Source organism: Onychomys torridus, chromosome 19, assembly GCF_903995425.1.
Source record: "Onychomys torridus chromosome 19, mOncTor1.1, whole genome shotgun sequence".
Taxonomy (NCBI): domain Eukaryota; kingdom Metazoa; phylum Chordata; class Mammalia; order Rodentia; family Cricetidae; genus Onychomys; species Onychomys torridus.
Genome location: NC_050461.1, coordinates 26,065,234 through 26,209,412, shown reverse-complemented (window position 1 = coordinate 26,209,412; position 144,179 = coordinate 26,065,234). Strand labels below are relative to the sequence as shown.

General features: G+C 38.7%; 2 protein-coding genes across 2 annotated transcripts; both read right to left on the bottom strand.

Moving 5' to 3' along the window:
* Nucleotides 1-43,785: 43,785 nt before the first annotated feature.
* Rspo3 (R-spondin 3) lies at nucleotides 43,786-134,378 on the bottom strand. Its single transcript, XM_036168934.1, has 5 exons — nucleotides 133,739-134,378; nucleotides 102,148-102,339; nucleotides 99,363-99,509; nucleotides 94,509-94,706; nucleotides 43,786-44,996 (listed from the first exon to the last, which is right to left on the bottom strand). The coding sequence occupies exons 1-5, from the start codon at nucleotides 133,833-133,835 to the stop codon at nucleotides 44,806-44,808; spliced, it is 825 nt and encodes a 274-aa protein (XP_036024827.1). The 5' UTR covers nucleotides 133,836-134,378; the 3' UTR covers nucleotides 43,786-44,805.
* Nucleotides 108,530-110,037, bottom strand: LOC118570642 (UBA-like domain-containing protein 2). The gene is made up of 2 exons (XM_036169309.1): nucleotides 110,026-110,037; nucleotides 108,530-109,186 (listed from the first exon to the last, which is right to left on the bottom strand). The coding sequence occupies exons 1-2, from the start codon at nucleotides 110,035-110,037 to the stop codon at nucleotides 108,719-108,721; spliced, it is 480 nt and encodes a 159-aa protein (XP_036025202.1). The 3' UTR covers nucleotides 108,530-108,718.
* Nucleotides 134,379-144,179: the final 9,801 nt, after the last annotated feature.

The window sequence follows — 144,179 nt, the reverse complement described above, 5'->3', positions numbered from 1 at the left end:
AGAAGGCAAATAGGAGAAGAGTCTTGATTCTATAGGCTTGTTTCTTGAAGGTAATTTTTTTCATGGTATTATGTATTATTGGTACGTTAACGATAAAATTTATTGCTACTTATGCACGTATTATCTGAGTTATACTTCATATTGGGGAGATAAGGGGTAACTCATGCATTAGTATGTTACTTGGATATATGAAGGTTACAGGGTCATCTCATAAAAGAACCATGGACACAAACTACCTGAAAATCTCTACTTTCTTACCTACTTCACCTTGCTTCAGCAATTACACATTTTCACCTAAAGCTCAGTCAGTAAATCTACTTTCTTTTTGACATCCTAGGCATCTGGGGACCAAAGACTATGCTTTCTCTTTGTGTCTCCCCTCCCCACAGAATCCTCCTGGCATAAATACTGAATGGAGTAAATGAGGGACTAAAAGCAAAGAGGTTAAGTTATAACCAAAATTCCTTCAAGAGTTCACAGGGAGAAGAGTAGCAGGGTGCCACAGACCTTTTTTCTGTTGCATATTGTCTAACTTTAAAATATGAAAAACAACAAAATGAAATTCTATTTAAAATCAAATACAGCTCTTTTAATACATATTTACTCTAATTTCCCATTTGATACAAATTCAAACACATTGTGCATTGCTAGCTCTTTTTTTCTGTTTGTTATATTTTTATCATTTAAAACAATTTTTAAATTTAAAGATATTTTGATCATATTCTCCCCAAGTCCTTCCACATTCTCTCCCCCTCCATTACCTGCTCAACTTTAAGTTATTTTTGGAAAAAAAAAAAAACACACGCACAAAACACGCCCCTTCCAACTAAGATAACAAAATTAAGTAACCACTGAACTTAAAAAAGAAAAGAAAAGAAAAAAAAAGCCCACTAAACTGTAATCAAATAAAATAACACACACAAAAAAGTCCATTATAGGTTGAATAGCTACTCCTGAACATGAGGCCTGTACTGGAGTGGCTGATAGACCACTCCAGTGTCTCTCCATTGGAGTAAACTCATTTTTTCCTCTGCCAGCAGGTGTAACTGACAGTCCAGTTGTTAATATTTACCCTTGTGGCTATGTGTTTGGTTTTTTTTTGTTTAAATAGAACAAAATAAAAGGTAATTTTCATGGGAAAGGTGTAGGAATGCAGAGTCCAGTGGTTTTGCCAAATGGAAGAGACAGAGAAAAGAAAAGGAAGCAAGAAAGTCATTCTCGTTGGTGAGGTCACAGAAGGTGAGTTCTGTATTCTTCAGAATCCTTTGTCTTCAGCTGAGTAGTGACCCACATACAGTGAAAGGATCGGTGTTGTAGGGATATTATTTTAACTGTGTAAAGGTATGTTACATTTATTTCTGGTGCTTTTGTTGATGCAAAGACGTGTGACATTTGTTTGATTAAATAAAATTAACCTGGGGTCAGCAGTTAGCTGACAGGAAGTGGTAGGGAGGAACTAAGTTTAGTGAGGGTTCTTAAGTGGAGCCTGAGCAGAAGGCTGGCCCTTCTTTGGAGACAGCAAGGACAGAAAGTTAACTATTTGCTGTTCAGCCTCTCTGAACTAGCAGAATTTCACCTCCACCTTTGAATCCTGTGTTCTATAGAGGGACAGAGATCTAGGTAAAGTTTCCTTTACTGGCTATGATAGAGCCAGAGCATGAGGGAACAGAATTCCCACCTGGCTGTGACCCTTGCCGCCCAAACACTTCCGAGTTAACGACTGCCGGTTGGGACTCCAGTTGCTGAAGGTGCAGCCACTGTAGTGAATGAAAAACAACATCATAGTGTGACCCAGTACCAGGGAGCAGACAGAACAGTTCCTAGTATTACAGAGGAATGCACATTTTCTTCGTTCATATCTAGAAGCAGATATGTGAAGCCCCTATATTCAAAGAGCCTTGGGATAGATTTCTCAGAAGAGTGTCATGTAGTCAGATGGTTTCTCTGGTCCCGCCCACCCCCACGGTCTGCATTCCTCCAGTCATACCTGGCCCTGTGGTCCCCCAGCCACTTATAAAATAATCACTCAGAGGCTTATATTAAGTACCAATTGTATGGCCTATGGCAGGCTTCTTGCTAGCTAGCTCTTATAACTCAACCCATTTCTATTAAGGTATGTTTTGCCACGTGGCTTCTCCTGGCAGTGCTGGCATCTTCCTAGACTCCGCCTTGCTATTTCCTGTATCTCTCCTAGGATTTCCCACCTGCTCTAAGCTGCCTTGCCACAGGCCAATTCAGCTTATTTATTAACCAATGGGAACAACCAATATTCACAGTGTACAGAAAGACATCCCCCAGCAGTGTTATATAAGTGGGGGGTTGGGCATAGTATGAAGATGACTTGACTGCTATTCTTCTTGTTTGTAGCTGGAGTGTTTCTCTCTGGGTCCTGCCAAGGCCCTGCAGTCCCAAAGCCCATTTATAAAAGAGTCACTCAGAAGCTTATATTACTTATAAACTGTATGGTCATGGCAGGCTTCTTGCTATCTAGTTCTTATATCTTAAATGAACCCATTTCTGTTAATCAATATGTTGCCATGTGTTCTGTGGCTTTACCCGTTGCCTTTACATGTTGCTCCCTGGAAGGCAGGCTCCTGACTCAGCCTTCCTGTTTCCAGCATTCTCCTCTCTCCTTATCCCACCTACACTATACTTCCTGCCTGGCTACTGGCCAATCAGCGTTTTATTTATTAACCAATCAGAGCAACACATTCAACATGCAGAGCGATATCCACAGTTGTTGTTGTTGTCGTTCCTCTTCTTGTTGTTCTCCTCCTCCTCCTCCTCCTCCTCCTTCTTCTTTTGTATAAGAGACAAAGTTTCTCTGTGTTGCTCTGGCTGTCCTGGAACTCACTCTGTAGACCAGGCTGGCTTCAATCTCAGAGATCTGCCTGCCTCTGTCTCCCGAGTACTGGGGTTAAAGGCATACACCATCACTGCCAGGCTTGGCTGTTACTTTTATGACCTCATATCTACTATATTGGTGAAAAAGGAACCCCCAAACACTGATGTCTGATATTAGATAGATGATGGTAGAAGCGGTTTACTGGTCACATATCTGCACATCCCAAGAGTGGACACTGAATGTCGTGGAGGATGACAGAAGGGTCACATGGGGATAAGGAAAATGAAAAGGATTGTAAAATGCAGGCTTTGAAATAACAGGAAGGCTGGTGGGGTGTCCATTAGTTCCCAAGGCAGATTGTGATTAGTCACTTTAAAGGATTCTTGGATTGACATTGAGGTAAGATATGTTAAGTTGAAGACAGGGTGAGTACAGTTTACGGGGACACTCAGTTTTCACTGGTAGAAGTTTTGCTATTGAGAACAAGAGAAACTTGCTACTTGGTCCCCGGGGCACTGTGAGGCTCAGAGGCAGAATTTGAACATGTAGGTTTTACACTGTCCCCACATACTCAAATTACAGTAGAATCTTATCTATTTTATAGCTTATACATTATCAGTTACATCAGAACAAAGCCACCACAGTTTTAAGAAATGTAAAAAGATGAGAACAACCAATAGTATAAACCCCACAATATTTATTACTAATCAAGATGAAAATTTTACCACAAAGTGCAGAAAAACCTGACTCAGCTAAGAGAAAAATAAATTAATCGAAATGAACCCAGAGACAATACCTGTACAATCAGTCATAATGTATACACTACTCTTGCAAATCCTACCTGTGTGTTTATGAAGGTAGACCATGACATGGAAATATGGGTAAAATATAGTATGTAAAAATAACTCACAGGAGAAAATTACAATTGAGATGAAAAAAATATGCTCCCTCTCATTAAGATGAGGAGGCACCTTGGAAGGAAATTTGGTGAACATGCAAGCAGTGATGGAAAAGATCCATCAGGAAGCACAGGGGCAACAGAAGATGACTTTAAAATTCATCAGAGGTCAGTGTCTAGTAGCATAACACCTAGTAACCGAAAGTGCATACAGTTGAAATTTTAGAGGAAATGAGTGAAGGAGGAGGAGGAGGTGTTAGAAACACATTCATAAATATGACCCACCACATTTAACAAAAACTATAAACCTAAAGATCCTGGAAGCACAAGAGAAATCATTAAAAATATGTCCAAACACATTATCATCCATCTATTAAAAAAAAAAAAACAATTGTAGCATGAATCTTAAAAAGTTCTTATTAAGATTCATGCTAGAACTGTTTTTGTTTTTTTTTGTTTTTAATAGATGGATGATGATGTGTCTTCAAAAGTTCTTATTAAGCCAGGTGGTGGAGGCGCAAACCTGTAATCCCAGCACTCGGGAGGCAGAGACAGGTGGATCTCTGTGAATTCGAGGCCAGCCTGGTCTCCAAAGCGAGATCCAGGAAAGGCGCAAAGCTACACAGAGAAACCCTGTCTCAAAAAACCAAAAAAAAAAAAAAAAAAAAAAAAAGTAGTTATTAATAAAATCAAACCTGAGGCCAGTTATCAGGGTGAATGCTGGAAGATCAGAGACACAGAACAAGCCACAGCTACCTCACCTTGCTAGTTCCTCAGCTGGTCTTGTTTCCTCAGACTGCAAGCTTCTGAGTCCTCATCCAGAATGAATCTCAGTTGAACTGTGCTGCTTGAAAGCCTAAAAGCTTAACCAGCCAAAATGCTAAACCAGCCAAATGCTTCTAGTTTCTGGTCTTCATGACTTATATATCTTTCTACTTTCTGCCTTCACTCCCTGGGATTAAAGGCTCAATTTCTGGAATTAAAAGCATGTGTCACCTTGCCTGGCTGTTTCTAATGTGGCCTTGAACTCAGAGATCCAGAGGTATTTCTGTCTCTGGAATGCTAGGATTAAAGGCATGTGCTACCACTGCCTATCCTCATGCTTAATATTGTGGCTGTTCTGCTCTCTGACCCCAGATAAGTTTATCAGCCTGCACAATATTTTTGGGAACACAATACCACAACTGAAGAAAAGGGATGAATCATCTATCCCAGGAAACAGAGTAAAATGGCCTATTGGTATATCATCTACAAAATTTCATAAGTCTTCCTAAATGTTTGTTTCTGCTCTTCTCTAAAAATATTAACAATATTGGTCTTCTTGTAGTCCCAGTTCAATTAAAATTTAAAGCTGACTTTGGAGTTGGAGAATGGCTCTCTCCTCCTTTAAACTCAAGGATGTTGTTAAATGGAAAATGCAAACTCCCTGTATCATACCAGAAGAAAGAACCATCTTCTGACATGGGACAGGAGAAAAACCAAATTAATTAAGGGACTATTCTATTACTAATCTCAATTCTTTGATTGTATTCTGATTCTTTAAACTTTACTTAAAGTATGAATTTTATATCAAAATTTACAAGATTAATATATAAATATATATATATTTTAAACTTTGTTAAGATAATAATGGTCATAGAGTACTAATAATACTAGAGAAAAGGCTTCAATTATCTGCCTATACATGTCTTTGTGTTCGAGTCTCTTTTCAGTTTTCTGCAGGAAATCACGGCCAGGCCTAACATCAATTGAAATCTCCACGAAGAAGATGGGGCCCCACAACAACAATTCCACGTGGACAATAGTAATATCATTAAGCTGACAAACATCATCTACAGATCAGCTTTGGACTACAAAGTGCTTAGAGCAATTCTGAGATGGCTAACTGAGATGATCCAGTTTCAAAGACTACTTGAATAAGGACTTGAGATAAACTCTGAACCTTGGCATTATGGATAACAAAGAATATAGTTACCTTTCCTAGAATTTGCCAATTAACCCAAAATTTTTCTTTTCAGAATAACGATACCTTCGCCCATACCCAGCAGGAAGCAATTTTAAGAAAACGACGCCCACATTCCCAAAGAGGAAGTGTGGGGCATGTGGTTTTTTGGTTTTTTAATGGGTTTTGGGTCTGGGATAGTTTTCATTGTTTAGGAGGGTTGGTTACAAGTTGTTGTTCAGGGTTAAGAAAAGGGATAGGCAATGGAGATTAGATTTAAGGTGCTTGTTAAAAAAAAAAGAAAAAGACAATTACCAGCTTTAAATACTTTACATTGGATTGTTTTATATTATATACAAATTATATATTTATATGTTGTTAGAATATGCCATACCCATATTTCTAATCTTGCTCGAGATATTGTATTTATACCATTCATTTAACAATGTAATGCAATTTGCTGATCCTTGAATGTTATTATTACCAACTATTAGGATATATAGAAATGAAAGTTAGTAGTTAGACATTACAATTGAACTTGTAGTCATATTAGGTGTGTTTTCAAGATCGAACAGATATATTTTAGATAGACAGGTCATATTCAAACCCTTCAGAGATCTACAGAATATGGCATTTAAAATGTTTTAATAACTTAGAAATTTTTTTCTTTTTTGCTATGACTATGAGACATGTTGGCTCCTGGCAGTACCAATCTACTTCAGAGAAAATATGGGCATTGAAGAAACTGCATATGGAGTTAACTTTCATTGTGGCAAAAGTTAGCCACTGGACAACAACATCCTCGAATCAACTGCTGACAAACAGGACAGACAGGACATGAAACAAAGGACTACTGATTCTTGCCAAAACAAGTGTGGTTGTGGCTTTAACAAAAGGCATCTTCTGAAGCCATTACAATATGGCACCATCCCTGAAGTGAGTGGCCTTTGCAATTTGGAAAAGGTACCATGTGCTTTTCTTCGAAGGCAGTTGAACAGGCAGTGGGCCAATGGCTTCTGAGGTGCAATGGAACAGCAGATGAAACAGTTATTCTAGAAGAGTAAGTAAGCTCACCCCTCTCAATAGTAGACTGGCATTTAATAGAGGGATGTGGAGAAGAATGGGATGTCAAGATGAAGCCACACACACACACACACACACACACACACACACACACACAGCCAAGAAGAATGGACAGCTGAATTTTAAAAAACATCAATAATTTCCAGAATTTAAAATCCTGAATCATGACATGACAGTAATGGAATTCAGGTGTTTCTGGTACATGGCCTGCTCTCACCAAATGTGAGGTCAAATTGTTGACCTTGTGTACATCCTAGTTCACATATGAGTCTGTCAGATACACTAAGCCTAGACGCTGAAGATAATGCCCCAACACTGCAGAGAAACCTCAGGTGACTGTCCAGGCAGCTGGCTGTTTCTGTCAACTCACATTTTTTTTTTTTTTGGAAGCTGCTTGCATGCACTTCCTCTTTTTATTTTTTATTAGGTAGTATTATTTCCTTCTTGGGTTTCTGAGGGAGTTGAAGATCAGTTAGTTATAGTTTTCCTTGTTAAGAATTTCAGAAAAGAAACTCAATAGAGGTGTAAGTATATAATTTTGAAAGTTGTTATAAGACAGTTCCATTAGTAATATAAGTTAGGATAGAAAGTGAAAATCAGGTACATTTTGGACATACCAAAATAGGATAGATAATGGAATTATTTTCTCTGAATTTGTCAAGTGCAAATGGACTAGACATTGTTTAGGTGTTTATTGCTTGTATATATGGTGTATAGTTATTGTACTTTTGTATATAGTTTTTCTTATATTAGTTATAACTTTTTTCCTTTTTTTCTTTTTATTAAAATAGAAAAGGGGAAATATAGTGATATTTTATTTGTACTGAAATGTGATTTTATTTTTATATTAATAATGTTGCCTTGGGGTCAGAGCAAGCCATAGCTGAAGCTAGGTGGTGGTGCACACCTTTAATCCTAGCACTTGGGAGGCAGAGTTAGGCAGGATCTCTGTGAGTTCAAGGCCACAATAGAAACAGTCAGGCAAGGAGACACACTCCTTTAATCCCAGAAATCCAGCCTTTAATCCCAGGGAGTGAAGGCAGAAAGTAGAAAGATATATAAGTCATGAAGACCAGAAACTAGAAGCATTTGGCTGGTTCAGCATTTTGGCTGGTTAAGCTTTTAGGCTTTCAAGCAGCACAGTTCACCTGAGAGCCATTGGGATGAGGACACAGAAACTTGCAGTCTGAGGAAACAAGACCAGCTGAGGAACTAGCAAGGTGAGGTAGCTGTGGCTTGTTCTGTGTCTCTGATCTTCCAGCATTCACCCTGATAACTGGCCTCAGGTTTGATTTTATTAATAAGTACCACTAAGTATTCCTGCTACAGACAACCTTAATAACAATCTGAGAGGAAATCATACTAGAAAGAACCTTTCAGAGGTTCTTCTTGATTGAAAAAGGAGTGGAGTAAAAGTGTCAGAGCTCAGAAAATGAACATGCTCAAGCCACAGTTTGTAAGTCAGTAAAACTATGTTTCAAATGCCAAAGCAAAATAAGATGCTTTTCTGACTAAAAAAGCTGAAGCAATTCCTTGCCAGCAGACATGTGCACCAAGATTATAAAAGACACTTCCTTGGGCAGACAGAAAATATCATTGGAAGGAAATTTGGATTTAATCTAAGAAATGGAAAGCCCCTAAAAGAGCAAACAGAAGATGGGTATTTTATGATTAAATAAGTTTTCATTAAGTTTAAAGACAGCGGCTGGGTAAAACAAACACAGTACGGATGCTGTGGTGCTGAGAGCACTGTAGATTAGAATAAGTGACAGAATTGGATATGGGGCGAAAGAAAGAAGAGGAGTGTGGACTTAATATTTCATAGTCTTTAGGTAGTGTATAAGCTTAAACACATCAAAACCCTCCAGGGTTGGCACATGCCTGTAACACAGACACTTGGCATCCTGAGGAAGGAGGTTCAACAGTTCAAGGACACCTGGGTGACACCAGAAGACACTAGACCCTGTGAGATGGTTCAGCAGATGGAGTTGCTTGTCCAAAGCCCAAAGACCCGAGTTTGAGCAACTACACCCACACGGTAGGAGGAGAGAACCAATGACTGCACGTTGTCATCTTATCTCTACCCATATGTCCTGGCATGCTCTCTCATATACACAAACACAAAATAAAAAGACAATTAAAATATCTTAAGAGGAAAATATATTGGTTAAAGTTGCACTGTCATTGTTTCATAAATATTGAAATTATAAACAATGTTGCTACAATTGCTGGACACACACACACATATACATTACTATATAACATATTTATGTATACATGAGTATATATATACACATATATGCAATCACACACATACACATACACTGTACTTCACTACTTGCTCCCAGAGGCTCATGTCCATCTCAAAACTCAAAATGCATGTAGCCTATCTGCATGGCTCTCTACAATCTAGGAACTCTAGCACTGTTCAAGAGTCCAAGTTCAAAACACTTCTCTGAGACTGAAGACTCCAAACTTTTATCCATGAACTTGTATTTTAAAAAGCTTTACATGTATTTCTATCAGTACAATGTGGTAGTATTGTGTTCCCCAAAATATTGTGCACTCTATAATAAACTTATCTGGGGTCAGAGAATAGAACAGCCATAATATGAAACATAGAGGATAGGCAGTGGTAGCACACGCCTTTAATTCCAGGCAGATCTCTGTGAGTTCAAGGCCACATTGGAAACAGCCAGGCAAGGTGACTCACACCTTTAATCCCAGAAAGTGAGCCTTTAATCCCAGGGAGTGATGGCAGAAAGTAAAAAGGTATATAAGGCATGAAGACCGGAAACTAGAAGCATTTGGCTGATTAAGCTTTTAGGCTTTGGAGCAGCACCATTCAGCTGAGATTCATTTGTATGAGGACTCAGAAGCTTCCAGTCTGAGGAAACAGGATCAGCTGAGGAACTGGCGAGGTGAGATAGCTGTGGCTTGTTCTGCTTCTCTGATCTTCCAGCATTCACCCTAATACCTGCCCCAGGTTTGTTTTTATTAAATAAGAACTTTTAAGATTCATGCTACAGTACAATGGTATGATGGGAACAAGATTATCATTACCATCTCACAAGGAGGTGATGGGGACACAGAGAAAGGATGAGCCTAAAGTAAGACCAAATCACAGCAGGGAAAATATTGTAGCTTGTCTTTCTATGTCTGTTATTAGTGGCACATGATGGCATCATGTGAGCTCCAGAGATTTTGGTACCATGATCTTTCTGGCTGAAGACAGACCTCCTTTTTAATCTTGATGTGTATTCTATACACAGCATTCCTCTTTCTTTGGCACATATTCCACATTCTTGGTTGCCATGAGATGTGCACCTTTCTTGTACCATGCCCTCTATCAAGATGCTCTGTCTCACACATGCTCAAAGCAATGAAGCTGAGCGGTCATGCTTAGAGATTGCCCTCATAGTTTCTATCCATCATCCTCAGGGGCATCCTGTAGGTACTCTGACCTGTTGCACATTGCCTGGGTCATGGTCCTTCCTTTGAAACCTGGGTGGAAGCATTTATGACTACATACTTATAACACTGTGTATGCCTGCAAAACCAGCATCATGTGGATAAGGCCAAGGTCTGCCACCAGCTCATGCAGTCACAAGGTCAGCTTGAATCATGGCTTTTTCAAAGGAGATTTTACTTTTTAACCTTGAGCCTACCATGGGCAACATCTGATCAATTCCTGAGATGCCCTCAAGCCATCTCTTCTATTTGTGCCTCTGCAAAATATTTAGCTTTTCTTTATAATGTCACTAATTTGTAGGAATCACTCCCTTCTTCACTACAACTTCTTTTTCTGGACGTACCACATCCCCTCAAATACTTATACTCTTTTTGCTCACAAATTCACTGTAAATCTACCCAAAACTAGCCAGCAATATCTGTCTAAGAGCATGAAATCTCCACCAAATTTATTGGTCCCTTTTCTCTACACAGTTTACTCTAAGGTCCATGGCATGCATCTGATGTAAGTTATTTGTCACAATGTAACATGAACAGACTTGTCTAATCCCAAGTGAGCTACTTATTTCCATCTGAAACCTCTTGAGCATCATCTTTTCTGTCCACATTCCTGTCAGCATTCTGGCCTTTGGGGTTCAGAGCATAATCACTTGCATCACCTATTAAGCTCTACTTAACAACATTCTAGACATTTTTTTAGCCTACTTCTAATTTCCACATTCTTCTTACAAACATGTTCCAAAGGTTTCTAAATCTCATGCTCAGGTGTAGTCATAGCAACAACTCTATTTCTGGGTACCAATTTCCTGTCTTAGCTGCCCATGGCTGAAAGAGCCTTGGAAGTGAGAATCAGCTGACAGGAAGAAAGATTTGTTTTGGCTCAGAGTTTCAGAGGCTCCAGGGCATGACCACTCAGCTTCATTGCTTTGAGCATGTGTGAGACAGAGCATCTTGACGGAGGGCATGGTACAGGAAAGGTGCACATCTCATGGCAACCAAGAAATAGCAGGAGGCCACAGAGACATTATGTACCATTCACTTATGTACCCAGTGACTTGTTTTCCAACTAGGACCTAGGTCCTAATAACACATGCGTTTATGATGTCATAATGCACTGTGTAATAATGCTTTTGTGCACTGGTTTAATAAAATGCTGATTGATCAGTAGCCAGGTAGGAAGTGTAGATGGGATAAGGAAACAAGGAGAATTCTGGGAAGAGGAAAGCTGAATCAGGAGATGCCAGCCTTCCATCCAGGGAGCTGCATGTAATAGCACACAGGTAAAGCCACGCAACACATGGTAACATATAGATTAATGAAAATGGGCTGAGTTTAAGTGTAAGAGCTAGTCAGTGGTAGGTCTGAGCTAAAGGCTAAAGGCCAAGCAGTTTTAATACATATAAGCCTCTGTGTGTTTACTTAGGTCTGAGAGCGGCTGGGGACCAGACTGGACACAGAAAACCTTACAGTTATGTGTGTGTGTGTGTGTGTGTGTGTGTGTGTGTGTGTGTGTGTGTGTATGTGTGTGCTTGTGTGTGTGTTTGTGTATGTTTGTGTGTGTGTGTGTATGCTTTAATTAGTTAATACCTTTCTTTCTTGTGCTTTGCATTTACATGTGGGTTAACTTTAGTGTGCTTAACCTTCCATTTCTCTGCTTCTTTCTGCCTCTCCCTGCTAATTTCTCTCACCCTCTCCCAGGTCAAGTAATACAGGACAGTGCAGTACAACAGATCCTTAAACCTTATTGTGAGAGATTTGCCTTTCCATGGGACAATGTTGGGCAAATTTCCCAATACTCCAGTGCGGTTGTGGCTTTGCCAAATGAAACATCAAGATGATGTATTAGTCCCTTGATCTGTCTTCAGTTATCCACAGTCAACTCTGTTCTCAAAGTGATATATGGAAACTTTCAAGAATGAGCAACTCATGGGCTTTCCTTTACACAGTTCTGATCATCAGGAAGAGCTCTGATGGTATCTTGCTCGACCCTGCCACATACACGAATGATTCCTTTGTGCAGTGTATCCATGCTATGGATAGACCTGCTAATTACTCATTAGCAACTGCCATACTCTCATTGGCCCTTGCGTATTGCAATGGTTATGTTCTTATTTTACTCAATAATGATCTAAAGCTCAAGAATAGTAATGCTAGGGAATTCAGATATGACACCAAAAAGATACTTCCTTTAAACAAGAACTTTCGTGAAAGTAAACCATAAAGTTTAGAGAAAGAGGAGAGAAGCCATTCCCCATAACTTTTATTGCAATATTTTGCTATAATTGGCCTACTTATTATTGCATGTTATAAATATCTTATTACATCTAATATACAAATGAAACTTCATTGTGGATATGTATATGTGAGATAAACTACAGTACACACACAGTTTATGACTATTTTCAGTTTCAAGCCATCCACTTGGGGGTAAGGGAGTCAGACTACATCTCCTGTGGTAAAGAAGATTGATCAGTAACTGAGTTGACAAATCAGTGAGTGCATAAATACACGCATGCACATGCATACACTTACGAGTGTGTCTATGTATATACATACACATGCGTCACATGCATGTGTATGAGAATGACAGTTGGCCCATAAGGACCTCTGCAAGCATTATTTGTCATTATAAGTTCTGAGTTTCACTGGGCTTCTTTGTCACTATCCAGTTCCTGATCTCCGCCCCCACCCCCACTCCCTGTTTCACTTCTCACATTTGAAAAGAATGCATGTTGACATTGTGTTACCTTCTGGTTAAATGAGTAGATTATAATATTACCATTTTCATGTATGGGGATCTGAGTTTGATACCCAGTACCCATGTGAAAAGCCAGGCATGGTGGAGGCACACCTGTAATCTTAGTGCTGAGGAGGTGGGGAGAGTTTGATCTCTGGGATCTTCTGGCTGGCCTGTCTGAGCCATGGGTTCAGTGAGGGACCTTGTCTCAAAGAGCAAAGTAGAGAATGATTGAAGCGCACACCTGACCTGGACCTGTGGCCTCCACACACAGGGAGCACACATGCATCTGTACTCCCCCCCCCCCCCGCCCCGGCACAAGTCCTGTGCCCTACCCCTCCTGGACTTTGTCTTTATATTTTTTTCTTCAAGTATAATATGTAAAAGAAAACATCCTCATCCAGGTTTGGTTTATGGAGGGATTTCAATTTGTTTTAATGAACTAATTAATTACTCTTTTTTGAGTGACACATATGCTAGTACATATTCCTAGCTAGAGGTACCAGTTCTGATGATCTCTGATGTACAATAACTGTCAAAAAATTTACCATTTACTCTTTTATTCAAGGCAGCCTATTGTCTCAGGTGGTTTCTTTTTTAATTTTAATTTTGATATTTTCATGTTTATTGAGTTAGGACCTTTTTCATATGTCTTTTGATTCTATTCTTTCCTCTCCCCAAATCCTTTCCAGTTCCTCTCTTCCTCAATACCCACCCAACTTTATGTTCTTTATCTCTCTTTCAAAAGAAAAACTCCAAAATTAAAACAAACAAATCGAAAAGATACACATATGAAACCAAAGCAAACAAAACACACGGAGTTCCCCAACTGCTCCTGAGCATGAGGCCTACCCTGCAGTGCAGAGAAAACTGATTTTCCCTTTCCTAGCAAGTTCCAGTTGCAAATAGCTTCTTGATGAGGGGTGGGACTTTGTGTCCACTTTCCCTCCTCTGTGCTTGAGTTTTGCCTGACTTGCATTTGTGCGGGTCTTGTTCACGATATCTCTGGAGTTCGTATTTGTATCAGCCCTGCTGTGCCTGGAAGACACTGTTTGCTTGGCCTCCCCTATCACCTCCAGGTCTCACAACCTTTCTCCCTCCTCTTCTGTAGATCCCTGAGACTTGAAGGAGGGTTTTGATAGAGACATCCTATTTAGGGCTGAGTGCTCTTAAATCCCTCACTCTCTGCACCTTGTCCAGTTGTGGATTACCCTGAGTTAATTATTGTGTACTGAGAAAAGAAGTCTCCCTGATGAGGGCTGAGTGAGGCACAGATCTATGAGTACAGTAGAATAAAGTTAGGATCCATTTTATTGTTACGTTCATTCAGGAGACTTACAGTGGTTATAGTTGGGTTTTTGTTTGTTTGTTTTTTACTCTTTGGGGGCCCATCACCCAGCTCACAAATAAACACACAGGGACTTTTCTTACTTATGAATGTCTGGCCTTAGCTTGGCTTGTTTCTAATCAGCTTTTCTAACTTAAATTCTCCCATTTCTCTTTTTTTCTCTCTTATTTTATTTTATAATTTAATTTAATTTTGCATATCATCCATGGGTTCCCCTGTCCTCCCCCTCCTGCCCCCGCCCCCACCTTCCCCCCAGCTCCTCCCCCCCATTCCCATCTCCTCCAGGGCAAAGACTCCCCTGGGGATCCAGCTCAACCTGGAAGATTCAGTCCAGGCAGGTCCAGTCCCCTCCTCCCAGGCTGAGCAAAAGTGTCCCTGCATAAGACCCAGGTTCCTCTGGGTTTTTTAAATCTTTCTTTACTATATATGTGTATCTCTCTCTCTCTCTCTCTCTCTCTCTCTCTCTCCATATATATATATATATATATATATATATATATATATATATGTGTGTGTGTGTGTGTGTGTGTGTGTGTGTGTATGTATGTATGTATATATTTCCTTTTACTCCATGGCTAGCTGTGTGGCTAGGTGGCTGACCCCTGGCATCCTCCTTTCTTTCTTTTCTCAACCCTCCTCTTCTCTTTTCTGCCTGGCAGCCCCACCTACTCCAGTCCTGTCTTATTATTCTCCATTCAGCTCTTTATTAGACCATCAGGTTGTTTTAGACAGGCAAAGTAACACACCTTCATAAAGTTAAAGAGATGCCACATAAAAGAACTCAACACATCTTTGCTTCATTAAGCAAATATTCTACCGCATAAACAAATGTAACCTATTTAAACTAACACTCCACCCCAAGTAGTAGGCCTTCCCTTGGGTTTTTAGCCTTTTACTCAATCCTTTTCCTTTCACAGAGCCATAGAGGCAATGAACTCAAATAATTCCCAGAGAGGCCAGAGGCACACAAACAGAAGACACAGTGACTGGTCGATAAACATGTCTCCACTTCACTGCTTTCTCCCTTTCCCTCTGCTGGCCTCCTCTATGCTTTGAGAACAAGTCAGGGCAATGCTTGGCAGGCAGTCCATGTGACTTGAAAGGTTCCCTTTGCAACCCCTCAAATCAGAGTGTTGGTGAGAGGGCTGAGCTAGTCAGTTTGATGTTTTCATGGTTGCATGGGCCATTTCAAGAGTCAGCAGAGGTCAGGTATGGCTGCCGAATCCTTGGAAAGTCTTATCCACATGGAGTTAATGAAACTATGATAGCTTTGCACCTTGGAATGAATCCTTTTTCTTAGGTCATTGACACTTGCACAAGCTTGTAAACACAATCAGAGCGTAGGGAAAATCAGTTTAAACCAAGGTGTACTATGTCATTTTCTCTGAAAAACAAACAAACAAGTGCCTAAGCTAATATAGATGGCTGCAACATAAAGATATAGCCACCGAATGTGAAGGATTCCATCTGCTGTATCAAAATGTTAACACCATGGAGAGATTTGCTTTAAAGGTAAATTTGTAGAGATTTCCTTTTCTTCCCAAAATATGATGACTGTCCTTCCACACATGTTAATATTCATGTCGCCAGGACACTCTGTTCCACCTAGGTTTCTTCTTGTATTCCTAAACAGCTCTCTGTCAGTTTCTGGCTGTCCCTAAGATGTGTGAAAAATACCTGAAGAGTTTTCCACTTGGATATTAGCACATGGGATCCAAGAGTTTCTGGCAGTTTGTTTACCCCCCACCACAGCCCCTGGCCAACTGCTAACCTGAGAGAAAATATGAAGGACTGCCTCTTTCCCTTTCCGATGGAGACAGATGCTGTGTTAAAAAACAATTTTTGCTTTTGTTGCAGAGAATTTGACATTCTGGCAAAATTATGTTGACTTGTTTTCTTAGTTGCTTTTATGTTCCTGTCCTAATAAATCTATTTTCTTCCTTCATGTACTTACTTTTTTTTTTTTTTTTTCCATTTTTCGAGACAGGGTTTCTCTGTATAGCTTTGGAGCCTTTCCTGGAACTCGCTTTGGAGACCAGGCTGGCCTGGAACTCACAGAGATCCACCTGCCTCTGCCTCCCGAGTGCTGGGATTAAAGGTGTGTGCCCCCACCGCCCAGTTGTGCTTACTTTATAAAGCGTCATCACACAGATGCTAGTGTCAGGCTTGGAAGGTATGTAAGGAACCTTACCTGAATGGAGGTAACCAACCACTTCTTTTTTTTTTTTTAAATCAGATTCAAGGGCCACTACATGAGATGGAACCCGTGCCTAGCACTGCTAAATGGCTAAAAGGCTAAACACTTAATGGGAAGTCTGCTAAATGAACACGGCAATGAAATGACTCCTAACATTATTCTGCTGTACTCATAGGTCAGTGACTCACGCAGCCCTCATTTCTTTTTGATGTTTTGAGTACCCAATATAAAGATATATTTTTATATACCTGTCTTCCTGGCTGCTTGCCTTTGTGTCATCTTTCTGTTTATCATCTATATATCTCTCCACTGGTACATATTATTTTGGGGGAGACTTCTTTTCTCAGTACACAGAAATTAACACAGAGGTCCACAGTGGACAATGTGCAGGGAGTGAGAAATTTTGGAACATTCTGTCCTCTCCTCTGTGAAAGGAACCTAACATTGAATTCTAGTTATACCGACTATTACTTCTGTGATACCATATGCAAAGTAGTTCAGTCAACACATCCTCAGTCTTTGTGGTCATGGAGGTGTCATGTTTCAGTCCATGGAACAGTTATTGGCCCATCTGGAAATAACTTTATTGCCGAATTTGTGCGATAAATTGCTAATTTGCTTTCTCTCTCTCTTGCTTATTTTCTTCCCATCCATTGTCCTCTCTCCCTTCTTCCCTGCCCCCCTCCCTCCATCCATCCACCTATCTGAGAAAAGGCAGATGAGGGAAAGAATTTCCAGGTTAGGAAATGCATCAGCCTGAAAGTATTTTGTGTAACAAATTAGAGGAATCAACTCCCTAAAGAAATGAACCAATACTGAAAACTTGAACCTGTAAAGATACAAAAAAAGATGATTCTGAACATAGTAATGAGGACTTTTAAATAAGAATGGCACAAATCCCAGTGTAGCTGGCCTGGCAAAACTATCAGGGCCATAGTGAAGAACATTGAAGAATACCAGAACAAAACAGATATCCAAACTGGCTAAGGGGATCTCAGGACTCCTTACAGGGGAAAAAAAAAATCTGCTTTTGATTATCTTATTTTAATATGCATACCCTACCACATAACATGCATAGATTTAGTTTGGTACAATATATGAAGGTGTGTGTGTCTGTAAACCTACAAGTGCTGTAAGAGGATTTTTACGCAAAGACATGGCTAACCAAGATAGAGCATCTTTTTGTCGTAACATGTACTCATTTCCACATACCAAGGAAAATATGTATTCAATGGAAATAAAAACAAATATGATAATACTTTGTTACTCTGTGGTTCTCACTCCCATGGAGATCTCCAGTGGGTTGAGCAAGACTCGACCATTCAAAGATTCCTTTAGTTTGGTGTATTGGACGTTAATAATCTAGAACAATATTAGATAGAAGTCCCACTTGCTTTTTTTTTTGGCTTCTCTTCTAATCTAAATTTTGCCAACAGTTCCTGAGTCAAAGGGAACACACTGTTGAAGAAGAAGCCCTGGACAACAGCACAGAAAACCAAGAAAGTGTTTGGCCCTAGACACAGGGCAGAGTCTGATGGATTTCTTAGAACCCTCTGTGTTTTGGGGTTTGGCAGGGAAGGGAACTCAAGGGAGCTCCCTTGGCTCTTCTTGCGCAGCTGGGTGGAAGAGCTAGCCAGGGTTATGCAACACACACAAGATAAAGGCCTCCATCACTTACATGAAGCCAGAAATTTAAAGTGCATGAAAATTGTTGTCTTTCTATAAAAACAAATAAAATTAACCATCAAGACCATCCCCCCCCCCCCCCCCCCCCCGACACACAGAAAAATAACTGGTCTCTACAACTGATCCTCTTTGGAAACGACTCCCGAAGAGATGTGAAAATTCTAAAGTTCCACAGCAAAATTTATTTTTTTCTTTGCCTCCTCTCCTGCTGATAGGATAGGCATTTGTAATTCTCAAAGCTTTAGCATGCCAATTCTAGACTTAGCAGATCTCTGTTGAGTTTGTGTTCTCAGTAACTTCCCTGTTTTTCATAGACAGCTACTGTTTGCTTGCTTGTTACCTATTTATGGTTGTGAAACTAGCTTTTCATGTCTGAGCCATCTCCCCTGTGCTGTTTTACTAGTCTATTTGCATCATCAAGCCGGTGCTTGGCAGTGAAAGTTTAATAGATGAGCGATTTCTCCAAGTAGCTCACTATGAATTGAGTCTGTATTTCCTCTCTTGTCAGGAATTGCGGACCATAGATTTGCACAACCTCACCTTCCAAAGACAGAGATGATTTATTAATCAAAGGGCACCACATACTCACTGTTGTAGTATGGATATGGAATGTCCCACATAGGCTCATATTTTTGAATACTGGGTCCCTAGCTGACCATGCTGATTTGGAAGGTTGTAGATTCTTTAAAAGGTGGAGACTTCCTGGCGTGTATGGGATGGGATTATGAAGGGAAGGTATTGAAGTTTTGTAGCCCATCTTTACTTCCTATCAGCTCATTGCTATTTGACTGTGGATGCAATGTGACCATGTTCCAGTGGCCATGTCTTCCTGGCAATGATGGACCTTATCTCTTCTAAAAATGACTGTTTATCCCATAAATTGCTTCAAGTGAAAGTAACATTAAAAGAAACTAATAGAGACAAAGTGTTGGGAAATCTTCCAGAATAGATTTGCATAACCCCACCTTCCAAAGACAAAGAAATGAGAAGTGAGGGAAGTTTTACGAAAATGTTATCATAGGTAAAAGATTCCTTCAGGATTTTGTTTATCCCGGAAGTGATTTTGGTGCCCCTTCTTCAAAAGTCTTGGGGATTTGGGTAATTTTAATATTTCTGAACATCAGAAAAATGTCATTCCAATAAATCTTTATCTGGTGCTTCATCTAGGTTAAGGCAGACTTTGGTCGTGTATGTCTGATAGAATCCTAATATTCCAAGATTTTCATTATTCCATTTCCCCCTAAAAACACTATTACACTGCTTTAAACTGGAGCTTGAGCATCAAACTCCCAGTGGAAACCTTCATGGAGAAGATCCATATGCATATAGACTTGACCAGCCCTGGGTTACTTAGACCAAATTCCAGAACCCGTAGAGCTTGCCTTTCCTGCTCAAATCTATTTCTTGACTGTCATCACATGGAGGAATCAGTAATGTGCACATTCTAGATCACAGTCTCACTTTTCCACTCATAAGAGAAATCCAGAAGTCATTTCAATGTATGCTGGCCCGAAGGCAAGGCTTGTCTTCTTCCTAGTCTTTCCTACAACTGAAGATGCCTCGTGGCTAAGTTTAGGTCAGCAACATCTTAGGATAGGTTTGCTCTGTTGTATGATCACATAGGTTTTCAAAATCTCTCTAGATGGTGAACTGTCAATGCTGTTTCATTTCTTTTTCTTTAAGCGCCACTCATTTTGGCTGTAGTGCAGTCTGGCTGGGATGTAATCATCATATCTCTTGTGCCATGAGGTCGACATCATGGCATCAAATTGATAGAGCCTTTATGACACCATGGAGCTCTGAGCCAGCCCAGAAACACATATGTTCAGACTTTTAATATTTGTTTGTTTGTTTGTTTATTTATTTATATTACATTGTATTTAATTGTTTTTGTATGTGTATGTGTGTATGGTGTGTGTGTACACACGCTTTTGTGCAGGGCTGAACAAATCCTGTAGTATTGATCATTTCTTTCCACCTTGTGAGTTCCTCACATCAAACCATGGTGGTCAGACTTGGTGGCACATGCCCTGTGTGTCTATAACTGATACAGCTGAATCATCTTACTGTCCTAGAGTTTTATTTATTTATTTTGCATCATGAGCTGGAATGGGCATCTATCCTCTTGAAACAACAGTTATTTGTTGTATGTAGCCAAGCTCATCTTAAGTGAAGCAGCATTCCAGGCAGAGCATTACATTGGAGATAACACTCAATAGGAGCAATGTCATCCATCAGAATATCAAGAAGGGCTTCCAGGGACCACACTTCTCCCACCAGCACTGTGGTCTTAGAAAGTACTCTGAGACTTCAACAAAATTAGACTAGGATGGCCAGCATATGGATAGCCAGATTGTAAGAATTTAAGGCCCTATTTTATGAAGCTTACATTCTCCCTGGAGGTAGAAAATACAGAATTTTCATTTCAGGAATGTATTGAATCTTTTCAATGTGTCCCCATATCTTAATAATATTAAATCAAATATCTACACAAGGTCATTGTCACCTTATAAAAATGTCACTTGTATGAGCTCTCCATGAATAAACTGGGGACGAGGGGAGCAATAAAGGGGAGGGGTGGGGGATGAGAACATGAGGGAATGGGCTAGTTAGAGATGGGGGAGGGAAGAAGGGGGAGAGCAACGAAAGAAATATCTTGATAGAGGGAGGCATCATGGGGTAAGAGGTGCTAGGGGAATTCTCAGCAATCCACAAGGATGATCCCAGATTAGACTACTAGTATAGTGAAGCGGGTGCCTGAACTGGTCTACCTCAGTAATCAGATTGGGGAATACCCTAACTGTCATCATAGAGCTTTCATCCAGTTACTGATGGAAGCAGATGCAGAGATCCACAACCAAGTACCAGGCTGAGCTCCAGGAGTGCAACTGAAGAGAGGGAAGAGGGATTATATGATCAAGGGGACGTCAAGATCAAGATAAGGAAATCTACATGATGGTGGAAAAACTGAACCAAGCTCATAGGAACTCATGAACTTTAGACCAACAGCTGTGGAGCCTGCATGGGCCTGAACTAGGCCTTCTGCATATGGGGAACAGTTATGTAGCTCGGTCTGGTTGAGGGGCCCCTGGCAGTGCAATCAGAATCTATCCTTGGTGCGTTAGCTGGTATTTTGGAGCCCATTCCCTATGGATGCCTTGCTCAGCCTTGATGCAGGGGGTAGGGGCTTGGTCTTGCCTCTACTGAGTGTACCAGGCTTTGCTGACTCCCTATGGGAGGCCTTATGCTTTTTTTTGGGAGAAGATGCAGGATGGGTTGGGGGAGAGAAGCTGGGGGGAGCAGAAAGAAGGATGAGAGGGGGATCTGTGGTTGGTATGTAAAATGAATAAAATTTTTTAAATAAAAAATTCAAATGTTTTAAAAAATGTCATGTGTATAGTGAATGTAATTATGCTGATAACCTCCTTCAGCAGCCATAAACACTTAACACAATTAGCAGCCATTGTTTTTCTATCTTTATTTGGGGGTTAGAGTGTTCTTCCTATCAACTAGAATTCTGCCAAGGTTGACACCATGACAGTGGGTCTAGCGATATTCCTGTCAAATAGATTATCAATACATATTTATTCAATCAATGCCAATGAAACCCATGAATGATGATTTCATGAATTAGAGAAATCTGTGGTGAAAATTGCATTTTAATAGTACCTCTATTAGACAGAGTTTCTTATTCTAGTAAACATTCTATTGGATGAAAAATTCTTCCTAAGTATTACTCATAGAAACAGTCTTATGCCAGTTGTTCTATATGGAGATAACATACTTGGGTATGCTGATGCTATGGTCACTGAATATGACCTTGAATCATCCCCACCCCTGGAGATTGGATAAAACTGTTAGTATAATGAGCGATGACTCTCACAATTAGGTTACTAATCAGTTAGCTGACTCATCTCAGAATGGAGACCTTCCTCACGGACCTTGTTAGAAATAGATTAGCTCTCACAAGTCTGTAAGCAGCATTGGCAGACTGTCTGGGCTGGAAGATGTGAAAACACGCATGTTGTGATATGTCTATGGAAGTTGCACTGTGAAGAACTGTAGGTGTTTTCTTGTAACTGGGAATGGCCAGCAGCCAAAAGTCAGAAAGGAAATAAGGCCCTCAACCATACAACTACAAGGAACTGAATGTATCAACAGACTCGAATAAGGTCGGAGAAGACCCTGACCTCAAAATGAGGAAGGCTCACATTTTGGTAAGTTTTTTTGTTTTGTTTTGTGTTTGTTTCTTAATCGGAGCTGAAGCAGAAGCACCAGCTAATCCATTCCAAGGTTCCCAACACTCAGAGGATTTGAATGGTTTTGGGGATCTTAGTTTGTACTTATCGTTTTCACAGTTGATGTTCATTATATTGCCTTATCGAATACTCAGACTTTGTTTTGTCTCGGTATTTATAAACAACAAAATTGAGTTTTGAAAGATTAAACCATGGCTAAATTAGTTTATCTAGGATATGTACAGCACAGGAAGGTTTAGGAAGGATGTGTAACCAGTAGAACATCCTATGCCATGTGTTCTGTGATGGAGAAGAAAGAGAACAGAGATTGCAAGCCCCTCCCCCTAGGCTGGAAAAGCTGCTTCCATCCAGCAGAGTGCAGACTGAATACTTCCATTCTCCTTAAAGTATGATGGCCTAAGATCGAATCTTGGACTTTATAGGCATAGAAGCATCACTGTTTTTAAGACCATGTTTTACTTTGTAGTTCTGATTGGTGTAGGGCTCATTATGGCGCCTCTCTTGGCTTCAGACTCAGAGTGGAGTATCCTGCCTCAGCTTCACGAAGAGTGGAATTGTAGTTGTGGACCACAACACCTGGCTTTTACAGTTGCTTTTTAAGGATACCCATGTTTTTTTGCTTTCCCCATATGTTTTTCATTTTTTCAATATTTGAATCCAGTGTTTTCTTTGACATATTCATGCTGCAAAAGCCTCTCAGGCACTAAGTGGCACAACATATAGGAAGGGAGAGAAAAGAAGAGGGTTGAAGAGATGGAGGAGAAAAAGTAAAGACAAAAGAAAGAGAAAAATGGTAAAAACTACACGATGTTATTTTTTTATTATTATTACAACTGAGGAAGATAGGAGTCGAAAAGGTTAAGTGACTTGTTCAAAGTCACCCGCTATACAGGTTATGAAATGTGGTCTCCAAGTCTGCTGTGGAAATTTAGACAACTTTTTCAAACTGACAAATGCTTGACTCTCCTTATCAGAGGACTTCCCAGTCTTAACTCAGTGTGTCCATTTGAGGCATGTACCTACTCTACTGACTCATGAGATGATTACCCGTGTTTTGCACTAGTCAGCTAAGCTCATCTTCAATTCGCGCCTTTTTGCACTGTTACTAGAAAGAGGTTGATGGACATAAAATGTGGAAGCATGGTAGATCTGGATGCGCATTTTCATCCATCCATACCCTAACAAACCACACATCAAATTCAGAGTTAAAACAATGTCTTCAAAATGGAACAGGTCACAGGTGAACCCTAAGAAGCATATTCTAATATAAGAGAAAAAAATGAAGAAGCAGAAGGAGGGAAGGAACAGGAAAAGGAGGATCATAAAACAAAACTAAAAAATAGATTTTTCAAAAATAAATCCTCTCTGATGTTTGTATTGTATTTTTGCAAACGTTAAGCTTTTGCAAGCCTTAAGCAGTTCCTGCTTGTGTCATGCATTATGGATGTAGTCAAAGCTGTAAAACTCCTTGAAGCGTGTGGAATATCAGAGAATCTAGAACATGCTGATCCATCCGCCTTGCCATTATTTCATTTTACATTTGGAAATACGGTTGCTTGCTTTGCATTATGTCTTTCTCCATGGATCAATATGGTTTTTTAAAAGCTTTAATGTCTAATAACCACTTTTACACATTGAGGAGAAAGGATAAGCTTGAAGAGAAAAATTAAATTGTAAGCCCTCTCCCAGAGCCTCCCTTCATAGTCTTAACCAGTGGCCTCTCCACCTTTCTGTTTGTTCCCACTAGAAAGTATTGGAGTCATTCTCAGCCTTCTCTTCTTCTTGCGAATTCCAGTTATAGCTGGTGAGCAATCCAGGGGCTCAGTTTCTAAAACAGCTCTAGCTGTGACCTTTTACTAAGAGACACGCACTGCACTGCAGCTGCCTCCTGCTACGTGAGCTTATTTGAGCTGCTGCCTCTGTTTTGGTCCCCCCAAACCTATTGTCACCCTAGAGTGAGTCTGTTGAAATATCACACGTAGTGGGGAAACTCCTCTGCAGAAATTTTTGAGTACTTCTGAAACCACTTAGCCAAGAGTGAAATTCAAATCTCACTCATGTTACACTCCCCCCTTCCCCTCCACTCTGTTTAAAAAACGTTGTAGTATCTTGGGATCTTGTAATTGCAAAACTTTTATTAGTGGCCAGCAGATGCAGCATGAAGTTTTATAAGAGTGCACAGCTGGCAGTCTCTAAATGTCTAAAATTCTGTTTGATTGAGCTATTTTAAGGTAATTGAATGTATAAATTTGAGTTTGGCACGGGCTTTTAAATGAGTGGAGCTCAGCCTCCTATGAGGAAATAAATAAACGAGGGACCAAGACACAAGGCCATCTTTGTCTTATTTCTGTACCAAACCTTATGAAAAACTTTTTTTTTAAGTCAGAAAATCTTTTCTTTGAATTCTAACTTTACTACATTTCCTAATAGTTTAATCCTGAGTATCTTCATTTGTTCCTATTTTATTTTTATTCTGAAAGATTATCTTTGGGATGAATTTATAAAAAGTTACTATCACACAGTGAGTACTTAGTACAATACAAAGCAGTTGTTACTAACTTGTTTTTAAAGTTGGAAGTTATAGGATGCATGGAGAGAATTTCAGTTGGATGCCTTTATAACAGAATCATGATGGTTAATAATCATCCAGCACCTTCTGGCAGAGACAGAGGAGGGACATTTTGAAGAAAGTATAACAAAGGCCAGGCATGCAACAGTGGTCACAGGAAGATAATTAAAGAACAGACTTAAGAATAATATAGAAAAATTGGATAAGACACCACAAACAGATTAAATAAGCTTCTGGCTTCAGAAAGGGGGTATGATGTGGTACTGTTTGCCAAGCTAGAAAAGACAGAAGGTATGTAAATTGAACACCAGGAAGATGACAATTCAGTTTGCTCCAGCATATGTTTGAAATGTATATATAGGGTACCCGAGATGAGTTTCATTTGAATTCCTTTGAATTATCCATTAGTGATAAGGGTATGGGGAAAAGTAGGGTTAGAAATTTAGATGTTAGAGAATCTGTGTTAAATGTGGCTAATATCTTACAGCTGGACAAGAGTCTTTCCTATGGCACATAAAGGAGGATAATCAAGACCGAGTGATACCATGGAAACTATGCAAGAAAAGGCCATTAAGAAGGGGGAGGCAAGCATCTCAAGCAATCAGAGGGCACGTAAGGTAAGGACTGAAATATGCCTGTTGATTTCAGTAACCAGAAACATCTGCAAGGTGGGCCTTGTGACAGAGGTAATGAAATACAGATTAGGGATTGGGGAGTCTCAGGAAATGGGGAGGTAGATGTGAGTACATAGTACTCTAAGGAAACAACAATAGCAAAAGTGGGCTATGGTAAATGAGAAGTTTAAAAAAACCCTTGAAATAAACCTGATTTAACTATGGTGCCTAAAGAAATAAAAAGATGTGGTCCAAACAGCACATAGACACCTGATACACAGGGCAGCTATTTTGCAGTGTGTGTTGTGGGGAGGATCTGGAAGTGGAAAATGTTCTTGCAAATGTGTCTGCATTTTCTCTCTGATGTAGAGTTCATTTGCTAAGAGTGATGGAGCACATCAAAGTGGTAAAGATTCAAAATATTATTGTGGGCTATGAAAGAGGAAATGGACAATGAGTAGTTAGAAATTCTACTGTGTAGTGCTAATGGCTCCATTGATGTGGGAGACTGAGTTTGTAGTGGCATCAGTCCATGCCACGATGACATTTTTTTTTTCTCAATGGGGTTTGGAAGCCAGATATGGGATGGGAAAGGGAGGGACTGGCTAATGTGGGTTTAGATCTTGGGTTTAAGGAAGGACAGAGGAGGGCAACTTAAGTCTCAGAAAGAGTTTTAAAAGTAATAAATCACAAGATTTATATGTATGGCATGGATACTATGGATCATTCAATGTCCCCTCTTAGCAAGAAGCAATGATGATTTGCATGATTGATCTCTGTTTGTATCATCAGATATATGAGGTGGATATTACGATGCCTGTTTATAAATGAGGGAAATGACCTCAGATGACTGATTGAATAAACCAAGTATGCAGATGAGAAATTATGATAAATTTGACATAGAGAATATTACTAGATGACTGAAAGGTAGAGACAGCAGAACGTTGAGGAGATTTTGAGAAAATAGGGTATCCTAGAAATGATAATCACAGAGCTGGTCACAGTCCGAGTTGGTATCCTCTAGGGTATTCATGAATGTACTAAGGTGGGAATGTGGGGTGACTATCCATACAAGAGTGCAAACATCAAGATAGAAAGCAGAAGAGGTTAAAAGAAGATAATGGGATTGGCATTGTGTCTCGGAGGAGCACATGGGAAGTTGGGGGTGGGGAGACAGAAGGAGAAGTGGTATGGAAGAGAAAAGTGTAATTTTGCCAAATGTGAAGGCTTAAAAAAAACAGCAGCCACCTCACCCCTCAAATTCGCTCCTTCTCCTAATCTGTGCAGATTCCTGTCTGATTTGTCTCACTTCGCTTCTATTTCCTTCCCAGTTTCCCACTCAGACTGCAGCATGTGTCTTCTCTAGGTTGAGAAGCCCATGACCCCCCCACCGATGCACCCCTAGAATCCTGGATCTTGATAAAGCTCAGATGTGCCCTTGAGCTGTCAGGTAGTGGTTTGAGGACACAACTGAGCAATTGCTTTTAAAAATTCCCAATGAATTCATAAGGACACTATTATGGTGTCTCCAAAGAAATTCTAGCTCAGGAATGCTGTTTAGGTTAGATAGTTCCCAGGACTTGATGTTGAGGTCGAAATATCAGTGTCCACACCTAAGATAGCAAGCAACCCATTGTCCAAGGCTTTGTTACCTCCTTTAGATAACATCTCAGCTTTTTTCTCTTCTTTTAAACTTGGGCTCCACAGGATAATCTTCGTCCATGACAATTACTCTTAATCCCTTTCTTATATGTAGTGTCTTTAATGGAGGGCCACGATTTTCTTATTTGTTCCCAATGTATCATTCTAGTCCCCATGATTCTTTTATTATTTTGATTTTTCTCATCCTATATATTACTTCCTTTTGCATTGTCTTATAGTTTCAAATTTAAGGAATAGTCCATTATTTTAGCTCTATCTAGGTTACTGAGATGAAAGTAATGGGCAGGTTGAAGGGCCCAGACTCTTGCATACAGTTATGCTACTTGCAGTTGACAGTGATGATTTTTACCAGCATCCCTTACAAAGCCAGCTCTTCAGAGCTGATTCTCTCAATATTATTCATAAAGATATCTTGAAGAACTCTGCCAGACTTTTTGATAAATATAATTCCATGAGGATTTCTTAATGTATGATTATAACAGCCTTAAGCAACAACAAGAGCCACACAGCAGGAAAGTACCATGAGAAAGCAGAGCCCGAGGTGTGGACACTGTTGTGAGTCAGGCTTCCTGTGCTACCCCCTCTCGTGGTTGAGTCTGAGTTTCCTGCTTCTATATCCAATGTTTCACATTATTTTTAGAATGTTGTCATATATCCACAGGCAACTTCTCAGTTGAAGAATTTCCACTTGTTCTTCAGGGATTGACTCCTTACTTAGGATAAGGAGAATATGTTTGGAAAATAAAGCAATTTTAAAGTCAGTTGCTTTTGAGTATGTGTGTGTGCTGAAATGTATTCAAGTTTCTTTTTTTTTCCTCAAAGGTTGCACAGACACAGGGAAATGACTTTTCTGACCTTGTGTCTGATTTTTATACATTAGTATCTAACTAGAAAGAAACCATTTTTCTACCATTAACTCAGAAGAAACTTGAAGATGTGTGTTTTACTCCTGCTTGAATTTCCATTGGGTAGAAAACTAGAATTCTATATTTATCACTGGATCTGTACTATAAACATTACATTAGGCTTCTATTTTTAGCTGTTAAATAAGAAGTTAATGGAGAGAGTTTAGCTGCATTTCTGCTGAATATGAAAAGTACAAGATGCTTTGTGTCAGCAGCTGAGTACATTAATAAAACATCCCTTTTTAATTGAATAGCTGAAATCACGCCAATGTATAAAAGAATTGTAAGCTGCTACAAAATATAACAAGGTGAATTAAACAAGATTGCATACAGTGGGCTGCTACTGGATGTATTTGAAAAAGCAGAAACTATAGAGCAGAGATTTATAATTAAAGTGTTTAAAGTTTTAGTAAAATATTTTATTGGGTAGTGATGTCAATATAAAGTTTTCCTTCTTGTTGATGATTCGAACTCTTAATTCAAATTCTAGTTTGTAACTTGATGGAATGAGAAATGGCATCCTTAGATTGATATTAATACTATTATAGTTTTACATTTTATAGAATATCATATTTAAAATACTCTTTTAACTTTATTTATAATTCATTTATAAGGTAACATGCAATGAGTAGAAATTGATATGGTCATGTAGGTTTTTTTAAATTAAATTTTGTTTTAGGACAATATCATACATGTATACAATTTGCACTGGTTACTCCCACCCTTGATTGATCTTAACTCCCACCTACCCATCAATCATCCACTCCTCTCTACAGGTCATTTTCCCATATTCATGTCTTTTTTGTTTGTTTTGTGATCTACTGAGTTTAAACAGTCATCAGAGTGACCATGGGAATGGAATTGTAATATGGAATCTTCATTGAAGATAATGACTCCCCCTCTCCCAGAATCCATCAATCAATAGTTCAGCAGATAAAAGTGCAGTCCCATGATATTCTCCACCACCCATGGCTAGCTATTTGACAAGTGAAGTCTTGGGCAAACAGTGCAGCTTAACCATAGCAGCTGTGAGTTCATGATGGCAAAGGATATTAAGGCTAATAGCATTTGTTTATGGGTACAGTTGTAGATGTTTAGAAGGCAGTTTGATGCCATGACTACATACCTAAACAGCATGAGTAGTTCCCCTCTCCTCAAATCTTTCCACCTTCTGCTGTTTTTTCCTATTTTAATGTTACTTATATTCTACTAACTCTTGTTTCTTAAGGCATCCTCCATTCCAAATGCCAAATAACCTTTTTCTAGTTTCCTGGCTTTTACAGGGACTCCAAGTTAAACTCTAGATCTAAAGAATCCCAGATAGGGTCTACAGTATTTCTAAGATTCTTGCTATGAGTTGAGTATGAGATATTGCCTAAAAGTTGAAAATTTTGACTTAAGTGCTAAGGAGGGTGATATTATATTTGGAAAACAGTTACAGTGAAATAGCATTTTCAGTTGCATGTTTAGAAAATGAGACAGTCAAGTAAAAGAAAGGACAGGAGTCTTCTTACTGGAATTGTGAAGTGGTACAGAGAACATAAACAGAGGATTGGAAAGGTGTGGGAGCAAGTCAGATGGAAATACTGCTGAGACTGATATTTGCCCATCACAAGTCATAGTTTTAGTTGTACTTATAGTCTTGTCACAGGTCAGGGTAATTCTAACAATTGTCTACTTAGTTAAATATACTAAAAGAAAAGGAGGCTATTGACTTGAGAAGGAGAGGGCATGGGGGGAGTTCAAGTCAGGGTAACTAGACGGGACTGGAGGAAGGAAAAGGGAGGGAGAAGTGATGCAATTCTAATTCAATTAAAACACCTTTAAAAAGAGAGGAGATTACTCCTTTCTTCCCTTTGCCTAATAGGCTAACATGTTCTGGTCAAGTTTCTTTCTTTATAATGCAGGCCCATTTATAAACATTGTGAAAGTCCCCCCCGCCACTTATTGTAGGGTATTTGTACACTGTGAAGGTGTATTGCTGTGATTGGTGTAACAAAAGGCTGAATAGCCAATAGCTAGGCAGGAGACATTGGATTATGGAAAGTGCTAAATTAAACCAACCTGTATATTTTAAGCATGTCTTAACTTCAAAATGAAAATAAAAAAAAAATATTACATTGGGGGAGAGGTTATGCCTTTGTTTCCACAGGAAACAAAATTTATGGTTCTCTTCAAAATAATAAAGATCAGATTTGATTGGGGGGAGACCTCCTGAAAATCTTGGCTACAGACATAAAGAAGAAAACCAAAAAGGACTACAGAACAGGTGATGCATATGCTGATCCCTCTACTATGGGAACAGCTCTGAGACTTGATGAGATTTGAGAAATCTTGTTGGTTACAAAGTCCTCATGACTTATTATTACATGCTAAACTTTCATATAGTATGGATAGAGATTTGGTTATACAGTCCAAAGAAACTTATAAAGTTAACAGATGCCTTTTACCTGCTCAAGCATAAAACAAAAAATCATCTTTAGCTGATTTGTGCATACAACTCATTCCATACTTGTGTTAATGCACACACACACACACACACACACACACACACACACACACACACACACATGTGTTACCTTTAAAAGTTTCTGTGTTTTCAGAACAGAAGAACCAGGCACCAATGAAGATAAGTAGCTTAGGTGATACAGTCTTTCAGAATACCTCTGCTCAGTTTCCTCAATATTCTGCATCCAAAATTACTTCAGATCTGCTAGCTGAGATGGCCCAGCCTTACAGACTACTCCAGCCAAGACTTCAAATAAACTCTGAATTTTCCCATCACACAGAGACTAAACAAAAAAAGTGATACAACAAGTCTCTCAGGACTTGACCATTACCCCAATTTTCTCAGGGTTCCCCAAAGATGCTGTCACTTCCAGACAATAGGAAGCAGTCTAGAGAACATGACACCCACATTCCCAAGAGATGGAGTGGGGGTTGTTTTGGGTCAGTCAATGAGTTATGGATGTTTGTCATCATTTAGGAGTATTGATTACAAGCTGTTATTGGTCATGGTCAGGGAAAAAGCTGAGCAAAGGAGATTAGATTCAGAGATCTCTTTCTAAAGAGAAAAGGGGGGATATAGTATATAGGAATGATTGGATATAAGGGTGGATTGTTGAGTCTTCTTTTGAACTAAAAGACAACTGCTGGTCTCAATTATTTTATATTGGTATGGATTTTTATATATTGATACAAATTTAAGGTTACTTTTGTTATACTGTATATATGTTTCTACTCTTGTCTAAGGTATTGTACCTACACAGCTCATTTAACAATGTAATCCAAAGTCCTAGTCCTAGAAAGCTATTTAGAATAATCAAGTAATACAGGTTAGTAATTAGTCATCTATAACAATCAAACTTATAGTTATGTTAAGTATGTTTTCAAAGTCAAACAGAGATATATTTTAAATAGATAGATGATATTCAAACACTTCAGAGATGTAAAGAATGTGTCATGTAAAATGTGTTAATAACATTAAGCTTTTCGTGACAGTGAGACATGTCTGCTTCTGGCAGCAACAATTCACTTTAAAAGAGCAATGAAGAATCTCCATATGGAGTTTGCTTTCATTTCTGGCAAAGTTACCACTGGACAAAGAAATTTCCCTTCCCTCGACTGCTGACAGAATGCTGTACAAATTGGACAAGCAGGACACAAAAGAAGGAGATTGCTAAACTTTGCCAAGACAAGGTAGGGCAGTCTTTCAAAATTCCTGGTTCACAGAGAAGTCTTCAGATATTCTAGACCCATAGGCCAAAAATGGATGTCCCAACATTACAGGGGAACCTTAGGTTGACTCTCCAGGCAGCCAAATGTCTCTGTTATTTCTTAGTTTTGGAAGCTGCTTGTTCTGCACTTCCTGTTTAATCAGATATTATTATATCCTTCTCAGGTCTCTGATGGACTTGAAGATTAGACAGTTATAGTTACAATTTTCTTTAGTTTTGATAGAAAGTAAATCAGGTACAAAACTTTGGACTAATTAGGTAAGATAGATAATGGAGTATTTTCTCTGAATTTGCCAAATACTAATGGCCTGGACATTGTGAATGTATTTCTTACTTGATAATTGTTCTTATTATATACAGTTTTACTGTTCTAGTTACTGTTACAGTTTTAGAGTTAAAACCTTCCCCCATTTTTATTTTGGTTTTTCGAGACAGGATTTCTCTGTGTAGCTTTGTGCCTTTCCTGGAACTCACTTGGTAGCCCAGGCTGGTTTCAAACTCACAGAGATCCACCTGTCTCTTCCTCCTGAGTGTTGGGATTAAAGGCATGTGCCACCACCGCCCGGCAAAACCTTCTCTTTTTATTTAGACAAAAGGGTGAAATGTTGTGGGATATTTGTACACTGTGAAGATCTATTGCTGTGATTGGTATAATAAAAAACTGAACAGCCAATCGCTAGACAGGAAAAGCTAAAAGAAAAAGGCAGGTCACCACCCAAACACTGAGGAAGCAGGGTGGACAATACAGAATAAAAGTAAATGAGCCATGTAAAATAACATAGATAAAAAGATATGGGTTAATTTAAGTTTTAAGAGTTAGTTAGGAAAAAGCGTAAGCTGTAGGCCAAGCTTTCATAATTATTAAGAAGTCTCTGTATCATTATTTGTGAGCTGATGGCCCAAAGAAAAATCTGATTATACCCACTGTGTATTGTAATTCTAAATGTATCATGTTTGCTGAATAAATGCACCTGTAACACCCCCCAAAATAACTATCAACACCACTACCACCACCAAAAGTAGAGCAGATCTAAGTAAATCATACATGAATTACTTGCCTCAAGTCTCCTTTCTTACCCACTAAGTGCAGAGTTTCTCCCGGGAGTTGCCTTCATTCCACAGCTGCAATATCTTTACATTTGATTCCTTTCTCAACATAAAATGACCCTGAGTCTAGCCTTCTGATTTCACTGAAACAATTCATGAAAGATTATCATCTTGACATATCCAGGTGGACATGTCTATATTAAACAAATTGAATTTATTGTTATATTTGATTTACTAATATTCTCAATGTTTCTGTATCATCATTTGCTTATTTTTTTACCTATTTACTTTTAATATTGTTATTTTTACTTGGCCTTTTTTTTTTTGTTTTTCTAACACAGGATTCATTTTGCTTGCCTACTTTCTTTTACTGGATGTCATGTGTCATGGCCAGTACCTTTCACTGGTTCCTAATGTCTGTCCCTTCCTTCATCTTTTCCTACATTGACTCAATCTCCATTTATTGTGGATTTGACTATTATTTTATACTTCACTGTTCAAAACTGTTGCTTATCAGTCTTGACTCATTCTTAGCAAAATCCACTTGTTCATCTCCATTAAACAATACTTTGAAAAAGAAAATAAACCATGTCATTGTCTTTTCATAAATGTATTTTTTTAAAAAAAACCCTCATCACTGTTTTCAAGAACTTTCTTTTAAATATATATGGCTGTTTGTCATTGGTTTCCTGCCTACACATCTCCTAAATTTCTCACCAGAGTCTTTAATTCTTCTAAGAGCAAATTCTCTTTTTTAAAAAATATGTCTTTTCATGGCCTATGCCACCCACTCCATTGTTTCTCTACTTTGCTTCACTATCAAAGAAAATTGAGTCAAATTTGAGGAGCAGGTTCAGGGCCCAAACAGTCATCCTTGACTTCTCTTCCATCCACAGCTGGGTGAAGGCTTCTTTCCTTTGGACCACCACACCATTATGCACATCAGTAAAAACACATTAACAGCATATGGATATAAATGTGTGCTCCTTCATCTAGGAAGATGACAAATGGTCTTATGGGCTTTCATCAGGAATATCAAGCATGTTGGTTGCCTGGCAATTGGTCGATGTGAAAGGAATACAGATGTGTGTTTGTCATGTATGTGTGTGTCCATACATATTTGCGTAAGTGCTTCTATTTTCGATTGACTTGAAAAGTCTGTTTTAAACAATGTTCATAGCAAACCTAACAAGCAGCAGTTCTCTGAGGACCTGTCTTGTGTTTCACACGCCACATACTTTGTTTTGTTATTCCCTGCAGTACCTCTATACAGTTTGTAATAATTTGTTCCTTTTGTGTCTGCAGATACCGAGAATCAGAGCATAAGTCATTTCTCCGACGTTGCGGCGTCAACCGTAAAGAGATTTGAATTGCACATCTCCCTGTGCTTTTCCCACTAACTAACCCAACAGCCCCTCACCCCAACTGGTGTCCCGTGTTCTCCAACGATTCAATCTGACAGTTCATCTTGGCAGCTTCTCTAGAAGTGCATCTGGCTGTCCCTGGAGGCAGTCAGATGAGGCAGGCCAACTGGGAGAGAAAGAGGAACAGATGAGCAAATTCTCTGCAGGGGGTGGATGGAGGACCCTGTGAAGAGGCACACACAAAGGACTGGTGGTGTCCCTGCTTGCTGCTTCTCTTCTCTCAGTCCTCTCTGCCCCTCTGTCCTCTCCTTTCCTTTCTGTTGAATTATGGAATATTTATTTTTGGCTGGTTATGTTTTTCTGTGTTACCCTGAGAAGCATGTGCAAAATGAAAACACTCCTCTCAAAATTTACACCATGAATCCATCTTTACTTTCGTTTAAATGATTAATCATGAAAAATCAGGATGATCCTTTTAAATTTATTGCATCTAATTACTTGGGTACATCTGTGGAAGGGGAATCTGAAATTTAGGACAGCCTGTAGGCAGTCCACCTACAAATAGTAATTAGGTCAATTTCATCAAAGGTAGGGAGTGCTGGATGAAATGGTTGTTATCTTTAAAAGAAAAAAAATGTTAAAGTAAGACTCATTGTGCTGATTTGGTTTGGAACATCTGAGAAATACATAGCTATATGTCACTGGGAACAGACTGTGAGCAAATGAGCAGATGAAAGCACGTCTCAGGCTCAGCTAAATGATCTTTCTCTGCCAAATGCTACTCTGTGGAAAGAGAGACACGTGCACTTTAAAAACACTTCTACAAAAATCAAATATTGCTATGTATTTATTGAATACTTCAGAAACATTTACCTTTTCCTGGTAACAAATTTATCTTTTTTTTTTTTTAATATTGAGATTTGTGAGTGGGAATAAGAAATAAATGAGGGAATATAAATTGGGAGTAGTTCCACTTTTATTAATTTTCTTTCAGATTTAAGTTTTTTATGTATATGAGTGTTTTGCTTGCATGAGTATATGCCTGGTGCCCATGGAGGTCAGAACGGGATGTCAGAACCCCAGAAATTGTACTTGATGGACAGTTGTGAGTTGCTGTTTGGAGTTTGGAATTGAACACAGGAGGTCCTCTGCCAAAACAAGAAGTGCTCTTATGCACTGAGCCATCACTCTGGATCCTCATTTTAATTTTTATTGGTTGTTATAAGTAAGACATAATGATTTTGAAGAGGTTTTATAATTTACTCATGCATTATATAAATTTCTAGTGATTTTGCTTCTTTGATAGCAGAGATATAATGCCTAATGGACCATGTACAAAGATCTTATTTAGAGCATTACATAAAGTAAGTGAAATGGTTTGAGGTGCAAGGGTCTATAGATTTATTAAACTTACCTGGAGCGATTGGAGTCATCTATGTAATTATTTTGCCTAGGAAAGGAGGTTGGTTATCTATCGTGTCTCTTTCTAAACATGAGTTGAATGGGGGAACTACACACAGGTGAGTGCTTACAGGAAGTCCATGAAGCTTGGTCCTTTTGCTTATCATGATGAGAAGGGATAAATGCCATAATCCCAATGATATCCTCTTACAATGGATATGCTGTGCCTTGATAACACATTATACTTGAGACGTTGTGATTTTTTTTTAAGCCAAAAAAGGAAAAGAAGACGTAGTTTTCCTTTATGTTAAGTACAGGAAAGATTAAAACTAAATATACACCATTTTTTCCTATCTAAATGAACTGACTTAGAAAAGGAACGCCTGAAATACTGGTTTCAAATAATAGAAAACAAAAGAATTAACATGTATTGCCATATTAATCTAACTTTTGAGAAGATAGTTTGAGATTTTAAAAGTAAAACCAATTCACCCTTTGGTTGGCTTTGGTTAATAGTGGAAAATATTGCTCAAATTAAAAAAGAAAAGAAAGAAAAGAAATCCATTCTCTATTAGCAGTACTAAGAAACGTCAGCTCCCCCCTCACCCCACTGCATGCAAAGCCTTTCTTCCAGATGTTATTTCGTATTTATTTTGCAGTGTTTATTATGACAGTCCAAGATGTTCATGTTTTAGAGATACATCGGGGAGTTTATTTATAGAGAGACAGCTTCGTGAAGTGAAGAGAGTTTACTTTGGGTGTGGGCTAAGCTACACAGCACCAGAGAAACGGCATGTCTGGCTTCCTCCAGCATGTTCCTCTTACCCCTCATTTCCTTTCATTATGAGAAGTCGGTTTTGTCCTTTTCGGTTTGTGTTTTTAATAGTGGAAGTTTTGTAAAGTTCATCTTGTGAGAAATGAGTTCAAAGAGCTGTTACCTGGCAGAGGAAATGGGAGAAATCCATGGTGGGGTAGATGATAGACTGGACACATTTGCTTATGAGTCTGGCTGCCCTCAGAGATGAGACAGGAGTAGATGGAGTTTCTCAAGGCATATGGATAGAGAGCAGTTGACTGTATGTCGCCCGGAACACTGATGTTTCTCAAAGGAAACTTAGGCCAAGAGACCACAGAAGCAACAAATGTCTCTAGTTGCCCATCAAACTGGCTGGAGACACCGGTAGAAGGAAGGCTCTCTTACCCTTTTGTGCGTGGCAAACTGAAACAGTGATAAACCATGACGGCAGAAGACAAAGGTCAGCCAAGTTTTCATCTCTCTCCTTTGACTACCTCAGGGCCACTTTGGTAGTTAATGTTGAGTAGCATTTATTTCAACAATTCTTTTGTACTATAAAGCAATGCTAATTAGTTTTTTCTCACTCATTTTGTTCTGTCTCTCACAGTGTGTTTAGTTTTCCTGCTAAGGGGCCAGGGCACCAGGAATCTGAGATCTAGGGAAGGCTGGGGACTTTCTCCTAGGATTTCACTGACGTGTGTAAAGACCTTTTCAGGAGGCTGAATCTGTGGGGAGCTCCACTTCTCACAACCTTCTTCAGCACCCTACCTCCTCCCTTCAAGAGGCATCTGGGGAAGAGATGTTTTCTGATGTATTCTTATATTTAACATAATTTTTTGTTGCTTGTATTTCTAGCTGACAAAAGAAAAAGCAAATCTACCTGTCACCTTTTCTCCGAGGAACTGAAATGGTCTCACTCCCAGAGTGAGTACCCTTGACGCACACACACACAGCCTGTGGCTAGCCATTATAACTGGGGACTTTATGGCTGAATGCTTCTCAAGACGGGGTTTAGTTTAGTTTGGTCCTGGCCATTTGAAACACTGCTGCATGGTGACCTAGATTTTTCTGCCCAGTCCAGGAACTTATTCCTGATGGTTACAGACAAAAGCTTTCTTTCAAGTTGATCATTAAATCACTCTTAATTTATGTGGATTTGTACTTAGTTAACTTTGTATATTTTCCTTTTCTGGTATTTTTTTTTTGGGGGGGGGGAGTTAGGTACTAATGCCTTATTTTAAAAGAAAGAAAAGAAATAACCACCCTGAAAAATAACAGTATGTTTTCATTTTATTTGTATTAAGTAAAAAGCATTGGTATTTATTATGAATGCCAGGTGTGATATTTGAGGTATTACAAAATAATACAAGCCTTTAAGCCCCACTGAGAACCTACTTTATAATATTCAAATCTAGTCTGATAGCTTTACTGGGGTGTCACAACACTGTCTGTAATTTGCTATACATTCAGGATGACAGAATCTATCTAGCCATCAGCCTGGCTTACTTATTGACATGATGCCTTTCTGATGGATGGAAAGTGCATCTATTGGCTTGATTTACATTCATGTCTCAAAATAACTACTCTAATTAATGATCCCTGTTACAGCAATTTTACTTTATAACTTATTGATTCCTAATTATACCTTGTTAATTTAGTCTTTATCTGTTATCCACTTGGCTGATTTCTTGGGGAGCAGTGCTGGGAAAGGTCTAGGTATGGAAGCAAATTGTCAAGGTCTTCAAGAATGCTTGTGAGCAAATGATCTGCTCTAATGATCATGGATCTGATGACATAAATTTGAACTATCTAGTGATCCTAGACAAGCATGCTCTAAAAAGATTTCATCCTTTCTGTAAATAACACCATTCTGGATTCTCTTAGGTGTTCTGTATAGACAGCTCAGAAGTGTTTTCTTAACCTTTTTTTGTGGACATAGCAGGCTGTTCTCTCAACACTCCATAGTCAAGAAGTGCAACTGGTACTGTGCTGCTGTAGTTTGCTCCCCTCTCCTCAGTGTAACACTCCAGCATTGAAAGGAAACCGGCAATTGATAACACAGAGTTCCCAGCTTGAAACTGACTCACTTCCCTCAAGTGACCCTACTTGTCTGTATCTCCTTTAGGATCATACGCTACACCCATTGCTGCTTTGGATAAACCTGAAATATGTTTTGCTGAAGCATTTGAAATCTTTCTTCTTTAGAGACTTTCTTCTTTAGAGGTCAGATGGTGGGCAGCTTGGGGGCCAAGCAGGTCTGGAAAGACCACATCTGGTAGTACTCACTGACTCAAGTTCAAGATGCAAGATTTAGTAGAGTTTGTTTTATTATTTTTGGGTGTCACAATATTTACAGATGTTCTTCTTGTGAGACTCTTAATGCAACTCCAATGCCAGTAGCTTCAGAAAGCAAACCAGAGGGATTGGCTGAGTTCTCAAAGGAGTGTTCACCTCAGGCATTAGCACTTCATTAACTCCTTTTGGGGAAGGATCTGAATAATTTCCTCCAAGAATAAAATCCCCAATGTGGCAACAGTGTGAGGAATGGAGTAGGAAAGCAATCTGTTCAACATCGAAAGTTAAAACCTTTCCTAATATTTGTCAGTTCTCCATCTTTGCAAATAAAAGTTTATTATGAGTCTTTGGTATATGTTTTTGGGTGGTGGGGAGGCACAGACCTGGGAGGGTGGACCTGAGAGGAAACGGAGTCTGATGTGATCAAGATGCTTGTTTAAAATTCCCAAATAATCAGTAAAATTATTATGTTGAAAGAAAAGAAAACAAAATAAAGAATAAAAACATTTAATCTCTTTTCATTGACTGATTGTCCGTGTATGTGTGTGTGTGTGTGTGTGTGTGTGTGTGTGTGTGCGCACACGCCTGTTTGTGTTGAGGGTAGAGATGCCATTAAGCACACAAGGAAGTCAGAGAACAACTTTCAAGAGTCTGTCCTGTTCTTGCGCTCTGTGGGTCCGGGGGCTGTCAAACTTAGGTTGCCAGGCTTGGAGCTAAGCACCTTTATCTGCCAAGCTGTCTTACTTTCTCTCATTTTGAGTAATATTCATTGCTTACAACTACAGATACTGAGTTGTTTATATGCCAGATTATTTTATGGTCCTGTAATTCCATCTGCTGAAATGCTTATGCAATTGATTTCCTAGAAAATAGGATAATTGTACTACTGGAGGGTCTCTTATCCCTGTGTCAACATGGCTAGGAATAAAAGTTATCACTGTCGAGGAGTTCCTCTTTCACTCCTTTCTGATTTTCCTCCCTGTCTCTCACTGACCCTCATTTCTTTCTTTGTTACTTGTAATAGATGAACTGGCAAGGATCCGTGAACATTAGAACACGTGTGTTCAGTGTCTGAAAGACAGCCAGGACTCTTTTGTGCTTGCTTCACTGTTTCATCAGTGAATATCCATGTCTGCATTTCTACATCTCTGCAGGAGAACTAAGAGAAAGGTGACAGTGATGGTCAGCACTGTGTGAACAAACAGAGAACAGCTGAGTTGAGATCTGCCCCAGAGGCATAAAGGGCTGCAAAAGCTGGAGACCTTCCAAGGATTCCAACCTGCTAGTCTCCTTTGGCCTAATCTTTGTTTTTCCGCGATGGCACATGATATTCACTTCTCCTTTTTAGTCTTCTTGCCTCTCGCTGCATTCACTTATTACCCCACCGCATGGGGAACCATATATTGGGGTCTGGTTTAGGGTTAAGTCTTACCCTGGGTCATTCCTCTAATAGAATTTCTCAGTCTTCATGAGGTAGATGCTAGATCATGACATGTTATAGTCAATCTTGGAACTAAAATAAAGTGACTTTAAAGACTATAATGAAGGGAGGTTAGAGTTGGCCTGAGAGGGGAATGACTTCCAGGCTTATCGTCATATGATTTTGACAGTTCTCTGTGCCTCAAGTTTCTTGTTTGTGAAATGTGGAGACTACTAACTTCTTTAGAGGCATTTGGGCATAATTACATAATATATCTTACTGAGAACATTATTGGCTACCATAGAGGTATTTCTGGCTGTTTCTTATTTCTAAAAAACAAACAAAACAACAACAAAAACATTGGAATATATAACTACTCTCTTAAGTTAGTGAGATAGGTTATCATGGATTAAAATGGGAAAATATTCTGAGTGACTATTGAAGGCTCAGTGATAAATGGGACATTTATATCATCCCCTTTGAAGTTCATGGCATATCATGGAAGAACGGTGGACAGAATATAAGAGCAGAAGGAAGGGGTGGAGTTGTGGAGTACCAGCTTCTAGGTACTCCGAAACTCCCAGCAGTTGTGATTTTTTGCGCACATCTGCATGAGATTGGGTTCATCAACAGCGTGTCACTGGGGAAGGAGAGGTCATGGGTCCCATCCCTGTCTTTGGATTTATAACCTGTTAAAGGGGCAGAAAGAGTCATTTTTCTTTAATGGTTCAGCTACTGGCAAGGTGCCTGTGTACCCCACAAAATAAAACAAACCAACTGGAAGGACATAAAAGTAGCAGTGGACCTTATGAAGATAAAAGGTCCAGCAAGAGTAGGAGGTGGACAAGAACGGGTAATGGAAGGTGAATATGATCAAAATACATTATGCTCACATGTCAAAAATGTATGGGCATTCAATGAAACCCATTATGATGATGCACAGTGAATATCTGCCAGGAAAATTAAAATGGGAATTCTCAATTGATCTGACCAACAACTTTAATTAGCCTTTTTTGTGGAAGATTAATTCCACACATACTCTCATAGCATGTGAGAAGTTATACCCCATATAAATTTGCCTAAGAATGAATTTTCCCCCTTAATTTGTCTAAAGGCAGTTTCAATACTACTGGTAAAGAATTTAGCCAATCATTTTGCTATTGAAATATAACTATAGGAGAGATGGAGTGTCTCTACTTATGCCTACTTATAAAATGTGCACATTCTTTAGAATAATCATTTCTTGCTTTAAAGATCGAAGGCACATTGTAAATTTGTATCCATTCTTGAGTTGCTACTGCTGGTTTCACAGCTCTTGTACTTACATTTATTTCTTGAAGTCATTACACATGTATACTTTCTGCAATTCCATATATTAATCAAGCAATAAAGTTTATTTACCTGCTTGATTTGTAGACACTAGTTTTGTGTGTGTGTATTGAAATGTACTTGTCTACAGAATAATTATTGTTCTATTGAGTTATGAGTCTTTTTATTCTCTTCGCTTTCTTGACAGAAAGAATGGAGACTGGGAAAAGCTGCACAGCTGGTCCAGGGTTACAGAATTATAACCCAATAAACAGCAGAATTTAGGCATTAACATTGGCTATCTACATGCAAATATGACACACACTCTCCACTTTCTTTCCCCTTCATTTTGCAAGGACCAGCCTCTATTCTTGGCAGTAGCCGTTTAATACACTTTTTCTTCCCTCTGTTATTTATTTTAGTATTTGAATAACACTAGCATTTGCAAGTTATATTTCCATGACACTGGAGCAGTGAAGTTCAGTCTACTCCATAGTATACACTTCCACTTTTGTGAAAAGCAGAGTTAGGATCATTTCCAAAGAACATTCTTACTAGTGAAGATTCACTAGGAGCATTGCCATAAAGTGGAAGAAATGCTAAACGTACCCTGGCCCAGATCCCCTTCTCCCTTGTTGCAATAAAAAATGGAGACCCCCAAGTGTTAATACCAATGGCTGTAGACCTAGGATTACAACCTAAATCTTCTGGTGATAGGGTAGTTATAAAGCTAGACTTTGGAGTTTTATGGATAGATTTTGGAAACAAGGGCAAGGGTATGAGCTGGGTATTGACAGATTTGTGATGTTCTACTCTTTGAATTCTATTTCTAGATCAAGAATTTCCCAGGTATTTCTTACTATGAACAATGCTTTTTAAGGTGAGTACAAGAAGTTTTCCATCAGTCAGTGGTCAGACTTTGCTCAGGGAGGGCTGCTTATTTGAATATTATATGATTTCTTATGCTTAAGGATCTACCAGAGTAGATTGAAATTTTAATAGAAGTTATCATATATCTTCATGTATATTCTATCCAATGTATGATTAATATTAATTGTAACTTGTTTTCTCTTGTACTTTCACTTAAGTGTTGCATCAAAGATATAAATGTTTTGTGGTATAAAGGTCCATATGGGAAGATGTGACAATAATTTGCCTCTGTTTGCTCAATCTTTGATGGATTGTATCCTTTTCCTAGACCTTAGGAAGTGTCGTTGGGAGAGCAAAGATATTGATAAAGATATGTAAAAATATTGAGTGTGGCTCACACTCAATTAGATAACACCAAAACAGTTACGATGTTTGATACATCCAAAAGTTCTTAACTGAGGACATAGTTCCACTTAACATAATTCTGGAGCATGGGATCCCTTGAGTAACATGAATTTTATACCAAGATTGACTGCAAACTCTCCTAAATAGAGGGTATAGATCCAGTTGATGTAAGTGTATGCCATGCAAATGAGAAAAGAAACACCAGAGTAAGAAACAGTAATAAACTACGTAAAACTTTTATATCTTAGAAGAGGAAAAGAGAAGTGGGAAACCCTTTAAGCCAAGCAGCCCACACGAGCAATAGAGTTGGTGAAGAAAGGGTGTACAGAGACAGACAGGTAGGAGGCCAACTCATTGTGGTTTCTTCAGAAGGCAGTGACCTTGAGAGGGCCCGAAGCATGGTACACAGAGCGGCTGCACATCCTCCTGTTGCTGAAGAAGGCTAAAGTGGGTCATGAGGGTCTGTGCTGCACACTCAGAGATCCCTCCTTCTGCTCAAGACTGGCTGGGTCCTCTGGGCAAACATGGCTGAGACCTTCTGCTAGGGTGACTCCAGTTCCCAAAAGAGATCCACAGACTGAGAAAATATGGAGAAGAAAAGCTAAATGTTGAAGATGTAGGAGGGATCAACACACAAGGTGCTCATCTCTAAGAAATGAAGGAGAGGGGGCAGTGGGATCATTTATGTAAGCTCATGTGCCCATAACACATTTTTTATTAAAGTAAGAAAAAATTAATAAATATCTGCTAGCATCCCATAAGTAGGTTTCCATTGGCTCAGGTAATGGTGCATTCAAAGAGGAAACACTGAGAATCTCATCTTCTAAATTATTTCAGACACAGGTCATCCATAGAGCAGAATTCTTCTTCCTAATTCTTGAGTCTCTAACTCTCACCCCATAAAACAAAGTGAACCAAGCTTTAAAAACTATTAACAAATATATTTATTGTGGTGGCTTTCTCCCCTACTAGATACACCTTGTTAGAAAGTAGTAACCCTTTAGTTTCAGGTGGACCCTTAAGCAGGTAATAAAATTGTTTTTCCTTCCTTAAGAAAGAAAGTACACACTTTTGCAAACATGTCACATTCTCCTCCCTCTAGTTTTGTTTTCTATAAAGTCAGAATTTTCTTCTAATAAGTATGGTTTTGCTTTTGGAAGAAAGTTACAGGTACGTGTTTACAGACTTATATAAACCGAGGTGTAGCAGACGATCAACCACACAGTGCTAACATAGATTGGAGACCTATTCCAGGTGACCACAAACCTTCATCATTCTGGAAGGCACAGATGACCTCCACCTCTATGATTTCTTCCACAGTTTGCCTTACTCCCATCCCACACAGTCTATTTAACTCTCTTATGCACACTCAGTTTCTTGCAAAAGTACAGGATGAGGGCAATAGAAATAATCTTAAAAACACTTGCTTCTTGGATGATAAACTCTAGGATTCCAAATGCCAGGCCTTAATTCTGAGCATTCACTAGATCTGGACAAATCCACCCTGTGCTTGGAGTGATGGTTCTCTCCCCTGACCTTTGTTTGGAGGGACACTGCCTCTTTGAAGTTGCAGAATTATCTTTTGCTTCTTAAAAACAATTACTTGAAGAATAATTCTTATAGGGAAAAGATGTTTCTTCTCTGGGTATCATCATTACATTGAGGATAGCTTATAGCTTATTGATAATTATGTACAAATTTTCTCAAATTTTAAAAATACACAGAAGCATGTAAGATAACCATCTGAGAGTATCCCTTCTTTGAACGTTTGGCTCTTTGCTGTTAACTATGCTTGTATGAAGAATATAGCAACTATTCGGAATGTTGTTTAGACAGAGCGGTAGCTGATGTGTTGTCCATTTGTGGTCCTAATGGCTAGAACACCTGTCCTGGGCATCTGGTTGAGATAGCAGCATCAGGAGTCTACGGTAACCTCACGAGACCTTCTAGTGTACAGTGCTGACTGATACCGATTTCTGTGGTTTCTCTTGGGCTTTTCTCTTCGGCTGCTGTCTGTCTCTGTTTTCCCGCGGCTCGGGTCTCTCTCTGCTGGACTCCAAGCCTTTGCTGTCAGAGCTTGTATCCTTTCTCTCCTCTTTATTGAGTTTTTTCCGTTTTCTCTCCCTTCCTTTTTTTCCTGAAATAAAATGACATTCATTCACTTAATAAATTTTATTCAGTCACATTCTCCTTGGTTATTCTAACTTATTAAAATATTATTTATAACACATTATTATTATACTCATAGATAATTACATTAGCTCAAGGTACATATTATACTCATAGATAACAAATAGATACTCTTTAAGCCTTTCTCTCAGAGGCTTTTGTCGAACCAATAGAATTTTTATGTCTAATAGAATTAAGGGATTTATTTGGTTTTCTGTTTTTGTTTTTTTTTTTCTTTTCTGAGACAGGGTTTCTCTGTGTAGCTTTGCGCCTTTTTCCTGGAACTCACTTGGTAGACCAGGCTGGCCTTGAACTCACTTGGTAGCCCAGGCTGGCCTCGAACTCACAGAGAGCTCCCAAGTGCTGGGATTAAAGGCGTGCGCCACCACCGCCTGGCTGGGATTTATTTTATATAATAGTCACTTATGCATATTGAATGAAAACTTACATTATTTTTGCCATCTGAAAGCTCTATTAATATGTACATTTATCTGGTGTACATTTAAGGCACTATTTTATATTCACACTTACAAATAGCAGTTACTTATTTGCGAGTTGTGGTGTCATTTGCATGTTACCTAAGAGAAGGGAATTGATTTGTATAACAAATATGGAAATAATAGTTCATAATGCATACCAAGATAACTATGCTTTATTTTAGCACAAACTGAAATTAATTTGTATCGCAATCTCTCTGTGTACAGAGTGTGTTGAATACAATTTATCAATACTGCTATGGTGTAAGTCACATTTTGGACAGGAACATTTTGTTTTTAATTAGTCAAGCAGTTATTTGTCAGATGTCTGCTGAATTCCATGGAGGCTCTCTTGACCTTGAAGTGGGTTTTTAGTATAGATTTAGTTCACACTCATATCATGAGGTATTTTTCAAGTGAAATCAACATGCTTGTAAAGGTAGTGGTGTGAGTAGGCATATTGTATCCCGTGTGGAGCCAGCATAAACAGTAAATTTTATTTAATTGTATTTGATAACCACAAAAAGTTTTGGTGAATATTTTGCCAAGACACCAAATTGAATATATTTTTTTCCTGTTTTCTTAATAATAGGGGATTAACTTTTGTCAGGTGAATTTTTTTTTACATAAAATTTGTAATTTTTAAGGACATGGTTTTGGTAAGATGCATTAACACATATGTACCAGTAAGAAATCATTTATACCCAAGTAAATTCATAATAAATGAAAACTTGGAAACAACTAGTCTTTGATGTGAGACAGATCTTGAAAGTTTTCCCCACACTCAGAGCCATGCAAACTCCAAATCAGTCTGCCTACAATGAGGCACTATGGATGAAAGTATTTTGGAAAAATTATTTGTGTGAGAGAACCAAAACATTTTCATGTCCTGAAACAGGCCACAAATATTGAATTCAGTGGTTTGGCTCCTTTTTCCCCTCATGCTCAGGTTACAGAATTCCAGGGAGTGGTGTTATTAATACTTCATATGTATACTAGGCCACTGTGGTCCCTTTGTATTAATAATTTTATGTTGTGAATAGCTTTGTCACAAGACCATATCTACAAAGCCTTCCAATCCCTTCATGAAAACTTGCCTTGTTGAGTTTGAGAAAATACACATCCAATTTTCAAATGCTAGTAAAATTGTTAATGAAAATGAAAGTCTAGAGGAGGATAAAGTAACTATCAAGTTATTTGAGGCGTACAGAATGGAACAAAACCAGTCAACTATTACTTCTAAGCTGAACTCCTGATCCACTGATATGCTAGTTTCATTTTTTTTTTCACTTTAAGGGATACTGTGGTATTGGTAAGATCTCTGCAGACAGACCTCAGGCCTTTTTGTTGGTTTCAATGGCCACACTACATATTTCCAGAGCTGACTTAAGTGAGTCAATTAAACAACAACAACAACAACGACAAAAATTGAATGGAAAATTTACCTAACTATGTAGCCTAATATAAGTTCCGTAAAGCTTTCCAGGCTGAGAGAATGTCAGTTTTCATGCACTGGAGTATCTCCTCAGGAGGTGTTTGCAAGCAAGCATTGAGTGAAATAGTATTACTAGATTGAGGGGTACCTAGAGGGTGTTAGAGTTCAATCCTTAAAAAAAAGTCAACAAAAATCATTCCCAAGTTCCATAGCAATTACTGACCTTAAACAAAATGTTATTTTTATGGAAATTACCCAGAAAGTCCAGTGTTTGACATTGTTCTCTTGATGATGGTCCAACATAGTACAGCTGTGATCCCAGTCATAATGTTTTAGAAACATAAGTAATGTATTGTTTCTTCCACTGTCATGGCCTGATTTATATGTTTCCTTGGCTACTTATGACAACAGATTCAACTTCCAAAGTATTTCTGCTTATTAGCAAACTGATTAGGATCATTTCTTAAGACAGGCAGAAACATTTTTGGAAGTATCTTGAAGCTCAGTATTATGGCTTTATTATCCAAGAAATAGCTATTTACTCTGGGCAGTGAGTGAAAAAGGGAGGCTCTGCTACAGAGACAAGAAACTAGCACATCATACATGGTTGCTGCCCAGTTGATGGTTATTGTGCAAGAGGAAACAAAATGGCATTATTCTTTTCTTCACAGGCCATGTGTTAGTAGTTGGAAATATTCACTATTTTTTCTGCATAAATAATATATTTTACTCTTGTCCAAGAAATAAAATAGAAATGCCCAGAGTGGCTGCAGTCCATTAAAATCACGTGCAATTTGGGATAATTTTGTAAGGTTTTCATTAAGGGGACTTCTCTTTCTATTGTAGTAACTTGCTGAGTTTTCATTGATGTGGTTAATAGTTATTTTGTGACTCTTTTGCAGTTTTGCAAACTAAACATTCCAATTAAAACAATCTGGTGTGTGTGTGTGTGTGTGTGTGTGTGTGTGTGTGTGTGTGTGTGTGTTGCCCTTCACTGGATATGCGTATGTATAGCACTCATGACCATATGTAGGTATGCCTGAACTGTATCATGAAGTAGTCTAATGATTAAAAGACCATTCATTTCCCCACAGTGTTTTAGCTATAAGGAGGAGGTTGTAGTAGAAATCATCAAAGAGAAATTGCTATTAGTAGTTGAGTACAATCAGCCTGCTAGGGTTTGTATGCCTTCCCTTTAAAATTCATGGTAAAATTTAATTGCCATGGTAACCATAGTTTTAAAGGGACCTTGAAAGGGTGGCTGCATTGTGAGAACTCTGCCCTCATAAATAGATGAGTGTTGCTCTCATGGCAATGGGTTATTGTGGGAATGTGGGATTACTGATAACAAGAATGAGTTTAGTCCTATTTCCTCTCTCTGCTTCACACAAACCTGCTGGCCTTTCTGTCATTTCCTATGCAACCACAGATTCTTCCTGAGACACAACTGCAGCATTCTTAGACTTCTGGCCTCCAGATCCATGGGATAAGTAAGCTTCTATTGTTTATAACATAACCTGTGAAAATCTTTTAGAAAAACAGAAAATAGACCAAGTTGGTCCTTGTAGAGAGGCACTGGCTGTGAAGTTTTAGAATACCATCCTTAGGGTTGGAAATCCCTGCTCAGATTCTAAGTCTAATTCAAGTAGTTGCATAACCTCCTGCAAGTTTCTGGTAAGCCTCAGGATTAACTGATACTTCAAATAGAAATAATCCTTTCTCTTTGCTAAATGTTCCAAGGTTAAATAAGATGCTTGTAGAGCACTTACCATGTCACCTGACATGTTAGTCATGTGACAAACAAAAGCTAATATTATAATTGTATAGCATGGACATGATGTAAGTCTCCATCCATGCCAAAGGTATGCCTTTGCCTGAGCATATGAAGAATGGCATGATAACTGTGGTCACACACCTATACTGAAATGGCGGCAACCACAAGATCTTACAGGAAACACACAGGAAGCATTGGACTCAGCTAATAGAGACTTAATGCTATTCTTCAGATGGTGTTAAAGTTAAACCTAAAAGAATGACAGAGTTTGTCAGGCTGATGGGGAAAAGGGCAGGGTGGGTAGTGAATGACATGTCAACATGTGATGATGGCATGCAAGGACACGGTGACCTGAGACACTGAAAGTATACTTCCTTGGTTCAGTCAGAGTCTCTATATAGGAAGTTACTGAGAAGCACGCGATTCAATTGCCATGTTAAGAAGCATTTGTCCTGAAGCATCACTGGTACTGCATATTCTCCCAAGGGCTACTATCAGGATCCTAGAACATAGCGGAGCTTTGCTATTTGGGTGACACGTTAAAAACAAACAAACAAACAAACAAAAAAACCACAAACCTGTATGTTTTAATAGGTGACATTTCATTTTTTCAGAAACTTGTTATACATAATAAACTCCAAAAAGGGAGTGCAGCTGGTATTTATAATAGAGCTTTACAGTGTTATACTCTTAATTTAATTTTTGACAGTTTCATGTACCTATACAAATGTATTTTGGACCTATTCATCTCCTTATGTCCTCCCTTAAGAGATTAGCTTTTCAAAAGAGTAAGATCTCTATGCAGATAATGAACCCCACATGATTTAAGGACTTCATACAAATTAGTATCCCATATGTGAATATATAATAGACAGTGTTGAGATTATGACATTATTTTATACTGATGAAAAGACATAGTCCTTTGTATGAGCACTCTCCAGAACCTTCTGTAGACAAGGTTTCAAACACAGAAGACTTTTGAAAATGCAAGTTCCTACACCCTGAGTTGGAGACTATGGTTCAGTAGTTTTTAATGAAGATTCCAGGTACCTGTAGTTAGCAACTTCAGATTTACTTTATTTTTTCTTTTTCCTTTCCTTTCTCTTTTTTTTTTTTAGTATTTTCTTTTATTCCCAGTGATTTAACCTGAAATAAAATTTCATCTCTTCCTCACTTCCTCTGCTCCCTCCTCAAATCCCTTCCATGTCCTTCTGCCATTCTGTTATAGCATCTTTTCTTTATTATTTTTACATACATTATATATATATAATTATGTGTGTATGCACAAATACATATAAATGCAACCTCCTGAGCATATCTTGATATCTGACACACATAAGAACTCTATTTGTAGAGAAATAGAGTGCCCAATTTCATTAAATATATACAATCAACATTTAGTTCAAATCACATGGTTACTAATGAATTATTTTTCATAATGAATGTAAAATTGGCATTGACTTATTAATACCAGTAATTTGTAAGGACTTTAAAAAAAAAAAAATTGGTACATTTACAAGAGGGACTGAGGTGGGAAATAAAAATTATTTGCAAATAATCTTTGAAAAACATGTAAAAATAAAACTATGACTAAAAAAGAGTAAACTTTTAAGACTAACTGAGACAGAAAATATCTTGAATTATTTTCTTTTTTTACATTCTGTGTTATACATTACATATTAGACATTAAATTTCCACGTGGAAACATGAGCTTTAGTTCTCTCATTCAATATTCTTTTAAAGCACAAGGGGAATAAATGATTAGAGGTATTTTTTTCTGGAATCATGAGTGACTATTACTTAGATTATAAATAATGTGGGCTTTTTTTCTTCTTTTTATTTTGTACACAGACATGTTTAAAGGGTTTGTTTGTGAAGTTCTCAAAATTGCCAGGAGGGGGAGCTAAGGAGCTTTAAATTTTAAGTAGTTTCTTGTTTTAAGAAAAACTAGACTGAAAATTTAACAAAAATCTAAAAGTGTACTTCCCATTCTAGACTGAGAAATAAACATCACCAACTCTATGGTCCCATCACCTAGTGAAATACCCCACCAAAAGGATAAGATTTACCAGTAGGCCTTTCGTTATAAAATGAACTTCAATCCCAAGTGTGTTAAAAGGAGTTCATCTGATTTGTAAATCTAAACTTGGCCGTGGTTTTATGTGCAAAGGATAAAAATTACAACTTTTGTTAGTTTTAGCTAATAAGTCAGTGGAGAATAGTTGCACGGGAGGGGACTGCTGCAGTATGAGTATTTTTTATGCAGCAATTATGATCTGTTGTGTAGATACATACTTAAAAAGGCCTTTGACCTGTGGGCTGTATAAACACAGGACAGCTTGACCCAGTGGCGAAGAACACAGCTGAAAGCCATCAAGGCCAAATGTCCTTCTCGGCTATATTATTACCCGGCAGAGCTGACTTGAGAAACATATTCAAACCTTTTGCCCCTTTTCCGCTTGTTTGTTTTTTACTAAAATAGATACACTTACTGCCTCTGCTGTAATTTTAAGAAATACAGTAAAAACAGTCAGAGACTAGACACATCTTTTATAGACAAACAGGCAGACATTTGATTGCTCCAATTTGAAACTTCAAGCTGTCCAAGTTACGGGTTTTGTCAGTTCACAGACGAATTGGTCCTGTGGCTTTTCTGCTCGACGCCGAGGGCACTTTTGATTAATCAGCCAGGGAGAGTTAACGTGACGCATCATTACGTGCTCTACTGTATACCGTTAACTAGGGGTAGTCTCCTCAGCCATGTCTGCAGTGTGAGCTCTAATCCCTGGAGCCTGTGAGCACTTCGACTGCGCTTTTGTTCACACCTGGAAAAGCTAATTTCAAGAGATGCTGTCGGTTCACACCATGTTCTTTTCAGAAGGAAGAAAAGGCTGGAGGTAAGACACTACACGTACACTTTAGAGGTGAAAGAAGATTATCTCAAGCTTCCTAATGGAGCCCCCGGGGTCCTTGTCCTCTGTGACTTGACCCTTCTTGCTCCCTCACCCACTTGGCTGGCCTCACACTTCCCTTCCTGCTCTTATCTGTATTCCTGCCCCTGCACCCTCATAATTTCTTCTGATTCCATTTACTTGTTTACCAAGAGCACAATTTCTAGAATCCCTTGCCTTACCTCAGACTCATGTTTAATTCTCAGGCCTCATGATCTCTTCAGGGCATCTTCCTTGGTTTTCTGAATTTTCCCTAAACTTGGCTAGTTTACTTATAGTATTTCTGTAGATGCTCTGGGCTCCCTGTAAAGATCCCCGTAGCAATCAAGATACCCAGGCTTACAGCTGGTCTGGAGGTACAAACCTGCTATGCCACTTATTCAGGAGACTGAGGAAGGAGGATCTCAAGTTCAAGGTCAGCCTGGGCAACATAGGAGCTCAGGTCCTTTGCAAGAATAAGTGCTCTTAACCACTGAGCATCTCTCCATCACAATTAAGAAAGTCTTCTAAGAGAGTTACTCCACTTTTCTCTTGGTTAGGCTCATTATCCACTGAGGAGTCAGAATCTGAAATTTGAATTTTGGTTCATGTCCCGACAACGTATGTTTCTATGACCCTAAACACAGAGTTAAATCAATCCTACCCCATGAGCTCTGCTGCCTTGAACCCTAGCCTATACTCCTTATTTGCATATGTCCTAAATAAACTTTTCATGGCACTGGGTATTACCTAGTAGGGCATCTTCTTGTTATAAATCATCAGTATTAAATGAATTAAAAGTGAAAACTGGAGAAAGTACCCACCGATTTTTTTAAAAAACTGTACTATTTGTAATATTTAAAATGTACTCATTTTAAAAGTAAAGTGAACCTTACTGTATAATAGACTAAAACAGAGTAGGAAATGAAACTTTATATTAGATATTTTTTAATTTAATGTTATTTATCTTTTATGGGCTTATTTCTCTTGAACCGACTATCACTTGGCTAAATATTCAGTTAAAGCTAGCAATTTCAGTATTCTCAGTGTATGAATTCTTAATTTTGAAATGCTTTCCACCACATTAGGTCAGATTACATAACTCCTGGACAGTGAATCATGCACATTAATTTACATGTTGAAATGTTCTTAATTGGCACATGTTTGAATAGTACATTTTGAATTGGATGCTGAATCTTAGACAGTTTTATCCACTGGATAAGCATATAAGTTAATTCTGATGATCACTCGATGTTAAAATTACCTTTAAATTCATTCTAATTTAGTTAATTAAATTTTATATATTCATGTCTTTAGTCATAAAAGTCATGGCTACCTTATTTAATGTATCTAATGGTTTACCAAAAAGTTATTCTGCATAGCATATTTTGGTTATTTTATATACCAGCTGTAAACTTTTATCAATTGTTTATAAACTAAAATAAAAAGTACTTATAATCCAGGAATTTGGGGCAATTTTTATTGCTTGAGAATGTATTTTGATCAAGTATGCTTTCAATTCTCTCCCTAACAATGCTCCTCCTAGCACCTCCCAGTTTTATTTATTTATTTATTTAAAAACCTATTTAGTTCACTTAGTGCTTTTAGTATGTGCATGGGTGTAGAGTCATCTATTGGAGCATTGGTAGCCTCTCAAGGGCCGAATTTCTGAAAGCGTGGCACACACACACACACACACACACACACACACACACACACAAGCTGATTCTCCCTGTCCCAGAAGCCATCAATTGCTATTAGCCCCTCAGCTAGGGGGGGAATTTTGTGACTCCTTCCCCCCTCATGATGGGGGTTTGTCTGGCTTGTTCTTGTGCACACACATCTTACACATGCTGTCACAATCACTGTGAGTCATCTGTGCAACTGCCCTTGGATGCCCAGGAAACACTTCCTCTGTAGTCATGTACTGTCTCTGACTCTTACATTCTTTCTCCCACTCCCTTGTGTGATGATCCCCGAGAGGAGGGTATGTGATACAGATGTCCATAGTAGGGCTGAATACACTGTGAAGTCTCTTATTCTCTGTTCCTTGACCAGTTGTGTTAATTGTCTCATGTTAATCGCTATCTACCTCAAAAGGAAGCTTCTCTGATGAGGACTGAGAGATGCACTAATCTATGGGCATAGCAATAAACCATCAGTAGATTGAATGCTACCTTCATTTAGCAGAACAATAGTAATGAGTTCTCCCCTAGGATCCATGACCCACCTAACCATGAGTTGTTGGCTTTATTTGTAGTGTCAGGCATTAGCTCCATCTTGTAAAGCAGGTCTTAAATTCAATAAAAAGTTGCTGATTACTCTCATAACATTCATGTTCATGCCTCTATTCCACCAGTGGGCAGTGGCTGAGCTCTAATATTTCAAGGACCATAAAATTGTACTTGGCAATATTGTCATGAATATTACTAAAAATTTTCAACTTGGACCTAATCTTCTCAAAACGTTAATGAATATCTCCCAAATGAATTGATGTGCTTATGTCTTTTACATGTGTGCATGAGTGTGTGTGTGTGTATGTGTGTGTGTGTGTATGTGTGAGAGAGAGAGAGACAGAGACAGAGACAGAGAGACAGAGAGAGAGAGAGACAGAGACAGAGACAGAGAGACAGAGAGACAGAGAGAGAGAAGACAGGAGAAGGACATTGGGTGTTCTGTCATATCACTCTCCACCTTATTTCTCTTGGCAGGATCTCTCATTGAACCTAAAGTTAGACTGACAGCCAGCAAGTCCTAGAAATCCCTGTCTCTGCCCATGGTGGTTCCAGAATTAAAGGTTGGTATATGGCCACACCCAACTTTTTAATGTGAGTTCTGGGGATTTGAAATCAGATTTTCATGACTTCGTAGCAAGTATTCTTAACAACGGATATGTCTTTCCAAACCATCATCTTTTAATTTTTGTAATATATCATTCTATGCAGTCTTCCTTCTTACTACTCACCCTAGTTTATATCCTTGCTCATTTAGAATATGGCTAGAGAATATCTGTAAATCGATGTAATGTTTATGTCAAATATAGTTGCCCTTAGTATAAGGAAAGGATGGGTGATAGGACCCCAATGGATTGGAAACTCCAATCTCTTACATAAAATGATGTAGAATTTACATATAACCTATAAAATCTTCTCAGATACTTCAAATCAACTTGACACTATTGATTATATCTAATACAATATCCATGGCATGTAACTTAGTTATTATGCTTACTTGTTTAAAGAATAATAACAGCAATAAAAACCTTCACATGCAATCCATTTTGATCTGAAGTTAGTTGAATTCTCAGAGGCAGAACTGTGGTTTGGAGAGATGATGTAATTTTGTCAAATAACTTCAGCAAGTTTTCTCGGGAATTTAAACTTTAAAAAGACTCTTAGAAGCCTCTGTCGCACAGATTCTGAATTTAAAGCCCATAAATCATATCAACTGTAAGTTTTCCTATAAAAATGTTTATAATCAGCATATATAATTATCTGTCAGAATATCTATCCAGCAACTCCATTAAGTTTGGAAAAATCCATTCTTTAGTTCCTGAGCATAATTAGTTCCTTTAAATAAGTTTTCCAATTCTTCCTCATGAATTAGTTGGCTTAATTTTGTGCCAATTTAAAATGACCACATCACTAATCAATAGGAAGGCTGACAGGTTGCTCTGAAAGCTTACATTGTCAAAAGAAATGTTCTTTGTGAATTATTTTGTTGCTCCAAATCTCAGGTTGAGCTGAGTCATGTTTTCCCAACTCCAGCTGAGAGACTAGATGCTAGACAAATACCTGATGGGCAGACAGGTAAGCATAGACAAGTTGTAAAGATGGCGTACTTCTGTCTTCTACACCCAGGACAAAAGCTTGAGTAGGCTTATCTTCCCTTCTGATGGGCCACTTTCTGGCTGACCTGTTGAGACAGGCCCTGGACATTCGCTGCAAGCTGGTCAGCCCACTCCTCACTTTCTAAACTGACCAATCCAAAATGAGGGGAGGGGCATCAGCCCACCAAACCCATTTACTCCTCCAGCCCTTCAGGGGAAAAGTGGATTTCAGAAACTGAAGTGTCTCTCCATTTTGGAAAGAGCTTTCTTTCTGCATGCCTTCCTCTGCATGTGCTTTCAATAAAATTTGTTACTAGTTATTGCCTTCTGTGTCTGAGACATCCCTTGCCTTTCACTTCTTTAACTGGTGGAGACAATGAACCTGATTAAAACCCCCTACATGAGCCGGGCAGTGGTGGCTCATGCCTTCAATGCCCGCACTTGGGAGGCAGAGCCAGGTGGATCTCTGTGAGTTCAAGGCCAGCCTGGGCTACCAAGTGAGTTCCAGGAAAAGGTGCAAAGCTACACAGAGAAACCCTGTCTCAAAAAACAAAAAAACAAAAAACAAAACAGAAAAGACCCTTACATGATAACATAGTAAAAAAAAAATGCTTATATTTATTGCCTTATCTAATCCATACTTTAAGAAAATGGGAGCCCATCGTTTTATTAATATTTTTTGCACGTGTATATGTAGTATGTGTGCATGCATGCTCACATGTGTGGGTACATTAATTTGTGTGTGTGTGTGTGTGTGTGTGTGTGTGTGTGTATGTATGAGTGTGTGTGTACATGTTGTGGGTTGCCTAAAGTCTTCCTCTGTTGAGCTCCATTTTATTTTGTTGAGGCAGGGTCTCTGGCAGAGGGATTACAAGCAGCTGCCAATCCTGTCTGGCCTTAATGTGAGGTCTTCGGGATTTAAACTATGGTCCTCACATTTACATGGGAAGTGCTTTTTTCAGTGAGCGGTCTCCCCAGCCCCGTGTCAGTATTTGATTCTAAGTATTTATGCTTTGATATAAGGTAGTATAAACAGTATTTTTGTAGAGTTCTGGATAAAAACACATTTGGTTTTCCCTGTTTTTCTTCAGCTACACACATAGGTTCATGATATATTCCTCCACGTGTGGAAGAGACGTTCTCACATCTCTTCAGGGTAACTACACAGATGAACCTTTTGTAGTTATTGTTTGAAAAGGGAATCTCTAAGCCAAGAGCATTGTCTTCATCTGTGGTGAAATATAGCCTTCTAATTGAGCAGGAAAGGCCTTTGTTTCCAAAGGCTGAGCAGAATGCTACTTGGAAAATTTACTCCAGCTGAGTAAATTGCAGAACTGAAAGAATTCCAAAGAAAGACTATTCTCTGGGCATTTATCATTGATTTTCATTTGGATAAATTTCTACTTGCTCCAAGAATTTGTCTCAGAGTTTTGTTCCTCTGAGACAGAGAAGGAAGTGTTGATAGCCATGTTGGACTCCCCTCCACTTCCTCTCTCACCCGAGCTGTCTGCTCCCCTGGATTGACAGCACTGGATGCCTCGCCCTTGCTGACAGGCTTGCATGATTGATTAGACAAGAAATTGTGATACTATTCTCTTTTGCACTCATTCACTTTACTGTCTAATTCTAATTCTACTATAGCCCATTCTGTCTCGTCTTTGAAGTTTTCTCTGTCCTGTGTGGTGGGGGAAGTAGTTCTAATCTAGAACCCCTTCACAAGGGAAAAAAAAAACAAAACTTCTAAGTGTGCACTTAGTGGCATTTTTGTTAAACACATTATAGTCTTCTATGGCTGTCAATTAATATTTCCAGCTACTTACTGACTACATAAAGCTAATTTTAAAATGTAACCTTGAGTATTCTTTTTTCTTTCTTTCTTTTTTTTTTTCTTTTTTTTCCCAAGACAAGGTTTCTCTGTGTAGCTTTACGTCTTTCCTGGATCTCACTCCGTAGACCAGGCTGCCTCTGCCTCCTGAGTGCTGGTATTAAAGGCATTCCCCATCACCGCCCAGCAACCTTGAGTATTCTTAAGTCCTTTTCCTTTTTGCTTTGATTCACTGTTTTTGTTTTTGTTTTTGTTTTTGTTTTTGTTTTGTTGTTGTTTTTTCCTTTTTCTTTGCTGCATGCCATTTTAAACTCTTTTCATAACTGGTTTGAAGAATAAAGAGGAGCTGTGGTCGTGTTGCAGCAGTATGGGGCATGTTTGACATACACTAGGTCCTGAGTTCAGTTCCTAAAACCACGAAAGCACACAAGCAAACATGCTCAGAGGAGCTTTACTCAGTGATCAGTTTCATTCTTATTACTGTGATAAAACACCTCATCAAAAAAGTCACTTAGATGAGAAAGGTTTATTTGGCTCAGAACTCCTGAGTTCAGCCATCACCGCAAGGAGTCACAGGAGAAGATGATTGAGGTAGTTGGTCAGGTCATATCTACAGCCAAGAACAGAGAGAAATAACAGCATGCATGCTCACTTGTGCTCTTGTGTTCAGCTTGGGGTCTGGTTTTTTAGATAGTTCAGATCTCTACTCCTCACCTGCCCTGCCCCCTATCCAATCCAGCTGAGGGACGAGAACTGAAAACAGTAGGCTGTGTCTTACCATGTTACGTAAGTGCTTTGACAATTCCTGACAGACATGCCATGGGCCAGCCCAAAGGTTGACAATCCCTCATTGAGTCTCCTTCCCAATCTAGGCTGTGTCAAGTTGACAATAAATGCTAATCATCACACTCAACACTTCTTATATTAAACCTGGTCATTAATTAGTTGTACTCATAACGTAAATCAGACCCAAAGAGCAGAGTTCACCTATAGCAAAAAGTATGAATCATTGTAACAGTTGTTTCTCCCATTCTGAGTAATGGCAAACTGAAAAAGCTTTTCACATGTATTGTCCTAACCAGCAAGACAGCTCTTTGTAATTGTTTCAATAGTGGTTACATAGAGACTTAATTTCCTTGAAATATTTTAGCAGTTGGATATGCTCAGTGATGTAGAAATATTAGTAAGAATTTACTCTCTCTTATTTATAGCTTTTCACCATTCTTGGTCTATCACTGTATTATGTGTTGGGGTGGGCGGGGGCTGGAAGAGTGGACACATGTGCATCAAATGTGCTTGATTGTGTGTGTGTGTGTATATGTGCATATATTTATTTATAGGTCCTTTCCAACCGCAGATGGAAAAGTTCTATTTTTTTTTTTTGGTGGATTTAAAAATATAAATACCAAGACAGCTGGCTTTTCATTTTAATCTTTGATAATTCTAAATGGAAATGTTTCCTTTGAAAGACTGCTTCAAAAATTCAAATCTTCAAGAGATTTCTGTTTTATAATATCTTTTCCTGTTTTTTCTTTCTTTTCCAGAGATAGAGTTTCTAGCCTAGCTGGACTTCTAACTCCCTATATAGCCACAACAGTGAATTTCTGATCTTCCTGCCTCTACCTCCAGAGTCAGGATTATAGGTATATGCTGTTACGCTCAGGTTATGTAGTGCATGGTAGGCAAGCACTCTACCAACTAGACTACATCCCAGACTTTAACTTTTTATTAACAGCCATATGTTCTATATATTCAATTAACATGTAGCTTGCCTTATGTTTTTATTCATAAGACACTGTTGGAAAATGGAATGTGGTTTTGTAATAAACACCTGATTAAAGCAAAATAAGTCAAAGAATTGCTTTCATTTTGGGGGAACTCAAACTTCTCTATATGCTTTATCTTGTAATATTGACACTGTCAATAATGAAAAAAAATTCTGTGCTATTACTTTGTTCCTAGATAGTGTCTTTTCTTCAATTAGTTTGATTTGCTATGTATAATAGAATATATAATTAATTACAGCTGTACTACTTTTGCAATGTATCTGTGATACTGAATTTTGTTTCTATTTTTATAATGTTAATTAGAATGGTATGGAAAGACAAATTATGATGAACTTACCCTCTAGAGATTCTATCTTAATTTTGATTCACCAGTATTTTAACACGAAATACGTGGCTAGGGAAAAATTATATGGTGGCAGGTTGAGGTGATGTTAGTGTTGTGAGTTTTATAGGAGTGGATTTCTGACCCATTTGCATGATTTTGTGCATAAATAGAAGCAGGTGAAATATGTCTTCCTGTTTTCTTGATGTGCATTAACTCATTGCTCTGAAAACAGGTGGCAGGTAAACTTGTTGTCAAGAGTCAGGCAATGGCTACTCTATAGATGTATATTGAATAAATTCAATGAAAAAATAACCTTTTTCTTAATTTCATGGCCATCAGGTGATGAAGAAGATGCCTTTACTATTACGTTCTCTTGAGTTTGGAACTCTGTGTTTCTGACAAATTGTCTCAATAAGCCCTATCCATTCTATGGTGTTCTCTGCCAGTGGCCTCTTCTGTTCCAACACTGGATTCCAGTGGTTACAGCCCACTAAGAGTCATCATGGTCCCAGGAAAATCATTCCAGCTTGTCATGCTCTAGTAGGTTCTTTGTGGGACCAAGCCAATGACTGTATAACTATGAATAACTAGGGAATCCCTGACAAGAAGAGACTGTAGGAAGCCAAATTTCCAGAGAGGTGAGAAGGAATTATATTCCATCTGATTCTGAAATTTTAAATTCTGGAGGATTCTTAGAGACTTAAGAGCTTCCACGTTTCCACGAAGTTGGGCATGTCCCAGCTCCAAGCTTGACAACAGTCTAACAAAAACTTTCTGAGCTTGGAGAAAAAGAGGTGGCTCTGGAGAGCAATAGAAAACAGAAACAGAGGTGGGAAGAAAGGGAGTTTTGATTGTGAAAAGTTAAAAGTTTCTAAAACAACTTGCTCTTAAATTATCTTTCATGGCAGGCATACATGATGCCTTGGTGGAGTCGAGAATGCAGTCTTATTTTGAAGTCATGAAATATTATTCTGGCTCATCTTGCCTCAATCTTGGGGTTTTTATCCTCTTTTGAAGTGGTACTACATAGTTTCAGAAGCCCTAATTGCCCTTGAGTTTTGAATGACTGTGGCTTTTGTTGTAATCCATTGAATTTTGCTTTCTGTGAGATGCCACCCAAATGAAGGACTGTTGGATAGTACAATGGAACTTCCACTTTAGAGGGTGTAGTAAGGGCAGCAGGCAGCATGAATAGTGCAACCAATGGGGAGAGAAAGTACTGGGAAAGACTTAAGTGCATGATCTGAAAGTGAAAGAAAATGTGGCAATCTCTGAAGGAATAAAGCTTGCTCTCTTGCTCAACATTTGGGAAAGTATTTGTTATTAAGTGAGGTATGTAAAAATCATATAAGACGACCCTGGAAATGCTGTGGGATGTTCTGTATGTCAAATGTGTTGCTCTGATTGGTTAAAATAAATAAAGTGCTGATTGGCCAATAGCCAAGCAGGAAGGATAGGGTAGGCGGGACAAGGAAGAGGAGAATGCTGGGAACAGGAAGGCTGAGTGGAGAGATACTGCCAGCCGCCACTATGACTAGGAGGATGTAAGGTACTGGTAAGCCATGAGCCATGTGGCAAAGTATAGATTAATAGAAATGGGTTAATTTAAAATAGAAGAAGTAGATAACAAGAAGCCTGCCACGGCCATACAGTTTGTAAACAATGTAAGTTTCTGTGTGTTTACTTGGTTGGGTCTGACTGTCTATGGGCCTGGCAGGTGAGAGAGATTTGTCCTGACTGTGGGCCAGGCAGGAAAACTCTAGCAACATGGAAATAAGAAGACCTGATGAAATAATGATTGTATCTGTGCATGTGCATGCGTGCGTGCATGCGTGCGTGCGTGCGTGCATGTGTGTGTGTGTGTGTGTGTATGTGTGTGTGTGATGTCTATGGATACCTGTGCTTTCAGGGGCCAGAAGATCTCCTCCATTCTCTGCCTTGTGCCTTTGGGACAGGATCTCTCACATAATTAGGAGAGTGACAGGTAGCAAGCCCCAGAGATCCTACCTTTATCTCACATAACTCTGGGCACAGGCATGTGTGTAGCCATGTGCAGCTTTTTACATGTGTGCTGGAATCCAAACTTATGTCCTCATGCTCACAAACGGAACACTCCTACCCACCGAACCATGTCTCCTGCACCAGTAATAACAGTCTTAAAAGCATAAATAGCTTTAGCTAATCTACAAATTGGGTTTTAGTCTCTGAGAAAAATGAACCGCCCCCTTGTGTACCTGAAGACCATCTTAATATAGAAAGATGCTTATTGATGGTAGTGTAAAAACCCTCCCAATTACTAGAGAATTTTTAGGGGGAAAATGTAATGATCCAGAGATAATTCAGCAGATTAATGATTAAATCATTAGAGAAAGCAGAAGTAGGCTTATTACTTGCTGTGCCGGGATTTGGGGGAAAAATAGGGAGAATCATTTCGTCTCCATTAGATCTTGATGGTCCTTTATAAAGCATAGTGTGAACTTCCCACACTTGGAGATTTTTAAGCTATGGAGAACTTGAGCTAAGCATGTAATATTTTCTGGGTAGGCTTTACTGTATCTCAACAGGTTGGGGCATGACTCTGGGAATCTGCCCTACCAAATAAAAACTTACCACATGACTTCTGAAAACAGCAAACATTTCTAACGTTAATGACTGGTCTCAGCCAACTTGCATTCCTGCTTCTAACAGCTGATAACATTCTTACTTAATACATGGAATACTATATCAATGTATTTTACTATACTTGTTGAGTATTTGAATTTAGCCTTCTCTATATACTTTCCAAAGTACATTTCAAAGGTTATTTTTCATGAAACTCTAAGTGGTCATTCCCTAGCAGGTGAGGAGAAGTTCAACAGGAAGAGTTGCTATGACTTTTGACTTAGATGTCACAATGATCAAAGATTGAATTTCTTCCAAGCCATCTAGTCAGTGTCTATCTTTGAGAGGTGACACATAAACATTCAAGACTCTGTCCACTAAAATATGTGCTTAATGAAAGAGTAGGACATAAAACGTAAAAATTGTGAAGTAGGTATCAAGAGATATGCACTTTGCACTTGGCAATATTATTTATTGGCAGTGTGACTGTAAGTAAAGCACTTTTGTGTTTTACTTGTTGTATTTGTGAAAAACAAAAATCAATTACTGTTTGCAATAGGAGTGAAGAAGTAATATGTAAATACTAGAAACTAGAAAAATACTAAATTGAAAATCTCTAAACTAGTGCTTAATTATGATGAATTCTATGAAACCACAAAAGAGCTGTGTAGATCAAGTCACTTTAGGGAATTGATTAGTCTTGATCTGGCTCAAGAAAAATCTCAGCAGCACTTAATTTATTTAAGGTTTTAGGGGTAGTTCTTAACATTTTCAAGTCTATGTGCATTTGCAAAATTATGAAAGCTTTTAGCACCTTCATGTCTCTTAAATGTGTCACTCATTTGTCATCTACATATAAGTGTCTACCACCTCTAAAGTCTTTTCTTAAATTAAAAATATCCAATTTATTATTATTATTATTATTATTATTATTATTATTATTATTATTATTATGTGTGTATTTACAAAATGAGCACACTTGCCATGGTGTGTGTATGTGTGTGTGTGTGTGTGTGTGTGTGTGTGTGTGTGTGTAAGAGGATACCTTTCCTGGCTCAGTGCTCCTTTTTCATCATGGGTTCCTGGGATCAGGTTTGTGCATCAAGTGCTTTCAGCCTGCTAGAGTGTCTTTTGGTAAAACTGTTTTAGGGTGTGTGTGTGTGTGTGTATGTGTGTATGTGTATGTGTATGTGTGTGTGTATGTGTATGTGTGTGTGTATATGTGTGTGTGTGTGTGTGTGTGTGTGTGTGTGTGCGCGCGCGTGCGCGCGCGGGTACATGCGTGCATGCACACATGCATTTGCCTAGCCATGTAAGTGCTTCCATGTACCTTCTATTTTGCTGTCAGGCTGTCTCCTTACAGCACAGATGGCTTACCTCTTATTTTTGTTGGTACCTCCATTTTATATGCCTCCAGAGTAGTCCACCTTATTTTCTCAAGGTACAGAAGACCCTTTGTAGCCAATGGTAGCCTGTTTTCTCTTTTCATTTTTGTTTTTGTTGAGGACCACCTTTTCCCCTCATTTTGCTCTTGCTTCACCCAAATTCTTTCTCTCCCTGTTACTTGGTTATCTGGCTTTTGCGATTTAGTAAATACTACTCCATGGGAAATTCTTTTGCCTTTTCACAGGATAAAAAAACTTCTCCCTGGTCTTTGGGAGTCTTGACAGCTTATCCCCTCAACCTCAGAGAACAGTCATCTGCTCCTCTTTTGTTCCTTTATAACCCAATCTCCTAGAAAATTGTGGACATCTAAACCAGTCTTGTACATATTTGTACCTCCTTACTGCTATATTCATTTCTAGTCTCTAGTACAGGTCCAGGAATAGAGGTTAATATGTCTGACATGCAGCAGTTACAAGTAGTATACGAAAATCAAACAACAACAACAACAACAAAAATCAGCAGACAAAATGTTCAACACCAGAATCATGGACAGTAAAATGGGTGGTGACATTGCAAGCTGAAATTACAGTTGTTTTTAAACAACACAGTTTGATTACAATTCTATTCCTAGACAAATTCCTTTGTAGTCCAGATCATTTCATTGGTCTTTCCTTTTCCTTCATTATTTTCCTTTGTCATAATCTTTGCCCTACTTATGGTAAAGGAGACTTTGATATGGATGATAAAATCACCCAAGAGGTAAAATTAAGGCATGGAATTGTTGATCACTCCATCTGGGAGAAGGATGTATGCAAGGTTACCTAGAGTTACAACATATCCAGCTTCCAGTTGGATTTCTGATTAGTATGAACAGCATGTAGGAGTTACTTAGGGATAGGAGATTTATATACATTTTTCCAAACAATGTTTTTGGGAAGAAATAGCTTTTTGGAATTAGTGGAAATAGATAGGAAAAAGAGACAGTAATAAAAAAAAAAAAAAAACTGGAGAGACTTAGCTGAATTTGTCAACAGTGATTTTGGAGGAAATCACCACCATGGCTGTCCTCTTCATCAAAACGAGTAATGCCAGTTAATGTCTGTCCTTGGCTAGTAGACCATTCATCCCAGCACCACTATGAAAGTATTTTGCAAATTAGATTCCTTCACATTTTAAAGAAGTATGAACTGATTTTATGAAACAATCCTATAGTAGGTAGACAAATACCCACCCCCCTCAAAGAGAAGGACATGGGCACATCCTAATCCTGGGAGCCCGTGAACATGTTAATTTAAATGCCAAAAGGAAGCTAAGATTGAAGATGAAATTAAAGTTACTCACTGTCTGAACTTGAGATGAGAACACCCAGCGTTCCTCAGACTGATCCACTTGACTACACAAGTCTTTGAAAGAGAAGAATAGGCAAAAGAGAAGGCCGAGAGATGCATGTGAAAAAGACTCAGCTCAAAATTTGTGCATGTGAGGATGGAGGCAAGCGCCACCAGCCAAAAAAATTGAAAATTACTTCCAAAATCTAAAAGAGACAAGTAAAAAGCTTCTTTCTAGAGACCTCCAGGAAGGAAGACTATCTTGCTGGCATCTTGATTTTAGCCTAGTAAAAACCTTCTGACCCATGTAACTATACCATGATAAATTTTTGTTGGTCAAGTTACTCATTCCTGATAATTTCTGGCTGCAATGTAAAATGAATACAAGACCAACCTTGTAATGTTTTTCTAGTATTTCAACACACACACACACACACACACACACACACACACACACACACCTGTTTTAAAGACTACTACCCCATTCTTCAGTGCTGGAGGGTATACACAATGATCACTTCTGGTTTATGAGCAGCACTTAACTTGGCTGTACAGAATGTTGGAACAAGAGAGCCTTAATTTCCTTTTTGCAAATGTTGTTCCAACAAATGTAGCAAAAATGAATTTATCAATGACCAAATGCAAAATGATAAAAGAAGCTGAATATCAGAAAAAAAATTTCCCAATTCTATTTCAAGTTCATACTTTTACTCTAAATCCAATTCTCAAGAGTAGCAAAAATTACCTTTCCTAAAAAGGATCCTATTAGATATTTATTAAATCGTGGAGATAATTTTTTTTTTTTTTTTTTTTTTTTTTTGCCAACGCTGAGGATCGAACCCAGGGCCTTGTGCTTGCTAGGCAAGCGCTATACCACTGAGCTAAATCCCCAGCCAGGAACAAGGCTCAACACACTTGGCAGTTCAGTGCCACACACAGTCTATATGTTTTTGTGTCCATTTCTGACAAAAAGATTCCTATTAAGCAGAAATTCATCTGGGTTACATTCATCTGCAAGATCAAGACACATGAAAGAATGCAAAACAGTAAAATTCCTTAAGGATGAAATTTTATGCTTTCCTCTACCACCTACATAATGAATTTACAGAACTTGGGGGAGTTTCCCCAGTTTTCACTGCTCTTGACCTTTTCCAAGACTTTTTCTCAGATGGTAAAGGGTCCTGAGCTAATCAGAAATCAACACAGGAGGCTACATTATGTCAGAACTACATGTTTAGTCTTCCTCCCTAGAAACAATCAAGAAAAATCACTTATGAGAAGACATATAAACAGAGATATTTATATGTAGCACAAAAGACTTCTATGTGTCAGAATTGCAATTACTTATATTTTTTGTTGTGAGTCTAGCCTTTAATTGCTGAACCATCTCTGCAGCCCAGAATTGCAATTACTTAATGAAAATGTTTAAAGAGGAACCTAAAACTATTTTGTCCAAAAGTTAATTGTTTTATTAATATTTGCTCTTTACTCAGTGGTTGTAAAAAAATTAAAACTCAAGATAAATTGAATGTATGACTTGTATTGCTTAGTGTTTCCCCATAAAATGCAATGTCTAATAAGCCATTATAATGGGAAATACCCCTGTATTTTAATTTATGATACCATTTCCTGAACGGATTCCCAGTCCAAGACTTGCAGCTAAGTGTATACCTATTAACATCTAGAAGACACTGGATTTGTTTCTTATTTCTGAAATATGTATGAATCAAAGCAAGACTGCATCCCACAGATTATGTCTGTATGCTAAATGATAAAAGTTGGTTCACTGTCACTGTCTTGAAAAACAACTCAATCTCAATACTAACACAAAACCTTAAGTGGACTGTTGGGCTCTGACTGAGTTCCTTCTCTGGACAGCATTTGCAATTGAATTCTTGAGGACAAACAAGCACATATGTTAAAAAACAAGTTTGGCTTCTTATGGGTTCTCTCTTCCTTTGTCATTTAGCTCTTTTACTCAGGTGTTAAAAATTAGAGATAAAGTAAACACATATCCTGCAGATTGATACTTTTTCAACTTCAATTCTTGTTCCACTGTTTTCATTCTTCATTCTGCTCTGACTATAAAACCCTGTGGTTTGTGACATACTGTGCTCATATATTGTTACTGATTGCTACAACTCAGCATAAGCTCCTGTGATCAGCCCTTGTTACTAGTGAGGAATATCTGGGGCCACTTTCAAATGTATTTCAGATGACATCTGCATCTGAGTTATGTTTCTGATGGAGATTTACCAACCCTGCTGTCTGACGATGATCAATATTCTCACATGATCAATAGGTCTCTTCCATATAGAATTGCCATTAGTGAGCATCTGGTATGAGTTGATCACTCAAAAGACTGGGAATTCACATTGGTGACACTGAAACAGATTTTAGTGTTATTGGCTTCATTCAAGAATTGGGTAACATGTTAATAGTTTTTGATGATTTGTTGGTTACTTGTTATTCTTTGAAATTCCCCAGGAATGAGCAAAATACCCAGTGGGAACGTTGATGTCAGCAACAGACTCGGCAGTCACTTTCATGGGACATCAGCCTTGGCACATCACATGAAACCCCCAGAAGGAGGCCATTCTTGGGTCAGAGTTCTTAGCTAGAAGATGTGCTACTGCTAAGGAAGAACCAACTTTGAGAGAGTTCTTGGCTTAAAATGTTAAGATGTATGACTGTTAGTATGGTGGGTAGGAAAACAGGTAGAGATGGCTGGAATAAAACCTGACTGCCACAGAGAATCTCTAGGGCAATAGAGAGACAACTTGCGACCCTCTGAAATGTCACATGAACATTTTCCTCAATATTTACAGTAAGTATCACCTGGGACAAATGTAAAAGAACTTTGGCCTCTAATAAAATTAAATAAACACAGGAACTCTAGAGCCTACTATTTTTTCTTAAATCATACTTTGATTTGAGTGAGCTTTACTGTGTTCACAGTTATCCTAAATTCATCCTAAGCTCTTTTCTAGACACCTAGATGAAGAAGCATGTTTTCTTTCTAGACGCGAAAAAATCCATTGAGCTCCTTTAACTGCTATTTTTTTGTATTTGTTTGACCACATTAAAATAGTAATAAAAATAGCCGAGTTAAACATGTGGGATGTTAGGCTCCCCAAAACCAACAATAAGTTATATTTTAGGTTTATTCAGGGGAGAAAAAAAGGAAGTAGCTCCTTGATACTGGAGGCCAGCCCCTCTTGTTACAGGCTTGCACTCTGGCTTCCTTTTCTGCTTAGTCATTGCCTGAACTCCCATTCTAAGATTAATAGCATGACCCCTGCAGATGAATGATCCTCCACTTAATTTTAGCCAGTGCAGTCTGGATAATCTCAGGTTGGTTTGGTGAAGCTCCTCTTGGGTGGTTTTCATTAGATTTAAGAATCAAAGTATCTCATAAATCTATATTTATTATATTGGTGAATATTATTCTATAATTAAATATGAAATGCTGAAGACAATGTTAAGGTAAAAGTGGGGTTACTCCTTTTTGGTAGTTTCAGGAATGCAAAAACACTCTGAAGTTTGCTTTTGTCTGTAAGTATGGATATGTTTAAGATAACATAATATCCATGGTGTATCTTTTCAGACAAGGACTTTGTGAGTGCTTTAAAAAACAAACAAACAAACAAACAAACAAACAAACAAACCCAGTGACTTCTAAGTGACAAATATAGAATGTTTATAAGAAAATAAGATTAATCTTACAGGGAATTTAACTAACAATTTTCTTATTCAGTATGATGTGTTTCTGTTTAAACATAACAGAAATTTGTTAAAACAATCTTAAAGAATTTACCGGATTTAATATTACTAGCTTCATGTATTCCCCGATATGAATGCCCATGTCTTCAAACTATGAGCTGAACCTTTCCTTCCTTTAATGCCCTTTTCTAGGTACTTTGTTACATCCAAGAAAAAAGTAGCCAACACACCAAAACCCCATACTAATTAAACTCCAACCCCCCCCCCCCCAAATAAACAATGACTTTGGGCTTTGATCTTCTATAATGGATCTCTATTTTCAAGTAAAGAAAATGAACAGGACAAAGCAGATGGGCAAAGCAAAGGTAATACAGACAAAATGGCATACATAGGAAGGTTATGAAATGAATCAACAAACTCTTCAATGTTAGAGAGTGATGAGCACTTCAGTATGCTGATGAGTATGGTTCCAGTTCTGTGACTCTGTGCACATTATTTACAATTATCTTGTTTCAAGGGTCTGTGGAGCATCCATAGATCTAAACTGAGGAACAGAGTAAAAATCGTTTCCAATTCTGTAGCCTGCTGCTTTGTCCGAAAGACAGTGTCCTTTGCCATACAGAAGCTTTTTAGTTTCATGAGGTCCCATTTATTGATTGTTGGTCTTAGTGTCTATGCTATCAGTATCCTGCTCAGAAAGTCTTTTCCTGTACCAATCAGTTCAAGACTATTCCCAATTTTCTATTCAATCAGATTTAAAGTATCAGGACTTATGTTGAAGTTCTTGATCTATTTGGAGAGGAGTTTTGTGTGGAGGAATAAATATGGATCTCTTTGTATTGTTTTATATGCAACCATCCAGTTTGACCAGCACCATTTGTTGAAGATGCTGTCTTTTCCCAGTGTGTATTTCTGGCTTCTTTGTAAAAATCAGGCATCCATACGTGTGTGGACTTAACTTCTGGGACTTCAGTTTGATTCCATTGATCAGTGTTTGTTTTATGCCAATATCATGCTGTTATTTTATCACTACAGTTCTGTACTACATCTTGAAATTGAAGACTGTGATACCTTTAGCAGTTCTTTTATTATTCAGAATTGTGTTAGCTTTTCTGTTGGGGTGTGTGTGTGTGTGTGTGTGTGTGTGTGTGTGTATGTGTGTGTATGTCTGTGTACTTCCATATGAAGCTGATAATTGTCCTTCCAATTTCTGTGAAGAACTACATATGATTTTTGATGGAGATTGAATTGAATTTGCAGATTGCTTTTAGTAGGATGACTGTTTCCACTGTATTAATTCCATTGATCCATGAGCATGGGAGATCTTTCCATCTTCTGATATCTTAATATTTTTCTTGAATGTCTTAAAGTTTTTGTTATGTAAGTCTTTCACTTGCTTCCTTAGAATTATCCCAAGATATATTTTTGAAGTTATTGTGAATTATTTCCCTAATTTCCTTCTCTGTTCTTTTGCCATTTGTAAATAGGAAGGCTAGTGATTTTTGTGTGTGAATTTGTATCCTGATACTTTGCTGAAAGTATCTGTTATCTATAAAAGTTTTCTTAATGTTTCTAGTGAGGTCAATGGGAAATGCTGTCTTTTTCCAACTGGACAAGGTCAACGAAATAAAATCTAGTATAGAGGCAGTTTCTCCATGTGTCCATGACTCTGATATTCTAAAAATAACCTGTTTCTTTTGCTCTCTTCGCACCTTCGACCTTCTCATGAAAGCATAGCTGCTATTCAAAGGCTGGCTGCTGCTATTCATAGACTAACTGATGTGCACATAAAAGTACACAGACAGAAACCCATGAGGCCAACCTTGAATTTGCAAATGTCTCACTGTGTTTCCAATAGTTTATAAGGCTTTATAGACAACTGATAGGGTTTTGATGACACTTCTAAAAGATCTGTATATACTTTATAGGCAACATATTTCATTTTTAATTAAATAATTTTAAGATTATAATATAATTATATCTTTGCCAGCTAGCTTTATGTCAACTTGGCACAAGCTGAGCTGGAGGAAACATCAGTTGAGAAAATGCCTCTATAAAGATCAGGTTGTAGGCAAACACAGAGTATTTTGTTGACTAGTGATTGATAGAGGAGGGCCCAGTCCATTGTGGGTAGGGATACCCCTGGGCCAGTGGTCCTGGGGTCCACTAGAAAGCAGGCTGAGTAAGCCATGGAGTGCCAGTAAGCAGTGCCCCTTCGTGACCCCTGCACCATCTTCTGCCTCCCATTTCCTGCCCTATTTTAGTTCCTGTTTTGATTTCCTTCCATGATGAACTGGGACGTGGAAGCATAAGCTGAATAAATCCTTTCCTCCATGAGTTGCTTTGGTCATATGTTTCATCATAGCAATAGAATCTCTAACTAAGACAAATCATTTCCCCATTACCTTTCCTCCCTCCAACCTTCAAATGTACCCTCTTGTTATCCTTCAAATTCATGGCCTCATTTGTTGTTGTTACATGTGTGTGTATGTGTGTGTGTGTACATAAACAAAACCTGCTTAGTCTACATAATTTTCCTTCTGTGTATTTGTTTCCAGCAATGACCATTTGATATTAAATATCCAGTTGGTGTGCTCTTCTCTGGGGAAGATCAAGGAAACTTCTCTTTGCAACAGATGGAGACCATTACAGAAAACCACAACTGATAAAAGCAGAGTTGCATCCATGTGTTTTGTCTAATTTGAAACTAAACCTATTTTATGAGCTCAATTTCATGTCTAAAGCATATTTAAAGGCTTCTTTAATACTTTATGCCTTTAATGATGAAAGGAACAATAATTAGGCGTGCCATTTGAAATGGGATAGTCTTTGATAACTTGAGGTAAATGCTGGAAATAGGTATCATAAAATACTAGTAGAGAAAACAATGTTTTTTTAATTTTTTAATTTTTTTATTTTTATTTTTTTTACAAATAATTCACTTAATGCCCATTTGCACCTGTAAGTGAGCATCCTGTGAAGTGATCATGTTAGAGCAACAGCCTTACTCTGTTGCTCCCCAGTTTTTCTTGTTTCCAGTGTTGAGACACAACATCCTTGAAGAACATTTGCAGCATCCTCACATGCCTTCAGCAGATGTCTACAGCTACTAGAGCAGCATGTGACTTTTTTCCACATCCTCGTGAGCTTCAGAGAACAACCCCAAAAGCCATGCTGCATCTGCTCAGTCACACATGCAGATGGTGTTCTTTCTTGGAGCTCTACCCTCTAGCAGCTTCTTTCACACTGAGAGACCTCCTGGGGTGGGTACTTCACTCTGTGAGTCTAGCACATCCACGCGTTCACATGATGTGGTGGAGTCCGTATAGGCTTTACAAATTGAGCAGAAAATCCAGTCTCTTGAAATACCTCCTTCAGTCAATTTTACTTTATGTCGCCAGCGTTACTTAATAGTAATTGGGTGTGGCACGAACATTTATACCCTTTGGAAAAAAACTAAATGAAGTTTCTTATTAAGATTCACAGTTAAGCATAGCGCTGTGAAAAGTGCATAAGGCACGTAGTGCCTGAAGTTTGCTGGCTCCACTGACAGTGGTTTTGTTTAGAAAGCCTGATACCGTGAACATAGACATTTATAGCATTTCAATAATGATGTTAACAGTTTTTCCAAAACCATGTGTTTTAAACATCGTGTGAATAAGCAAAAGGGAAATCTTTGGGCAACTTGTTAAGATCAGGTTTGCTCTTTGAACGCTGGAATAGTTAAAAACAAAAGAGCAAGCAAGTTTGGTGGTGGAAATGGAGTGTTTTCAGTTAGAGCAGCAAAATCAACAAGGATATCAAGAAAACAATGAATGTTGCTGACTCTTATGCATAGTGGAGTAAGCGGAGGTGGGGAGACAAGAAAATATACGCCTTCATCCTGAATATGTGGCAAAAGTGTTGGAGTAGAAAGGATGAAGCTTATTGTCTAAAAGATTCTGATCCAACTATTAGCTGGTGAAGGTAGTAGTTTGATACATATACCTTTCTGCCTAAAATACTTGAAATTACACTGGGATTGGGGTCAGGATTTGACTTTAGTACTGTACCAGTCAATTACTTAATATTGCTCAGTCAACTACTTGCCCAAAATCTCAATTTTCTCATCTTTAAGATAGAGTTTTTAATCATGATGCATGTATGACTAGGATATTACATAAGATGACTATATAAAGCTGTCAAACACACAAGAAATAGTATTATTATTCAATCACAGCCCAACTGGGAAGAATCTGTGTTAATGGATTAAATATAGTGAATGGATTCAATTGAATAAAGACATAAATTAAGTAAGTTATTTTTCCTCTCTGTTTTATTTGTAAGATGTTTTTGATTCTTAATATAATTCCCCTGGAAAATTCTCTTATTTCACCTGTAGTAGCTGGAGGATTCAATCCTATCTTAAGTGTGTCACTTTGCTCCAAGAATTACACAACAAGGTAACTGAATTACCATGTCTTAACTCTTTAGTATTCAGAAGTGAATAAGTGAAGAAACCTTGGTCAGCGGTCTTATTATTTAGTAGAACTCTACAGAACTATACAGATTTAAACCGACTTTTGGATACTGGTTTTTATTTTTTATGATCTCAAAACCTATGCACATTAAACAATTTAGTTTCAGACTTTAAGATCAAGAGTTAAGTATATTATGCTTATGTAATTGTTTAAATGAATATCTGTGGTTTAAAGTCTATTTTCCTAAGATATGTATGCTTATGAAACTGGTTTAAGATTAATGAAGTAGGGTTTTGTGTAATCTATTGTTTAATATGATGAAAGAAAAACTTGTATGTTTCCTATTCACATTAACGTGCTTGCAGTTAGAAGAATGTGGATTACATGCAGGCAGTTTTATTCTTTTTGATACTTGAGCACATGTGCTTAAATACTTTGACATTGAACTATCTCTTGAAAACTTAGTTTTGCATACACACTGTTCAGTTAGGCAATAAACATCTGTCATCTGCCATTTATTAATATTAATTATAACTGGTCAGCGGCTTGTGGAATCCAAGTTCAGCAGCTGAGAGTTTTCTAAATTTGACCTCCTTAGAGTTTATATAAAAAGTGTTCGGAATAGTTCTCCTGAGGTTCCAGCCAATTTAAGGCCAGTTTGCAACCTAATGTTTTACATTATGTATTTAGCAATCAACAAAGAAGGAACAAATGACAAAAACCCCGAAGAAAACATTAGACCAAGAGATTAATAGCACGAGATGTTCAGCATGATGTGAAGCTATATATTAAAATGTTACCTCAAGTTAATGTCATATTTTCAATAGATGTGTGAGGCCCTGTTACACATTTTATCTCTGTGTTCCCTAGTTTTACTACATTACAGGATAAATGGAAGGGCCATGTTCTTAAGTTTGTGTAAGGGAATACAGGCATGAGGGAGAAACCAAGAAACAAATAAACGCCAAGCCCAGGACAACATATCATAAGGAAGCTACTTGTTACAGCTGCTTTTTCTTGTTGCTTTGCCTTTAACTCACTATAGCTATAGCAGGGAAGATGCTAGGGAATTGTCTGGAATAAACTGTGTGGCCCCATGGGAAACACACCGACATCTTTTTCTCTTCTGAGATTCAAGCGATTTTCCCAAGGGGCAGGGGAATCATTACTCTTTTCTACAGCAAAGAGTCAAGAGAAATGCCAAATTCAGATTTTACCATGACGGTAAGTAAGAAACATCAAAGAGGTTCAGAGCAGAGGTTGTTCAATGGTTTTCTAATATAGCAGTCTAACCCATGGATATTGGTTGGTTAGAACACATTCATTATTGAAGAACTATTTTAATATTAATTTTTTCATTATTATGGTGTATGTGTGTGTACATGATGTATATGTATGTGTATGGGGGAGTGCACGTATCATGGCACATTAGTGGAGATTAGAGGTATGTGGAATCAGTTCGACCTTCCACCTTTAGTGGGTTCAAGGCATAGAGCTCAAGTTACCAGGATTGCTTGGAAAGCCATCTTTCCAGCATTTTATTTTCTTAAATTGAGATCCTAATGATCCAAGCACACAGTTCAGTGGCACTAAAAACATTCACATTGTGAAGCTATTACAAACGTCAGTTCTAAGGATGCTTCATTGAGCAGGATTGAACTCTGTTTCTCAACAATGTCATTTTCCTCTTTCCCAGTCCCTAGCATCTACCTGATGTCTATCTCTGTGATTTTGCTTCTCTTGGTAGCTCATATAAGCAAAGTGAATGGATATCTGTGTTATTGTGACTGGCCGCTTTCATTTAGCACAGTATCTCTGAGGTTTATCCATGATGCAGCATGCATCAGAATTTCCTTCTTTTCGCAGACAGTGATGTACCATTGTATGCATATTCTGTACTTTGTTTCCAGGCTTCCATCAATGGTCACAAATTGCTTATAACTTTTGGCTATGGTAAGTAATACTTTCAAGAACATGGGTATATAAATGTCTTCCTGAGCTTCTACTTTCCATTCTTTTCAGTATACACTCAGAATTGGAATCACTGGGTCATATGATCAGTCCAGTTTGGATTTCTGTGAAACTGCCATACAGGTTCTATTCTCTTGCATTCCTAGGGACACTGCATATGGTTTTCAATTTCTCTCTTTTCTTGTTAACAACATGTTTCTACTGTCAGTCTGTTTTATGTACTGGGCTCTGCATAGTATTTCAATAGAGTAAAATGTTTTGTTACTAAAAATTAATTTGAAAAGCTACAGTTCTGACCACAAGACCCTAATTCCCTAATCTTGCTTTTATAATGCAATCACTGCATTGTAGAAACATCTGTAAATAGCCAAGGAGACAATTACCAGTAGCCCTGGAGTGGTTGATATACACAGTGTCATCAAGACACAGACTGTCCCATTGTTTTGATATTTTTGTCTCCCTTTTTCCTCTTTTTTGTTTCTCCTTTTCAATTACCTTTCCAACTCTCTTAGCTTAATCTTTACATAACACTCAGTTCCGTTTCCCACTAGCCTCTGAACACAGCTGCTGGAAGAATACATTTGCTTGAGGGGAGACTGGTTTAGCAATGGAAGGTAGTTCATGTAGTTGTACAGAAATAGGAATGAAGGTGGATGTATTAGATGATCCTACTATACTCAGTAAATATGAACAATGACTTTGTGTTTATTAAAATGGCTATTTTTTAAAAGGCTGACAAGAGCCATCAAGAGAGCTCAGTGGTAAAAGCTCTTGCTGGCAAGGGTCATTTATGACTTTAATTCTGACTTTTCATAAGTTGCTGTTACCATGCAAGAGGAGGATGCCTAGAGTAAGAATGGTCTAAGAAAAGCCTTCTAAATTAAAACAGCAGGACAGAAGTGACACATAGCCTGATATATATCCATTATGTATACATATGTACATAAATATATGTATACACATATATGTATTCTCATTTATATGTATAAACATAATTACACTAGTGCGCCTAATACTGTCTGGCTCATAATTGTTACTCAATAAATGTTTGTTGAATGCATTTATGGTATCTGCCAGTTAAAAAAATTAGCATTGTAGAAATAAATGTAGTTGTTTAGGATATATGAAAAAAAGCTACAGTATACCTTGAAATAAATAATAGGAATACTTGCTATATAAACAACCTAGTCACTATTCCTACTCTACAAAGACTTCTCATACCGACTCTACAGAAACATTAAGGAAATGGATCAATTATAAATAGGCATCTATGGAACCCTAAGTAGCTAAAAACATTAATTATCATATATGTAGCATAGTGGTTGTAAAATATACCATTTATACTAGTGGTCTTAACTGTCAGGAAATGTAGGGGTAGTTGTCTGTGCTTCACCCCTGAAGCACCACTCCTAGTAGGCTGCAGGTAACTGCTAGGTACCTGCCCCAACCCGGGGCATGGCCAAGACAGGGATCCCTTAAGACCTGAGATGCATACATGCTTGCTCTCTCTTGGCTATCTTGTGATCCTGGCTACTGGATGCTGAACTGCGGACAAGTCAGAGTTCTCCCGAGAACCACGTTGGGCTGCGCCTCCTGGATCCTATAACAGACCCCTTTGCTTGCTGTAAGTTTACCCAAAACAAACCTCTTTTGACTACCAGATAAACTACGTAAAATTGCCTCATTAATTTTCATTATTAAAGAATTGACAGCATTAACTTTGGTAACCACTAAAACATTTTTCCAAAAATACATCTTCAGCGCATATTAGTATCTTTATTTTATAATATTTCTTTTATTTTTTTATATTATAATATAAACAGATCATTTGCCCCTTCCCTTTCCTACCTTCAAATGCTCCCATGTACTTATCCTTGCTCTCTTTCAAATCCATGGTCTCTTTTTTCCTTTAATTTTTGTTACCTACACACACACACACACACACACACACACACACACACACACATATATATATATTATTAATAATAAAACATAAATATCTTTTGCTTTATTAAGCCCATGTTTGGTATTCATTGCATTATCATTACATGCCAGATGCAAGTATAATTTTATACATAATGGCAACTCTTTATTTAATGTTCTGAGTATTACTGTTATTGTCATCTAACAGATGAAGAAAAAAAGGTATACAAAGTTGTCATAATTTGCTTAAATGCCATAGAGCTAGTTAAAAGTACATGTGAAATTTAAAAACAGATGTACCATCTTTCTACCTCTGATAGAAATTGAATATATTACTATCGTCAAAAGAATGTTCTAAAAGAATGATAAAACAATGTCATATAACTTTTCTCAGGGGATAGAACTGCACTGAAGGGGAGGGATATTATTAACTTTAAATTTATGTATTATCAAACTTTCTGTGTTTTATAGCAGTATATATATACATATATGCATATATATAGAGAGACATAATAAAATGCTTTAGTAAGAATTAAACTATGAGGCAAATAATACTCGTGACAGACTTGTGATTGAACTGAGACAGTTTTGATTGCACATATTTCTGTACTTTTCCTAAGATGACAATGGAAACACTAGACATCATCTTTATAAGATTCTGAATATGATAATAAACAGTAAATTTAAAACGGAGGAAGACTTTTATGTGGATACTGGCTGTTAAGTCAATGATAACTGAGCTATAATTTGTAGAATCACAGAGGTTAGGTATAGAGTAAGAGGCTGGTGGGGACAGATAAATCTCACTAGGAAAGGGAAAGAGAATAGATAGTTATGGATGGATGGGGGGTAGCTGGAATGGGAAGCTCAAATGGGATGGGAGAGGAGAGATGAGGGAATATGGGGTGAGAGAGCTAAAATTAAGGGCCTTTTGAAGGGTTGTATGAAAACATAATACAGTAGAAGTTCCCTAAAATAGGTACATATATAAATGTTGTCTAATGAAATAGCCAAATCAGGTAATGGTGTTGCATGCCTTTAATCACAGTACTTAGGAGGCAGAGGCAGGTGGATCTCTGTGACTTTGAGGAGAGTTTGGTTTACAGAATGAGTTCCAGGACAGTCAGGACTACACAGAGAAACCCTGTCCTCAAAAACCAAAACCACCCTTCCCATGAAGCCTCCAGTACCCAGTACTAGGACTGAGTTACATCTAACTGAGTTGTTGGCCAAAGGGGCTTCATGGGAACTCCCAATCAACTCAGGTTGTTGCTTTCCATAACCTGACGACAAAGCCTCATTGCTGAAGACACCTACATAACTCACTGAACATGGAGAAGTCAAGCTGGTGCCAACATAGATTTCACCACTGCAAGCAGCTTTGATACAGGAAGGTCGTCTGCATGCTACCAAAGAAGAAATGGAAACACCAACCAAGCCACAAAACATTTGATCTACAATGGTGCCCTGTCTGCAAGATTTGCTAGGGCAATGGTGGCACAAAACTTGTGGGAGAAACCAACAAGTGTCTGCTTTGACTTAAGGCACTCTCCATGACATGGAACCCACACCAGACATGGCTTGGGTGACCTAAGATTAGATAGCCTAGGGACCAAGGGTAAAACCAAATACTACTGCGCTACTAAAAGAATGTAGCAATAAAATGACTCCTAATTACGTTCTACTATATTCATAAATCAGTGGCTTGCTCAGATATCATCAGAAAACCTTCCTCTCATAGAAGATGGGAACAAATACAGAGACGCAAAGCCAGACAATATGAAAGACAGACAGACCTTGGGACACTCAACCTTAAACAGGAGCCTCCATCATATTCCACTCCCAGGGCTAAGGGAACTCTGTGGAAGAGGAGGCTGAAAGAGTCTAAGAACCAGAGGGGATGGAGGACACCAAGGAAACAAGGCCCTCTAAATAGACGGGGTTGACACACACACAGGAAGGGACAGAGACTGAGGCACCATGCACAGGGCCTGCACAGGTCTGCAACATTTGGAGTTTTGGAGTTGAAAGGAGAATTGGACACACAGCCCATCTCTAAGCCAGAAGCAGTTTCCAATTGATAACTGCTTACAAATGAAAATTTAGTTTCCCCCAAGGAAGTCTCACTCTGGGGAAACAAACCACTCTTAGGAGTAGGCCGCATACCCAGCAGTAGATGGTCAACAGAAAATGAACTCAATGGCATTGTGGGAGGTTCCTTGTCTCATGGCATGTCAGGGCTTTTCCATTTTATTTTGCCTTATATTTTAATTTTTAGTTTAATTTTACTTATGTATTTTTCTCTATTTTTAGCACTACAGGTTCTTTGCTTATATGTTATAGCTTCCAGTTTAGTGTTTTAGTGGGATTCCTGAGAATGCAAACAAGTAGGTCTCTACATCTATATCTGTTTCTTGTGCCTTTTCCTGGGCTCTTTTCCTTCTGTTTGTTAATTTTGTCCTATTTAAAACTGTTGTTTTTTGTTATATTATATTATATTATATTATATTATATTATATTATATTATTATATTATATTTAGATGCTTGTTTGTTTTCTGATGAGAGACAGAAATGGAGTGGATCTGGATGGGAAGGAAGGTGGGGAGGAACTAGGAGGAACAGAGGGAGGGGAACTTTAATCAGGATGTATTGTGTGAGAACAAAATCTCTTTTTAATAAAAGGGAAAATATAAAATGAAGGCAGTTTGATGTAGTGGTGCAGACTTGTAACCCAGCTTGTGGGAGAACAGGAGGAAGAGATTGTGAGTTCAAGACCATGCCAGCATTGAACTGAATCATTTACATGCAAATGTGGTAAGGTCCTGTCTCAGTATATATGTAGATATTAATTAATTAACTAATTAATTAATTAAGAAAATGTGCGTGGGTGGGAAAATAAAACAAGAGGAGAAGCATTTGTTTAAAGGCTGCCACAGGTTGGAAGTGGCAGAGAAAGGACAGTAAAGGTCAATAAAAGACTCTCTGGTGAGATGTCTCAGGCTAAAGTGTTTCCATGGCAACCTGAAAGCCTCAGTTGATCCCTAGAACTTAGAGGAAGTAGAGAGCTGACTGCTGAAAGTAGGCCTCTGAAAATCAGATGCATACTCACACACATACTACACACACACATACTCACTAAATAAAACATTTTAAATGCATGGGAACTCCCTTCTCCTACACATTTCCAAACAGAACTTGAGGAACTGGGCAAATGGGAATCTACTATGGCTTTGTTCATGAATACTTGGATAAACTGAGTTGTAATTGCTAGGAAAAGAAATTAAAGCATAAGCCTTGTAGCATGTGGTATAAATCAAAGAACTGTTAGGCTGCGTATTTGACCCTTACAAGGTATATTCATTTCTCTGAGAGATCATTCACTATTGTATTGTGTATTTTATAAAAATAGTTATCTACTAAGCATACTAATTACATTATGGAATACTAGATTATTTTTAATGTTTAATTAGGGTAATGCTTTTGTTCATGAGTTGCAATTAGTTAGACAAAGATTCCTAATTTTAATTTTGCACGTTTTCTTTATAATTGTTCCTCATTACATTTTATCTACTTATTTATTTATAGTGAATGTATGTGTGTAAATGCGTGTGTCTGTATATGTACCTATGTGTACATGTATGGGGCATGTGAATGTGTATATGTGTGTGTGTGTGAATGTGTGTGTGTGTGTGTGTGTGTGTGTGTGTGTGTGTGTGTGTGTGCGCGTGCTTGTGTATGTGTGTGGAGAGGTCAAAGGACAGTCTATAGGGATTGGCTCTTTCCCTTTCCTGTGTGGGTCTCAGGATCCAGCTGAGATTGTCCAGCTTGGAGGCTATCTGCACACTTCCTCCATGCTGTTTTAGTTCTGAAATTAACAAGTATACTTATGTCTCGAGTGTGAGTTTAGGATATTATTTCCTTGCCTGAGTTTAGATACTATGCCTCAGTGAAAGACAAATGCGCTTCCAGATATCCTATTGCTTATGATGTAAAAGTGAAGTGACACCTTGTGAATTCATGTACACATCTGTCCTGACTCATGAAAAATAATTGCTCTTTGTTGAGCAACTCTTCTGTTTATCTGATTCTTTTGAAAAAAAAAAAAAAAAAAAAACAGAAAAAAGCCAGGCTCCTCTCTCAGAAACAACAAATAAACAAAACAACTCCTCAGAAGACATATTTTCCTGCTATAGTGACCTGGCCTCACAGAAGCTAGAGTTATGACCCAGTGGTGTATGCATAACATAAACACAAGAGTTCAGTAATTAGGTTTGAGTTCTTCTTACAGTTCCAGTGGCATGGTGAATAATTAAGCAAAAGGTCATTACCCACACTGATGTGTTTCACATGAACACCGAACAGCTAGAAGTGGAAATGAGTATGTCTTGACTGGAATTTCCAAATCACTCCCAGAAACCATTCAAGGAGTAGTGGGTTCAATTAAAGTCAGTTTAATCCCATAAAAATATTTTTAAACCCCAGAAACTGTAGAAATTGGTTAAACGAAAATATTAACATTATGCTAGACCTGCATATCTGGATAAAACTGGGGAAAAAAAACCCTGCTTGAACTTCATCAGTTAAATTGCTTTTCCACAGATATTGGCCAGAAAGTATCTTGTGAAAGAGTATGTTTCTGTATCTGCACAAGCTTGTATTGAACTGGGTCATTTACATATACATCCTATTGGTAAGTCAAACCACCATTTACAATGGTCCACTTGTCCCCAGCTTTAATTGTAGGCATGTGACCCATTGAACATCAGACCAATCAAAATATGGTAAATGCCCATTCATTTCAGTGATTGCTTCAAGGAGTGGACACATGATTCCTGCTGAGCAACTAGAATCCTGCATAAAATAGGACAAGTAGATTGGGAAATAAAAGTAACTGTCCTTTTAAACTGAGACTTTAACATATGGACTGGGGCTACTTGAAGCCAGAATTCTTCTAAATTCCAGAAAGACTCACAGCAGTGGATAACAAACTAATAAGCAGAGAAAGGGTGGGAGAGATGAGTTGAAATGGGAAAAAGAGAGAAAACAGATTGTTTAATGGCCTTGGGCATTTACAAAATCCTATGCTTAAAACCTATTGTTTTCTTTTGCTTAAGATAACTTCAAGTCTGTCATTTTCAACTGACAAATACTGGTACATGATTTTCGATATTGACAACCAGTTCAAATGGATAATGAATAATTTTTAGAGGTGCTGTAATCAGAAAGAAAAATTATTGAGGAATATTTTTAATTTAGATCAGAAAGAATGAGGATGATTTGAAAAAAAAAGTGTTGAAAGGGATTGAATTGAAAAATGAAAGTACTTGAGGAAGCAAATGAGAGGAGAGTAGATTAAGGGGTTCAGAGAAGTTTCCTTTTGCATCCATTTGCCGTGTTAACATAGTAGCTTACTGGCCCAAGCCTCTGTGCTGCGAATGCCATGTTTGAATTTGTTCATCAGTAATATATACACCTTGTTCTGAGAGTTTGGTTTAACAGTCATACAGGACTAAATCCCTGAAGCTTGAGTGAGGCGTTCTCATTTTGTAATGACCCAAGTATAGAGTTTTTAAATCCAGAAACTCTGTTTCATATTGCCAGAACCCAGTTTCCACAGTTATGGTTTGGCATCAGACAAAGCATCTTAATGACATAGTAAACAGACAATTTTCAGTGTAACCAAGAGAGCATTTCTGTCCAGTGATGCCCCAGAGATCAACTGCAACCCAGTTGAATCTGCTCCCTCACACCTCTTGGGAGGCCAAGGAAGGTATGGTGTCCATCTGTCAGACACTAACACACACCGAGTTGGTCTATAAAGGCTTCTGTGAAGTTGCTGCCCCAAATAAGGAGAGAATAGGATAATGATCTCTGGGAAGAATAATCCTTTTGTGTCTGTAAACGTGGACTTGTGTCTCCTACGCCAAAGGGGCTCCAGCAACAGCGGCAGCGTTCAGGAGTGAGGCACGGTTGTGGGGAGCTGGACAGGACCATGAAAGGAGGAAGTGTCTTTCTGCCTAGAAATGTTTACTTTGTAATTAGCAAAGGACAAGAAAACCCTTTTGCAAGCTACATTTGGGGGCCCAGAATTTAAATTTATGCTGATGCTCTTGGAGTCACTCTCTAGGGAACCCTACTAATTGGCAGGAATCTCAGTTGGCCAGAGCAGGCTATGAATGAAGCCAAAGGTCTTGGGGTCATTTCTCCAAAGGCCCTATTAACTCAAGTTCTGTCCTACAGACACAAGCTGTACCTTTAACCCTACACAGCCATTTGAAAAACACACATTAGTCCATCACCATAGGGCTCACAGGAAAATACATACATTTGCCTCGAGACTAAAACAAAATATAGGCAGATCTATTCGATTTTTACCACCATAAACAAATGCTTTTGTAAAGCTGTTAGGTAACTCCAATGAAAACTGCAGCTAATAGTGCTCTTATCATGAAAATGAAAACCCTCAACACAGGTTTTTGCTCCAAGAGAGCTGAACACAGGGTGATCATAGCTGTATGGAACATTAAGCATCATATTAATGCTTACAATATGAAAATCACAGTGAAAGGGGGCAAGTCTTTTCTTCTTTAAATTTCTCACTGTTGCATTCACTGCATTTTAGAACACCTAGCACAATGTGGTACTTAAATCGGTATTTATCTAGTATATGAGTGTATCTTGGCCTGGCTTTCAAAAATTATTTATTTTATGACTTTATGTCTGAGTGTTTTGCCTGCATGTATGTGTGTACCACGTGTATGCCTGGTGCCTTCAGAGGTCAGAAGAGAGCATCAGATCCCTTGGGACTGGAGTGATGGATATTTGTGATCAACCATGTGAGTGCTAGGAATCAAACATGGATCCTCTAAAAGAGCAACAAGGGCTCTCAATGGCTGAGGCACCTCTCCAGATCTTGGCCTGCCTCATACATTTTTCTTGTCAGTCTTCTTGTGATGGTTAACTCCAATTGTCAACTTCATGAGATTTAGAATCACTGTGGAAATTAAGCTCTAGGCATACCCTTGCTGAGGTTTCTCTGTTAGGCTAGTTGATACAAGAAGAGCCACACTAAGTATGGGTGGCACCATTCCATGGGATGGGGTCCTGGACTGAATAAAAAGGAGAAGGGGAGCTGAGCACTGCTGTGGATATCTCTCTATGTAAATAAAGTTCTGATTGGCCAGTGGCCAGGCAGGAAGTATAGGCGGGACAAGAGAGAAGAGAATTCTGGGAAGTAGAAGGCTGGGAAGACACCGCCAGCCGCAGCCATGAGAAGCAACACTGGTAAGCCACAAGCCATGTGGCAAAGTATAGATAAGCAGAAATGGGTTAATTTAAGATAGAAGAAACAGATAACAAGAAGCCTGCCACAGCCATACAGTTTGTAAACAATGTAAGTTTCTGTGTGCTTTCTTGGTTGGGTCTGAGCGACTATGGGACTGGCGGGTAAGAGAGATTTGTCCTGACTGGGCCAGGCAGGAAAATCTAACTACAAATGGCGTCCAACGTGTTGGCAAGAATTTCCCCCTAAACCTTGAGAAAAAAAGATTCTAAAACAGAGCTAAAAAGAACTTCCTAGTTGTCTCTCTCAAGTTAGCGGCAGCCTGCCTGTTTGAGCTACTATGGCGAGTTCCTGGTGTGATTGTCTGACCTGCAGTGTGGCGGGAATGAAGAATCTATAAGCGACACTTTACTCTGCTGCGTGGTGGATTTAGCCTTTGCTAGTTTAAAAAAAAAAAAAAAAAAAAAAAAAGATTTCTGGGCTATGCGCTGCTTTGATAGAACTGCTTCTGAGAGTTGATGGTACACATGGCTCCAGACTCAGAGCTGGTGGTAAACTGTACCACCGCCATGTTGGAAAACTGAGGTAGGCAGAGCCAGCAGCCACAGAGGCGTTTCAATCTTACAAAGATGGATATTACACAGAGAATCTGGTTTGTCTTGTCTTTGGGACTTTTAACTGCAGAAAAAGATTTGGTCGTAAAAGCAGTTGAGTTAAATAAATATGTAAATTGTAAAGGTAACTTGACTTTAAAATTTGGATATAAGGATATGTTGCTTTGGAAAAGAGTCTCTGCTTTTGTTTCCACAGAAAGCCAGAGGCTGTGGATTTGTTCCAGATTAAGATACATCAGTTTTGATCAGCCAAGACCACCTGAAAGGTCTCCGATGACACCATAGCCCAGATGATCCAACATCCAGAATGCTTTCAAGGCAACAGGCTCAGAGGTTCACCCTAATGGACTACTCCATACTCCTAAAATTTTCTTTGTGTCCCCATAAGATACAGCGCCCCCCTCCAGCAGGAAGTAGTAAGGGAAACTACGCCCACATTCCCAAAATTATCAAGCTGGCTTTGGAGATGGAATTGGCTCACTCCTTCTCTAAACCCAGACATATTGCTAAAAGAAAAGGTTAAGAGATTCTTGTGTCCCAAATCAGAAGAGCCCTCTGGTGTGGGACAGAGAAAAACCAATATTTTTACTTAAAGCAGTCTGATTATAAATGAGATCTCTTTCTAAAGAAGAAAAGGGGATAGGATACAGATATAATAGGATGAAAGGGTAGATTAAGGAACTTACTTCTAAAGAGCAACAACTTGTTTAAAATGTTTTACATTGGTATAGATTTTAGTCTATTGATACAAACTTAAAGTTAATTTTGTTATACTGTATGTATATTTCTAATCGTGTTTAAGGTATTATGTTTGTATAGCTCATTTTAAATTGAAATGGATAATTAAAAATAGATTAATAATTAGTCATCTATGATAATCATACTCGTAGCCATGTTAGTTAAGTCTTCTAGATATACATAGACATAGTTCAGATAGATAGGTAATCTTCAAATACTTCAAATACCTACAGAATATGGCATTTAAAATACTTTTAAAATTTAGACTTTCTGGACAGTGAGACATGTCTGCTCCTGGCAGCACCAATTTACTTCAGAGAGGAGGATGGGCATTGAAGACACTTCATATGGAGTTTATCTTCACCTTGGCAAAAATAGCCATTTGGGCAAGAAACTGTTCTTGCCTGGACTGCTCGATCACCTGGACGTGCAGGACCCATAGAAAGGTGACCACTGAACTTTACCTTCAAAATGGTCCTTCAGGTTCCTGCTTCACAGAGGAAACTGCCAGACATTCTACAGGACACTGAGAGAAGTGACCAAGAGATTCTAGCCCTGTGGGCTGAAGACAGATGCCCCAACTTTACAAAGGAACATTAGGTGACTGGCCAGGCTGCCAGCTGTCTCTGTCTACCCTGCAAGACTCCCAAAAAATGCTCGCATCCTTCTCCCGGTTCTCAGGTCATAATACATCCTTCTGAGGTCTTTGATGTGGTTGAAGACTAGATAGTTATAATTTCCTCAGTTATGATAAAAGATAAGTTAGATATAAAACCTTAGACTCACAAATATAAGATAGATAGAATATCTTCTTTAATATTGTAACTGTAATTCTTGCTTGATAATTGTTTTGTTATATGTAATTGTACTATGTAAAAGTTAAAACCTTCCTTAAAAAAAAAAAAAAAAAGAAAAGGGGAAGTGCTGTGGATATCGCTCTATGTAAATAAAGTTCTGATTGGCCAGTGGCCAGGCAGGAAGTATAGGCGGGACAAGAGAGAAGAGAATTCTGGGAAGTAGAAGGCTGGGAAGACACCGCCAGCCGCAGCCATGAGAAGCAACACTGGTAAGCCACAAGCCATGTGGCAAAGTATAGATAAGCAGAAATGGGTTAATTTAAGATAGAAGAAACAGATAACAAGAAGCCTGCCACAGCCATACAGTTTGTAAACAATGTAAGTTTCTGTGTGCTTTCTTGGTTGGGTCTGAGCGACTATGGGACTGGCGGGTAAGAGAGATTTGTCCTGACTGGGCCAGGCAGGAAAATCTAACTACAGAGCACCAGCGTTCATCTTACTCGAGGCTTCTGAAGCAGTGATGTAATGAGTTGCCTCAAGCTCCTCAAGTTGCCAGGGCTTTTGGGGTGATGGACTATGATCTCGCACTGTGAGCCAAAAGGAATGCTTCTTTTTTCTTTTTAAAGCAGGTTTTTTATTTTGTTTTATTTTATTTTATTTTGTGGCAGATATTTTGTGTCATCAATGGGAAGAATAAGTAATATACATCACTCTACACATAGGAAAGCTCATTAGAGATGACCTCCTTAGCATCTATACCATGTGTTACAAAGAAATACATGTCACTCTATACATAGGAAGGCACAATAGAGATGACACCCTGCACATCTATACCATATGTTATAAGGGAAGAGACAGCATTGCAGTAAGAGATTGGTCAAGACTAAGTGACATTATTCATTAAACTGAGAACAAGAAAATAGATCTCTGAGTAGCAGAAAGACTCACCTTCCTCCCCTCCTGCCCACGCTTTCAAGGCAACTTGCAAAATAACGTCATCATTGCCCCAGGCAACAGGTGCAACTTATGTCCTCACCTTGTGAGTCAGGAATGGACTTCTGACTAGTACAAGATAACAGACAGTAGTTAAAATAAAAGGTAGCCAGTGATGAGTATATTCTCAAGAATAACTACTTCTCTTTTATCCCTTGGACCTGATGTACCTTTCTTGAGACTGAACATGGCCCGATTTCGTCAATGTTCAGCCACCCAACCACATAAAGGAGCACAGCTAAGATCAGAATTGGCAGGGGGAATCTCTGCCTAAACTGTCCAGTGATAGATTTTTAAACTGATGGTTGTTGTTTTAAGCCTCTGTGTTCCGAGGTTTCTTGTTAAGCTCTGTAACTCTATGGAAACAGCTCTTCAAGATAGTATCTAAACAAAGGTAAAAGCATTGTTTGGTTAGGGGTTGAAGAATGGTATTTGTAGTAAGTTGGTACTCTCTCAAGTAACAAAACAGTGTGTTATTTTAAACACATTAAAGACGGAGTTAAAGAGACATACCAGTTAATTAGGTCCTTGCTACATGAGTATCAGACCTGAGTTCAGATCCCCAGAAGTGATGTCAAAGCAAGGCACAAGAGCATGAGTTGTAGCATTAGGCCTGGGTTGAGTAGGAGAGACAGAGTCCAGTGGCTCATTGCTAAGCCTTTTTAGCCAATCACTGAGCTCCAGGTTTAATGAGAAGCCTTGTCTAAAGAAATAAGGAGACCCATCAAGAAAGGCACCCAGCATCAACTTCTGGCCTTAGCACCCGCCCACACACACATGAGAGAGAGAGAGAGAGAGAGAGAGAGAGAGAGAGAGAGAGAGAGAGAGAGAGAGAGAGAGCCCAATAGACAGACAGAGACAGAGAAAGACATTAGAAGATAGAAACCATTAGATATTTAAATTTGTCACTCCCCAAAAGAGTAACCTCAAAGAACATAGGCATTTGCAAAAATCACTTGGGTAGATTATAGTTTTAATAGCAATGATGAGGTCTCTGCCAACACAGAAGTCAACACAAATATTTTTGTAACCTTAGAAAGGAGAGGCCCATATGAATAATATTAACACAAGTATTTATACTGTAAATCTGACCAGGATTAATAATATTCCCTCTTAGGGAGTTAACAAAATGCAAATGATATAAACTTGGTTTTAATTATAAACAGGCATTAACAACTACAAGTTGACATAAAAAGGTAATATAAACCAAAGAGCACAAGCCAGGAAATAAAAGCCTTCCTATTTTCTGCAAAACCTTTCTTTTGACATTAAGAAGTTTGTGAGTGCTGGGAATAGAGGTTCACAATTTTGATCCCAGCACTTGGGAGGCAGAACAGAGTTCTGGGAGTTTGAGGCCATCCTGATCTGCATAGTGAGTTCCAGGACAGTAAGAGACTGTCTCAAAAATCAAGAAGGAGGAGGAGGAAGAGGAGGATGAGGAGTTCTTTGTGAGCATAAGTGGAATTGTAAATGTATAAAAGACAAGAAATCTAGTAACTGCCATTCACTTTTTTCTATATCCATTCAAATGTTGGCTGGGTCCTTCTACTTCCTTATGGTATCACTTATAAAAATAAAAGATCTTGAATTAGTTTCAGACCCACAAATGTGGGCAGCAGAGAATCCTCAGAAAGATTTGGCCATTAAAGTTCAAGTTAAAAGGTGTTTCTGGCTTTCTATAGCAAAGTAGAATAACAAGTATTTCAAACAATCTATGATATATTTGTGCATAACTACAAAAGAAGAGCATAAAATCCCTAACACATAAAGATTATTAGCATTAAAAGATGCAAGTGTTTTTAAAATCTACTTGAACATTACACATGGAATTATATATTAAATTATCATAATGAATGCCATGACAATGGATAAGTACATCTCAACCAAAAAGATTGTTGAACTTTATTCTAATATAGAATATTTCAAAATAAGAGATAACAGTAGTTATTGTAGCTAAATTTGTTTTTTTTTTTTTTTTTTAAAAAGAAGCTAAATAGTCACTGGACACTGATACATAGTGAAATAATGGGATAGGCCCTTTAAGAGAAAATAAATATATTTACACTAAGGAATTATTGCCCTGTGCATGATGTCTACATAACACTGGAATATCTTTTTTAAAAAGTTAAATTTGTGTGTGTGTGTGTGTGTGTGTGTGTGTGTGTGTGTGTGTATGTGTATTGCCATATATGTGCAGATACTCTCAGAAGCCAGAAGATAGTGTTTGGTCTTCTGCAACTGGAGTTACAGGAAGTTATGAGGAGTCCAATGTGGGTACTATCAGAATATCAAGTGTTCTTAATCACTGATCTATCTCTCCAGATCCCCAGATATTTTTATTAAAATTCAAATTTCTATATTCTCTTTTTGCAAAATTGCCTAATGCCTTTATCCCAAATGTTGAGTATCCCCCTTAGAGCCACTATTTTGTCCTTTCCACAATGTACAGTGGTGGCAAGAGGTCCTCCCCAGAATCTGAACAGACAGTCCATTGTGTAAGATTGGCTATGTTAAAGAAAGGTAACAAAAGGATTATTAAATTATATTGCAACATTTTATCCATATATTATTAGCAGGTATTAGTGTCCCATCAGAAGAAAGATAATGCCTATCTCTTCAGACTCTTTGAAGAGTTTAGTCTACTCAGAGCAATAGCCAAAGAGCCGAAAGATCTCATCCTGAAATGCAAGGATGAGTGTTCCCAGTTAGCCGGCCTTCTGAGAGATGAAAATGGGGGAAAGGTATAGTCTTAGTCTCTAACAATAAAAAACACATCTATTTGTCCCTGATAACAAGAGATTCATCTGTTTGCTTTCTGAAGAATCATTATGGAAATCTCAGTTGTTTTGAAATATGATTTAGTATAAATCCTTCCTGTAACCCATCTGTAAGTCAACAGAATAGTTATAAATGTTTAAGAAGTTGATGAAGCTGAGTGTGGTGATTCACATCACACCTTTAGTTCCAGCACTCAAGAGGCAGAGACTAGAAGATCTCTGGGAGGTCCAGTCTAGCATGGTCTACACATCTAGTTCCAGGCCTAACAGACCTATAGAGTGAGATTCTATATGTAAAACAAAAAACAAAAAACAAACAAACAAAAATCCAAACAAAAAAAAGAAGAAAGAAAAAGAAAAGGAAAAAGGAAAAAGAAAAAAAAAATCAAGGAAGGAAAGCAAACAAAACCCCTAACCAATAAGACAAAGAAGTGTCCAACCAAAACTTTAGAACATATCACAATTTTTGTTAAGTTTTATAAAAAAGGATCTTTCTGCTGGGCAGTGGTGGTGCATGCCTGTAATCCCAGCATTTGGGAGGCAGAGGCAGGTGGATCTCTGTGAGTTCGAGGCCAGCCTGGTCTACAAAGCGAGTTCCAGGACAGCCTCCAAAGCTACAGAGAAACCCTGTCTCAAAAAACCAAAAAAAAAGGATCTTTCTGTGTTGTAAAAGTAGTATCATGATGTATGTTTATAATGTTAGTAGTAAAGTAACGCCCATTTATAAGTTAATGTGTAACATATCATATCTTCTTTCATGTAATTTACATATAGTGCTTTCCGTCTTTTGAAATGACTGAGAAGATACAGGCTATCTACAATTTTTTCAGCTAAGATGATGGTATGATAATTTTACACCTTTTTTTCCCCTTAGAGGGCCTCCAGACATTTTGTTCTATTTAAAAAGTCCCTTTTTGTTTCTCAGATGGAGTGGGTATTCATTCATCTTTAGAGAAGATAGACCCCTACTCCAGTTTGTCCATGTCTTCTCTCTTCTATCCTATGATCACATGACACCTCCAATTAGTGAAAATCCTTTTCACAAGTTAAACAAAGAATTGTCTTCATTATTTGTTAACTTCCCTAAACACCATCTTTACAATAAGTTGATGGAATGTACAGATGAATAAGAAACACATTGTTCCTCCTCCCAACACACACACACACACACACACACACACACACACACACACACACACACACTGCTTTCCATCAAATGCAGGCACATATGCATGTTGTTTCATTTCTCCTGAGAAGGTTACACTAAGCATATATCAAAAAGTCAATAATTGTGGACTGACTGCCACTGAAAGTTCATAATTTCTTTGTTTACTATTTCAATATGTAGTTTTAATATCTATATGCTACAAGTCTATATGATTGCCTATATAACCTTTTAGAATGAATCTTGTATGTTTTAACACTTCAAATATGTAATTTAGTTGATAAACATTCAAGACAGAGAAACATTCTAATAGCAATAGCTTTTAAAAGTACTTTATGAATAATTCAAAGCTGATTTTAAAAGAAGAGCATGACAGATAAAGGAAGATTAGCCCAAATTGTAAACAAATAGTACACTTGGTTATAATTAGGAATTGAGACTACAAAAGTACACCTTAGCCTCATTTCCCATAGAGCACAAGGAAAATGGAAGTAAGAAAAATACGTGTGTAAAAGATTTTATGTATTTTCAAAACACAATCCATTCTGTGTCTAGAAACTATTTCCTTCTATTTAACTTTTTTGAATGCTTCTTGAAGAGCCATTTCTGGATCTTATTATTCTTCCCTGGAGCTTCTGCCTTTGGTAATTAGAACACAGTAGGAAAAAAAAAATCCTAAAAACAAGTTCTGCACCTGTTCCAAATCAGAGTGATCTATCTCTGTCCATTGTTTCTCTCCCGGGCAGATCGCAAACGCAAGTTTCAAATCAAGGCTTGCAGATGCACTTTATAACAGAGACCTGGCCTTCTGCTTCACTGGCTTTCAGTGCTGCAGCTATACAATTAAAAATACTCTTCCTATTTTTATGGCTCTCTAAACTCTGAAATCAGAGCAATTAAGTAGTTGATAGCTATGCTAGAGGGTAGAACTTGTCCTTATCATTTTACAGTCCTTATCTCTTAACTGCTTGAAGGTTTCCTATGTTTACTTTTCTAAGATTAAAAAAAAAAAAAAACCAATCAGCTCATCCAGAAACATTAGGTCACATATCTTCTAGTCCACTAAGCCTGCTGGAATCCTTCCTTTCAAAGTGTTTATCCTTACTCTTTACATTTAAAAATGCTTCACGGTGTACCACTCATATTTCATAAATGTGTAGCTAAGCCTAAGTGAGGACTTGGGTAAGATTCCCATGTCCTATATAGCTGATGGAGAGCATGTACACACAGATCACAGCTACTTGTTTTCTTGACTTCTTACTGTTGACAAGACATTAGATAAGTAGACATTAAAGAAGTTAAGGAAAGTGTTAAGGAGGTAATGAATTAAGAGTATAGTTTTATTCCTTCCTTACATTTTCAGCCCACCTTAAGAAATGAAACCAGCACACTGAAATACAAATGAAGAGTAAGAAAAAGTGAAATGAAACTAGAAATCCCATTACAGGGGATCTATAAACAAATTTGAAACATAATAAAACATTTATATTGGTCTAATTGTATAACATTTTCTGTTTTTAACTGTAAAGAGTTTCTGTATCCTCAGAAGGGTGGAACAAAGATTAAGATCAAAATTTTAAGTGAACTCAAGTTACAGGTTGCTCAAACATCTTTATGGCATAACTTCTCTTAGTTGCTAGCTTTAAGAAGTGACATTTATGATATCACTGTTTATGACAGGTTCAGGAAAAGGTATCTTAGTAGAGCATTGTCTCAAATAAAAGAGGAAAGATAATATAACTTAATTTTTATGGGGTAAGCATTCCTTCATTTGTATTTTTAAAGGTAAAAATACAAAATACTAATTAATAGTGTGGACTTTATAGAAGGAATATGGTTAAAGGCCACATGTAGCTCATTAAATTTCAAGACCATTTAGTAAACAGAAGTAGCCATGCGGCAATGGGTGCATACCAACAGAGTGCTCAAACAGTTGACTTCCAAAGCTAACTTAAAATCTAAGATGTTTTGAATTAATTGGTAACAAATGCTAAAAAGACCTTTTTCCCTAGCCAATTTTCATTCCTGAAACTAAATTTTAATCAAAACCTCTTACAAATTTACAAAAGTTTGATATTCTCTTTAACATAACCCTTATCTTCAAAAATTTTAGTACTCTTATGTATTGAGTTACAATGGTCCTGGAAGTCTCCAACCATTTTCATGGTAGCCAACTAATTCTCCTGATACAACAGAAAGTATTTTGCAAAGCTCAGGTAACCCAAGTTCTCTTTCCTATAAACAATGTTCTTGTTTGTAGTGTCCTCCTTGGTGTCCCCAAGAAACTCGTTTACTATATGATACTGTGATCATCTGCCTAAACGTCTTAGCTTCCCACTGGACTTAGAAACTCATTTACTATATGATACTGTGATCATCTGCTTAAACGTCTTAGTTTCCCACTGGACTTTGAGTTTAACTTCAGAGTACTCTTCGAGAGGATCCTACTTAGCTGTGAATCTCTAGGGATTAGCATAATGTGTGGCCACAAAAGTAAGAGTTTAATAAAAGCATGTTGTATGAATAAGTGAAGAAATGACTGAAATAAGCTAAGGAAGTTCAGCTGCATGGTAGCCAGCTCCTGTCAATTATCTAATTGAGAGGGTCATTTGAAGGCTCATCAGATGATTATCTACAATTACTTAAAGATACACAACATATTTGTAGGTAGTGGCACTGGGGGTGTGATTGCAAAATATGGAAAAAATGATAATTTAAAAATCAGTGACTGCAGTTCTTCTAAGTGAAGTTTATTTCTACTCATGCCCTACATGCAAGGTAAACTTCTCCTTGGTACTTACAAAATTTTAACACATTCTGACACAGACCATACTGAGCTAACAGGTTCTGCAATCTTGTGTGCAGTATATAAAAGCAACTTGGGACAGAATGTCCCCAGTTGTCCTGGTCCTTTGCTTCAAATATGAAACCTAGAATCATTGGCACTGATTTAATTTATAGGCAATTGTGAAGGGAATGTGTGGGTAGGGTGTCCCTTTGTTCTGGTCTTACATCAGGTGATGTTCACCTGGTATTTATGAAACTTCCCCAAAGTTGCTAGGCATTAACAAGACAGATCACAGGGATTAAAAAAATATCAAGCCCAAATGCTTTTACAGACTACTGTAAAAGTTCATTTATCATACTCTAAAGTTCTGAGATCAGGTTCCATACTAAAAAACATATCATATCTATAATCTCTAACACGGAGCCATAATGTTCTTTTTCTACACATTTTAGAGCTTTGGACATGAGGAATACTGCCAAATATCCCATATAAAGCTATAAAGTGAAATACGGATCAAGCTGTGAGGGCTCAGAGAAGTTAGTGTGTCTGTACCTCTCTCTCCCTTTGAACACTTCTTTCTTTGTACTATACACGTCCTTGTCTCGCTTGTTGGGGGACACAGGTTGCCCTTGGCGGAAGGATGCTGTAGTATTTCTCGGACCCGTGTTTCAGTCCCTCTTTTGAAGCCACACGTTTTTCCTTTCTTCATGCATGGACTCCAAGGACCCCACTCACTGGCCTCACAGTGCACTGAAACCAAACAGACACAGTCTCAGGTAGCTCGCAGGCTCACAGGCACAGGCAGGATTTTTAATGAAACAAACAAGTAGACAACAACAATAACAATAACAAAAAAAACCATATATCCTCAATACATCTTAGTTTCCAGGAGAAATTCTGCATATCAAAGTTGGACATGATAATACAAATAAGGGGCAGAAGTAGGAGGTTTCTAGTAGACATGTTGTTGGGTCCATTCCTTCTTACATTGAATTGGCTTTCTGCAGTGGACCTGGCTAACCCAAGCACCAACATAACTACTCACAATGGATTAATGCTTTGTCAATTTCATAGCACTGCTATAATTTTCATGTGATACTTAATAGAGCTTGGGGAATATTGAGATTATCGACTAGAGAATTAAACTTTAGCAGATTTTAGAATTATCTGAAGGCACAATAAAGCACAGGATGCTGGACCATACCCTAGAACTTTTAATGAAGTTTTTTATTTGTTTGGTTTGGTTTTCCAAGACAGGATTTCTCTCTGTACCAGCTCTGGCTCTCCTAGAATTTGCTGTGTACACCAGGCTGGCCTTGAACTCACAGAAACCCACTAGTCTCTGCCTCACTGGTGCTGAGATTAAAAGCGTGTGCCACCACTGCCAAGCCCTGATGAAGTTTTTAGGGTGGAGCAGATATGCCTTCTTCACAATGGAAGAGATACTAGGTGGAGACAGGAATGCCATTTGATGTGAGAACATCTGTGCTAGACAGAGAATGCCAAGCAGAAGAGGCCTATACTCAGTGCCTTTCCTATTTCCATGCTAAATGTACCTAAATATTATTTATGACTCAGTGAATGGGCACAGGCTGTCTCACTTCAGTGAACTTCTGGCCAGTGAGGGCTGATAACTTGCATCTGGACTGAATGTCCTTGCGTGGTTCTTAAAGGGCGGATGTGCCCATCTGAGGTTCATGGAAGAATTGTTTCCTTTGTGTGAGTAAAGTTTCTCTGCTTCTCATTAATAGTTTTCCCAGTAGTAGTAGATGTTTGCACTTATAATGAAAAGGAACACTCCCAAAGTGCTCTTTTTCTTCCTTCCTTCCTTCTCTCCCTCCCTTTCTTCCTTCTTTCCTCCTTTCCTGAGTCTCTTTATGCAGCCAAATCTAGCCTCAAACTTATGATCATCATGCCTCTGCCTCCTGATTACCAGTATTATAGGTGTGTGCCACCCTGGCTGGATTAAAAATGCTGTTCCTGTTTTTATGACCATGAAACCTCCTATCTAACAACAACAGAAATGGCTTCCAATTATAAACCTTTCAGATACTACAAACTTGTCTTCATAAGAGTAAGTTTTCTAGTAACCTCTTCCATTGTCTTCTGACTTAATGGGTTGTTATTTGGCAAGAATGCCATCTCCTATGACAACCTTAAAAACAATAACCTAAGTGTTCCAGAGATGTAAAATCAAATCTCTAGATAAAAGTAATTTTTTAAATTAAAATTTTATTTTAAATCTACAGATTTAAAAGATCTTCATTTTTAATAGCTATTTTAGTCACTTGTAGGTACCTGAATGCAGCACAGAGCCTTGTAAAAGTAAATTTGTTTCAGTAAATTTCAATGAGCATTATTATATCATCTTCAAAATAAACTTCACATTCCATTACACCTTTGTGATTTTGAGCGGAAAGTAAAGCAGCAACAGTATTTAATAGTATAGTCTTCTGCCAATTATGAACTTTATCCCCTAGCATCCTTGCTCTACATTAATAATCCATGAGTAATACAGATTAGAAAGTCTCCAGGAAGGCAAAGAGAAGAAGAAACTGAGTTTGTAAGTTAACTTTGTATATGTGTTTAACACTAGAATTGAGAGGACACATTAGAAAAACATTATTTAATGTGGAAGCCAGAACATTTCAGGTCTTTCATGACAAGGATGAAAAGTCAAATACATGCTTTGACTTTATGAACCTGGATTTGAAAAACGACAACATAGGTAATGACAGACCTACAATCAGAAGATGAATGGTTATAAAGGTGAAATTCTGATGTAAATCTTAGATAATTCCACTGGAGAAGAAAATATAACTAATGCGATTAGATAGTAAAAATATTTAGATCAGATTGTTAAAATGGCATGAAGGGAAGAGAACTTTTTCCTTCAGAATTACTCTAGAAAAGCCAATAATGTGGCAAATAATATGTTTTTGTAAAAAATGGAAGCTTTAGACAAATTATAGACAAAAATATGAAAGGGTGATTAATACTAAATTTAGCTTAAATGAACAATGTAGAACTGAGACATAGCATTGTGAAAAGATACTTAAGAATGACCTTAACAATAGGAAAAGATCCACCAATGAAATATTTCAGAAGTAATGAGCCCCCAAGCCCTCAAAAGGATCATACTGTGGTTGGTTGTTTCTGTGAGATGTAGGGAAAATGTTGTCAAGATTGGGAGGAAGGTGGAACTTGGCTGACTTGGGTTTGGTCACTAACTGTGTGTCCCATAGGAGACACAGCTAGGGCATGAGCCCTGCCTCTCAGTGTTTAGAGTGGGCCACACCCCTCTATGACTGTTTGTTTCTCAAAGAGGAACAGCAAGGAAGGCAGGATGGCAGTGCAGAGAGAAAGCAAATACCTGGAGTCCAAAGTGGAAAGAAGATGCCCTGTTGCAAAGATGGAGGCCTATGCTTAATTTGACTTGGGAACCACGAGAACTGGATACATTGTGATGCTGATCTTTCATGCCATTCTTATATGGGGCAATATTTTCTGTTTCAAACCTTTTTACTCAGTTTAACTTCTAACAAGGAACAAAAGCTAAGCCACAGCTCTAAGCAGGGGAAAATAGTATCCAGTAAGCTGTGGAAAGCTCAAGCTAAGATGCTAAGCCAAACACTGAAACTTGTGATGTTTTGCCACCCACATTTCAGCTCTATGGGTCCTAATCTCCATACTTGTTACAGGGCCAGCTTTGATAATCCTTTGGGTAGTGAAGCACTTTATCATTTTCTCTGATCATCTGGAGCAAGCCTGTGCGTGCTGTGTCTGTGGACCCAATACCAAATGACAGGAGTCTTCCCTTAGGGAACAGGCTACAAGAGCTGGTCCTGAGCAGAAGTTGCTGATCTTAAATACAACTGTGCCCTAGGTCACTTATTCAGTAAGTGGCCATTTGGCTACTAGTGCCTATTTTAAAATATATAATCATCTTCTAAAATTTACAGTAAGAAAGAAACCTGGTAACATTGGAGATATAAAACCAATTTTCTTTGAAAGCTAATCCCACAGTGGCACATGTTAAATACCCTCCCTGATAGGAAAACATTAATGAATGCTTTAATTCATTAATTTAAATTTATTAATGAACATTAGTGACTGAGTGTTGCACCTTCAACAACTAACAAAACTTAAATATCTGTCTTTTGTTCTGGGTAAAGAAATCCCACAAACTTCCAGTAATTCATCTTCAATATGTGTTCGTGACTTTTTTCCCCACTGCTTGGAACTTAATACCTCTAGTCATCAACTTTTAGGATGAATAGGCTAGAAGAACTCTTATGGACCTTTTACCCTTTCTTAAATAGTTTTTCTGTGTTTATATTGACTAGAGAAAAGACCTAAGCAAAAAAAGACACAGGCTGATTTGAGATTGCTGTTTTCCAGTGCTTCTGAGGTTAACTTTAAAATATATATTCGTTTTCTTCCGAAAAATAAAAAAAGTTTACAGAAATAAAAGTTGTAGTTGTCCTGAAGTGGTTAAGCCACCAACTTATAATTATTTCTCCAACACTTTAGGTTCTAACAGAAGCGTGCTGTGGCGAGCCTGGGGGGCACTCCTGGAGACTATCTCATACTGAATCAGGAGGCTCTGTGTACACATGCCAGCATTGGGGCAGCATCAAAGGTTCCTGCCGCCACTGCCCAAGGGACTTTGAGTTTTCCTTTGCTGTTTTCTCATTCAGGTTAGCATCTGTTCCACAAGTGTGCATCCAACTCATAGCTCGAGTAGCTGCGTAACACTTAGGAGAGAAAACATACTCTGACAGTGATCTGTTATTTAGACAACTTGTGAGAGGGAGCTCCCCTCCAGAAACCCAGGCCTGCAGTTAATCAAACATGGCACTGTCTCATTCTGTCATTTGAGTGCGTCCAAATATTTTTCCTCTCTCTCTCTCTCTCTCTCTCTCTCTCTCTCTCTCTCTCTCTCTCTCTTTCTCTCTCTCTCTTGTTCTTAACACCTGTACAAGAAGGCCACTACAGCATTAATGGCTATTTTCAAAAGAAATCAACTTTGATTGTGGGTTGGTATTAAATTTAGGGATTTTGTAAAACTCTTGGTCAAAAGTGGAAATTAGTTGAGTTCTCTCCCCTCTTCTTTTGTCTCTCTGAAATATAATAAATCTTTGATGATCAAAATAGTTTGAAACAATTACAAGTAGTCCTTGAGAAACAGCAGAGCACTCTTAAATAACCCATGATACATGTTGGATATGGCTCCTTGAACATAGATTTAGGACGGCGTCTTTGTAGGCAACATGAACAGGGCACTAGAGATAGCCTCTCAGGTTCTTGTAGAATTGGGCTTTGAGAAGGAATTTCTCAAAAGAAGACTGCCATTGTCATCTGAGGGGTTTCTCATCTATTCTAAATGTTAGAGGCCTTCCTTACCAATACTGACGCATTCCATAGTATGGTTGTTGGCTTCTAACCCTTCTGGGCAACTGTCAAGGCACTTTCCAAGGTGTAAGTAAAATCCACTTTTACACTTTGTGCAGAAATTTTTGTTGAAACATGTATCACAGTCGGCTTTGCATTCTGAAAGAGAAACATAGAAAAAGAATTGTGACTCTGTTATCTTCTCCAAACTATTGCTGGATCATCTTCCCACATACGTGCAATTCTTGTATCAAAGTTGAGGTTCAATGTTATTTTACCAAACTGAATTGAGGGCTCTCCCAAAGACATTGAGTTGATAAACATCTGTTATTGCTTTCCAAATTGTGGTACAGAGTATCTCATGAAAATACCTTGATAATATACACTGACCACCCTTATTTCTAGCATCTAAAATACATATTATTCTAAAATCTGAAACATTTTGATCAATGTCATCATTTTATAAAAATGTTATAGATTTTGGATGATCAGATTAGGAATATTCAGCCAGTAAATTCTATATAAGTATTCTCAAATCCCAAAACCTCCAAAACCAAATCTGGTTCATATAAGAGGTATTCAACCTGTCCACATGGCCAAATAGCTCTTTGTATTAAATGATAGTAATGTTTCATTATCATTTGAATCAAATATACAAAGATATTATATTCATACTGTTCTCAAGGGCTTTTTGTCCATTTGACAAGTATGTAACTGTCCACTATATGTCAAAAGTTATAGATACTGGTTCAGTTCATGGGGATAATGTCCAGAGATCACAAAGCATGCTTTCTAGAAGAAGACACAGTGAGCACTATCATCAATGAACTCTTATGTAATGACTACCATAATCTATGACTATTATGAGTATTTTGCAATATTGTTACCTAAACCTTAGCATAAACAATACATTAGTCACTATAATAACTTTCATTTACAACCAAGATAACAGAGGATCAAGTCTAGCGAAGAACTACAGATGCAGGCGACAAAAATCTGGTTCTAGAGTGGTAAGTGTTCTAGAAAATGGCAATCACAATAGCAACAGATAAATTTGGGGAAAACAGACAGGTGCCTGACAAATGGAAGAGACCTATCCTTCTGGATGAGATTACCATGGAGCATCCCACTGGGGTGAAGCCTTTAGAATCTTGAATGAGGGAACAAATAGCTTCCAAAACACCAAAGGATCCAGTGAAGAACAAAAATTGGAAAGGCAAATCTTGACCTGGGAAGCTCTTAGGAGGGCAATAGTAAGGCTGGCACCACATGGGAGTTACAGCCTTGGGAGGCTGGGCATGGTGACATGCAACATTCTCTGGTTTACACCTTTCAGGATCACTGGGTTTCCATTGCTGAGACTGGACTTTTGGGGTCAAGAAGACTGTGCTCATAGACTTTATTTCCAACTGACAAAAGAATGTTTTTGTGTAAGCCCAAGGTTCCAAACAGCCAGGACAGGTCTGAATCCCACTGCCTGGGTGCCTCCCAAACAGTTCAAGCTATTCAATTGTCTCACTTATCCAGAGGGCCTGATCCAGTTGGGGGCTCCACAGCTTTTGGGTCATAATTCATGTGGTTCCATTAGTTTGGCTATTGTCCCTGTGCTTTACCAATCTTGGTCTCAACAATTCACACTCTTACAGTCCCTCCTCTTTCTCGACAATTGGAACATCTGGAGCTCCACCTGGGGCCTGGCTGAGGATCTCTGCATCCACTTCCGTCAGTTATTGGATGAGAGTTCCAGCACGACTGTTAGGGTGTTTGGCCATCTGATCACCAGACTAGGTCAGATCAGGCTTTCTCTCGACCATTGCCAGCAGTCTACAGAGGATGTATCATTGTGGATTTCAGGGGACCTCTCAAGCACTTTGCCTATTCCTGTTCTCATGTGGTCTTCATTTATCATGGTCTGTTATTCCTTGTTCTCCCTTTCTGTTCTTGATCCAGCTGGGATCTCCTGCTCCCCTAAGCTTTCTTTCCCTCAAACCTTGTCCTTCATTACTCCCACTGTCGTCCAGGTTGTTCATGTAGATCTCATCCATTTCTCTGTCATTGGGTGATCCCTGGGTCTTTCCTAGGGTCCCGTTTTCTAGGTAGCAGCCTGGAAGGAGGGGACTGGAGCTGCCTGTACTGAATCCACCAGGTTTAAATGAATCCCCAGGGGTGCCTTGATCCCGGAGGAGATGGGAATGGAGGGGAGGAGATGAGGGGGAGGTGGAGGTGGGGGCAGGAGGGGGAGGACAGGGGAACCCATGGCTGATGTGTAAAATTAAAACACAAATATAATAATAATAATAATAATAATAATAATAATAATAATAATAATGATAATGATAAAAGAATGTTTTTGTTCTATATTGGCAACTTAGAGAAGCCAAAATAGCTGACATAGTTCTTCTAGTTATTGACTTATAAGTACTGCGCGCTAACCGATTGCGCCACAGGAGCTACTCTTCTAGTTATTGAATACTTAGATTTTATAATGGTAATGGGAACCCTACTGGTTCCAATACCTACTGTAATTTTCTATTGGTCCATTGAGTGATAATCATGTTCTTGGCTTTAGGTTTTGTACGCAAATAAAACAAACAAACAAAACCAAAATTGAATGGATTTTTAAAAAGTTAGTAGTGAAAGTTTTCTGCTCCAAGGGCTAAGTCTATGTATCTGTCACCCTAAATACTATGTAAATATTACTTGTTTTTTTTTACTCTTTTAGGTTTATTAGAAGCTCTTTTAATCAGGAGAAATCCCCGAGGATGAGATAAAAATATAAAGTGATATGGGCACTTACTTGTACACTTATTTATATCTGGATATCGAGTTCCGTAATATCCACTTGGACATGAAGAGAGACACACTCCTATCTGCTTCATGCCAATTCTTTCCAGAACAAAAAATAGTCTGGGCTTACATGACAAACATCCATTGTAATCTGAACACGTCGCACAGCCTCCTTGGCAGCCTTGGCTGACATTAGGATGCACTGGGGAGACAAAATAGAAAACAGAAGGAGAGGTTAGACCATGGATATAAAATTAAATGACTTGTTGGTCTGTCATCATGTTATTTAGTTAGCTTTTAATTTGATGATAGTGGGTGAATGAGATAAGGTGTTCCCTACCTTTTGTTTTAACCTGGATTTCCTTAACCATATATATTATTTTTAATGTTTAATCTCACACATTTGTGAATTTGTAAATTCATAATGTTTTTGATTGAAATGATTCATAAAAAACTCAGTAAAAGATATTTATTTACTGAAGTAGTATCAAGAAAAATGGGAAATTGTCCATTTTGTGTTTTGTGGTTTTTTTTTTAATACAATGAAACAGGTAAAATTGACTTGATTTTGTGTGTATCACAGATGAAAAGCACACGTCTCTGATTTCCTCAGCAAGTGTGATACCATGCACTTGAGTGAGGAGGCTGGGTAAGGACATTAGGTCTGGAACTTCTATTTTCAACTCTGCCCCCAAGAGCACAGTTTTCTCTTTGATCCAACTTGAACTGATTCAGAAACTACATTAGCATCTTGTCACTGCCCAGTGCATTTCTGAAATATTTCTCCTTACCATTCAACTTGAAATAATGTAAAAACTTGGCGTTTAAATCTTATTAGTAAGTCTATATAGATCAAATGCCAGTGCCTATCATAATTTATGAGTTCTTGTGGCCCCATTTAAATCTACTCATTCAAGTAAAACACACATTTTCAGAGGATGCTAGTCTAATAGAAGGATCACTGTCAACATACTTTCCAAGATTTCTAACAGTCATACATGGTCACTGGCAGATCTGAACAAAAATAACTATCAGAGCCATCATGTACTTGAGTCCCTCTCACTCACCTTGATTATAAGCATTAATCATATGCCATCTGATAGGACTAAATAAGGAGCATGTGTTCTTTCCAACAGGGTTCAATGTTACTTTCTTTCCAAATGAATTCTCTGTACAAATACAGTGCTAATTCTTTATAGGTCTTTCTAGACGCCAGGAGGAAAACTGATCCTTCAAGAAGCAGAAGTTGATACACAGGTGTCTAAAGGTATCTTAGCAAATTTCTGACTTCTTTTTATTGATAGAGGAAGGTATAAACATCAATAGACATGGCCACTATTAATCTGTCTTTGCAGTGATGTTGGATTATTGAACTCTTTATTGCAGAAACAAAGGTCTCCAGTCTTACGGTGCCACACCAGGAAGCAGAGTGGGAGGGGACCTGGGGTCTGGACAATAAACTTCAAAGCTTCCTGGTTAATAATCCTTCTCCACCAGCTAGGCTCTGCCTAAAGGCTCCCTCCATCCCCAGATATTATCATTTACTAGCTGGGCAACAAGTCTGCAAAACATGAGCCTGTGAGGAATACTTCAGATTTCAAGCATAGCCGTAAGGGAAGGTGTGAACTCCGATAGAACTGTACATTATTAGTCCATCTTCACAGTGATATTTGGTTATTAAGTTCTTCACTGCAAAAACAAAGTCCTCTAGGCATAGTTAGAAATGGTACCCATAAAACCAAAGAGCCTTCCCATTGGGGTATATGGGTTAGCTACACAGAGGTCATTCGGTTGACCAGCTTCCTCCAGCCTGCAGGAAACCATCCCCGAAACAGCCACAGGAACCACAAGCAGCTCATTCTCATTCCAAGACGTTTCATAAATAAACTGAGGAAACGGGTGGGGGGAAGGGAGGTCTGCTTTTCCTGTACACGCTCTTCTGTGGGGTGGGGAGGTTCTATAAAGTGGACGAGGAGGTTTTGCCATTATGGGACCTGAGGGACTTGTACGGGAAAGTCCTTTCCAAGTATCAGGGTCATTTTTCATGCCAGGGGCTCAGCACTGGGGACTTGGAGAAAATGAGAACCTGTTCTTAAGCAGGGATACACCTTCAAAACAAAAGATGCAAGAGAGCCCTAAGTGTTCAGAATCAATCAGAGCCGAAGGCAAAATCTAGAGGTATAAGTGCAACCTGGAAAAATTTTAACAAAGCCTGTCTGTGGAAATATCATACTTAAAAACAAAAAACAAAAACAAACAAACAAACAAAAAACTGCTTCCTGTTCAGTTAGGCAGTCATTTTGGGTTCAATGAAGATGGATCCAATTGGTCTTCACCAATATGTCAATACCTCTGAAATGTAGCTTCTTAAGGAAAATGTGATTTTTGAAATCTTATATACCCTAAAACCTTTATGATTTGTGAAACAACTTTAAAAAGATCAGTTATTAATATTAATGTGATTTACACTTTCAGGGCCTCAAATACTAACATTCCTTAGGATGTTTCATTTAAAGAATTGGGTTTAGATGTTCATAAACTTTTCAGAGACAGTTCTGAGTGGGTCTAACGACTGGTAACCATTTCCTGTGACATGGAAACATATGCCAAGACCTTGCTCAATTCCCTGCTACTCTAAAACTTTTCCCAGTGAAATGATGCAAGTCACCATTGTGATGTAGCAAATCTTTCTGTATTTTTCACTAGGAACAAAGTTTTTGGAAATGCGAGGGGGGTTCACTGGTCCTAGCTTGTGGTGGGGATTTGCTTCTTTGTAATCAGAGAATGGATGATATAGGTGGTGATGTTTGAGCACAAAATGAGAAAAGTAAATGGTTTTTTTTGGGGGGGGGGAAGTTTATATGGTGGCTATGGGAAATGACAGAAGTTACAACTGTGAAGTTCAGAGTCTGGGATCCTGTTTTTATGGGTGACTACTGTAGTGATTGCTTTCATGAATGCTGTATAAGGATCACTGAAATTATAGTCACTATTACACAACTAGATACAAATTTCCCAAACTTCATCTTAAGACAAGAGCTTTTTACTTTTTATATGGAAACCACAGAAAACTTTGGATTGCCTGTAAGAACTCTTTCAGCCATAAAATCTTGTGATTCTAAGACAAAAAAATAGAACTTTACTTTGTCATGCTTCTTTCGTTTTGGCCCATTCTATTGACTTTATTTTTTACTTACACATTATTGTATTTGGCAAACAATAACTTTCTATGTTGTTATATATGAACATTGGAGGTAGTGGCAGTGGAGATAGAAGGGATACTTTGTAGACGTTTCCACTCTGTCTTAGAAAATAATTGGAGTTAACAGCACATACATGTCTATGCCATTCTAGAGCATGAAACACCATCATTGCCCCAATTGAAAAGTATACTGGCATGAGTTTGATGCAAGGGTATAAAAGTTTCAGGTAAAGAAAGAATCAGGACTATCAAGAAGACTGGAGGAAGTATGTTATGTTTTCATTATGGAATCCTTTGTGGAACATGGGGTAGGAATCGTTCTGTTTCTATCTGGTGAGTGATGTGATGTGATTTCCATTAAAACAGTTTTTCCCAGACACCTTGGCAGACATGGAGATCATAAGGTCCTTAATGTGATATTCTAGGTAAAAGGCTGACGGTAGCTTCTAATAAGCTAAGCAGAATGATATGGTAAGGATTGGGTGCATGTCATAACAGAACCAAGGTGGTGTGATCAAGCAAATATGATAACCAACAGACGTGACCTGGACAAGAAAGGAGTTTGAAAAGTTGGGTTTTTGAGTTATTGAGAGAGAGAAGGTGCTACTTAGGGAGAGAAAGCCTGCAGGTGAAGAGTTAGAAAAAGGTTGAGGAGAAAGGGAAGTCTAATTATAAAAATGTGGCATAATATGACACGATCAAACAGGAACAGAATTTACTTTGCAATGGTTGTTGGGAATGCACATCGGATTCTCTGGTAGCTACTTAAGGTGTTGAGAAAGCCTGGATGGACTAAAGAAAAAGGAAACGTAGAACAAAATAAAGGATGTTTTGTAAGAGAAAAAGGATGAATTATGGTCAAATTTCAATGGTACCTTGTATCTTTCTACAACTTTGTATGTGTCATAAAATAGCAAAATTTAACATGCCAACTGTTCTGTGACCTGTGAAAGTGGAAGTTATCAGGATGATTCCTTTTGAAACTCCAAGCTAGGTCTGAAGAACATTGAATAATTACTAAGCAAATAACAGCTAAGATCAGAGATTGAAATAGATATCTTTGGTGTCTAATAACTCCCTCTGAGTATAGGTAAATGTTAATGTAAAGGGGACAGATATGAATGAGGAAATGGGTAAAATTCACAGGAATTCACAATGCTTCAAATGATCTAGCTGCCAAGCTTCAAGCTGTGACTTGTAGTATTAAGGCTGCAGGAAACCAGTTGCAGTATCACAAACTTCATGTAACAATTCAAAGCAAGCTTTATGGGTCTGCCTTTCTTTACTCCATTTCTAAAGTTCAACTGCAAGTGTCGAAATCCATTGTTGTGTGTTGCCGATTATTATCCATGCTTTTCATTTACTTGTGGCTGGAGAACTTTCAGAAATGCAAATTTAATAAGCTTTAGGTTCATAAAACAAGCTTGATTGGATTCAATGTAAGGGCTGATTACATAAGAGCAATTTTTCAATTTTATAATTTATATAATTAAAATGTAATACATTCACAATTTTGATAAATGTTATTTTAACCAAAAAATAAGGAAGCAAGCAAACAAAAACACTTACCCAGACCCTAACAGGGGCCTTGAGAGAAAGAAGAAGGAGAAGAGACCTCACATTCACAGTGGTCTTCTTGTTCAGGCTCTCTCCTCTTACGCATGTGTTCACACTGAGTGTCTCGAGTTAAAGAGTTTATTTGGTTTGATAATTTCTTGATGGTCTTTTTGATAGTTCCCAGCTTCTATACAGAGTGACTATTTATTACATTGATTTTTTAATAATGAGTATGATTGAAAAGATTTAGCCAGTAATATAAAAAGCTATGTAATTGTATTTTTAAAGACAAGTGTTAAACTGATTACTATTTAACAGAAAGTTAAAGAACAAAAGGTTTTTCTAGATGTGTTTTACTTTAGTAATCCATTTACCTAGAGAAAACATGAATTTTTGTGCTTTTGTTCTTATTTTGTTATCTTGACTAAGTTAGGAAACGTACTTCTACACAATGAAGTCTCTCCAATACTGATTGCAACAGCATTGTTTCACTGTATTCTTATAGAGTGATATTATGGTAACTGAAAATCTAGGGATGATTCATGGCTCCTTGAATGCTTAGCAAGGTTAATTTTAAGAAAGGTCAAATGTTAAAAATTAAAATTACTTGATAGTCTCATATAGATTTTTGGTGACTACAACAAGAAAATATTGATAATTTTTTGGTTCATTCATAAATTAAAGCTTAAATTTGACCATGGCTGAGCCCCCACAGCCTTTTAAACAGTTTGGAGGAGCTAGGTATAGGTATTAAAGTAGGTACAAAAGCTTATTTGAATGTGTATAATTATTTAATGGGATATAATACTGTTTTTTTTTTCTTTTTCTACTTTTATTTGTTCATGTGTGTGGGTACATACAGAGTATTGAAGCTGACATTGGGAATCACCATCAATCACATCACTCACCTTATTGAAGGAAATAGGATCTCTTATTCAAATTTTGAGTTCCCAAATATGTTTATTCTCACTGGCCGGCTTGCTTTATGGACTCCTTGTCTATGCAGTCAGAGAGTCTAAGTCAGTGGTTCTCAACCTTCCCAATGTTGCAATCCATTAATAAAGTTCCTCATGTTGTGATGACCCTCTCAAACATAAAATTATTTTTGTTGCTACTTCACAACTGAAATTTTGCTACTGTTATGAATTATAACATAAATATCTGTGTTTTCCAATGGTCTTAGGCAACCCTTGTAAAAGGGTCATTTGATACACCCCCACAACACACACACACACACACACACACACACACACACACACACACACACACACGGGTTGTGACCCATGGGTTAAGAACCACTGCTCTGATTACAGGTAGGTTCAATATCCACTCATCATTTTTAGGGACTCTGGGGCTCTGAACTCTGGTCCTCATGCATTCCTAGAAAGCTCTCAACCACAAGATCATCTTTGCAATCCAACCACTATTTTAGTGTTTTCTCCACACTGTGATAACTGGGTAAAAAGTTTATTCACAGCCCTCTACTGTTTTTATTGTTTAATAATAAATTGTTGAAACAGTTATGTTTATGGATGTAAAGACATGGAAATATTGCTATTTTTAAATGTTATTTACCTATTGAATTTAACATTTAATTTTAGTATATTAAACAATTTTTTTTTTTTTTTGGCTCAGGACGTTTACTGTCCCCCCTACCCCACAAAAATTCTCTTATAAAATCTTCCAGTGCGATCTTCAAGAAATCCCCCACCCTCTTGTGTTCCTGCTCCCTCTCCAGCCCTCCTCTGTGTCCCCACAACCCTGGACTGCCCCCTGCTCCAGCCCAGTGCCATCCAGTCTCATCTCTGGCCATCCATTGCTGTCACGGCTTTCTGCTGGGCGCCCCACTGGGCTGTGGGCAGTGGAGATGATGGAAGGAATTGGGGGAAGAGGGTGGGATCCAGGGCATCTGGTGGTTGGGTGGGGATGCGGCCCAGAAGGGGCTGAAGTTTGCAGCGGGGAGCGGGGAGCAAGCCACAGCTGTCATGGGGCTGTTGCTGTTCTGCAGGCCCTCAGAGGCTCGAAGCTTGGAGAACATGGCTAGTGCATCAGGAAAGTTAGGTGGTGTGGCAGGGGTGTTGCTGGGAGTACACATCATCTGCGTGTGGTGGTGGCTCTTAGGAATGTTGCTCTCTTGGAAGAACGTGCTCAGGGCGGTCTCGAACTGCCAGTGCGCTGCCTGCAGCAGCTGCTGCATCTGGTGGGACACGCAGCCCGCTGCCAGCACAAACTGGTTGATCATGACCTGGTGCCGCAGCTCGTCCGTGTTCACCGGCAATTTAAAATTCAACTGTTATTTAAATATACATATGTATACAGGCATGTTCATATGTATGTATATATATATATATATATGCAAACACATATATACACATATGCTTTAACACACAAACACATCTACCATACTTCACTTGGTGTTTTACCTGTACATAGTCCAGGCATTAAATTTAGTTTCCTCCAGGGGATTCTCACTGGGGAAACAAACCACTCTTAAGGGTAGGCTGCATGCCTAGCAGTAGATGATCAACAGAAAATAAACTAAATGGCATAAAGGTTCCTTGTCTCATAAAATCATGTCAGAGCTTTAATATATATTCACTCTTTTTACTCTATAGGTCTTTGTGCATATTATGGCTTCCAATTAGTGTTTTTTTTTTCATTTTTCTTTATTAAGAAAATTTCTACTCAGACCCAAGACAATTTAGTGTTTTTATGAGATTCCTGAGTTTGTAAATGAGTGGGTCTCTGCATCTGCATCTGTTTCTTGTGCCTTTTCTTGGGATCTTTTCCATCTCTTTGTTTTGTCCAATTCTTATGTATTGGTTTTTGTTTTTAATCTTATCTCATTGTATTGTATCCCTTACAAGCCTATTTGTTTTCTAATGAGAGACAGAAAGTGGATAGCTCTGGTTAGGAGGGAGGAGGAGAGGAAGTGAGAGGAGAGGAGGGAGGCAAGCCGTAATCGGGATATATTATATGAGAAAAAAGTCCATTTTCAATAAAAGGAAAATATTTTTTAAAAGAATTAATTTCCTGGGTCATCTCATACTAAAATAAACAAACAGACAGACAGACAGATAGATAAATAGATAAAAGTGTTAGAATGTCAAAGTCTGCCGTGTCTTTTACCCCAGTTTCCATTTCTAATTGGAAAGCTGTGTCTCTACCTATGATTTCACAGAATTCTCAACAGGTTCAGTAAAGAGGTCATTCACATCTGCTGAGTTCTGGCCAGCTGGTGATCCACCATTATTAAAATGCAGGGAAACACTGTTCTTTATGAAAGTAATTTCTCTGGGAACTTGGTAAGCCTTTTCTTTTCACTTCCTAAATTTCCTATAGTAAGTCTAATATTTTTATTCTGTAAATATTTTAAAATAAATCTATAGCTACATAGCTGAGGCTAACATTAATTAGTGATTGGCTATTTTTTTCCCCACAAAAATCAAATCAGCTCAAAATACTATGAAAATCATAGTAGCTATATAATTTCTGGAATCTACTATATGTGGAACACCTGGTAATTAGATGTAAGCTTGGTTAGCAAGGGCCAAATTTATTGTAACTCAATGCTATGGAATCATGACCATGAGTCAAAGATGGATGAAAATGGGCTTCATTGTGTATGGATGTAACATAGAGGCTATAAATTAAGGTTTTCAGTTTAAAAAAAAAACTTACTTTTCATATGTGTTATATGATACAGATGTTATATGATATGATGTTAATTGTTAACTAGTTGATAAATACATAAATGGAGAAATAAACAAATATAGATGATCTCGGATCTCAGGTAAATATGGCACAGAATCATTCAGAGATGTTACTATAAACATGGTGGTGAGGTGAGGCATTTTGGCATTATTCTTTGTTTGAGGGCTGGATGTTGGGGAAAAACCCTGGAAGTCATCCTTGAGCATCCAAGGTAGAGTCTACCTTGTGGAGGATCAGCAAGTGCAGAATTTACGTCAGTGAGAAAGGACTAGCCATGAGGAATAGCGTGAAAGTAACCTGGGAAGCTCTAGCACAGTGAGTGACAGGTGATGAAATCAGAGAAAGGTAGAACCCAAGCCCCAAAATCCGTCTTCAATGAAGTCCACAAGTCTACATATCAGAAGTAAAGGGGAGAACATGTTTGGTCTGATAGAGCTATTTGCTTTATTTTTTCTTAATCTTACAGGTCTGGGAAAAGAGCAAGAATCCCATATTTCACACAAAAAAATGTTCTTTTATTAATTTTTTATATTAGAGGAAGTGTTCTAACTAGGCACAAACTTGGGAGTTTGCATTCAGATTCCAACCCTTGAAGAGTCTGTGCATCCGCCTCCATGTTCTTTTATGTAAGAACATTCCATTTCCCTCTGTTCCCTCCTGTCTCCCACCAGCAATAATTTTAGTTTGCTTGGGGGTTTTAAATTTTCATTCCCTTTTTAATGCAATATATTGGGGTGTTGGGGTAAGCAAAGAGAAAAGGGAAAGTTATGAAACATATGAGAGGTCATAAAAGAATAAAATCTCTCTAAATATTATAGTCTTGCATATAGTCTTTTCTTGTATTTTTCTAAATCTATTAGTGATGTAAACTGAAATGACTAGTAATTCAGAACACTAACACTTTGGCTTTCAATTCTAATAACACTTATATAAGAGTCTCTACATCATGTTACTTTATTCATTAAAAGAATAATAATCCATGGATAGATTTCAAAGTTGACTCTTATAACAGGAAAAAAAATCATATTAATTTCCCTGTGAAGAGCTAGTCTGATCTACTGGTTCAGTCTGATCCTGAGAGTGTATCAAAGGCATCGGAGGGATCAAAAGCAAAGAATCTGTTCCTTAACCACAAATAGAAACTCCATCCTAAAGTGAGTACATTCTGCTCTGGGTTGAAATGTAAGGTACTGAGTCAGCATCCCCAGCTGTTTCTAAGGGAGGGGAAGCTTCCCTTTCTCCAAGTGGCCATGTTCCCAAGTGGAGGTGAACAGAGGACAAGAGGGGTTGGGGAGGGATGAGGATCCAGATCCTGCAGAGAGCCAGGACTGTTGATGAGTTTGTGGGTGGTAAATAACAGCGTTTTTCAGGAGACAGGTCCAACAGTGTTCATCCAACAGTGGGAATCATTATGTGTTCTGGCCTGGCTAACAGAACCATTCCCCCCCTTTTTTAATGGGAGAAATAATTAGTCAACATAAACAGAAAATGTGATAGTTTAATGGTACTGACTCTGCATGGGTGTGAAGCCATAACTACCAACTCACATTCTTGAGTGAAACAAACTTCGGTCTGTGCGGAAAAAACAAACTCTACTTTGTTATATTATGAATAAACTTGGATCTTCGTGCTGCGTAGCATGCTAAAGTAGCATATCTGATGGCTAAAGCCTTAGCATAAGCAAACAGCAAGCAAAGATTTGTGGTGTTTTAATAGGCGCAAGAAGATGGGCAAATAGCAGGCGTACCATTAAAAAAAAAATACCTGGCTTTATGTGTTGCATTTACAGTTCAGAGCAGAGAAAAATAAGTAACTCTTTCTCCTAGATTCATGAAATTATGGATGAAACAGGAGAATAAAGATGCACCTTCCTGAGCAAGATGCTTTTGGGAACTTTGGTGCCCACTCGCCACATTGGTGCCTCATTTGGAAATGAGCCCTGCATACTTCCCAGAGGAGGCCAAACAGAGTGGTGAGTATGGGCTCTCAGCTCACAGTCTGGTTTGGAATTCCAGTTCTATTTTTCTAGCTAAATCACTAACATTTATCTCTTAATCCAAGTATTCATTTGGAAATTAAGTTATTAAACACTTTCACCCTGCTAGCTAGCAAACATACAAAGATGAATAAAACAAATTACCTGTGTCAAGAGAGTTGGAATCTGATTATTTATTTTGGCATGATTTGCTTAGCCTTTCGAATCAAGGGTTGTCTATCTGCAGTACAGGACCATCCATTTGATAAATACTGAGAAGTATTTGCAAAGGCGTTGTGCAAAGTATCCAACATTCTTATAGACACTCATTAAAAATCCATTAAGTACCTTGACCTTCTATCTGCCATTCCTGGAAGACCCACACCATCCCCATTGTTCCTTATTAGTATTTTGACCTTCATGGATATTCTCAATGAAGCACAAGTATCTGACATTCAAATATAAGATAAACAAATGATAGAAAAATGTGATGTTTGTCTTTCAGGATCTGGGCTCAGAATCATTGTTTCCAGCTTCATCCTGTTAATTTCATAATTTTATTTTTCTTAACTGAATAGCACTCCATAGTGTGAATATGTCATATTTTCATTATTTATTCATCAACTGATGAACATTTAGGCTGTTTCCATTTACTGGCTATTGCAAATAGAGCAGTGATGAGACATGGATGAACAGGTATCTCTAGTGTAGGGTACAGAGTCCTTTGGATATATGACCAAGAGTTGTGTAGCCAGATCATTTGGTAGATCTGTTTTCAGCTTTTTAAGGACCCTCCACACTGTCCATAGTGGCTACATCAGTTTGGACTACCACCAGTAGTGAATGAGTGTTCCTCTTTCCCCACATTCCTTGTGTTCATTCAAGGGATAGGAGAAAGAATATGAAGGTTTAAAGGGGATTAACGAAACAGGAGGGGTATAATTGGGGTTGGGGGTGAGACAACAGAATAGAGAAAGGAAAAAAGAGAGGGGGGAGTGACAAATAACACCAAGATCTTTTGAGAAAGTCATGTAGAAACCTACCTACTACTATAGAATCTTACACACACACACACACACACACACACACACACACACACATCGAGAGAGTTGAAGTGGAGTCACTTATAACAGGATAACAATGCCCTCTGAAATATCACTAGCTAACAAAAGAAAAAAGGAAGAAAAAACAGTACCAGGAATGAGTTGTACCTCTTTTGTAATTGTTAGCCAGTGAGGTGTCATATTGCTAATACTATTGGTTACCTTCCAGAACTCTAAAGTAAGACCCTATTGCTGAAGACACCATGTCCTTGAGTCACAGAACATGAAAAATCAAGCTGTTAATCACTTGGAAGCTAGAGTCTTACAGGATAATTTCTACAGTGCTTCAAGGTGCTATATATGCTGCTAGAAGATAAAAGTAATCATCAATCTTACCGAGGTGTGATTCTTCTGAAATCTAATAATGGCTGGTTTGAAAAGACACCCACTGATGCAATAGTGACATGAACATCCTGGGAGTAAGCCATCACTTTCCGGGTGAATTTAAGTTCTGCTCCACAAGGTAAAACCACTACCAGACAATATTGTCAGGCCAAGAACCTGTGACTAGTTAGATCATGGGCCTGAGGGGAGAACTTACTATTATTATTCTGCTAAATGGACATAGTATTCAACCAGCTCCTAATGACTTGCTGTTATACTTATAGATTAATGCTTCTCTTATTAAAGAAGCTTCTATTAGCAGTATAGAGTGACAAGCATAGAAACCCACAACTGTCCAAGGTATCCAAAATGGGACATCTACATCACATCGTCTTCTACCAAGGCCTAGGGATCATTGTGGAAGAGGGCAGAGAGAGTTTAAGAGCCAGAGGTGGTAGATAAATACAACAAAACAGTGTCCTCTAAATGCAGAAAAACAGCTGCCCCATATTAACTCACAATAGTTACAGCAGCATGCTCAAGCCCCAAGCAAGTTCAAGCCAGATCAAATCCCAGCAAGAATATGAATATGGGAGGTGGACACAAAATCCCACCCTAGTTGAGGAGTTGCGATAGCTCATGGGAGAGGTAGAGGGAGTTTTCACTAAGAGTGGAGTGCCTGGTAAGTTCACCATGTTCCAATGAAAGGCCAAGACAGCACAAATAGGAAGTGGTGTGTGGGAAAAAAAAGAGGACACAAAGTTTGGTGACAAAGCTGGAACAGAGTGAAGGATCTGGGAGGTGAGGGAAGGGGTGACTACGAGTGAAACACATTTTTGTGAAATTCTCAAGGAACTAACACGAGGGGAAAAAAGTAAATCCTAAGTATAGCTGTGTGTGGTAGTAAACATTTTTTTTATTTGAAAGTTGTTGTTTTTTTTTTTTTTCATTTTACATACCAACCACAATTCCCCTTCTCTACCCTCCTCCTGTTTCCCCCCAACTCCCATCCCCACCTCAACCTTCATCCACTCCTCAGAGAGGGTAAGGCTTCCCATGGGGCTTCAACAAAGTCTTTACATCAAGTTGAGGCAGGACCACCCCCCCCCCCCCCGGATTAAAACTGAGTAAGGTAATCCCCCACAGGGATTGGGTTCATGCACTACAGATAAATCCTAGTCCTGCTGCCAGGGACTCCACAACTGCCCAAGGCACACAACTGTCACCCACATTCAGTGCCATGCAAGTGGTGAACACTTTTAATCTTAGTACTTGGAAGGCAGAGGCAAGCAGGCCTCTGTGAGTTTGAGCCCAGCATGGTCTACACTCCAAATCTATGCCCACCTGGCTATACAGTGAGACCCTGTCTCAAAAGAGCAATTCATAAATAGAAGACAATTTGTCATATTGCATAGATGTCTCTTTCTGTATGCGTTTGAGATAGCTGTTAGGTTTATCCAATAATAAAGGATGGAAAGAGGACATGTGGGCATACACTGATGCTTCTTTGTAATACAAGAAATTTGGCAACATGGGAGGCAGAAACTCACCAGGAGTCAAGGAGAGAAGCTTCCAGGTAAGGACCACAGACACAGACTTAATACGTATTACTGGTGACCCAATAACCACATTTCAGGCAGGAATGCCCATGGTCTGACAACTCACCAAAGAAAGGATCTTAAACAGACTACGACAGAGAAAATGAATTATAAGAACATTAACACTGAGGCTGGAGAGATGACATAGTGGATAAAAGCAGGTACTGCTCTTTCAGTGGACCTGAGTTCCCAAAATTATTGTCAGGCCACATCAAACTGCCTCTAACTCCAGTTCCAAGAGGATCTGAAACTGTCTTCGGGCCTCCAAGCACACCTGCACTCCTGTGCACATGCAAACACATATACATAGTCTGTACTCCTGTCCCCATGGCCTAGGGATGTGTTTAAAATTGAAATGGATGGGTTCTGCTTCTAAAGATTTTGATTTGGGAATGGAGAAGGTAGACTTCAGTATCTGCCTTAGTAAGACAGGACACTCTGTCACTAGTGGCATAATAACCACATTTTTTTTTGAATATCACATCTTTGCCATCTGAAGAATTTCAGCTATTACCAGAAGCAGTCTCACAGGGACTGACAGATAACATTGTGATAAAACATGGTCTCTCGCTCAAGAAGTGTACAGTGGTTTAGGAAATTCATGTTTTTGCAGAGAAAAGATCACACATACATAAACTAGAAGCTTTTTGCCACAGAAATACCAGGCATAAGGAGTTACTGGTAGTTGAGTTGCTTACACGGAATAATCAGCAGCTAGGAGGAAAAGAACTTTGACAAGTGGAAAGATGGAAAGAGGAAAAGAGAGAAAAATTACTAGGTACATATGAATAAAGAAGATTCAGGAGGATGCTATTATCATGGAACTTAATAGGACCATGGAAATCTTGCTCATCTCTATAAATTTTCAGATGAGAACATCAAGATCTACATAGCTAATTAACTTCCAACTCATAGAAGCAAGAATGTCTAAACCAAGAAATGTCCTGATACTTATTAATTCTACATATGAACTATATGTATGATTATTTTATATGCATACTTACTTTTAAAAGGTCTTTCTATATAGAACCTCTGCCACAGAGAGCAATCCATTCTTCTTTTTCCTTTGGGTGGTTTGTCAAATAAGACTTGGTGTTTTTGCCTAGAGATTTCTTTCTTCCCATGATGAGAATTCAATTGAACAGGATCTTAAAGATCTGGCAGTAAAAGTCTTGTTAGCAGGTAAAATCTCACATGTAGCAAAGATTTCCCTTGATATTTTTTAGGATGGTAATACACATTAAGACAGAAAATGGTTTAGGTATAAAACTTTGGAATAAGATAGGATACATAATACAGTACTTTCTCTGAATTTGCCAAATGTAAATGGACTGGAAATTGTAAATGTAATCCTTACCTGATAATTGTTCATATTGTGTATAGTTTTACTGAGTTAGAGTTAGAACCTTTCCTTTTGATTTACACAAAAAGGGGAAATATTGTGCAATAATCTTTTTGTACACTGTAAAGATGTGCTTTGCCAAAGTGTCTTATGATTGGTTTAAAAAATAACTGAATGGACAACAGCTAGGCAAGAAGATTAACATTAGGCAGGACTTCCAGGCAGAGGGAGGAACAGGAAATGAATCTAGGCATGGAGGAGACTCCAGAGAACAGGGAGAGAGGAAACAGGAGGTGCAAGATGGAAGAGAGATAAAAGGCCATGAGGCAAAATATAGATTAATATAAATGGGTTAATTGAAATTATAAGAGCTAGTGAAACAAGCCTACGTTGAGCTTTCATAATTAATAATACATTTTCATATCATTTATTTGCGAGCTGGTGGAACAGAGAAAGACTCTCAACACATACATACTGTTGAAGCCAAATCCAAAGGAATTAAGAAAATACTAGATATTTCAGTGGAAATATTTGGAGATTTATGAGTATAGGAAATCTCTCAGATTTATACTGGGGAAAAAAAGCAAATACCCTCCTTTCATACTATTCTTTTTTTTTTTCTGCCTACTGGGACTGTAAGAAAATGATATGCAAAGGGTATCTCAGAATTTTGTTACATGACTATGAGTAAACATGTTCTGTCCATTTTAAAAGGATGTTGAACAAATTTGATAATGACGAGACAGTGTCTACATACCATTCAAACCAGTAGAATAAGTTGCTGTTAATAATACCACAGTGATACTTTACCAGCATAGGAACTGTTAGAGGCTTCTTCATCCTCAAGAATAGAATAAAAACACTCTTGATGGAAAACTGATAACTTGATGAGAAGTTTGATTATTTGGCAGGAATGGTTTACTTTCTATGTGGTGCTTTGTCATAAGGGATAGACCATTAGAACTTTGTGAGTGGCATGTCCTTCAGTAAGGAAATGAAGAGCATGTGAAATAAAACTTTAGTCTAAGGACAGGTAGTTCTCTTTGAAAAGACGAATTTGTAGAAAAAAAATGGCACCATTTAGTTCCTAAAGTTAGAAATCCAGAAGCCCTCTTCACCCCCATCTCCAATCACCCTTTCCCACACATTGTACTGCTGTGATGAATAGAGTTAGATCTTTCATTTCCCACCAATACTACTCATGTTGATTAGCAACCAGAATAACCATTTAGAAACACCTCTTCTGATCACATTGATCTCCTATAAAACAGTTTAGTGTCTTTTTCTACTTCCCAGTAACCACTCTCAGTTATTCTGGTTTATTCCTTGTCTCAGAATGACATTTTGTCTAATGAAGTAATAATATTCCCATCTCCACTGTAGAGGAATGTCCTCCTCTAACCTAGTCTGCCCCTGGGTATCCTCTTTAATAGGCCTAATGGAAAGCAGAGTGTCATAGTGAAGGCTGTTACATTAGTTTTTGGATCTATCATAGCTGTATCATTTTGACATACTCCTTAAATGTTTTCCATTAGGTTTCTTAATTATAAGACGGTTATCAATGAATTATGCACTTGTTGCATGGGGCAACACAAAATAACACATGTAAAAAGTGGCTGATAGTTGTCTTTCTTTACTTAAAACTCTTCATGAGTTAATTACAACTTTAAAAAAAGATCAGAATCAAATTATTTTCATGTCTTTGAATTTTAGGAATGAACCCTTTCAAAGCTATCAACATTTGATCAACAGATTTACAGCAGAAATCCAAATAATGTGTTGACATACATTTGCCAAGTTAGGGCCTGAAGTAGATCTGGTTGTATGTTCTACGTAGTGATCAAGGGGCTGGTTACCATAAAAGGTTTGAGAAGTTCCTTGGATAGATGAACAAAAATGCACTCTTTTTAAACAGAAAATATTTCAGTGTTTGTTTGGTAAAAGTAATTCCAGTTATGAAGCAGTGTTAAAACTCAGCTATAGAAATTAATCAATGCACCCAAAATGGAAATTTGCTCAGCCAAACTATGCCCACTCCATTACAAGCTTCCCCTCACAATGCCAACTACGTTTACAGTACGCATGGCCTATTTCCTGTGATTGTCACAAAGGTCACACTAAGTGATGACTCCTATTCACTGGCCATAAATTTTAAGACAAGAAAATGCTGGGAGGCCTAATAAATTCCAGTGTTGTAGGCTGTGTTTCCTTCCATCTTTGTGCTTCATCTCCACAGTACTGTTCTCCAGATAAATATTTGGATATGGTTTGGACTCACTCATTGCAAATAATATAATTTCCATTTCTATTCAAACACATCTGAAAAAAGAGTGTGCCACAGCTTAGAAATAATATATTGCCATTCTACCTTTAGCCATCTTGTGTGTCTGTCTATCTATCTATCTATCTATCTATCTATCTATCTATCTATCTAAATGCTGGCTACTTAACCCAATATTTTAACAACTGAAAACTGGAACAAGAGTAGTTTTCAGGTGTGTTTTAGTCACTTGGGTAACTATAGTACATGTTAAATGTTCATTAAGTATTCATTCAATGAAATGTATGGTATGATAATTTAACTAGGGCAAAGTTGAATTTCTTTTTTTGTTCTGTAATTTTTTCTCCAATAGACTAGTTTCTGCTTATCTTTTAAAAACATACTCTAAAAAGTATGTGAACATACAAAGAAACACTTACACTTTTAAATTTAAGCCCTAACTACACATCCACGGAGCTTTGACAGATAACTTTGTACGGTTAGAGTATATAGCAAAGAGGCAAGGACAACATCATTGATGTTACTAATGAAGGAATTTAAGGTCTGTAACCTATGGAAAAATGAAGGGGCACAGAGCTGCTTTACAGTGGCCACAACCTAATCACAGACTAAATGGTTTGGGAAACTATGCTACAGTCCATCAACTATAAATCAAACTTCTTTGCCTTCTACCTTCAAGTCATTTCTCACTGTAATCAAAATTTTTAAAAAAGCCAGACGTTGGAGGCACATACCTTTAATCTCAGCACTCAGGAGGCAGAGCCAGGCGGATCTCTGTGAGTTCGAGGCCAGCCTGGTCTACATAGCGAGATCCAGGACAAGCTCCAAAACTACACAGAGAAACCCTGTCTTGAAAAACAAAAAAAGAAAGTAAAAAAGAATATGCCAGTTTTGAGAAAGTTAATCAAAAGTTACAATTTTTTTACAATGAAGTTTATAAGGTTCCATTTGTATCCCAGGATCCCTGTTTATTATTTTCATTGCCAACTCCTTATAAATAACCAAGACTCAAATGTAAACCAGTTTGAAATTCAGTACATACTGTAGGTTTGAAGTCAAAGCACAAGAATAAAATAAATCTCATTGGAGATGCTGAGACATAGTTCTTAGGTTGATCTTGAAAATCACCTGCCATAGTTTCCGGAGCTCTGGGATTACATGTGTGCTGTAGTTGGAGTTTTCTCCAGTCCCACAAGTAAACACACAGAGACTTATATTACTTATAAACTGTATGGCCGTGGCAGGCTACTTGTTATCTAGTTCTTATATCTTAAATTAACCCATTTCTATCAATCTGTAAGTTGACATGTGTCTTGTGGCTTACTGGTACTTTACATCTTGCTTCTCATGGCGGCAGTGGCTGGCAACATTTCCTCACTCAACCTTTCACTTCCCAGCATTCTCCTCTCTGTTTATCCCACCTATACTATACTTCCTGCTTGGCTACTGGCCAAGAAGCGTTTTATTTATCAATCAATCAATCAATCAATCAATCAATCAGAGCAACACAATCACAGCATACAGAAAGACATCCCCAGCAGTGTGCACCTTCACATCTAAGTTCTAGAATAAATTTTCATTGAAAAAATATTAATGTATTTTTTAAAAACCTTACTTTATAAAGAAAAACGTCATAGTCTAACAGGAACTCTTAGTTTATGAATTGTCAATAATTAAGCTGAATTCAAAAGTACAGATTTTTGTATTTCTGTATCATCCTCAAGGGAAGGAGAAACAAGTTTGCTAAGGTCTGTGCTTATTTTCTAGCCCACGTCATAAGATCACTGATATTGTAACACTAATCTGAATTTCAGCCAGCCATGTTCTTGATACATTAAGTTGCCTAACTGTACCAATCTTAACTTACTTAGCTCTCTGCGTCCATGAGTCTACAATGTCAACCGAGGACCTAAAATAATTTTTTATAAAATTGTGTCTGTACTAAACTTGCTTACCTTTTTCTTTGTTATTTTTCCCCTAAAAATACTGTATTACAACTATTTATAAGTACTAAGTGTTGCAAGTCCTCAGGAGATGACTTAAATATGCCAGAGGGTGTGCATGAGTCATATCTACAACTCTGCTGTGTTGATTATATAAGAGAGCTGAGCACCTGAGTGCTGGACTCAGTGACCAGTTCACTCTGGGTCCTGAGGGAAGCCTGTGTGTACTCATTATTGGAGAATTTTGTGTGGACAGGAAACACAGAGAGAGGATACTGGTGAGCTTACTCCTTAAGGTTGCCACTCTATTCTCACAAGTAATATTGGGTATAAGCATTAGAGTTCAGCCCACATCCCCTTTAATACTAATTCCTGAGAAATAACAGAGAAACCAGAGCTTATGTCAGATCATATCTCACACGTGTTGCTTCACTCTGATGAGCATATGGTGAGGTAGCAAGTGGCTGTTCAAGTGATGAGGACATTTTTAATTACCCCCTACCCTTTTGATCAATTTAAACACTGGTAACACATTTTTTTTTTATATTTTCAACTGAAATAAATTCATTTTTCTCTACATTATGTGCATTTTTTAGCATAAACCTGGTAGGGGTAAATGATAAGTAATATTTTACAGTTCAAATTATGTACAGTACATTTTTCATTCCTGTCTTGGTTCTTTTTATTTGGTCTTTACTGAGGGTATCGACATCTATGCATCAGACTAAAGTAAGGTCTGCTCTTGCAAACACGAATAAAGACCTATCATTTCTGAACAGTTACTTATACTTTGTTTAATCTCTAATGGAAAGGATTTCTCTAAATATTTACACCAGAACAATTTTCAGAATGAATTGTGAAAAACTGCTGGCATACTCCCAGAAGGAGAGGGCTGGTAGCCGGGGAGAAAGGGGATTTCTGGTCATAGAATTTTAAGCAGCCCTAGAATTTTAGGGAGCTTCCTGCTAGAACATGAAGAGTTTATATTAACAAAAGTTACTTCAGCATGAAAAGAAAGTCAGGTAACATATTTCAAAAATCACTTTAGTTTATTTTTCTTGTAAAAATAACTTCACCATTGGTTCTTGGTTTAAAGAAGAGAAAACATGTAGTTTTCAGAGACTGAATAAATTGTCCACAAAGAGAAACTTGTACAAGAAGTGTATTGCAACATCAAACTTATTCTGAGCTATGGTTCTAGGGGCAGTTTTTAAGTGGAATCAGCAGGCAAGCTTTATACGTTGGGAGAGAACTATCATCCACTGAGACAAATACCAATACAGATGCAGCATGTCTGTGTTGAATTGTATCGCTTTTCACCCAGTAGCCTATAAATTTAGTTTGTCTAAAAACTATTTCATATGGCTTTTCAGAACTATAAACATTTCCTTTAAGTGACAAGCAGCATATTAAAAGTAATTGACGCATAGTTTTCAGTGGGTGTCTGAATGCTAGAGGAGGTTGTGGTAGTGGACGTCATTCAAAGCACTTCTACAGCTCAACTGGGAGAGAAAACTGAATTTTCCTATTCCTAGACTACTGACAGATTTTAAACAAATGCAGCGACGTCTGTGGCTCTCCTACAGTGGTCACAATAAGAAGCAGCTCTTTACATAGCATTACAGATATGAGGACAAAATGTATCTGCCAAGATACCTGGAGATTGCCAGTTGCTAAAACAATCTGATCAGCAGATGAATTCATCTGTATATTTAAAATAGTGAAAACAGTGGGGTGTGCGTCCATATGTGTAAACAAAGATCTAGCAGCCTAAGAGCAAAGTAGTAAAGGAATAGACTGAGGTCATTCTAGATTAGGAAGGAATGTGTAACTTTAAGGACAGGGAGCCCTGGAAGCTTGATGGGTTTGTTCAATTAAAGATCCATCCCAGGAGGTGATAAAACACCCTGAGTATGCCAGGCAACTGCAATGATTTCAAAGCAACCTTTCCCCTGGATTATCGAGCCAGGTCCCTCTGTGATACTTGAATGGAAAGATTTAGCAGTCTTTGTGTTTCTTGTACTGAAACTTTCAAATGATAACCTCACTTCTTTGCTGATCACTTCTACTTATCTGATACTAGGTTGCTAAAAGGGGTTATTTTACGTACAAGGAATCCTAAATTTGCCCATGGCCTTTTTCTAACTGCAGATTTTAGCACTCCTGTCCTGACATAATGCAATACCATTTTCTTATCGTTAAATGTCCTTTCCCTCATATTATATCTAAATTGACCTGAGGATGTTTACAAGGACTTTTTTTCTCTTTCCTTTCTTTCCTCCTCTGATAATTCTTTTACAAAGACTGCATTCCTGGGGCTCTTTTTATCTGCGCAGGAAGGGAGGAGGCGGACTTGCCATAATGACAGCAGACCTTCTCTGTGTGGGTTTTGCACTCTTGCAGACAGACAGGTGGTTTATGAGGATTGTGACGTGCACTGTGCCGCCACCGGCGGTGCTGGTGGCATATTTCCATCTTGTGCATGCTCAGGGTGAATAACCTATTGAGAAGAAAGTCGGTGGAAAAGCATTGTTTTTGGGGTGGGTTTCCTGCTTTCTGTAGCTCATGATTGCTCCCAATCCTTAGGGACGAGTAACTAGGTCTGACCATGGAGCAATGTCTCAAGCATGCTATGATGACCCTCCTCCCAAGGAGCCTGGCTTTCTTCAGTCTGATTACTTCTGGCAATTGTGGTTATTGGGATTTGGCCTAGTGACTCATTGCAACCCAAATTTTCCCAAAGAGCCCCCTTAACCAGCACAATGAAATCTGACAGGAAGTCCAGACTTCCAGCTCGTTTTTACATAGAGCTTTCCCTAGTTTATGGCAAGATTTGAAAACTCTACACTGACTAAAAAAGAATAGCAAGTAGGAGTTAATGAAGACAACTTCTCAGAGAACAACAGGTTAGGAGTGAAATGCAAGCGTCTGTGAATTAATGATCTACCCCAAACTTAATCTATTCCAAAGAGTCTAGCTTCCCCCACCCAGCTATTTATAGTAGTCTTACCGATTACCAGTAGTCAGTCTAAGCTAGTCAGGAATTGTAGAAACCATAAAGAAAGAAATGTTCTTCTTGTTAGGCAGTTGCCTTCCCATTAAAGTTTTCCTGACAATAAGGAGGATACTTGGGCACATTACCAATCATCTGGTAAGACATTAAAAAAAATCCAGTTGTTTATTATTAAGTAGCTTTGGGAAAAAGTTTGAGTGTGGCTTATACCCCATTTTATTTCTACGGCTGCACTGTTTTCTCCCTTGCCCTCCACAGCAGTACAATCCCCTTCCCCTGAAGGCTATATTGCAGGGGTCTAGCATCTGGTAAGGTCACTATCATGCCTTCCTGTTTGCACCTTGCTCTCTGTTTTAGAAGGAAGTGATTGATTCTCTTTTGGATAGCCCTGCTTGCACAAGTCAGTGCCTTGGGTTTATCAAGTTCCTATTGAGAAATAATACCGTGCTGTAAGAGGGCTTTCGGCTGTTCGGATGATACATATCTCATCCCTTATCACACTTCACATAGGTTTATTTTGTCTGTCTAACCCTCATAAAACTGGCAGAGTTTTCAACAGTTGCTCAGCTGTCACAGCTATGCTTGAATTAAGGGTCTGACAACATATCAGTTTCACCTCTGTATTAGAAGGCCCAGGACTAGTTTTGAAACTGAGACAATCTAGGCCCTATCTCCAGTGATTGCGTCATTTGGTCAAGTTGTTTTTATTTTTAAAGATCTCCAGGTGATTCTAATATGAACGCAGCATCAGCAATTCCTGCACGAAGGATCATAAAGCAGAAATTCAGAGTGGAGGTTATTATTAATGCTCTTGGTGAAAGTAATATAAATAACAGATTTTTATGAAGCATCATAAAGGTAGCTTTCTGGATAACAAAAAACTAGCCTGGGAAATGCCAATTGTGATTGTAAATTATATGCAAGGGTTCTGACATTTAACTACAGCTTTGCCCACATCTTCATGCCTAAGTAAATCTTGTCTTGGATATTAAGACTTACTTGTGAAGAAGATGTTACAATAGCCCAATAAATTGTGTGATTTTATTGCTTGTGGTATAAAAAAATGATCAGTAACTTAGTTTAGAAACTGTCTATAGGGAGAGAGGGGACAAAGGAGAGTCATGAGTTAGAGACTACACAGAGGTGAGGAAGATGCGCAAAGAAAGAAAGAAAGAGAAAGGCTGAAGTGGGCTTAGAGAATGTAATGACTCATGTAGCAAGCTTAAGAGTGAAAAGAGGGTGAATCTTGAAATACCTGGGCTTTGAAGTTAAACTTCAACTGCAGTATAGGATCTAAATATCCTCTCTGTGACAACAGAATGAGTAATAAATGATAATAAATAGATAAAAGGAAACTCCACATTCCTTCTAGGACAGGTGGGCTAAATGAGGTCACTTTGGGGGAACAGACCAAGTAAAGGGTGTCTACTGAGAGGTGAGAAGGTACTTAAGGAACTTGTTGTTACCACAATATTCACTTTCAAAGACAAACGCAATGGAATAAAATACCTAGACTGCTGCAGTGGCCCTGAGGGATGTGAAGCTGGACTTTGCTGTGAGGCATTTAACACACTTGGACATATCATTGTATTGCCTCTGTTGAAATGACACTTGTTCTGTGTATGTGACAGCCTTTGTCAGGGTGACTACATCCATATCTGTAAGTTCCTTTGTAGCTGTGAGAAGTAGCCATCCTTCTCTTACTTGACTGAATATATATATATATATATATATATATATATATATATATATATATCTCCGAAAGGTGGTATTCTAAAGTAAGTACCTCGTAGACTGTTATTTTACAGTGTGTGGAGGTGGTTTTTATTATGTAGTAATAAAATGGGGGCTTTTACCACCCATTTTCAGGAATGTACTTCCTATTGGGACATAATTACAGATATGCTTCAGAGCATATTTCTAGAAACAATTTTGGGGAATGAAGATACAGCCTATATTAGTGCACATTAATTTTAGAGAGGTGCTCAAAGGTAAGCTAAATCTAACTCATACTTCTGTCAAGTCCTTAAAATACTGGGGAAAATATACTCCATTTGCTATGAAACCTCAAAATGAGTAGATGGAACCAGTGAGAAACCTTGGACCTGATTATCATGATATCTGGCGAAATACTGACTGGGGATGTTGCACAATGTAGACACACTGACTAGAAGCCTTCAATTGTATCCTTTCCTGAGATGAGCACACTTTCATTGAGAAATCTATTTGAAAGTGACAATGCCACTGTGAGATGCTTGGTCCAAATACAATGGTTCAACACCTTATGGGAATGTACCTTCCATGACTAGCAAGCTTTTCAACTCTCCTTATGATCAGTGGCAACTTCTAGGCCTAATCAACTACACGATTTGGCAATTTAGAAGGATCATGATGCCAGCAACCATTCTCTTACATAACAGAAAGTACTATAAAAAAGAAATCATGGTTGAAAATGATGCGTTAAAGTATTTAACATGAGCAAAGTGATTTAATGTTATCTTGCTGACACTGCCTGAAGCAGCCTCAGTGCCAGCAACACAAACACTTTTGATAAATAAAGGAAGGCATCCCTGGATTTTTATCTCATGTGTCCAACTATTCTCTCTCTCTCTCTCTCTCTCTCTCTCTCTCTCTCTCTCTCTTCATGAATGACATTGCGGGTCCTTGACTTCAGTCCTTGATAATCTCTGCAACTGGAGCTCAAGTCCTGTTTCTTCCTAGCTCCTCAAACTAAAGATAGTTCAAAAGTAAAATAAATTTCATGACAAACCTACTTGTCTCATTGTTGTCTTTGTTTATGGTTATGATTTTTCTATTTACCAACATCTGAATCCTTATGCTCCTAAATTGATGCCAAATATGGTCTTGCTTCCTTTTTTTCTTCCTGCTCAGTTAAGTGCCAAGGGCTATTGAATTCATCCAAATGAGTCATCTGCATTATTCTCCTGCTTAATCACTCAGTGTCATAGCGTAGGACTTTTGTCCCTAAATGTGGATTATCAGATTTGACTTTTTCTTACCTTCACAGGCCACCCTTAAAGATTACTGTGGCAGGGAAACTCTGAAGCATTCCTCTACTTGGCATTCTGAACCAGCACCAGGAATTCTATGCCTAAAAACAAGATGAGCCTGCCTGAGTGTTCCTATTTCAGCCTTGGATGTAGTTTTCAGACAATACCTAAAGGACGTAGAATGTCATATGTAACCCAGTCTCCAGTTTGAGAAGCCACTTGATTAATCTCTGTAGTGTGTCTTCTGGGATAAATTTGCTTATCGCAAATGAATGGCTTTATTTGTTTGCTTTTTTAACCCTTACCTAATAAACCCAGTTGAATAAGATGAGTATATTTGGAAGAACTATTTAGCTCCCTGCTAACGAATTTTGTTTCACACAAAAAGATTAATAGTTGTTAAGACTATTAAATGGTGTAGATCTAAGGATATTTTAAAATGACTCAACTCTCTCATCTAGTCACAGAGAAAACACTGTCAAGCATGATAAAAGGGGCTTGTCTGGGTCATCTAAATACTAGTGGCCATGGCTGGATCACGAATCAAGATCTTTAGCTCTCATTCCATTCCACTCTTCCTTACTCCCATTGGGGAGTCTGTCTTTCCAGGTTTCAGTCTCTATCACAAACTTATGAAACTTGTTCCTTATAAAATCATTAAAGGTCAGATGCAACCCTATATAAGACAGTGCCTAGAAGAGTTAGGTTATATTTTGCATAAAATACAGACAGTCACAATTATCTATGTATATGACTACTGAGTGAACATATTCTTTGGTACCACTGTTTGTTTTGTTTTGTTTTTTAATTCTCAAAGAATTTTAGTGGTAATGAATGGTTAATTATATCTCTTTCCAACCTTGTAACTAAGGCAGAGATGATCTTACAAGGTAAGAGGCACTACAATTGGATGCTTTGTTCACATATGAAATGATTTCAGATATTTTATTTAAGTGTCATGTTGTTGAGATTTTTTTCAGGTGGAAAACGGGAGTCTTAACATGCAGTGACACCTAGACATTTAGCTTTCTTGATAAACTATAACCCTTGATAATGGAACATTCCATTGGTTTTAGCACTTCTTGATAAATGCTATCATTAGAATGCTAGTGATGTTTCTGAATGAAAAGAGATGATCGGATACATTACAGAAACAAAAAAATCGCCAGTATCTTCCACAAATTCCTATTTATACTTCATGTATATTATTAAGGCTTATTTGCAAAGTATTTCAAATCTACTAGGTGACTCAACAGATGGTAATTTGTAAGATGATGTACTCATTGCAATCTTTCAAAAAGTACAATGAAGTAATCTGTATTTTCTAACAAAATTAAAAGCAAGACAAAAATCACCATAACTTGTGACCCAAGATATTTTAAATTATTGTTTTGGAAATAACACCAGTGTGCAATACCCTATAAGAAGAAGGGACTATGCTCACTAAGTCAAACACAATTCCAGCACATTATCATGACTGGCTCTTGCTATATTCTCAAAACTTATAGATGCTTTCCTAATGGCAACCAAAGTTAATTCTTACATTTCATGAAACACAAAATCCATTGTGGTGGCATTTCAGGAATTCACTGAAAGTTGGGAATGGTGGGTGGACATAAGTGTATGAATAAATAGCAAGAAAGTGGGGAGACAGATCAGGGAAATACTTAAGTTGAGTGTTTTAAAAAGAGGTAAAGAGAAAAATGTATTAAATTAGAATATCTGTAATAATTGTACTTTGAAAGCTCATTTTTGTAATTTCAGAGTAATATTTCAGTACTACTTTATGTAAGGTTCTGAAATGCTTTGTTATGAAGGATTAAAAACACTACTACATACTTAAAATGATTAGATATTAAACTAGAAAATATTTTAGACATTTAGTGGCAACCTGGAGATCCCTACCCAGATTCAAATAATCTAAAAGGATCAAATGTCTAATAAAGTCGTTTTGTAGTAATGTACCAAGGGTTTCCCTATAACAACTTGAAAATCAAATTTTACTGCATGTTGTAATTTCAATTCATTGCTTTCTGGAGACCTAATTTGTAGAGCATTAAAAACCAGGGAACACTTTCATGGAGACATGGCTTAGTAAAGCCTATGTGCTTACACATTAAAATACAGCTCATACTGCATGTTCAAAGTAATACTGAAATGTTTGTGATAAGCCCTTTTCACTTGTTCCTCAATGAGTGACATGGGCTAAAATGATGATCTCCAGTTTCTTCAGGTACTTAGTAAAATCTTTCTACTGAATCTGTAAACACAGTCTTAAAATAGAATAGGAACAAAGTAGTTTGGGAAACAACTTTCTAGCTCAAAGATGCTTTAGTTGGAACTAGAAAGGTAAACGCATTTTTGTTTCTGTTTATTTCATCCAGTATACTGCCACTACTTCCTAGAAAGTTGAACTTACCTTTGATTTGCACTCATGCCACATGATAGGCCACTTTTCTCCAACCAATTTTGCTCATATCTCTGTCAAACTATTTTTTTTTTCTCAAAATTAAGGCACACAGGTGACAAATGTAAGCAAATGAGGAAAAAATGTGCTGTTCTCAATCTCCAAATGAAACATTCAAATTAATATCTCAGTGTTTTCTTCTTTTATCCTTTAGCTTGTTCTCTGGGACCAAAAGTAAATCAAGAGTGCCTCAGAACCTTCCAGCATGTCAACATCTGCTACACTGTCATAAGCGGTGATCAATATACTCCAGTAAGTGTATTATCAGTGCACTTATTTTCTTGCATTCTTGATTCTTTTTTATATTTATCTACAGATTGTAGGAGCTCTGCTTAATTGTTGGGCATATAATGAATTTCTAAAGCATGCATGGTCTATAATCAGAAACACTAAGATGACATAATAGATGGACACAATTGAAGACCAGGATGCCTGATATCCTGGTTCTGACAATAACCCTCTGGGGCTGTATCATCCTATAGAGCCTTTTAGATAATTGAATAATGTTAAGCAAAGTGCTCTGGTCCTGTTTGATATGTAATTGTTTGACATTTGTCCACGTTGTATTAATACTTACCAAGATTATGCTATTAAAGCAGAATGGCCTATTCTTTAAACATATTGGGGAAAAGACAATCTGGAGATTACCAAGCTTATTATTTTAATAGCTTGATATCCTCTCTATGGCAGGGTCAATTATATTGTATAAATTATAAAGGGCAAGGTTCATGGGAGAAGACAAGTTTCATTCACTGGCTCTCTGGCAGGTTACTTGGGGCCTGTTTCTTAAACTCATTCTCTACAGAAGGGCAATCAATGCTAGCCAAATGACAGTTTCTGGTCCCATAAAAACAATGCAGATGAAATGTGATGCATTAGGAAGGAATTATGATGGTTGTGATAAGATGATGTTTCAATTTTATTAATATACAACCCCAAATTTTAAGGTTGGCTTTAGGGAGTTTCAAAGGGAAAAGCTTACAAATCTGGAGATGAGTTTAAAGACAGAGTTGAGGCTTTGTAAATCAGCACCCAGGACCCACATCTAGGGGCTTGCTGCTAAAAAATCTCACTGGATGACAGCTTCTTTTGAGTAAAGACTTTACTTTGTATCCTGGGCACTGTCTATCAATCACAATCAGTAAATTTTTGTTTTGTTTATTCACCATAATTACATAGATATTTTAAAAGTACAAGACTTCTGTTTTAAAGAACTGTGCATTTTTTTTCTAGAGAATGTAGTAGTGTGTAATAATTAGAGTCGCTGCTTTATTGCCAAGTAGAGATTAATAGAATACTGATTATTGCAGAGAAACAGAATATTTGCATAATTCTGTGGGCTTATATCTGATGACAAGCCATGGTTGTGAGATCCGAACACATTTAACTCTAAATGGCATACTTTGTTAGCAAGTACCATTGGTACTGAAACATTCAAGAGACTACTTAAAAAAAAAAAACTTTAGGACATTTTTTAGCCTTAATTTTCTACTTCTGTTATTAGTGGTGTTTCTAAAAGTTCAAGAAAATGAAGCTATTTACTACAAAGCAAAAGCGATACTCTTAACCACTCACCTAAGTTGCTTTATCGTGGGAAAAAATAGGGATGTCTGACCAGTTTTAAAATAATTGGACCACTACCTTACTATTCACTATAAAAAATAATCCCAGTTACTATTAAGGACCTTTTTATTCAGATATTTTAAAAAAACAAACCATGATCCGGGTGAATTTATGAACGTGCAGCGTTAGTTTCGAGTCTCTGGACATTTAACAAGGACATTTAACCTTCTGATCCTTGCTCCAAAAAAGCCATGCGGCGCCTGCCAAATAGTTCTTCTGTCTGCTCAGAGGACGCAAGGGGTCGCCCCTCTCCCAGGATTGCAGGAGCAACCAAGCCGCAAACGCAGACTCAGGCGCGCAGCAGCAGCAGGAGCAGCAGCAGCAGCTGAGTAGCCTGCAAGACCCTTTCAGATCCACTACCATAGGATCACCGGAATTTCAGCTCCGTTCCATTGATTTCCTCTTTCATCCCCTCAGCACAAGCAGAGGGCGCCTTTGACTTGGCCTTGGGATGATCCAGGCAGAGAGAAAAGCCATCTCCTTTAGACTTCACACATCACCCTTCTAGTCCCAGCCTAGATGTGCGCACCCAGAGTTTTCCCCGCTCTTGGTCCTCACTGGAGGAGCTGAGAAGGAATGCACAGGAAACTTTAGTTTCCTTCAGAAACAGAAGCCACCCAGCCAGAAACCCAGGTACCAGTGACACTGAGGCACAGGATCCTGCCCCATCCGGGCAAGTATGTAGCTCCTCGGCGTGGGTGGGGGACACTACTATGTTGGAGTGGACTGTGATGCACAGTTTGATGTGGAGCTTTGCGGGCCAAGAAGTTGCGCTTCTCCTGACTTTGGTTTCCCCACTGGCCCTGAAACTCAGTACACAGTGGACCTAGCTTGTCTGGGGTGGCGGATGAAGACCTCTGAGCCCCAGGCCACTGCTTCCGTGCGGCAGCCGCAGGGCCTGAGCGATAGACTGGGTGGCAGGGCTGCACAGATACACAACCACTCAGAGGCCAAGAATAATAAATCGGATGCCCTGACATGTTTAGTTTAGGCCCTCATGCGCCGAGACGCGATCCTAGAGGCAGTGGGGCCAACTCGGACTCCAAGCCTCTGGCGCTCCCTCCCAGCCACGATTTTTAAAGGCAATTTTCAGGTGAATCAAACTTTGTCTGGCCTGGGCTTAGCGGTACAAAGGGAGCTTTCAGGGGACCCTCACGTCCAGGGCCAGGGCAGAGACAAACAGTGGCGAGAGGCGATTACTAAGTTTCCACCCCACACAAGTGCTGTTATGTCCCCAGAACTGCAGGCGTTGCTGCCCCAAGGGTTTTGCGGGCTGGACACTTGGGAAGAGATCTCCTTGGGAGACAGGACAAGGTCCTGGGCTGGCCAGCAGGAATAGCTTTACTGGGTGATGTCAGTTAGTTCCCTTTCCTAGCCAGCCCTCGGTTCCTGAGTCCTCCGCCAAGCCAGGATCATCCTTAACTCACTCTGCGAAAGGGCTCCCCTCGCGGGTACCCACAGCAGAGTTGCACGCCGGGCCACCCGGGAACAGTGAAGCCACCCTCCCATCTCTTCCAGAATCTCTGAGAGATGCCCGCTTGCCTCAGACCAACTTTGGTGGCGGCTGCCCAGACGGCCCCATTTAATTCCAGCGAGAGCACCGTTTCACCCAGCTGCGACAGAATCCCATTCTCACTATGTGCCTGTCTCAGGGGACCACTTGAAAGAGTCTGAGAAGGCCAAAGCGCTCACGTGGGGGCAGGCAAGGCTAGAAGGTAAACTGGAGTTCCAAACCTCCTCCGGACTTCCTCTGAATTCAGACCCCGGAGCGCGGGACGTGGGGCAACTCCGCAGACAGTCGTGGAAGCCCCCCCCCCCCCGCCCTAGCGCGCCCCAGCGCCTGTCTGTTCCACTCGTGTGTGCGTCGCGGGAAGCGGCAGCGCAGGGGTTTGCTCAGCTGCCCCCCATCCCCGCTCCAGACCCGCCCCAGAATGCTTGCCTCGACTACCGTAAAGCAGCCTGGGGGCTCAGGCAAAGTTCCCTTGAGTCAGGCAGCCGCAACTTGCGGTGTGCTGGGTGTCGCGTTGCGCCAGTATCAAGCAACCCCAAGGCAGGGACGCGCATCCCAAGCTGCCTGGGGCTCTAGGCCTCCATCGGAGCTTCCAAAGGAAAGCACAAATCCCTAGAGCGAATCTAAGCAAGAAACGAACATTTGCAGATCCCGAATTACAAGGGGGCGGGAGCCAGGCCAGCGCCCGGTGCATAGATTCCAGCAATGGCTTGGGAAGGAGAGCCCGTGCCCCAAGTGTTACCTCCTATGGGACGCATAGGATGTAGGCTGGAAGGACTATTTCCTCTGGGCAGGCAAGGAGACCCCGACAGGTGAATGTCGGTGGTAGGGAGCAAATGCTTAACACAAGCCAAAACAACAAAATAAAATAAAATTAAATTAAATTAAAAAAATAAATAAATAAAAAACCCAAACCAAAAAGCAAACCCTGCACTTACTTCTTCGCTGGCGCCTTCCCCGGGAGGCGTTTTGGCTGCCGATGTATTCCATAAAGTTCAAAATGATAAAAAACCAAGAAATCAGTCGCAAGTGCATAGTAACCCAGTAATGTTTCCCTTCTTTCTCTCCTTTTTCTTTTGACTGTTAGTTATAATTAATGTTTTTTTTTTTTTAAATATGTACGTAGGTTTTAGGCGTGTCTATATGGAGCGGTGAAAAACCAGAGCAGCGGGACTTCTCCACTGAGATCCAACAGGCGTGCTGTGATGGCAAGCGAAACGGGGCGGGTGGGCAGGGAAACCAACAATTGCATTCTCAAATTGTCCGAACACAGCCGGCTGCTCTGAGGTGGCTGTCATCGCCTCGAGCAAAGGTTGCAGGAGCCTCCTGGCTGGCTGGCTGGCTGGCTGGCTGGTTGGCTGGCTGGCGGCAGGTTAGCCTGGGCTGCGCTGCGGCTGCGGCCGCGGGCGGGATCCCGGCGAGCAGTGGCCCCTGGGGCTCAGAGGCTGCGGTGGCTGCGGCAGTGGCGGGGACCCCGGGAGCGCAGAGGAGCGGACTCCGTGGGTACCGTGGCCATGGCCAAGGGGCGCTGGAGAGACCCGAGCTGCTTCTGGCGTTCCCGAGCAGAAGCCGCTCCAGTGTTGGGCAGGGCTGGGAGCACCCCATTCGGGAGGAGGGGGGGGAGAGGGGGATGGCTGCGGGGGGCGGGGGGAGCTCGGGGGCGGGGAAGGAAACTGCCGGAGCAACAACCCCGAGCGACCTCAATAACTTTCAATTTCAAGAGAGAAAGAGGGAGCTGGAAAAGTACAGGCGTTGCGATTTGGCAGAGGGACGGGAAGAGGCGCCTAAGGGGTCCCGGGTCTGTGCTGGAGCATCTCTGGACACTGCAAAGACTGCGGGAGAATGGGAGCAGGGTTGGGGGAGGCCCTCGGAGGGATAATTTGGACCTGGTGAGGTGGGCGAACTGGGGACCGGGTGCGCTGAGGCTTCTGATCCAGCTGTCCCAAGTACCCCAGGCCCCAATGTTTCTGTTGTCCTGGGCCTCTGGCAGGTCAGCCTAGAAGTCCCTTGGCTTTTCAGAGACCCCGCCTCACTCCAGCAACTAGTCCTGGGCAACCTGCCCCTCTTCCTCTTGTCCCTTGTTTCCTGGGATTTCTGGCTTACAGATTCCTTCTAAAAGCTCTCCTTGGCCTCTCTAGGTTTTTCTCTACGGCTGTCCCCTTCGCCCCCGCCCCCCTTTTTCAATGAAAGTAGCTGTGGTTAGATGCTGGTCCCAGGGGTGATTAGGTGGGTTTTACCCTTCATCTTCAAGGTGCTTTACCTGATCTCAAGGGGAGGACCCAGAGGTGTGTGGTTTGGTGACCTTCAGGATGGAAAAGCTATTGTGCTGAGGTTTTCTTCCAAACCCAGGATTTGCTGTGGCTCTGGAAGATTCCTCCCCCGCTCAGGCACTCCCCCCTGTCTTCAATTCGCCTGTTAGGTGCTCTCTCTTGTCTCCTAATGTTCTTGAGAGGTCTGTTGTACATTTTGGCTTCTCATCTGGGAGACTGGGAATACTATGTGGAAAGCCTGTCCCCATTTGGGGGGAGTTCAAAAAAGTCCATTTCTTGCTTCTGTTTCCAGAGCAAGTTGGGTGGGGGTGGAGGGCATATGGGAGTAGTAACGAAAAACCAGGTTCCCAGGCCCTGAGGTGCTTATCCATTATTGGGCCTCCTACATCTTCCCCGGTAGCACAGACCCGTGAACTCTCCTGTAGTTACCGAAGTATTGGGTTGAAGGTTACAAACCTCAAGGCATTTAAAATGTAAACCTGTCCTAAGAGCCCTTAATAACATTGGAAAGGGTTCTTCTGCAGTGCCAAAGCTTTATGCCACCCTGGATTGCAAGCAGACCACTTTGAAAACAAGTAAGGTTAGCAGCAGCGTTGCCCTTCAATGTATCTGTCCACAAGTCAGAGGAGAAGCAAAGGTCATAGGCCCTCCCTGTCCCTTTTGGTAATCTTTCAAAGAACTCCTGGTTACAGATCTCTGGAGTCTTCTACCTGTGTGTTTGTTATATGACCCAAAATTGGGACTGAGGAGACAAATGGCCTGGATTCAAAAGTCAGGAAACTTCAAACAGGCATTCTTCGCAAAGCTTTAAAACACAGAAGCTGGGAGGCTGGCCTTTCTTCTGCTAAGTCTTTATTAAGTGCCTATCATTTTACCTACTTGCAATGGAAATTTGAAAGCAGGCATACTATCCTGTAAGTTTGATATATGAGAAAAGCAGTAATCCTGTCAAGAGTATGATTTTTTTTTTTTTTTTTGCTTGTTTTTAAGAATCCCCATTTACCACACAGTTCCTTTTTCTGTAAAACTGTTTTCTGGACATCCCACAAGTAGCAAGAGCTGCACAAGACACACACACACACACACACACACACACACACACACACACACACACACAGAGAGAGAGAGAGAGAGAGAGAGAGAGAGAGAGAGAGAGAGAGAGAGATCGCAAGCAGGCACTCTCCATCTGTTGTATAATGTCTACTGATAAATGACAGAGTTTCTCAATCTGAACTAGGAAAGTTACAGATGCCCCCTTGATTCTGATACTGATTTTCTAGGAAAGAAGCCACTGTATTCGCCTGTGTCTGTCCCTGTCAGCTTTGGTTCTTTCTTGCTTACTACCCCAGATACAAATATCAGCATCATAAAATGTGGAGGATTTAAAAGCTATGGGAGGCTCCCTTTGAAAAGACTCCAGAGGCAGCCTTTCTAATCCAGGCTACTTGAGCAGGATGGGATGAGATTGCAAAAGGCATATAAAAAAGCAATTTGGTGAAAAAGTTCAGGGAAATGAGCATGCAGGAAGGCACTCACTTCTCACACCGTGTGCTGTGCAGACATATGTTCCTTAGGATGAGAACAGGAACGGCAGTGTAAGTAAATAAACAAACCCAGTGAGCAGCTAAGGTTCTTGAGCCATCCCAGAAGAGAAGTGTTAGATGCAGTGGGCAGGAAAAGCTTGTCAAGGAACAAGCACCATTCAGAGGAAACATAAGGAAAACATTAAATAAATGGAGAGAGCGTTCTTTCTTTCTTGAGGCTCTGCTTTAGAATAACTTTTTTTTTTCTTTAAGGTCCACTTTACCTTAGTATTAAATGTGTGTTTACTTGCCTGGCTGAGTCTTACATTCCCTCAACTGTCTCAGAAGCTTACAGAAGGCATGCCATGGACTATTTTGTGCAATAAAGTACCTATTTTTCCAATTCAGTAAAGAAAACAATGCTTGTAGAAGCTGGCAGTATCTCCCGGAGCTCCAGACTAAAGCAAGTCAAAAGGCATGGGTGCAGCACAGAGCTTGAAATTTTCTTCTGATTTTGCCATTTGTCATATCAAACTGGGATTAAGAGCTGGAGACTCTGGGCAAGAGAATAGTATGGGTTTGGATAAACATGGGGAGACAAACGTATCCAGAGTCGGACTGTAATTTCTCATCTTTCCTTACTGCCTCCTCCAACCAGGCATTGACAACAGTAATAAGTTATTTTTATCCACGGCAGCAGTGGCACTTTAAGGAACAAAAAATGATTGCCATATTGTTGAATCCATACAGCAAATATGTGAAAGGGAGCTTGCTCCGGAAAGAGAGAGCAAACCTAAGAGTCTGGAATGGGATACAGCTTGTAGTGATGAGAGATGTTTGGCAAAGTTGGAACTGACATCAGAACTAATATGCAGATTCAGAAAACCCTCTGCTCTCCTGTTGCCCAGATCTGGATGCATGTGAGTGAGTAAATCAAACAGGGTACTTCTGGCATGGTCTGTTGTTACTAATGTAACCAGAAACCACCTCAGAAACATGGAGCAAATAGATTATATAAAAGCCATTGAAATTAGTAGATGAAGTCCAACCAATATTTTAGACAGAGATAGAATTATTAGGCCAATTTAAGAAGGGATCCAATGGTGTATAGCATCAAGAAAATGAGAAAACAAAGACAGAGTAGACAGTGGACAGTCTATCAACAGTTAAGAATGTTGAACCTCCTAAATGGAGTTAGGGGACACTTATAAAATTGTGCTGAACACTGGTGTGTTTTTTATTTTAAAACTAATTTCTCTCATGGCATCATTTAACTGAGTATCCAACAGTATTCACTATAAAGAATGTAATACCTCAAAAATTTTGCTTGATTAAAGAATTTTACTGTCAAGAAAATGTGTGTTGTAATAAGAAAGCACAGGTTTAGCAATCTGGTAGCACTGTGATTCTTGGCTCTGCATTTTTATTGTGTCCTAGGTTTCTTCATTTGAAGAATGAAGAAATTCAACCAAGTGACTTCTAAAGACTCCAAATGCACTGCAAGTAAGGCCAATACCGTCAAAACAGAGCGACAGGCTTGTAATTCCAAATGTGGAAGCTATTTCTAGCTGTATGACATCACAGTTCGCGCTTACAGAGTTGTGTTTAATTGAATAGGTCCAGATTTAGAAATCTGCTTTTGAATGCATCCCTTTGCTGGAAATGCCTAGCCCTTTACAAGAATCCTAAATGACTCTGGTCTACAAAGATAAATCCAGGACTGGCTTAATCTGTCTCTGTCTCTGCAGACTTTGGGATCTCAAGCAAATGTACACCTTAAGCTCTAAATTCTGGGCATTCTCCTAGGGAAATCAGAGAAAGGGATTCCTGCATCTAGTGGAGACACAGATCCATTTTAGTTTGATTTTGTGAGTCCTACAGGAGAGAAAACATGGGCTCTACTGAGCAGGGGTTTTTCTTTTAATATCACGTCACTTTACTTTTTCGGAGAAAAGAGAATAAAACTTGTTCTCTTTCCCCTACGTGTGTCTTTCCTTTTATAAGGAAGTATATCTGTGTTTCCTTTGTTCCCGGAGACTCTTCAGAAGGCTCACAGTAAAGCCTGCGTGATTGTGGTCACACCTTTAGGCTGACAAATTGCTACTGAAGACGTGAAAGTATTGGGGCATATGGAAGACTGCAGAAAGAGGGTTGTTAATGAGGAAATTTGGCATTACGCTGGCATACCACCTTACAACATATCTCCAAGCACATGGTTTCCAAGATTGCTTCTACTCTCTCCCTGCTTTGGTGTCATTCTGGAAATAGGCATACCCATTAGGGGAGGTACAGCTTTGAGGAGCCATGCCTTTTCCATAACTCCAGCTAGTTCTCAAACCGATTTTAATTCCATACCTTTCTATTCATTGAGCCTAGCTATAGAAGTAGGTTCTGCCTTTTCCTAATCTCTGTGTAACTTACCATTTTCTATTAATTCCTTTTGCCTTGTTTATGTTATTTAAAATTTGATTTACAGTAACATTTTCTGGAGATCCCTCTAGGGTCCCTAAGTGACACAAAGTTGTCAAAGCTGGGACCTGAAACTAGGTTGTCTGAAATCACTGGCACCTCTACCATCTCACATCGCCTCCCCAGAGAAACACATGCATATTAAAACTGAGTTAGTGGAGCACGGTGGCACACACATTAACTTCAGCACAGCAGAGCCAAAAGCCAGTAGAGCTCTATGAATTTGAGGCTAGCCTGGACTACAGGGTGAGTTCCAGGGTTAAGGCAGGTGGGAAATTCTTTAAGGTAACAAAATGGTCAGGCCACAGATGCCAGAGCAATGATGTCATGGGTTCAATCAGTGTGAGTTGAGCAGAGTCACAATAGCAACAGCAAAGCAAAGTTCATGTTCGAAATTATAGTCAGGCAATGGAAAACAAGGGGACAAACAGGAAAGGAAAGAGCAAAGCAGCCAGGAAACAGCCGCAGTAAAAGTGAAAGCTGACCATGGCTTCCAGGCATGTTTTCACTAAGGCACTCTTTATTGATTTTTTTCCTTCTAGGCTAACAACATTTCCACAAGTGAGTAGGGTGAAGTGCGGGTACTTTATGTAGAAGGACTGATAGCTGTTAATCAGTCAACTAACTACTCATGTCACACACAGTTGTCGGCTGACTCCAGTCAAGACTCCAGGCAAGAGTATTGAGGGGCTGACCTTATGGGGGTTCTGTGTCTCTGACTGAAAGCCATGTCAGAGTTTATGGTGAAAATTCAACAGCACACAGAGGACATGAAGATGTGCTCAGCAAAATTTAGGAAGCATATCTTTAGAGTAGGGTTGATCTTTAATGGCAGACCAACAGTCTCTCCACCTACGTTTATCCTTCACTTAATCCTTTGTGACTGCCATGCATGTGATAGGTACTTTCAATCAAATGGTTATTTTTCTTTCTACATCAACTAAACATGTAGCAAATACCATCTAGGTCCTAGAGACACACAACAGAAAAGAATAGGACCCTGTCCTCATTGAAATTGCCCTCAGTGAGGGAGGTAGACAGATAAATGATTAAACCTTCTATGTGATAAGTGCTAGGTGATTAGAGCTGTGCTATGGGAAGAAAAAAAAAGTGGCTGGACAATGTCTGTAGATGATGTAGTGTTTGGCCCACGGATGATGAAACCTACTGTAGATAAGGACCAGTTCCTTCCTCTGCTTTAGACTGACTGAGTGGTGGAGAGAAAGCACTTCTTTCCCCTTGTTTTATGGAGGTCAGAAGCTGTGGTTGGCTGCCTCCTTGCTAGGGAGGCAGCCATACTCCACTGGTGTCATGGGTCATGGGCCCTCCTCCAGTAATTCATTGTGTTGTGTTGACTATGTGGGAGGACTGTTAATGGCTGATGCCTGGTGCCGGGGTCTATGTAGGTTAATGATTTGACCAGTTTACTGTAGCTGTGGGCAGGGTCTTATCATGTGAGAAAAATGACATTTCATCCCTCTCATTTCCTAGAAATGTTTGAAGGAACTAAGAGTAATTGCAGAGAAATGGATGCTGGCCTTCCCAACCTAACTGCTCCTATTTGTATTTTCCACTCCCCTACACATCTTCTCTTGTTACTTGTGACATGGTCTTCTAAGACATGGCTTAGTTCATCCCTTATCAAAAGTCTGGCCTGCTGAGTCTCATCCATTTGGCTTTTCAGCCTTGTTCTCTCCAGAAGTTGCAGACTTTGCAGTTCCATCCTTGCTCTTGTTAGTGATAAGGGTTGTCCAACCCTTCAGTCCTCCCTTCTTTTCATCCATACAATCTTTTCTCTCAAGGAGAACATTCTGATTCCTCATTGGTCAGTGAGAAGTGTCCATTATGGAGACTTATGGTGTTTCATTGGCTGGTGCTCTTAATGTTAGTCCACCTGTCCCTTCCCCAGTACTTGGTGGGTAGTGTGTAGTGATATTTTATTTGTGCTGAAATGTGGTGATATTTTATTTGTATGTTAATAAATGAAGTTTGCCTGGGAGATCAGAGCAAGCCATTAACACAAAAGTCAGGCAGTGATAGCACATGCTCTTAATCCCATCATTTGGCAGGCAGGGTCTCTATGTATTCAAGGTAATACAAGGGAACAGAGCCAAGGATGGTGACACATGCCTTTAATCCCAGTACCAACCATAGAGACCTGGAGGTCTATACAGACAGGCAGTAACAAGGAAGTGAGGTAGCTTGGCTAAGGTCCAATGAGAGGGCAGAAAAGCAAGGCAATAAAGGTGCAGGTTAGACAGGAAGTAGCTCACATTTTGGAAGCTACCGAGCTGGTGAGGTAAGGTGGTTGGTAGCTCTCACTATTTCCCTGATCTCTAAACCTTTCACCCCTATATTTGGTTCCATGTTTTTTATTTAATAAGACCTCTTAGAAATTGTCTATAGTAGTGTTCTATGTTTATCAGCAGAATTGACTCAATTTATAGTATTTGGCAAGAATAGAGAGGGAGCAAAGACTTCCCTTCCCAGGGAGCTTGTGTCAGTCATACATTGTTGTACAACAAATTATATCCAAGATGAGTGACCTAAAATGCCAGCTGTGTGTGGTTTCCTACAACCTTGTAGGTGAACTAGCCACCCACTGACCTCCCATGGGCTCCTCATTTGCAGCATCAGCTTTACATGTTACTGGAAGAGGGAAGAGGCCAGGCCTCTTTTACAGGATACTTCTTCATTTTCAGAGTACAAGGCTCTTTAGGTTCTAGAACTGGGAGTAGAGATGTTTCAAGGGATGTCCTCTAATGTCTCTTCCATTATATTTTTGTTTTTGGTGTGAGCAAGTTAGGGGACCAGCCTAAATTCCAAAGTTTACCCAGTAGACCTCAACCTTTGATAGGATGAGCTATGAAGAATTATTGGCTGTGTTTAACACAGAGCTAATGAACATGCTAACCTCTGCATAAGGTCAAGTTTTCTAATATTTTGACCAATCAGAAAAATTGACATTGAGTAAACTGAGGTTTACCATACATTCTATCTGACCACCTACAGAATTCTTTCATAGTCTAGACTAGTTCATACTCTTGAGTGTTAGTTCTAGTCTTGAGACTTAGAATACAGTAATGCAGAGTGTAACTTCACTCCTTTGTGTTTTAGGTTCCCAGGCAAAAGATGGTTTGGAACTCAGAAGGAAATATCTTTAGAGCAGTCTCATCTTGGGCGAAGTTATGAAGGTTTCTTCTGTAGAATTTTAGCATGTGATTTCCTTCTTCTCCTGTTTTCTTGAGAGCTGGGTTGGTAAATGTTACTGATTTTCCTTGTGGAAATACCTGTATAAATACCTTGCCAGACAGATTTCCTTTTGTTTACTAAGAGTCAATGTCAGAACTTAACAGTGCACTGCATAGAAATATTCAGATTACATTTCCTAACTTTGAGATCTACTCAAACAAGGGTTATTTTTATCTACAGTATGGATTTACCTTGAGGGTTTAAGAAAGGAGACAAGGGAAGCCGTGGCTTTACTCCCTCAGTACTACTTGATACTTTGACTTACTTGAGAGTCACATGTTGCTTTTGGATGAATGTATGGTGAAGTTCACTACTATGGTATCAGTATTCAATGTGTATATTGGTTACTGCTGTAAAGACAGTGAAACATGGGAGAACAGAGCCTAAAAATGAAGCGCACTAAAGTCTCAAGTAATAGCCAATTTTATTCAAAGCATCAGACAATTTATATCCTGAAGGTTAAGAAAGGTCACCTGAGAGTGTGAATGTGTGTGTGTGTGTGTGTGTGTGTGTGTGTGTGTGTGTGTGTGTGTATTTATAAGGACATGCTACACCTGGAACAAAGTAGTTTTCCATAGAGGTCTACAAACAAATAATAATAACGTTGTAACGAATAACCTGAAGTAAATTCACTCATAACCACCACAGCTGAGAGGGGCATGAAAGCACATTTGAAGAACAATTCCATGTTTTTGATGAAACTGAAATCACAAAACTATTGTCTGTTTTTTTTTTTGGAGATTTCTCACAAGCACTCAGAATTCCCCTTACACGACTTCATTCTTGGACCATGTTCCAACATTGCACAATGTGGTTTTCTCCATCTTTTAAAAAGATACATAGTTTTATTGTTTGAATATGGTTTGCCATCCAAAATTCATGTATATGACACTTAGTCCTCATTGTAGTAAAGTTGAAAGATGGTGGGACTTCAAGAGATGATTGGTCTTGGGGGATCCAAGCATATGAAAGACTTAATGTGGTTCTTATAAGACTGGGTCAAGTATTGTGGGAAATAGTTGTTAAAAGGTGGCATCTCCCCTTGGTGTGTCTCATACATGGGTTATTTCTGCTCATGCCTGCTTCCCCTTTTGGCTTTTCTGTCACAATATGATACAATGCAAAGGCCTTACCATCAGTGCAAAAGATGACAGGACTATGCTATACATCTCTATAACCATGAGATAAAATGAATATTTTTTTCTCTTTCCTGAGAAAGACCTCTCAGCGTTCCTCAGTTACCTATAGTTCTTTGTCTAGGGTTGCAGACTCCTGAACTTTTTCCTTCCATGTTAACTTGACTACTGGTATTGTCCTTGTCCAGGTCTTCTTTGTGTAGCCATGTTGGTGAGACTTCATGGATGCAGCTTTTCTGATATTTTAGTAGATGAAATCTCCAAAATCGCACAGCAAACTTCTGTTTTTTTTTGGATCTTACAATTTTCTATCCTTTTCTTTCTTTCTCTCCCCCTTTCTTTCTTTCTTTCTTTCTTTCTTTCTTTCTTTCTTTCTTTCTTTCTTCCTTCCTTCCTTCCTTCCTTCCTTTCTTTCTTTCTTTCTTTCTTTCTTTCTTTCTTTCTTTCTTTCTTTCTTTCTTTCTCTTTTTTTGGGGGGGAGAATGATTCCTGAACTATAGGAGCAGGAACTGTGTTACAGACATGTTAATTTTGGCTGGGCACCACATGGTTCCTTGTTCTCTGCATTGTGATCAGTTGTGATTTTCTGTAATGGTTTCTAGCTTGGGAAAGGATGGAGGGAGGAAAGGAAAGGGGAAGACAATGTGATTATATTTTAATTTTAAAAATACCTAAAATGTTTTCTGTTTACAAATTTCCCAGTTTCAAGTATTTTGTTATAGAAGTAGA

Bases quoted from the DNA above. Each gene is read 5' to 3' on its own strand.
- Rspo3 (XM_036168934.1), bottom strand. From the start codon at position 133,835: ATGCACTTGCGACTGATTTCTTGGTTTTTTATCATTTTGAACTTTATG. The intron at 94,707-99,362 runs GTAAGGAAGGCC...GTTTGGTTTCAG, and splicing joins TATGGAATGCGTCAGTATTG to TGCACTGTGAGGCCAGTGAG. The intron at 44,997-94,508 runs GTACAGACACAC...ATTTTATTTCAG, and splicing joins GTGTTCAAAGGGAGAGAGAG to GAAAAAAAGGAAGGGAGAGA.